The 122,539-nt window shown below is 36.4% G+C and overlaps 1 protein-coding gene across 1 annotated transcript; it reads left to right on the forward strand.

Moving 5' to 3' along the window:
- Nucleotides 1–5,106: 5,106 nt before the first annotated feature.
- SLC12A2 (solute carrier family 12 member 2) lies at nt 5,107–113,896 on the forward strand. The gene is made up of 27 exons (XM_029217643.1): nt 5,107–6,030; nt 32,944–33,063; nt 34,298–34,373; nt 34,680–34,775; nt 49,100–49,239; nt 50,934–51,044; nt 51,618–51,726; nt 62,660–62,787; nt 62,884–62,968; nt 65,439–65,590; nt 70,936–71,043; nt 72,125–72,248; nt 73,294–73,395; nt 75,233–75,388; nt 75,975–76,074; nt 80,630–80,741; nt 82,173–82,313; nt 92,886–92,992; nt 94,997–95,076; nt 97,373–97,498; nt 100,275–100,322; nt 101,774–101,896; nt 103,380–103,491; nt 105,228–105,314; nt 106,593–106,728; nt 109,579–109,646; nt 110,891–113,896. Exons 1-27 carry the CDS (start codon nt 5,296–5,298, stop codon nt 111,024–111,026), a joined length of 3,618 nt encoding a protein of 1,205 aa, XP_029073476.1. The 5' UTR covers nt 5,107–5,295; the 3' UTR covers nt 111,027–113,896.
- The last annotated feature ends 8,643 nt before the right edge of the window (nt 113,897–122,539 follow it).

Genomic DNA, 122,539 nt, shown 5'->3' on the forward strand with positions numbered 1-122,539 from the left:
ATATTTTTAATTTAAGAAGAATATGATCAGACTTAGATAAGAAAACAAAATTGTAACATTTATAGCATATACAAGCTTCTCTAGGGTAACTTATTTTTCCCATGATAATCAATTTCTCAAGGTCAATACCATTGACCTAACCTGTATGCTGATTGCTAGCTAGTAAAAGTGGGAAACCATAACCAGGTAGAATGTGAGCACAGCAAGCACATCTAACTAAAACTCAGTGTAAAAAAAAGATAAATAAAAACTGTGACTTTAAAGCTCCACAAGGTTTTGTATCTCACATGCTCTAATGGTGCAAGATGTGAAGAGTTGCAGGTCTAACATAATTTTTATCTCCTTTTAGGACATTTTAGCATTTGTGAAATGAGAAGCTTGGAACAACATCCTAAGTCCCTTCTAGTCCTAAAATTCTGAGTACATTCGATACATAGTAAGGACATTGGTACATACATGGCCAGACCGACTTCCTGGCAAAAGGGGAAGATGAGCAAAATGCCTGGGTTACTCCTCCATCGTGGCCCTTACAAGTCTGTTCTCCTCAGAGTGTCTCTAAATTGACAACCGGTAAATCTGATAAATGTTTGGTAGCAGTGAACTACACGAGACTTCTCCTGACAGTGTTTCTACGAGTTTCACATGCATACTTTGATTCTATCTCCTGGAGCCCTTGCTCCCTCTCTCATTACCCTCTCATTATGTTGGCTAATATATGTTACTAAATTCAATATATATTCACCTCTCATCTTTTTCCACCTCTTGGCCCAATTTAACACAGCTGATCCTACTTTGCAAATGCCTTCATCTGGTTTTCTTCTCATATCTCAGGCCACTTCTCCTTTAATCTAGTCATCAAATGTTGGAATCACACAAGTCTGGGCCCTAGGCCTTCTTTTGAACTCTATACCTATGCTGTTTTATATGGAAGCCACTAGCCCATGGGGCTGTTTAATAAACTTAAGTTAACAGAATTTAAAAATTCAGTTCAATTGCATTTCAAGGGCTCAAAAACCACAAGTGGCTCATGGCTATTGTATTGGGCCACACTGATACAGAATACGTCCAACATTCTATTGCACGGCGTTGCTCTATTCCATCTTACTGAGTGACCGTATTCATGCCCATGGTGTCAGTTACTATCATCTATTTGCAGAAAACCCTCACATTTGAACTCTCATACAAACTTCTTTTTTGAGCACAAGACCCATGTAGCCAAATGCTGTCTTAATTTTCCACTTGGATGTCTCAAAGCCCAAAATGCCCCAGACCAGCTTTTTCATCCTCAAACCTAGCTTTAGAATGTCCTTCCTCACTAATGTCACTGCCAACTAACTCCAGGTGAACAAGTTTGAAAACTCGTTATCCTTCATTTTCCCTCATTCCTTCAATCCATTTCCAAGTCCTCTGAGTTACATCTTAAGTACCATATCGCTCAAATTTTTCCCCTTCCTCATTTCCCTGCATCCTCCACAATCCAAACTCCTATAGCTTGATTAGTGGAGAAATCTCCCTGGATTTAAATCTTGGTTTTGGCTGAGTGACCTCAGACAAGTTTCTTAAACTCTTTTCCTTAACCAAGCTTTTCATCTGTAAAAATAGGAATAATACTATAATGTTCTTCATAGTGTTGCTGTAAGAATTAAATAAGACTATGAACGTAGAGTTTAGCACAGTATACAGGACATAAATTCCCTATAAATGTTAGCTACTATTATTACTATCAGCTCATGCCTAGATTACTGAAATTGTATCCCGACTTTCCATACTTATTCTTGCTCCTCTCCAATCTTCTGCCCGCAATATAATAACTAGAGAGACTTTTAGTAAATGTAAATCTGATCATTTGTGCTCCCCACCCCAAATCTTCCTGGAAACCCATTTTATAGGTTTTATAGGGCTTTTAGAATAGACTCATCTTTTATTACTCTTGTCCCTTAATCCCTATTCTTTAACCAAACTGACCAAGTTCATTCTAAGAGGCCTTTTGCTCACCGTATTTCCCTTTTCTCAAACCCCTATGAAAGTTATAGTTTAATTCTAGTCATCCTTCAGACCTCACTGAAGAGTCACTTCCTCCCTGACTAAGTTTGGTCCCTCTCTTTTGCATTCTCATTGTACCATATTCCTCTCCTAGAACTTCTCGGTTTGCCATCACACGTTTATGAGTGACTATTATTTGTTATTACTATACATTTCTTTGTTTCCTCCAACAGACATATCCGTTTGAGCTCATGATATTCCTCCAACCCAAGCCTGCTCCATTCACCATCTTCTACATCTCAGAAAATAGCAATATCATTCTTCCAGTTACTCAGGCCAAAACTCTTGGATTCTCTACAATACTCCACATCCATCAGCAAATTCTATTGCCTCCACTTCAGAGCTTGACCACTTTCCTCCCATTTCCACTGCTACACACAGTGGTCAAAGCCACACCTTCACTTCCCGGATTGCAGCAATACCTCTTAACACATCCCCTTGCTTTTTTCTTTGTCACCACTGCTTACCCACTTGTGTATTTACAACAAGGCAGCTAGACTGATCCTTTATATATCATCAAATCATGTCATTCCTCTACTCAGACCCTCCAATAACTTGCCATTGCTAGGGACTGTACTGTGTCTCCCCCAAATCCTTATGTTGAAGCGCTAACCCATGTGACTGTATTGAAGATATTGCCTTTAATGAGGTGATTAATGTTAAATGAAGTCATAAGGGTGGAGCCCTGATCAGATAGAAATGGTGCCCTATAGAAGAAGAGACATCACAGTTCTCTTTCTACCATGTGAGGACACAGTGAGAAGGCAGCCCAAGCTAACATACCATCCCACTCAGAGTAAAAGCCAAAGAGGTGCTATACATTCTGGACTGTCATGTCCCCAACCCCTAAACTCTCTGACCTTTGATTCTCCCCATCCCTTAAGCAGCTTCAGCCACACTGGCCTACATGCAATTCCATCAACATTTCAGGCATGCTCTCACCTTCAGGCCTTTGCTTTTCCTCTGCTTGGAACACTCTTTCCCCAGGTATTTGCATCACTCATTTCCACACTCAAATGTCACCTTCTCACTGGGGCCATCCTATGAAAAATTTTACCACCTCCATCTTACACACATATCCCATTCCCCTTTCCTTAGCACTCACTACTAGCATGCTACATATTTTACCTATTTATCTTGTTTATCGCCTCTCCCGCTAGACTATGAGCTCCACGAGAGAAGGGATTATCTGTTTTGCTCATTGCTATATCCCCATAGCACAGAGCACCTCATAGTAGGTGCTTACTATTTGTTTAGATCAATGAATGTTGAATACCCACAGCCACCAAATTAGCTCTAGAGCTAAAAGGTACCACATGCATCAACTACTAAGGCGGCAATCTTGTAGTAGAAACTGTACTGCCTAAAGGACCACCTGATTGTTCTGGCTTGTTCTAGTTTTCTAATATTACTACAGCTCATGAGGGACTTTAAAAACTGTGGCTCCATGATCCAAGAGTGGTTCCTTCCTCTCTCCATCTTTACAACAGAGATAATAAACTGAGATGAAAAGTTGTGAATGTCAAATAAAATCACAGATAGGACAATTTTTTGAAAATTGCCTGGTTGCATCTTTCTTGACGGTATTTCCAAACAGTTCTGCAAACTCTGCCTCTCTTTGATCATGCTTCCAGGATTCAGCAAAGGATGTGTTTATCCCCATAAATAAAATTTAAAATTACGTAAACATCAATACAAAACTAAAAGACAAGTGATGGAAGAAACCATTCATGGTTATCTGTTTATGTAGGGCTGTGGGTAGAATTTAGGTTAAAAATGGATTCTACCGCTAAGAAAGTTGCAAAGTAATTATATTCCCCTATTTTTTAAAGAAGAGAAAATAGGCCTGCACAGAAGAAGTACCTTTCTGTTTTACTTGAAATAGCGGAATTCTTCACAACTTAAACCACGTCGAAACTTCCCGGTTAGTGCTCCACGGTTAGTTATTGCTCTCAGTGTATTCATTTCTGTGCTTTTTGGAAATGCCTCCGGTTAAAAATCGTCTTGAAACAATACGGTATCACAACTAGGCTCCCTTCTCACCTTCAAACATCACAGCTTTTAAAATGAAGGTGTCATAGGAAATGTGGATACACCCAATGCATCACGACTGGAATTAGTATCTGGCTATGCAAATCTAACGCTGCCAGGCAGGTAAACGCCTCAAAGGCAGCACAGAGGAAATCCTGCCTCCCTCCAGGCTCAGGCCTGGAGTGAGTGAGGGGAGTCGCGGCGGGGCCGGAGCTCCGAGCAGGCCTCGCCGGGGGAGGCGCCTCCCCGGGAGGCGCACCTTGCCCGCAACTCCGGAAGCACCTGCGGTCCGGACGGGATAGCCCCCGGCATCACCCGCAGGAGCTCAGGGCCGCCAGCCGCTCCTGCATCGCCTCGGGTACCACGTGCCGCAGGGGAAGCGGCCCGGTAGCCCTGGCAGCATCTCGCGAGATCTCGCCGGCTCAGCCCCATATTGAGAGCTTAGAACTTAAAAAAAAAAAGCGAGCGGGCGACTGCCTCCGGAGCCGCCGCCGGAGCATCAGCAGTCGGCGTGAGCCGAGGCAGGGCCCGCGCGCCCTTTCTCTGGCCGGGTGGGCCGGACACCGTCCGCAGCCTGGTCTGGCGTGGCTTGTGCCGTCGGCCCACTGACGCGCTGACCCAGGGGCGGGGAGAGAGGGAGGAGGCCGGGGGGCCCCGCTCCTTTTCGCCGCAGAGCGGGGCGGGGGAAGGAGGTGGAGGGGTGGGAGGAGGGCGACGGAAGAGGAGGTAGCGGCGCAGAGATCTTCCCGGCTACGGGGGCGAGGCGGCGCTTGGCCGCTCCCGGATCGCGCTGCTCATGCTGCCCGAGGCCCGGCGTGGACGGGCCGGACGCGATCCCTGAGTGGGGTAGCGCAGGAGCCTGGACTGGCCGGGAGCCGAGGGAGCCTCCGCCGCGCGCCACTGGGGGACCGCGGCTGGGCGGGCTGAGGGGCGGACGAGTCGCGGGCCCCGCCTCCCGCGTGCTGCAGCGGGAGCCACCAACGCCGCGGCCCCGCCGAGGCTTTAAACAGCGGGGCCCGCCCCGCGCCCGCCGCACTCGCGCGCAGACTCCGCTGCCGGAGGCGTTCGTGCCGGCCTGGGCTAGCGGCGGCGCGTGCGCGGCTTGGAGAGTGACTCCCTCACCTGGCGTTGCGGCCGCAACCACCGCCGGCCGGGGGCGCGGAGGGCGTGCAGCCCGCCAGGTCCGCCAGGCTCTCCGGGTCCGCCGAGCGTCGGGCGACGATGGAGCCGGGGCCCACGGCGTCCTCCTCCGGCGCCGCGAGGCTGGCGGGGGTCGGGGAGACGCCTCCAGCCGCCGCGCTGGCCGCCGCCGGGATGGACCTGCCCCGCACGGCAGTGCCCTTGGTGCCGGAGGATGCTGCGACTGCGAGCCGGGGCGGCGGCGGGGTTCGCGGGGAGGGCGCCGCGGCGGCCAGTGACGGGCTGGGCAGACCCCTGGGGCCCACCCCGAGCCAGAGCCGCTTCCAGGTGGATCTGGTTTCCGAGAATGCCGGGCGAGCGGCTGCGGCTGCGGCGGCGGCTAACGCTGGGGCGAGGGCCAGGGAGACCACCGTGGACGGGAAAGCTAGCGGCGAAAGCGGGCTAGCCAAGGGCAGCGAGGAAGCCAAGGGCCGCTTCCGCGTGAACTTCGTGGACCCAGCTGCCTCTTCGTCGGCAGACGAGAGCACGTCGGATGCAGCGGGGATCGGAGGCGACGGGCCCAACGTGAACTTCCAGAACGGCGGGGACACAGTGCTGAGCGAGGGGAGCAGCCTGCACTCGGGCGGCGGCGGCGGCAGTGGGCACCACCAGCACTACTACTATGACACCCACACCAACACCTACTACCTGCGCACCTTCGGCCACAACACTATGGACGCCGTGCCCAGGATCGACCACTACCGGCACACGGCAGCGCAGCTGGGCGAGAAGCTCCTCCGGCCCAGCCTGGCGGAGCTCCACGATGAGCTAGAAAAGGTGAGCTCTCCCGGCCCTCTCTGCAGCCCTCTCGCCAGCCCCCCCACCCCAGCCGCTGGTCCGCGCTGACCGCGGGATGTAGCTGCCGGCTCTCGTCTGCTGAGGCGGCGTGAATGAACGTGCACAACTCGCTGGCATCTCTGGATTCAGCTGTCAAGGGTGGAATTGCAGAGGAATGTAACTTAATCTCTTAAAAGTTGGCAGCGGGTTAGGCTAGTTACGTGATACCGGAGAGGCTGCATTTAACAATCTCCCCCATCCAGTTATATATCTTGTGTATGCTTTTTTTTTCTCACCCACGCTTAACAATTACCATCCCTCTGAATGACAGTTGTACTTTTAGGCCCCGAGAAGGGAATGTGCAGGAGGTTTAGGTGGTGAGGACGTTTCTCAGGAGGGAGTGGAGAGCACCTACCATCCGTGTCTTTTTTTAAAGGTTGTGTTGTGTGGCTTATGTACACCCGTTAGGGGTCCCAAGAGTGGGAACATTAGTATTTGAAGGGAGAATCTTAGCAGGGTGTGTTTGTGGTGTATGAATTATTAAAGCTCAATTCCTGCAATCTTGATATAGAAATCTTAAGTCTTGGGACAAGCTCTTCCTGATAATGGCATAAATCCACTTTTATAATGTAAACCTTTTGGAAGAGGGTTACATCAAAAAGGCGGGGGGCAGAGTCTAAGAGAGAGGGAGAGAGAAATAGAATTGTTTTTTCTGTGGAGGATGTCCAGAAAGACCTTCTGGGGTTTTGTCTAAGCAGTTATACTTGGTGAACAGAAACCATCCCTATAAACTCTGTTGATTTCTGTAATTCTTCTTTTATGGCCGCATACAACTTTTATTTTTTCAGGGTACAAAATCGTTCTTTTGAGATGACACTGATGCTTTTGAGATTTGATTAATAATTTTTTATGATTTGGGATTACTTGAAGACTGCCTTTATAAGTGTATAATGACTACATTGATGGAATTTTGTGAATGCAAAGAGTTAGCACCATATAGTTTGACACGATCGAAGTGTCGGAAAGTTTAAATACAGAAAGTATGTAATTTCTTTTGGATATGATTATTTGACTTCATACAGTCATTTCATACAAGACTGTACTTGTCCCAGTATTTGAAAATGTAACATTCATAACATTCATTGAAATAATTGCCCGAGGTCCCAACCCTTACAGCTTATTGATTGTTTAAAAGCCTGACATCATTTAGCTTTGGGTAATACTACTTTCATTCTGTTATGGTATTTTGTCATATAAGAAGAAAAACGATTTTTAAAACACTTATTTCATCCATATTCCTGTAGTTTCTTTCAAATCTATTATATTTTCCTTTCAAAACTCAAAATTCTCATAAAGCAGATTATATAGCTGGTAATTTCCCTTCTAGAGCATTTTTATTATTGGAAATATTATATAGATAGTTTCAGATTTCACCAAAGCCCTGTAGTTTAGTAGTAAAACAGTCTGTATTTACCCATAAGTCTTAAAAGCTTTTTTAATTGAAGGATATTATATACCTTGATCTTGTATGCTTCCTAGGAATGTTTTTGTTATTTTAAACTAAATTCTGTCAATAACAAAGCCCTTCCAGTTCTCCAGATTTTCAGTTTTTTGTTTGTTTGGTGTTTTTGGTCAGTTCACAGTATATAAAAAAGAACACCTGTATTGTTTAAATGTATAGTAGTTGAAGAAGTCACCTAGCTTCTCAGCCTCAGCTTCCTCACCTTTCAGAGTTATTTTGAAGATTAGGGGGAAAAAATGTATGCAAAGGCCCACGTTCAGTGCCGGCAAAATAATGCTAGTATAGTTACCATTTGAATCTTATATTGGCCCTTAAGAAAATAATACATCGTTAAACTTTAGGACTTCAGTTTTAGATTCTCCTAATTTCTGCATTTTTCAGTGAATGTAGTATCTAAAATGTTATGTTCAGAATTTCATTTGTGCAGCATGTAGTGTAATGAGTTCTTTGTAGTTTTTTACCTTTTACCATTCGGGCCCTTTATGGGCAGCAAAAAAGGTTTATTAGGTTAAATAAGTATAGAACCTCCTCTTGAAGATAATTTTGTTTAGAATTGAGTGAATGGATTAAAGAGATGTGTCATGTTAAGGAATACAAATCTGGCTATAGATAAACCACTGCTGAAGGAGGGCAGGGGAGGCCTGATAGTATAGGTTGGCTCGATTCCCAAAAGTTGTTCTTCACTTTTTAGATTGACTCTTACTCCTTAAAACCTTTTCTGATGCTTGTAGCTCTAGGTGAAATCATAATACTTAGAATTCTGTAACATTTAATCTTAGCTCTTGAGTGACTGTCATGTAGTCTGCTTGGGTCACTGAATGCTTAAATATCTACCATGGATCTAACTTTGTGCTAGGAACTATGGAAGAACAAAAGAAGTAAAAGAAATGCACTCCAGAAACTTGTTGGGGGAAAGGACTATAGTGTCTTCTACGTGAATTCCTTTTTTTGCCCAGCATTGTGACTTTTTAAAGTATTTTGCCTAGAAATCCAACTGAAGGGGAATAGTTAAATAACCATGGTGCGTCTTGCTATATTATGCAGCCATTCTAGGGCCAGGACTCATGAGTTCTCCATTTATCAAATATTTATTGGGGAGAAGAGTTTCTTAGGTGTGGGCCACCTGGCTGTGGCACTGCGGGATGATGCCGTGATTAGCAAAACAGATACTGACTCTGTCATACTCAGGCATACATTAACCAAATGGTTGCACAAATAACCTAGTTACAAACTTTTTTTTTTTTTCCCCAGTGCTATGAAAGAGAAGGGTTAGAATGCTGGTGAGGATATAATAGGACCTAATTTTAATTGGGGTTTGGGAAGCCTTTTTTTTTTTTTAACTGTGATTAGGTATTACCAAATAAAGTAATAAACAACTCTTAGAGTGCAAAATGAAAGCACCTTATTATTTTAAAGGTGCAAAAGCAAGAAAATACAGTATAAACTTATCCATTTTTAAACAGTCATCTGTGTGATGGGTATACAAAGTATGACATTGAAGCTGAAACCTGAAGGCTAAGTTGATGATAGGGCAGAACAATATTCCAGGCCAAAGGAACAAAATCTGTGAAGATAGGTGAGAGAGTGGTATGTCAAAAGAACTATGAGGAGGCCAGTATAAGATTTTATTATAAAGGTAGTGCGACGTTATTGAGTTTTGTGTGAGGTAGCAACATGATCTGTTTTGTTTTGACACCTTTTGATTGCTGGATGGAGAAGGGTGAGAATGGAAGCAACTTTTACTGTGGTCTCCTTACAGATAGTAAGGATTGGGGGCAGAATGAGTGGGATGTAGGTGGATTGGATGTGGGAGTGAACGAGAAGCTGATTCCCAGCTTTTGGACTTGAGCAGCTGAATAGATGGTTGGTACTTTGCCTAAGATGGGAAAGGCTGGAGAAGGAATATAGATTGGGGAGGAAAGAAAGAATGCTTTTGAGTAGCCTGCAAGATATCTTAGTCCAAGAGTCATTTTGAGGGAGAAGGGGCAGGATATATTTTATATGTATATGAAATATATGTGTGTATGTGTATATACATATATATTTACATACATATGTACATGTATATATATTTATGTATTTATCATCTAAAGTCATGCATGAAGTTACTTGGGGAGAGTGGGTAAATAAGAGAACAGAAACAGGGTCTGGGATTGGGCCTGGGGAATGTCTAAAGGTCTACTAGAGATTGTGGCAACACTAGCAAAGGAAATTAAGAAGGAGCTGTTAGGCTGGTGAGAAATAGCCAGGAGAGCAGTGTCAGGGAAGCTGAGAGAAAAGTGTTTTAAAGAAGGCACAAAGTCTTCAGAGATATGCCAGTAATTGATTTTTTTTTTTTTAAGTATTTCAAAGAATAAAACCGAAGTAGTGATTCCTGCCCCTACAAGAAGAAAGTAAAAAGTGGGGGGTAAACAAATAAGTATTTGATAGACAACTTCAACATGTATGATGGAAAGCATGATTATGAAATGTGGGAAAGTGTGTGGTGGAGAATCCATAATAGCTCCTACTGGATTTGAAGCAGTTTTAAAGTAGTTTGAAAAGAGTGCATTACCACTGCAGTTTTGTCCATAGGCCAAGACTTGGAGCCTTTTGCTGGTGGTATGTCAAATCTTTGTATGTGGCCTCTCTATTTTAGCCTCTCTTATTAATAAAAAGGGAAAGGTCAAGGGAACAGCTGTATCAAGTGTCTTATGTTTCACTGAACTTGTTGGTTTTTTCATTTAATTCCTAAGGAATAAGTCTTATACACATTTTACTCATGATAAAATGGGGTCATAAAAAGTGAAGAAATTGCTTAATGCCACTCTCACAGAAAGTGGTACAGCTGGCATTCACACCCAGGTTTTTCTTATTAATGCCAGGACATAGTAGCTCCTCTTTATTGTTATTTCTTCTTTCTCCCTATCCCGTGGACCTGCTTTGAGATGGCAGGGATGTTGAGGGGGACATGTTGGGGGTTGCCAACATCACTCTTCTATCTTGACTTCCTGAGAGTAGAATGGTTACATAACTGAGAGAAAAGAGGAGGAATTCTTGTGATAATGTAATTACTGACTAATATGACTGTCTCTTTCACTAGGATCTGAGCTGGTGTCTCATTCATCTCCAGACAGAGAATAGGTAGTTAATAAAGATTCTTTTATCGAATGTATCAGGGTGGGCAGTTCCTCCCACTTAACAGGGACTTTAAAACACTAAACAAGTGTAGCTGCTGCTCTAAATGCACTGTGCTGAGTCGTGGACAAGAAATTCCACACACTACTAATCATGTCAGTACAGAGCTTGAGTCTTTGAAGGTCGCCCTGGGGGAACCAGAATGGGTCACATGCCTAGGGATAAGGAATAGAGTAGGTCCAGGAATGAGTAAAGGTGGAACCTTGATCAGAAATAGTTGTGCAGGGCACAAACTTGCACTGTTTCACAATTTTGCCAGGGGCCCCACCCTCTAAACCCATGCCACGAGAGCTGAAGTCTGGTTTACCTGTAAGACTGTACACATTTTCCAAGTATATACCAACTAACTGCCTGGGGAGAAGGAAAGATAAATTTGGGGATTTAAAATCTGGCAAAAAATCTGTACACTGCTGTCGTAATCAGCGTCTTCTCTATGTGTGTTTGGGTTCATAGTCACATTCCCAATCTTGTTAGACCAGAATTTGAAGGACCAAAAGAGCATTTCTAGGTTCTTATGTATTTAGTGTGTTTGTTTTCACTAATTTTTAATTACATGTTGCATACGTGTTTGTAAAGTCTGTAGCACTAGTCACATTGGCTCCATGCTGAAGTGAAATGAATATGAATTTAGTTATTCAACAAATCTTGATTGAGCATCAATAATAGCCCTGTTCTGAGTGCTGGGGTTACAGCAGTGAGCACAACAGACTTGTGGAGCTTTCATTCTAGCAGAAGGAGAGAGTAAACAGATAGGTCAGTGTAACTGCCAAGAAGAAACCGAAAGGTGGATAGATGCTGATAGCTGGGGTGGTGTTATTCTGGGGGAGTTAGAGAAGCCCCCTCTGGTACATGAGCAGACACTAGACGGGAGTGAAAGATCAGCCCGTGAAAACACCTGAGGGGAAGAACACTAGGCAGAGGACGGCAAACACCAAGACCTTGAGATGGCAGTGTGCCTGGGGTATGCTTGGCATGACTGAGAAACAAGAGGGCCAGCAAGACTGGAGTGACTAGCAGGAGAGTTATAGGGGAGGAGGTTAGAGCAATAGTGAAAAGCAAACAGTGTAGAACTTGGCAGATCGTGGTGAAGACTTGGGGTTTTACCCTGAGTGAGGTAGGGAGTCATGGAGAGCTCTGAGCACAGACTTGACATGACCTGACTTACATTTTTAAAACCACTCTCATGCTGTGTGGAGAGTATCCTGTAAGGGGGTAAGAGTGGAAGCTGGGAAACAAGTTAGAAGCCTACTGCAGTGTTTTAGTTAAGATGATGATGACTTTTATGAAGGTGATAGTGTTTGATACAATGACAGCTGTTTAGATGCTGGATATGTTTAAAAGGTGGAATTGTTGGGATTTGGTGACTGTTTGGATGGGGGGTTGTCCCCTGTTGAGAATGGAGTCGATATTTATGAAGAGGTGGGAGACTGGGAAGAGCAAGTTTTGGAGGTGGACTCAAGAGTTGGGTTTCATTTCTACAAATTAGTTCTACAATGGGGCAAACACTTATAAAATTGCAGCTACTGGTTTGTGAAATAATAGAACCTAAGAAAATGGGTTTTAATTTGTAGTATAAAAATGTGCTTTTATGCTGCAAATTTCAGGTAAAACCATGAGAACCGGTAGTTTTTCGAATAGAGTATAAAGCGGTGGGGAACTAGTGGGTTGACTCCACAAAGTGAGAGAGTAAGGAATGGACGAGGAAAACTACTTAAATACTGAAGTTAAAAATATATCAATGGTTTCCCATTAAATATGAAATTTATCATCTGCCATTGGATTTATGATTCTTCCATTTTTCACTAGAACCTGTAGTAGTGCTTTCTTAAAGCTATTGTGAAAAACTTGGAGCCCATGGAGGACTTGGGGATTTCTGATTAGAAGAAGGGGGAAGTCTGAAAGGCAAACATAGCTTAGTGGAATCTTGTCTCTCTGCAGAAGCTGATTGTGGCGGGTGTAGTCATAGTACCCTTGGGCTCAGAAATTTCTCTGCCTTAAATTTTCACTATGCTGTTCCTGAACACTGACAAATTAGCTATTCATCTAAAGTAAGAATACTAGAAACCTCTGGATGGTTCTTTGTTGGGTTGGTATGAATTGGTTCCTTCAACGATGTAGCTTCTAACAGAGTTTAGCGTGCGAGTCATTTTGGGGCTTTTTTGTGGGTAGGTGGCTTGGTAGAGCAGGCTTTATTATACTCCAGTGGAGGAAGACTTAAAGGACCTATGAGGACCCTGATCATCTGCTGTGGCATGACTTTTACCCCATCGTTTCACCTAAATAGTTCTTTTTTTAAAAAATTTATTTATTTTTGGCTGCATTGGGTCTTCGTTGCTGTGCGCGGGCTTTCTCTAGTTGCAGAGAGCGGGGGCTACTCTTCTTTGTGGTGCGCGGGCTTCTCATCGTGGTGGCTTCTCTTGTTGTGGAGCATGGGCTCTAGAACGCAGGCTCAGTAGTTGTGGCACATGGGCTCAGTAGTTGTGGCTCACGGGCTCCAGAGCGCAGGCTCAGTAGTTGTGGCGCACGGGCTTAGTTGATCCGTGGCATGTGGGATCTTCCCGGACCAGGGCTTGAACCCGTGTCCCCTGCATTGGCAGGCGGATTCTTAACCACTGCACCACCAGGGAAGCCCCTCACCTAAATAGTTCTTATTAAAGTCACCAGTGACCTTCTCCATCCTTATCACCAATTCCAGCAAACGTTTTTTCTCAGCAGCATTCAGCCTTCCAGCAGCATTTGATATTCTTTTGAAGTCTTCTTGATACTCCCTTGGCTTCTGTAACACCACTCTCTCCTTTAGTTTTCCTTCTTTCTCTCTGGCTCTTTCAGCCCAATGTCTTCTGCATTTTCCTTCGTCTCTAAACTGGCCATCCTCTAGGCTTGATTCTGGCTTTCCTTCTTCCTCTGCCGTCTTCTCTCTCTGTAAATCCCCTGTCTATATCACCTGTAGGCTAATTGCTCCCCAAATTTTGTCTCCTACTAATACTACCTTTGTGAGTTCTGGGCATCCAGAGCCTGCTGGACGTTTTTGCTTCCTGTCTAAAGGACACCCCACACTCACAAACTTACGATTTTTCTTCCTCTACCTCTGAAAACAAAACCACCCAGGCCCTCTTCCTGTGCCCTGTGTCTCTGTGAATGGTACCACCATTCATCATATTGCACAAGTGAGAAAACTGAGTGATCCTTGACACTTTTTCTCACCTCTCTACATCCAGTTCATCACCGAGTTCTTTGTATCACCTTTATTTCCTAAATATTATTTTCATCCTCACTGCTATCATCCTGCAGCAGTCTGCAGCATATCTTTCTCCAGTAGCCTTCTATGGTTTCCCCTATTCACTATGCCCTCCTATTACTATTGAGCCTGGAGTGATCTTTCTAAAACAAAATTGATCATGTTATTCCTTGGCTTAAAACTAGCCTTGCATTGTCTAGTTCTGGCCTGCCTCTTCTTTAGTGTTTCAATTTCTCAATGGCACAGTACTTCCTCTGGCCATAGTGCCTTTGTATGTAATACTATCCATGATTCTTCCTCCCTTCTCCTCCATACCACACTGATAACTTTTCAGTCTTAATATTTCACTTCAATCTTTATTTCCTGAGAGAGGAAGCCTTTATCCTCCAGTCTAGGACAAACCTCTTTTCTCTTCGAGCCCTTATTTCAGTTAGTGGGAGTATGTTTGTTAAGATGGTTATTTGAGTAAACTTGAGTTGACTTCAAGTTCCATGAGGAGCAGACTATGTCTGTGACTGTTTATCATTATGTCCCTACTACATAGCAGACCCTCAATCAATACACGTTGAATAATAGAACTATTCTTTATAAATTATTGTAGTACAGAAGAATCTTAAACTCTTTTATGTACCTTATATTGTCATCTAGAATCTCTAAAGGACATTTGACAGGCGGATGGCCCCAGTTTGCACATTTGGAATTTAAGACACAAAAGAACTAAGTAACCTGTCCAAAATCATAAGACCCGTAACTGGCAGAGCCACGGCTGGAACTTGCAACAACCATTTTGACTCCCAGTTGATGTTAATTCCAATGTCCTACAGTTTAATACTATGTAAGTTCTTGCTATTTTGGTTTTTTTTTTTTTTTTTTAAATTCCCATGTCAGTTGTGTTTTAGTTCATTGAAGATAAAGTAGAAAAGATTTGGACCCCTCAGTTTCACTGTATGGATAGATCTTTTCCCAATAGAAAAATATTTTTTAAAAAATTTAAGTATAAGAAAGTTTCTTATAAATGGAATCATAGTAAGTTTTGTTTTTTTTTAAATTTCTTCTGCTTTTCTTATCTGTATCTCCCAAAAGTGTGATGTAAATATTTAAATGTTCTAGTGTTGCACTTTTCAGTACTATAACCACTAGTCACATTTGGCTGTTAAACTAAATTTTTTTATTTTTTATTTTTTTAATATTTATTTATTTTTGGCTGTGTTGGGTGTTAGTTGCAGCACGCGGGATCTTTCATTGCAGCGTGCAGACTTCTCTCTAGTTGTGGTGCGTGGGCTCCAGAGCACCGGCTCAGTAGTTGCGGTGCACGGGCTCCGGAGTGTGTGGGCTCTGTAGTTGTGGCAGGTGGGCTCTGTAGTTGTGGTGCATGGGTTCCAGAGCGCGTGGGCTCTGTAGTTGAGGCATGCAGGCTCTCTAGTTGTGGTGCATGGGCTTAGTTGCCCTGCGGCATGTGGGATCTTAGTTCCCTGACCAGGGATTGAACCCGTGTTCTCTGCATTGGAAGGCGGATTCTTAACCACTGGACCGCCAGGGAAGTCCCTAAACTAAGTATAAATTAAAGTTAAAAATGTATTTACTTGAGCCAGATTTTAAGTGCTCGATACCCACATGTTGGCTAGTGGCTACCATACTGGACAATGAAGATACAGAACATTTCCCTCATCACAGAGAAATCAGTTAGCCAGTGCTGTCAGGGGAAGTGATATTTAAAGGAACTTTTCCCTTCCCTCATTCCTCCTTTCTTGGATTTCTCCCTTCCTTTTCTTACATGTTAAATAGTCACCACTAGTTTAAAATTATTAAACAGTCAAATTTTCTCTAATTTCTCATGAGATCCTTCCTTAAATAAAGTTGTCTAAACATATTAGGCCCTCAATGAAATGTTTGTTGAATCAGTGGAATTTATCTCTTTCTGAGAATGGAGATCTGGGTCTTTAATATTGCAAAGGCTGTGAAGAATTTCTTAATGTTGTATAAAGTGTTAAGTTTCCAAAGCACTCTTAACTCATGTATCTGTATTTGATCTTCAAATCTATCTTTGGAGGAGATGGATTTTCAGAAGGTCGTAGAGTAGCAGTCATATTTTGCAAGGTTGTGGTTTGCCTAAGCACTTAACTAATACTTGGTAAGGCTGCATCTCTTTGAAACTAGCTCTCTGTCTCCCTTTTCTTTTGGACTAGTGATTCCCAAATTTCTAAAAGAATTACCTGGAGAAAAATTACAGATTCCTCTCTCTCAAAGAATATACATGCCATTTTAAAAAAGCTTTCCTGGTGATTCCCCGAGAGCCAGGTTTGAGAACCAATGTCCTAGACAGACTTTGGTTATCATTATGACAGTAGTACATAGTTGTGGGGTTTTTTGTTGCTTTGTTTGTTTGTTTTGATATGCTGATTGTCAGTTTTGAAACATTCTACTATAGGAACCTATCAAAGATCTGAATTTAACCCTTAGATAACTGTATAATGAATTGTATAATGTTACCAATTATTCAACATCTGTCATGTTTCAGGAGCAGTCTGTAGTCTGTGCACAGTAATCTTCCAAACCAGTTAGTTTACAGATAGACAAGCTCAGAGGCTAATAGCAACTTGCCTAAGTCTCACAGCCAGTGAGTGGTAGATGCTGGATTTAAACATAGACACGTTAGTGAAAGCTCACATGTGAGGTGCTAGGACAAATCCTGTAGGGAAGTCAGACACACAAGTACTAACTGGTAAGTCTGAATCCTGATGAGTTCACATGGAATAGTTGGAGTGAGATATTACCTCTCTTTTATAGAACCTAATGGTTTCAGACACAAATAATCAGGCTTTACTATTTTAGAAGTTAAGCTTTATGATAAATTATTCTTAGTACTGGCTTACCTGTAAGTTTCCAGAAATAATAGATTTGGCTTGTAGCACTTGAAAAATTATCATCTCACCTATTTCAGTCCCAATTATTTGGCAGATTTGCTGATTAGAAACAAAGCTGATTCAGTAATTAAGCAAAGCAGCAACAATAACAACAAAAAGGCCTCATTTAAAAGGGTTCAGCACACCTGCACTTGGGGACTACATAGTTAAACTTTATACAGAGTTATAACAAATATGGCCTTCTGGTTTTCAGAACGAGGGCAGATTAGAAGGGAAAATGAACACTGGCAGAGGTGGATTCAAAGATGACCAGCATGTTATACAGATAGAAAATAAGAAAATCATAAAAAGCAGAAAATAGCAGTCTTAGAATAGCTCTTGAGTAGACGCAGAGACAGGACCTGAGTTTTGGTTGTCACAGTATCTCCGTCTAGCATAGTGCTGGCACAAAGTAACCATGGTGTTTTAAATCTCAATACAAAAAGAGTCAGCCAACTACACATTTGGAAAATTTGAGTGTCATGTCATCCTAGAGTATCGCATTTTAAGAGGCTAAGTATTAGTCCTTTTAAGAACCAACACTTTAAAAATTTATTCCAAGGGTTTTGTTGTACTTTGTTTATTTAAAATGTTTGTTACCGTATCATTATGAAGAGAAGATAATATAGGAGGTTTGAAAAACAGAGAAAGTTAAAGACCTCAAATCCTTAACACTTTTACATTTTTATACATGTAAAAATTATGATTTTATATCCTACTCTTCCCACCTAGCATTAAATAACTAATCATAGGTAATCAGTTTCCTATGTCACCCATAGTAATCTTCTATTTAAGTGAATGTTTTTATGATAGTCTCATACATGTACCGTATGATATGTATACCATAACTTGCATTTTCTCTGCAGACTCTTTAGTTCATTTACATTTATTGTGATTTGGCTGTTATTAGGCATGGTATTTTGCTATTTGTTGGTTTTCATACCCGTTTTTGTTCCTCTAATCCTCTTTTCCTGCCATCTTCTATGCTAATCAGATATTTTTTAATATCCATTTTAATTCTATTTACTTTCTTGTTATATATCTCTTTGCATTATTTCAGTGGTTGTTCCACTTACAGAGAATATTGAATTTTTTCAGCTAAAATATAGGAACCTTAAAACAGAATACTTTTCTTAGTACTTTGGTTATCGTGTAAATTACAAACCCAGCAATACAGTGTTGTACTTTTTGTTTTCAACAAAAGTCCTATGACTTTAAAAAAAAAAAGGGAAGAATGCTGATATGGTGTTCTATTTTTTTTATTTTTATTTTTTTTTCCCATTTCTTCTTGTAGATCTGTGTTGCCATCTGATACTATTTCCCTTCCTTGAGTAGTTGTTGTAAGGGAGGTCAACTGGCAACAAAATTCTTTGTTTTTATTATCTGAAGATGTCTTTACTTCACTTTTAAAGGATAGTTTTGCTGGATGTCAGTTTCCTGGTTGCCAGAATTTCTTCTTTCAGTGGTTTGAGTATGCACTTCCAGTGTCTTCTGCCCACCATTATTTCTGATAAGACAACCATTAATCATACCATTGCTCATCTGTATATGATACATTGGTTTTCTGTGGTTGCTTTCAAGATATATTCTTTACCTTTGGCTTTCAGGAATTTGTACATAGGGGCTTTTCTCTTTGTGTGGATCCTTTTTGGGTTTAAATTTCTTCTATCTGTAAGTTAATGGGTTTCACTGCTTCCTCCAGCTATTTCCACTCTGCTGTTGAATCCATCTAATGAATTTTTTATTTCAATTATTTTGATTTTCAGATTAAGAATCTCTAATTTTTAAAATATAGCTTCCATTTCTCTGTTGAGATTCCCTCTCTGTTACTCACTGATACCGTATTTACCTTTAATTTTTTAGTATGTTCATTATAGCTATTTTGAAGTCTTTGTCTCTCATATCTAACATCTGGGCCCACTTGGAGTTAATGTCTAATGACTTTTTTTCTTGATTATGGGTTATATTTTCCTGTTCAGTAATATTTTGGGGTAAAGACTAGACTTCTATGTAGATAACACATTGTAGCAACTTTGGGTAGTTGTTTTTTTCAGTATTCTCCTAAGGATTATTGTTTTTTGTTCTAACAGGTACTTAAGTTGCCTAGATTCAAACTGCACACTGAGTCCTCTGTCCGCACTATGCTGTACCTGATACCTCTGTTGTGTCCTGTGTTTTCAGCTGCTGCTTTTTTAGCCTGTCTCTTTGGGTGGGGGTGTGTGTGTGTATGTGTGTATGTGTGTGGTACAGATCCTCCCCTGTACCTGTGTGATTTAGTGGTCACCTGAGATTTGGGGCTTACCCTCGCTATCATTCTGTTTTTTTTTTCTAGAGATTCCCACTTAATTTCTAGTTCCTCTTTTGGCTCTTGGGCTCTCTTTTCTAATATTTCAAGCTAGGAAGGCTTCACTTTAAGCCATCCAAGTTACACACACTTGGGGAAGTGCTCTCAGTTGAAAAAGAAAGCAGACTCAGTGCAGCTGTATCTATCTAAGAGTATTTCCTTTCTGGTCTTTGCTTTTTTTCAATCTGTCCTAGTTTTTTTTCCATACATAGATAGTTTAGCTGTCAGTCAGGGGTTTAAATCTTGGCCTTTCCGCTTAATCCTTGTGTAACCTTCAGAAAAAGAACTTGTCACCTCAGATTCTCAGTTTCCTTCTATAGAAAATGGGAAAGATGATAATTCATAGTGAGAAATAGCACATATTCATGTGAGAAATACATGAACTATCAAGTGCATACCACGTGCTAAATGTAGTTTTTGTTATCGCGTGTTTCTCCATGTATATTGCTTTTCTAATACTTTACCCATTTAGGATATTGCTAAGTCATATATTTATATCTTTGACAACTTTTGGTTCTCCTTATTTTAAAAATAAAACAATTTGAAATGTAAATGACACAGTTATACCTTCCAGTATCACTTAATAATATAAGTTTTCTGGTAAGTTGAATTAAAATGTTTTTAAGCTATTTGTTGACATTAGCAAGTTGTGTGGGATTTGAAATAATGTATAAATTATGCTATGCATAATGCATTTTGTTGTAACTCAGTCTTGAACACGATGGGCTAGGTAGAGGACTGAATTCTTTGACTGCAATCAGCAGTTCTGACTTGGTTCATTGTAAAGTCACATGCTCACAGCATCCACTTTTATCTGTGGCACTTGAGTTTTGAGCTTTGCATTAATGCCACTGGATATTAATAGACCATTGTTAACCAGAGCAGATTGGATTCCTGTAAAACAATACTTTGTTTTGAGAGCATAGTCTGTATGGGGAGCATTACACTGAATACACCAATCACCGACAGCACGGATAGGAAATGTTGGTAGCTTTGGGGTGATATAATTGGCTAGTACTTAAAGAAAAAAATGGTTAGAATAAGCCCAGCCACTTTGGCATCTAAATTTGCATATGTATGCGTCCATTTTTAGTTACTGATTTGGCTTTGTTTCATAATATTAATTTAACACTTTAGCTTACTTTGGTATTAAGAAGATGCTATTAAACTATATGAGAAATTTTTATCTAAAGTATCTTGATGGATACTTTAGTTCAGAAGTTTGTTTTTAGGATTTAAATACCATTTTTTGGTGAACTTTAACTTTTTTGAAGTGTAATTTTGGGTTTTTTTAAAAAATCAATAATATGCTGCTTGTAAAGAAAGCAGTGAATTCTTTTACACTAACTGTGCCCTGAAATGAAGATTCCCCACTCCTCTGTCAGTAACAGTGATTTAATTTGCTTAAATAAAGCTAGGCCCACAAGTTATGCTTCTGTTCTCCTACTGTGCAATTTAATATTAACCCTAGCTAGTGTTGCTATGATGTGCTTATCAGTTGCCACCAAAGAAAACAGCACAGGGAGGAAGCTTTCATTTATTAAACACATTTTTAGCACTAGAGAAGTTACAAAAGATTTCTAGTAGTGTGATCATTGGTCCTCAAAGCCAGGTTCTTCACACTATATCCTATTGACTTGTTGATGGTGTAGGTAATCAATCTTTTACCACCATTCAGAATGGAGATGCCACATTTCTATATATAGGTCAGTGTTTTTGTTCATTCTTCCAGAGGTAATCTTAAACTGCCAGTATTATAGGAAGCAGTGTAGTAGAGTCTAGATTAATAATGTTTTGCAGTACTTATTTTTGTATATTTGTTCAACATCCAGTTATTTAAACTCACCCCATGGGCAGTTGAAATAATCACTTATTTGTTGTTTATAATAATAGCCAAAATTTATCAACCACTTACCCTGTTAATGTCAGACAATGTACCAAGCAGTTAATACATTTTGTTTTTTAATCTTTTAAAAGTCTTTTTATTTTATTTTTTTAGACATTTTGCCCATTGCTTTATTTATTTAATTTTTTTTTAATTTTTATTTTATTTTTGGCTGTGTTGGGTCTTTGTTACTGCGTGGACTTTCTCCAGTTGCAGCGAGCGGGGGCTACTCTTTGTTGCGGTGTGCAGGCTGCTCATTGCAGTGGCCTCTCTTGTTGCGGAGCTCGGGCTCTAGGCACACGGCTTCAGTAGTTGTGGCTTGTGGGCTCCAGAGCACAGGCTCAGCAGTTGTGGCTCACGGGCTTAGTTGCTGTGCGGCATGTGGGATCGTCCTGGACCAGGGCTCGAACCCGTGTCCCCTGCAGTGGCAGGCATATTCTTAACCACTGCGCCACCAGGGAAGCCCTAAAGGTCTTTTTAGAATGGTGGTATATAGCAGAGAAAAAAAATGTAAAGACTAAATGCATAACTTAATCAAGTGATCACCACCCAGATCAAGGAATAGAACATTGCTGGCCCTCCAGAAACCCTCTGTGCACCCCATACTGATCTCCCTGTGCCAAAAGTAGCCACTGTCCTGACTTAATGGTGATCATTTATTTGGGTCTGGGTCTTGGTATTTTGTTTGTTTGTTTGTTTTTGTCACCTTTATGTATTCTGGAAGACCATTAGTCTAGTTTTGCCTGCTTTAAAACTTTATATGGAATCATACAGTGCTTTTTTATCTGTCATCTTTTGCTCACTGTTATGTTTGTGTGTATTTTTAATTCATTCATTTGTATTGCTAATTATCTTCCATTATATGAAATGCTACAATTCTGTAGTTGTGGATGTTTGAGACTGTTTCTGGTCCTTGGCAGTTTTTAGCAATGCTGATATGAACATTTTAATATAAGTGTCCTACTTCATTTAAGTGTTGTTTATCTATAGGGATATATCTAGGATTAGAATTGCTGGGTTAAAAGGTATGCATTTTTTTCAGCTTAAGAAGATAATGCCCAAACTTCTTTTCCAAAGTTGTGTACCAATTTATATTCCCACCAGCAGTGTATGAGAGTTTTTGTGTTCTATACAATCATGATATTTTCTCACTTTATCTTCTCAAACACTATGGGATAGGTAATATTATCTCCATTTTACAGATGTGGAAACTGAGGGCCAGAGGTGTTAAACAACTTGCCAGAGTTCACATAGCTAGTGATAGCAGAGCTAGATTTTGAACTTGGATCTGACTCAGGAGCAGACACTTAAAATTTTACTTGTTACTATTTCAGGACATTATTTGGAAAACAGGGATTGCCCATAAAGACTTAATATTCATTCACTATGTCTTTGATTAAAAATGACAGGGAGAGGTCTGTACCCTTGTGGACCTTCCATTTTAATACACATTGAAGGAGTGGAGGTAGGTACATAGATTACAAGAGCTGAGTAAATAAAAAAAATAATTACTGGGTGTGATATATGCTATGAAGAAGAAAAAAGGGGCACTGTTGAGAAGAAACTATATGTTGGGTGGTCTGGGAAGGAGGCTACACTTGAGCTAAGACCTAAAGTTTGAGAAGGAGCCAGCCATATTCAAAGTGTGTTAAAGACAGGGAATAGCAGGCAAAAAGTCCCCCAGGAGAAAATACTTTAAAATCAACATTTCAGCAATAAAGCAGTATTATATCAAATTAAATATTTGATAGAACTCTTTCAGAAATTTTCTAACTTAAAGGATAGGATTTTGAAGGTGTATAAAAAACTTCAAGGAAAATTAATAGAAATAATAAAGTGGTGTATGACTGGAAAAATACAGAGACTTCTAAAACAGACTAATATTTACTTTTTCTTTAATCATGTCAAATCTTACTATGTGTGGTAATAAAACATTGATGACAAATCTCAAGGATTCTGTGTGGATAATTTTCTTTTTCAAGCCTTCCTGAAAGGGCATGGATGTGTAAGTGGACCCAGGGGTGAAGAGGTTGCAATGGTAAAGCATGTACGGGAAGAAGGAACCTAGTATGACCAAGAGCATTTGATCAGAAGGAGTTGCTAGCTTGCGCAGCTAATGTCGGTTTTTAATTGGAAAAAGAAAATTCTAGGTAACATAGAAACTGAACGATTTATTGGTCTGTTTTAACTACCCTGTCTACCACCATAGCCTCCAAATCAGCTCCTAAAGTTAAATAACTCGTATAACTCTATTTAGGACACAATTTCATATTAAACATTTTACGTGCCTTCCAGGTGGGTTATATCTGTACACTAGCAATTTTTTCTCCTCCGTAGGAGGTCTGATCCAGCTGTCTGTAACAGTCCTGTAGGGCAAAGAGTTTCGCACACACTGTAGACCCTGGGGGAATTTCTACAAAGAGCAAAGAGATTTTTAAAAATACCCTCTGGTGTCATACACAGCGCAGAACTTCTGCTGTCATTTTTATGAGAACTGTGTCAGAAATCCTTAGCTTCTGTAGATTTGGAAGCAGAGGAAGGAGGGGAGGATGAAGCAAGGTAAAGAGTGAAAATAGCTGAGGAATTGGGAAGTTTGAGCAGGACAGTTTCTTAAGTTGGGCGATTTGTCTAATGTCTCCTTGTCCAAAATAGGTAACTTAAAATAATTCACCTTGGCTCCCTGTAATATGTGGAATTCTACCATTTAGAAGATTCTCTGCATTGCCACATTAATAGCTACACGGTTTGGGGTAAGTTAACCTGTCAAAAGACTGTTCCCACATTTGTTAAGTGGAGATTAGATCTGTCTCTCAAAGATGTGCCAGTTCAGGGAAATAGGGTGTGAAAACATTTAGGGAAGTGTCTGGAACACAGTAGTATTTCAGTAAATGTTGGCTGTAATTAAAGGAAGCCGGAGAGATTATGAGGGTCTCCTATACTACGAATTCTTATTTTACCCCATGAGTAATGGATAGCCAAACCTAGATTATGTACAACTGTATTTTGTATGAAACTTTTGTTTCTTGACAGTAGAAAAACTACTGTTTTGATGTATCTTGCAATATTACTTAGCACAAAAAATCTGGTGTATATCACAATAAACTTGAATTGGGTTGGATTCTATGCCAGGGTTCACCTTACCCCAAATATGCAAAACCAAATTATTGCCTAACCTATAAATCAATTCTTATCCAGAGTCAAACTCTTTAAAAGTCATGGAGAAAAAAATCATCCTTTTCCCTGTTATATTTTCCAAGTGTGTTTGTAGTTATAGGAAATAGTAAGAGAATTGCTCAGAAAAAGATGGAAGAGGCAGATTGTTACACTGCTAAATAGGCTTTTCCATCTTGTTTTTCATTTAGTACAAATATTAATTGGGGAGAATTTAAAACTTCTGGAATGGATTATTGTTTCAGTTCTATTTATGTGTGATCACCCTTCATGTTGAACTTGTGACCTTTTTGGTAGTTGTAATTAACAGAAATTTTTAGCATTTAGATGATATGGTCTGCCAGAATAATTTGAAATCAGATAATTTGAATGAGGGTAGACAGTTCTGTATATTTAAAAATTTCTCTTATTTCTACCATAGCTACTACCCTGTACATAACATCTTCTAAATAAGTAGTTGTTAAATGCATGCAAAATTTTATAAGCTATATATCTGCCCCCCACAACATTGTTTTCCAGTTGAGGTAGTTTTTTTTTTTTTTTTCTGTTGCTTAAGATTATTTGGTAAGGTTGATTTACTGTGTAAAAAGTAACATCAGTTGTGATTGGGATCCAAATTTTATTTCATAGATCAAAATGCTAGGATGCAGTGTAGTTCCCTAGTCTTCATTTGGCAGGGTAAATGATTGTTTGATGCATATTTTGTGGCAGCCAGAAAATGATTAGCCAATACGTATAATTTTGTTATATTGAAAAAATAAAGCCATCTCATATCCTATCTTTATTCCTTTGCAGCTTTCTTCATCTTCAATAATTTTAGCTTTTTTTTATGTAAATGAATACCTTATCTTACCCAATCCTCACATTAACTATGTAAGTTAATGTATTAGTTTAATAACCACTTTCTAGTTGCAGAGATAATGCTAATAGAAAATTTTGTTTCCCTATGGACTTCCCCGGTGGTGCAGTGGTTAAGAATCTGCCTGTCACTGCAGGGGACACAGGTTCAAGCCCTGGTCCAGGAAGATCCCACATGCCACGGAGCAGCTGAGCCCGTGCGCCACAACTACTGAGCCTGCACTCAAGAGCCCGCGAGCCACAAGTACTGAGCCTGCGTGCCTAGAGCCCGTGCTCTGCAACAAGAGAAGTCACCACAGTGAGAAGCCAGTGCACCACAACGAAGAGTAGCCCCCGCCCGCCACAACTAGAGAAAGCTCACACGCAGCAACAAAGACTCAACACAGCCAAAAAGAAAAAAAAAGAAAATTTTGTTTCTCTAAATAAATGAACCTTAACACAGAAGCATGGATTCATAATGGATCCATAAAACATGATCAAGATTTAATGCAAGATATATTTCAGAGATGCAGTGTGGGGACAAAAGGAGGAGGACCCTTAGTTGCAAGAGGAGTTAAGGGATGCTCACTGGCATGGGTTTTGGTCCTCCGTATTAACATGGAGGACCTTTTTATAACATTCATAAAAAATGAATATATTTGGGTTTGAGCTTCCCAGCAGGTGCCGCAGGAGCAACACTGACTGGGCGCTGAGAGCATGTACAGCCTTACGGAAAAGAAAATGCTGCCTTTGCTCTGATAGGGTCAACTGAGTGAGTGTGTAATCTTGTTGATACGTGGCTGGGCATTGAAAAGCCAGGCCATCTAGGAATAATTTTCCTACTAAGCCTTTTGAAGTGTGTAACTGTGAGTCACACTTTTACATTTCTAACATGGCACTGAAACTTAAATTGCTGTATTATAATCAAGCTGTATCAGTTGGCTTGATAGTCAAGCCCGAGAAACCTCAGCTGCTTTATGTGGCTGTAACACATTGATCTTTATTTACAGTCTTGAGACTCCAAGGAAATGGTACAGGTGGTCAGGGATTATTATCTCCATTTTACAGATTAGGAAACTGTCACAGAGAGGCTGTGACTTGAAAAGAGGCATCAACTGTTTGTTTTTTTTTTTTAACTGGATTAAACAATTAATAGAGGCTTCTTGGTATAGTAGAAAATGCCCTGGATAGAAGATAGAAAACCTACCCGTCATCTCTAGCCTCTACTATAAAAATATCAACTCTGGGAGGGCTGAAAAGTCCCTAGCATGGTTCTTGATAAAACTGCTTAATAAATATTTGTTTAATGAATGAGTGGAAGGATGTGGTTGTGGTTTATGCTCAGAAACTGCTTTTTGCAACTGTAGAATCTTCAGGTAACAGAAAAATATCAGAAGTTACTTTAAGGGACTGGTACATTTCCCTCTTCAAAAAGTGTCCATATTTGAGCATCCTTAAGTCTACCTGGAAACAATATTGTAGCAGCCATAGACCTAAAGAGATAGTTTGGTACAGCTTTGCTCAGTTGTTCTTTGAAACACCAGTAAGACAAAATAAAAACCCAAACATTTTCCCCTCCTCCCAAATTTTAAAAAAATTATGTAGGTTACTGTCTTTTGCCTACTATGGCCTGAAATTGCTGAGCTAATATACTTTTGCCAAGTCTTTACCAGTTTAACTATAAAAAAGAGAATAAATTTGTATAAAAATGAATATATTTGGTAATAGGCTTTGCCAGAAATATGTTTTATTCTAACTGTATTCAAAAGTTGCACTGTCTAGACAGTCTTGACATTTCTTTGTACAATGATAAGCACCTTTATTCAACTTTGGACAAAACATGATCATAAATCATTCTGAGCACTGCACAATCATCTTTCATGGGTATTAACATCCTTGTCCAGTGATGTCGCAAAGACCATCTACACTACCTTGTATACTTGAGATGAAAGTCTTGTGGACTTAGTAACCGGGATGTCTGAAGAAAGAAAATAACTGACATTTTAGTGTAATGTGTACCTAAAGCATTTATCAGTGAAAAGTGTGTTGGTGTGCCCATGATGAGGATGTACACAGAAGACAATACTGCACTCTCGGTTACAGAGCCAGTGAAAGCAGTGTTAAGGTTTCTAATTGTAATTTTTTAAAAGCTTGGATAAGTATTTTTTCCTAAAGCTTTATTGTTCATCACTTTAAAAAATCTGTCTTCATCCTAGGTTGTCTCTAAAATACTGAAGAAAATTCTGGTGTTAGGGAAGAAACAATAGCTTGATTTTTTAAGAATTTTTTTACTGAGAAATCATCAATAAGTCTAGCCTTTGTGTTCAGTTGTATTTTTTTTTTAGGTCAAGCAGAGTATGAGTTATGACCTTTGATATGTAAAGGGTAATTTAAATCAGTGAATTCAAAACAAGTCAATTTTTGGATATTGGAAACTGAAAAACTAAAATTTTAAGACGTGTATTGCAGAATAAATCTAAAATCAATTTACATTATAAAGGATTTTAATTATTAAGAATTTTTTTGATGGAAAGTTTTTTTTTAAATTTTATTTAAGAAATTTTTATATTGGAGCATAGTTGATTAACAATGTTGTGTTAGTTTCAGGCATATAGCACAGTGATCCAGTTATACATGTATCTATTCTTTTCAAATTCGTTTCCCATTTATGTTACTACAGAATATTGAGCTCTGTTCCTTGTGCTATACAGTAGGTCCTTGTTGGTTATCTGTTTTAAATATAGCAGGGTGTACAAGTCACTCCCACACTTCCAATCCATCCCTCCCCCCTCCCCTTCCCCCCGCCCCCATGGGTAACCATAAGTTCGTTCTCTAAATCTGTGAGTCTAGAACGTACTATCTTTCTGATCAGATACCTTTTTTGATATTTAAGTGTCCACTGAAACCTTTAAGAATTAAAAACTAATCCAAAAAAGAGAAACTGTTTCCCTCTCCTTTTCATTTAGAGGAAAGTTGTTTGTAGTACACTGACAATTTCTTTTTTCTTATTTGGTAAGAATTGGAGTAGTAAAAGTAATGAACTATAGAAGTGGCAACATCAGTATTTTACACACAGAGCTGTTATTGAGAGGGGAGGTCTGATCTGGAAAAGTATGGGAGCCGTCACTTATTACTTATCACATACAGATGGTGTTTAAAGCTACAGGTCTGGTGAGATGACCATAGGAGAAACAGAGTGAAAAAAAGAGATGGGTCTAAGACCAAGTATTGAAAGGACTCTTAACCATTTAACTGCTGGGTGGAAGAGGCTAAGAGAGTGTGGTATTTCAAAAGAAGTTTGAAGAAAGAGGGAGTTGTCAACAGTATCATGAGCTGTTTCAAAAGTCCTTTGAGACAGGGACTAAAAACTGTACATTAGATTTATTAGATTTGGTAGCAGAGAAGTCCTTGGATGTCTTAAAACTATTCCAGTGTTGTGGCATGGTGAAGCCAGGTTGGTGTGCATTGATGAACGTGGGGTAGTATTTCAGCACGTTTGGCTGGACATTTGGAGGTGGGGTGTGTGGTGTGCAGCAAAAAGATAACTATGGTTAGAGGACAAAGAATGATCAAGTTGAGGTAGAAATTTGAATATACAAGGGAGAGTATCCACAGTGCAGAAATTCTCCTTTACTCCCTGCAAAGAAATAAATGACCATGGAAACCAGAGTTCCCTTTCATTCTTATTTTTTCTGTATTCTCAGAAAAATGCTCAGCTACTCAGGTTTTCTTTCCCAAAGTTTCTCTTTTCATTCTTTTTCCATAGCTTCACCCACTAGCTCTTTATCCCTGGCCCCTCTCCTAATTTCCAGTCATGAATTTTTTAACAGCCTGGTGGAACTCTTTGTTTCATGGCTCCTCAAATTAAGAAATCCTTCCAGTTACTGAGGGTCTACCTCTCTGTGTTTGCCATTGTTTCCTCTGTCTCTTCCTCTCTTCCCCACTCTTGTTCTCATGCCCAGTTTTTGTTTTTTTTTAATTTATTTTTGGCTGCTTTGGGTCTTTGTTGCTGTGCACGGGCTTTCTCTAGTTGCGGCGAGCGAGGGCTACTCTTCGTTGCGGTGCACGGGCTTCTCATTGTGGTGGCTTCTCTTGTTGCGGATCCCGGGCTCTACGCGCGTGGGCTTCAGTAGTTGTGGCTCACGAGCCTTTAGAGCGCAGGCTAAGTAGTTGTGCACGGGCTTAGTTGCTCCGCGGCATGTGGGATCTTCCCGTACCAGGGCTCGAACCCGTGTCCCCTGCATTGGCAGGCTGATTCTTAACTACTGCGCCACCAGCGAAGTCCCTCATGCCCAGTCTTAATCCTTGCTTTGTAGACTCAGATTTACAGTGCTACTTTTTGAAAGATTATTTCCCCAAATAAATTTAAATTAGTTTGTTCCATCTCATTTAATATGGTGTTATCCAAAAAATCATGTTGTTATTTTTGACATTGTATTCATTATGTGAAAAACAGTAAAAAACACAAACCCTTCATTTCTCTGAAAATGGTAGGTAGATCGAAGATTCTATTTATGTACTTTTCTATCAGTATAATTTATAGTTCATAATTGTATATGTGAAATTTTCCTGGTAATAAGATTTGTATACAATATTTTGTGTGTGTGTGTGTTTGTGTAGATAAAACGCCATACTCAACAATTTCCTTATTTCTCTGAAACTAATGTATTTATAGAAACAAAATGTATTCTACCTTGGTTTCCTGTTATTTCAGGAAATAAATATAAACCCAATTTTATTTAACTTAAATCTGTTGATTGAAATATAAAAAATAACATACTCAATTGATTTTAATTTTTGAATTGTATTTTAAAGATTAATAACACTTTAAAATAGAGCTATTGGAACATGATAAGGAAGTTAAACTTAAATTTTATTTGGATTCATTTTTGTTTTAAAATATGTTATACATGCAGAAAAATCTTACAGTGTTGTTTGAATATAGTTGTTCATAGTATTGTGGAAACTGGTATAATTATTGCTAGATCTTCAATTTTCAGGTGGAATTCTAATAAATACAGCAAAAATATTAAGACGCCTGCCTGCTTCTGAATTATTAAAAAGACATGCACATCAGAATTTAGCCTTGGAGAAAGTAGCCTATTAAGTACACACATCTTTAGTTTCCTTTTAATAGAGACGGGAATAGAAATATCTCTCTGTGTATAATTATAGGCATTGTATTTTCTTGTGTATTATAAGCATTATATTTTCCTGTAATATTTGCAGGTTATATATTTTATGTTATTTTATAACTGAAGAGCACCAAATATCCTAGAGTGACATCTAAGGAACTTCTGTCTACTTTAAAGTTGATTGAGTTAATAGGCAAACATTTTTGTTCTGGCTTTATTTGAATAATTGAACAGTTGAGCCATCAATTCTCTTTTTTTTCTTTTTTGGGGGCAGCGTTGGGGGAATTCATCAGTGATGTCCTACCGTATAGAACATAAACAACAGTGGACGTAAAGCCAAAGTGGGTTGCTAAGCTACACAGGCCCCTGATTAGATTTTTTCCTGTTTGTACGTATTTCTCACACGTTTAACTATTACTGGTTTCCATGTTTATACCAAATTCTGAGCACGAAAGAGGGATAAAAATAGACACATGGACTAAAATGAGGAGTGACAGTCTGCAGACTGATACAAAAGAAGAGGTGGGAAAGACAACCAGAAATAGTCATTGCAAAATCTATTTCATGGCCCAGAAATTCTTCTAGGTGTATACCCAAGGTAAATGAAGAACACATGTCTACACAAAAACTTGTGCACAGATATTCACAGCAGCGTTATTCATAATAGCTAAAATGTAGAATAGGCCCAAATGTTCATAAGCTGATGAACAGATTTTAAAATGGGGTATATCCATACAACAGAATATTATTTGGCAATAAAAAAGAGTGATAGGTACTATAACATGGATGAACCTTGAAAACGTTATGCTAAGGAAAAGAAGCCGCACACAAAGGCCACATGTTGTATGATTGCGTTATTCCATTTATATGAAATATCAGAAGAGCAAATCCGTAGAGATAGAAAGTCAGTAAGTAATTGCCAGGAGCTTCAGAAAAGGGGAAATGGAGAGTGACTGCTCACGGGCGTGGAGCTTCTTTTGGGATGATGGAAATGTTCTAAAATTGACTGTGGTGATAATTGTACAACTTTGTGAATATACTAAAAATCATTGAAATATGCACTTTAAATGGGTATGTGAATAAGAGCTCAGTAAGGCTGTTTTAAAAAGTATAGAAGATTGGGGTGATTACAGAATTTTTATGAAGTGTCTTATATGCCATAAGCCTGGGGCATCCTTTTTAAAGTACAATAATCATTTGATACAGTAGACAGTAGTTATGAAACTGTGCTGTAAGGGAAATTATTATGATTTATTTCTCTTAGGATCTGTTTTTAAAAGTTTGTGAGCTGTCAGAATTAGTCAACATTAAAGTTCATTTTTAAGTTCTTAGTAATCTTAAAATGAGTTGTTTTCCGTGTATTTCATGTAGTTGAAGTTATAGCTATGTCTTTTAGCATAAACGTGGAGATTAGTTTAAAATTTGATTATTTAGAAGAGCCTAGGTAAAATAATTTCAAAAAAATATACTTAAAGAAATTACTGCATCTGACTTATTATACTGTTTCTTCTATTGCTTAAAAATCTAAATTTGCAGTAGGCACACTATAAAAATATGGAATATAAGAGCTGATCTAGGTTGATAGCACTTTGAAAGACCATATAGCAATAATGCATTAAGGGAATTAAATGAGTCTACTTGGCTAACAGAAGTCAAAGAAAAAAAGGAAGTTTGGATTATTACATAGTTTTTTCTCTGTTGTAACACAGAACTTGCTGCAGCTCATTTCTATGAAAAAACTTATATTCAGAATTCAGTAGAGGGTATAACCACTGAAAATGATTTCTTAAAAAAGTATTGTAGGAAATCTAGATCACAGTGTTCAGGATTAAATGATAATTTAGTTGGCTCTTTTTCATTTAAAGACTGAATGTTTGAAATATAGCTGTACTTTGTTCCCTGCTGTTGAGATATGGGTAGAGGAAGAACTATGGGGCTAGTGTTAGGGACAGGATTCTAGATCTAGAACATTTTCTATTTCCCAACACCCTTCCACCCTTCATGATCTGTTTAAGGCACTGCCACTGGTTTGGAAGTTTGTCATGTGCCTTGGGTGTGTTGGGACTGAACAAAAGTTGAGAGCCATGGAGAGAAGGAAAGAGAATATAAAGAAGAAAAACTAAGAATTATAGAATCAGACATGAAACATAAAAGCCTTAGAAGGAGACACTAGTGAAAATGCATTGTGTCAACCAGTTCACGTCTGAATCTGAGAAAAATTAGGAAAGAATGAAGAGTGCTGAGTGACTGAACTCAGGAGTGAGTAAAGGCAGGAGTTAGGGGTGAATCTTGGGATCCACGGAGTCCCGCTGTCAGAGACTATAAAGGGAAAACTGTTCACTGGTGACGAAGAGGAGTTTTATATTGTTAACACTGAAAGTCCAGATAGGGGAAGGGTGGCATCCAGGTAATACAAAGTTGTGGCTGGAGAGACAAGGTCTGAATTGACTGACCTGGTTAGCCTATACTTAGCAAATAGTATTTTTTGTGTTCTCCAGATACCACCAAAATGTAATTAAAAGTTTAAATTATTACAATGGGTTTCATGATAAATTTTTAAAACTCAGTCCTTAGGTAAAATATTCAGAAACCCTTCATTCTTGTAAATACACTAAGTGTACTTAGTGATGTTTGTTTTTATCAGGTGATTTTAAATTTTAAATAATTCTTAAGCATAATTCACATTTCCTCTTATAACCAGGAACCTTTTGAGGATGGCTTTGCAAACGGGGAAGAAAGTACACCAACCCGAGAGGCTGTGGTCACATATACCGCGGAAAGTAAAGGAGTTGTGAAGTTTGGCTGGATCAAGGGTGTGCTAGTATGTACCTATAGACTTAATTTTAGAGTTACACATTTCTGTTTATTATACAATCTTCCTAATATCATCATTCTCGAGATAATGCTTTCTCTTTTTTAAACGGTTTTATCTGATTGTTATGGAGGACCAAATTAATACTTGCACCTCCTTTCCTTGTGGGTATTAAATTCAGTGAAGTAAATATATTTATTTAATCAAATTATATTTGATTACTTCTAAGTTATATTTTATAACCTCTTCTGAATCTCACATATTGTCACTTTTCAAAAATTAAGTATGAAGCTATTAAATTGATGAGAGCAACACAATCAAGAAAGCTGGGCAGGTAATATAGCTGAAATATGCCTGCTTCCTTTCCTGCTACTGTATTGTTTTTTGAAGAGAAATGTATAGATGTTAACAAGATGTTAACAGATGTTAACAGAATAAAGGAGACATAAGTGTTGAGATCACTTCAGTAGACAGGTTTAGGTGATTAAGGTTCAGATTTACTTTCTTTTTCTGTGTTTGAATAGGCACTAAGGATCTGACTGGAGTAGAGAGTCTCATTGGGACTTTGGAAGCACTAATATAGAGTTGTATTGACATTTAGGGGAGAAGTAGAGGGAAAAATACCAGTTCTAGTAGTGATTTTATTGTCTAATCAGTAGAGTGTATTTTAAGCTCTGAGTTGTATTGTTTGCCTGTTCTTAGATTTTACTATTTTGGAAGGCTGTATTCTATGTACGAGCATAATAAATAAAAGTAAAAATAAATTGAGGATGCTGTCTTACAAAGAGTAGGTTTTCGAAAGATGTGTGAACAGTTGGCATTTTGTGTTGACAGATATTACATAATACTTAAATCCGCTGTAGAAGTCATGAAGTAAAGATGTTATAAAAGAATAAGTAAAAAACTGACTTGCATTGATAAGGGGGAACATAAACTCCTTTTTTTAGGGCTGAAGTCTTAAAATATTCCTTGTGCCTTTCTTGTTCTTTTGCTTCTGCTGCTTCAGATAAATGTGTGTGTATAAAGTACATACACACACATATACTCGTATATTACATTATACTTTAATTAGCTTACATTTAAGCTCTCAATAAAGCTCTTTAAAAAAAACTGTTAAAGGGTGGGATAAGAGATTTGAAAAGACCTTCTATAGTTTAAAATGTATGTTATCCTACTATTGGCTAGTTTAGCATTTACTGTGTATTTAATTACTTTTCATCTGTGACTTGGCCTCTTTTTCTAGGTACGATGTATGTTAAACATTTGGGGAGTAATGCTCTTTATTAGATTGTCATGGATTGTGGGTCAAGCTGGAATAGGTAAGTGAAGTGACATACTGCTTGATTCATTTGAGAATGAATAGGGAAAGGGCTGTGTGCATGTGTAGTCTGAACCTCATAATATTCAAGCAGTTGGAATCATTCTACATTATGTTCTCCTTTGTATCAGACTGTTGTCTTAATGTCACTTTTTTCATAATTCTGATTTGATCTAATATGAGATAAAAGTAAGATAATTTATAGGTTGTAATGTAAATTCAGTATACTTAGACTAACCAGTTCTAGATGTGGCAGGTTTAAATGAGAGTGTAAGTATTCTCAAGTCTCTTTTCTTTTTCGCTAAAGGTCTGTCAGTCCTTGTAATAATAATGGCCACTGTTGTGACAACTATCACAGGATTGTCTACTTCGGCAATAGCTACTAATGGATTTGTACGAGGAGGTAAATTCAGTCTTTTTACATCATCAGCATTGGATTACTGACACTAAATAAATTGAGATTTTAAAATATCTCTAGTTATTTTTTACCTTAAAGAAGCAACATATCAGGTTCTATATAGGCAAGAAAGTTGCTATCAAGTACTTTTTAACTAATATTTTGAATATAAAATTTTAAATTGATCCATACACAAACATGTATGCTTCAGATTGTTCAGTGTGTTTGGTAGCAAGAATGGAGCTTCTAACTGGGTTTCTTCTCCACCAAGGCACCCCTTGTTGCCTTCTCCCAGGCTTCAGCCCTTGGATCAGTGGTGTACATCCTGCATTTGGTCAGTATTGTACAGGTGTAACCTCATTCCTCCCCACTGAAGGAAACTTAGGCAGAGTTCTGTCCTCATGGTCTAATAGCTTGTGTGAGTTACACCTGGGACTCTGAATCCATGCCCTCAACTCTAGCTCTCTTCTCTGGGTACCCTGAGGCCTATTTTATTGGAGCCCACAAGACCTGCCTTGTGAGGTTTTACTCTTCCCAGGGAGAACACCCAGGACACCAGGAGAATGGCCTTGGGACCCCTGAGAACAAGAAGAAAAGAAATCCATTTTCCAAACAAAAACTCATCATTCAGCTGGAGGAGTGAGGGGAAGATCCTAAGAGAAAGAAGAGAAAATGTATACCAGCTTCTGTAAATTCATCATAGCAGATCAAGTGAGAAAAGAATCTACCTGTTCCATCTGCCTTAACTATTTTGCAGATCTGTATTTGACATTATATACATGCAGTTTCTGCTTTTTCTGCATTAATACTTGGAGAAAGAGAGAACTGGATTGAGCTTTTCATTTTTCCCCAGTCGTCTTCATATTTTTTTATATACCAGAGAATTCAGATCACTATGGCCCTAAGGGAAGCTGGTAGCTCACATCTATAGTTATGACTGTGCTGAGCATGCATCACTGCTGGCTGAAGTTTTATATGTACGTGAATCCGGGTTGAGCAAATTGGGGTCCAAGATGTGGTTATGTCCAACAATTGATCAGACAGTGCTGAGAGATTCTTGGTTTCTTATGTAACTGGGTGCTCCATGCTTCATTTCATTCTGCTGCTATTGGGGAATGGACATAGGGGGAGAAATGGGATGCTGTGTTAGGTATTTGAGAGGATCAGCAAATCATCATAAAATTTCTCCTTGTCTTCAGCCCTTCAAATCTAGGTTGTAAGCCTCAAGGGGAGTGGGGCATGGACCCACTGTCAGCACAAACCCCATTCTGTTCTCTGTGTGAGTGCAAACTTAAGGAAAGTATAGATTTTCCTGCGTTGTGACTAAAAAGCCATTTCATGTTTCAATACTACCAGTAGTTTTCATATATTTTTATGAATACCTCAGAGACTTGTATCTAGTTTTCTGTCCTGGACACCAAGGAAGTATGAGAATATGGAGTGCATGAAGATGTGTCCCAGCAAAGTACCATATGTTGTTGCAGTTTTGCCTGAGTTCCCTCAAAATGATAGTTCTCAGAGAGTAACTAACTATAGAGAAAAAAAAATTGGATTATACAATTTGGAATTCTTCTGTTATCATTTGTTCATAAATGACAAAGTAAATACATTTGCTGAAATAATGAAACCTATAGAAAAAGAGAAAGCCATTAATTTAAAGAAGTGACCAAATGCTTTGAAGCTTTGCTAGAAGGCATTGATTTTTCCCTTAGATCAGTTAGTGATGTTAGAAAGCTGGCTAATCCTTTATAGAATAATAAATGAGCTGCATCGTCTGCAGTGAAAGTTCCTGGAGATTCTTGCAATAAATGTAAACCACTGTGTCTTCTCTCCATCTGCTTTGTAGACTTGGAGATCCCTAACAGGATTTATTTTGGTTTCTTGGAAAAACGGTATTTCCACAAGGGAGAAAGTAGATATAGGTATAAAACTGGTGAGATTACATTGTATTCTGTATTCATGGTTCTAAACTGAAAGTATCAGTATGACTCACACATTTTATCCCAAAAGTATATATTTCTTAGCTCTGTCCACAAATATCACCTGTAACAAATGACCAGCCCAGTATCAGTGAACACCCTTAGTGCCCACATTGTGTATTTCCATTCAGAGGAACCAGGGAACCTTGGAGAAAGCATTGATTCCAGATCTGGATAGGAAGTGTACTAGAGAAGTCTAGACATCTTTTCACATCAAAAAGTAAAGAAGGTAACAAAGCCTACTTTGTTTCATGTCAAAAGGACCAAGGAGCCAACTTGAAGAAACTAACACTGACTTAAATTTGGATAGAACAGCAATACTACTACTAATAGTAACTGATTTAAATGAAAACATAAAATCCCTAGGTTCACAGACATCACACACACACAAAAATGTCATTTTCACCTTTGAAGAATGCTAGAGAACTAAAACTTACTTTGAAAACTGATAAAGAATCTAGTGTGAATCAAGTTTTCTGAGTGAAAACTCCTTACCTGAACTCATTGTAAGCAAAAAATTGATAAGAGATTTATCCTTTGGGTAATTTTTCTACAAAATAAGTGAAGAAGAAAAGGGAATATTCCAACTTTGTAAATGTTTTACTTAACGAGACTACCTGTGAAATATCGAATATGAATCACATCATGCCTATAGCTTCAGGAAGCATAGAGTATTCAGGGGAGAGAGGAACTTACTAAATGACACTGTAGGATGACGACAGCAAATGCCAGACTAGGAATCTCCCTGGAACAAGGAATCCTTGTTCAATAAAACTTTCCAAGGAGCAAAAAACAGAGAGAGGGAATTATGGTTTAAAACAAACTTTAAGAGACTTAATGTATAGATGCAGTTTATTTGCTGTTCTTCACAATAAGCTTTTTATCTTTTAGTAATATGGGACCAAGGGTGCCTGCATTGGATGCCCTCTAGCCCAACCACTGAGGACTTTATTTGACTTCCTTCCTTGAAAGGGCTGCGTAAGAGGAGAGCAGTAGAGCTAGAGCTATCTGGAGGGTCAGGGTGCAGAGACTTAGGAGAAATGGAGGGATACTACGGGAACAGAGATGTCTGGAGACCCATCTTAATTTTCTGTGGACTGAAAGTTGACTATTAAGGGCATTAACAAGGAAGTATTTTACTCAAAATATTGCTGAGAGGTTGTGGCTGCTAATTTCTGTCTTAAGAGCCCTTTTGTAAACTTGAGTGTGTAGTTATTAATATAAATGAACTATTTTGAGGTAGTGCTTGACATTTTAATTTGTTTTATTTATCTTGACTCTTAACTGAATTATGACATGTATTTTTATATTAACACTGAATAATATTTTATTCTTGTTTTGTGAGGTATATGTACTTCCAACTCCATGTAAGTGTGTGAAATGTGTACTTTTCCTAGTGTTGTGTGATTTATGCCACAGCTATTTAATGTTACTAAATAGCCTTAACGTTGGCTTTAACAGTACATTTTAGAGATTAAACAGGTACCAATCTAGAAAAGTGTAGTTTTTTTAAAAAATATAAATTAACTGTCAACTTGTGAACAAATGTAATAGTGTCCAATTATGAAGTCTAGGATAAAAATAATGTGGAAATATTCAGGGTTTCTGGGAAAAAAAGTAAAAACTTAGAAAATACAAGATTCTGCGTTTCAGTCTTGATTAGACTATAGTAATATGGGGGGTTGCTATTTAAAGCTACTGGTGGGAGGTTAGAGAACCATCCCCTAGGTCCTCTGCCTCTACAGAATAAAACTAGCACCAGCAACTAGCTGATGGAGTCACTGGCATACTCCCTGCCCTAGCACACATATTCAGGCACTACAGATTGTTGCACCTGGGAGCCCAGAGCTCTTTCCTGTTCTGCAAATCCTCCCAGTGTCCTTGAGATCTTGTATTTTACAGAATTTCCTTGGACCGTGTGCAACAGGTTCTGCAGCTTAGATGCCGCTGGCCAGCAGCCACTGTCACTCAGGTCTGCATTTCCTAGATTTCACAGACCAGAGTCTCTTCTGTTCTCAGATAATTAACCTCTGAATATCAACTCATCTGTGAAATAGAGGACAACCACAGGCAACCTTTTATAAGATGGAAATGTAAATTCTGCTTGTGGATTATAGTGTATTATGTGAACTGAGCAATAGAAGGGAACAGTTCTTCAACCACTTTCTGGTTTGGAGTATTAAAAACAGAGGTCAGTACACTTTCACATAAAAGCCCAGGCTATATCAAATTTGTGATGGGCAGTTCTGAGAATCTAAAGTCAATAGAAATCTGCATAAGTGACTAAGATCAAATTTTTATATTCCTTGTATTTCAGTCAATCAATAGATAATTGTTGAGCACTTTGTGTCAGGCACTGGGTTTGTAACAATGCAAGCCAGACAAGACCCTATTTTCTTGGAGCTTATGTTCAGGTAATAGTGACAGTTATTTTTTGAGATCTAACTGCTAGGCATGGTACCATGGTCTTTGAAATACATTGTCTGATGTCATAGAACATTGATGTTGCATTATGCAAAAATGAAACAGCCTTTTTTTAAACAAAATTTAATTTTATGCAAATTCTACTGGTAAACCTTTTAAAAATGTCTGCAATATGTCAGAATTACCTTCACATACTGGTATCTTTTTCTTCTCTCTGAAATAATTGACCTCCTCACTTTTGTATATAGGTAAAGCCAAACCATTGGAAGTGAGGAAAAATTAAGATTTTTCACATCTTGTAAGTGACAGAAAGTACTCTCTGTATTGGTAAAAAATCAGATTATCATTGATTGTCAGATTTTTTTGTTTAGCCCATTGTATAACTTTATCAGTTCCTATCATTACCAACCAAGGAGTTGTAAATTAGATTTCAGCTCTGTAGTTCTTTCCTTTTATTGCTAAATTATTTCAAATTGTAGTTTTTCAAATCAGTGAAATGTTTGAAGAAGCTGTAAAAAGCAGTTCTATAACAGTTGGGACTTCCCTGGCGGTCCACTGGTTAGGACTCCTTACTTCTACTGGTTCGATTCCTGGTTGGGGAAATTAAGATGCCGCATGGCCAAAAAAAAAAAAAAAAAAAGAATAAAAGCAGTTCTATAACTTATATTATGAGTTATTGGACTTAAACATAAACATTGTGTTTTCAGTTCAGTAAAGCACTACTTATGCACCACAAGTAACTCAAACGTGAATCTGGCAAGTAATTGTAAATAATTTGGCTTGGGTTTTCTCTTTGACTCATTTGGTGACCTTTCAATTTTGCCAGTCTTTAATGATTAAAAATACTTTAACTTGGTTCCCAAACTGTCTGCTGCAGAATTAGAGCTACATGTCTTTGATTTTAAAGTTTAACGTATTCAAGTTATCAGTCACAATGATAACATAGTACTGAATTATGGTCTGAAGATTACATGTTTGTCACTTCGCCTTTTCCTGTATGGCTTCATAATGGCAACGGAATAGAGGAAATTTACTGAATGTTAACAGGCAGATTCCTTGTTGTGTATTTGTTAACCAGGGTATTAGGATATATTTCCTAGAACAATAACTAAAATGGATGTTGAATCCATTTGGATCCATCATCACCCCATAGCATTCCTAAAGTTGTTCCTCAGAATTTTATACAAGGTGTCTTTGATTAAACTGTTAAGTGAGTGTACAGAAGTAGGTAGCTTACTGCTCTGACAAATAAAGGATTCTGGAGTATTTGCTAATCATACCAGATGAACTCTGAAGAGTAATTGCTGAATAGTTTTCTTTCTATACTCAAATCTTTTGCCCAGTGTTTTGGAGGGTATTTATTGAGTTTATTTTATTGTGGCTTCCTACTATTGAGTTTTGAGTTCTTTATATATTTTGTATACAAGACCTTTGTTGGTATGATTTGCATTTTACCTTGTATCATGTATGTATTAGTCTGGGTTCTCCAGAGAAACAGAACCAATATGAAGTGTACATAGGTAGAAAGAATTATTGGAAGGAGCTGAGTCATGTGATTGCAGAGGCTGGGAAGCCCAAAATATTCAAGAGTGAACCAGCAGTCTGAGGACTCAGGAATGAGCTGATGCTTCAGTTTAATCTGAAGGCCATCAGGCTGAATATCCAGGAATGGCCTGAGTTCACATGTGAAGGCTTATCTACTATAGAATTCTCTTTTGTTGGAGAGGGGATGTCTGTCTTCGTTCTATTTAGGCCTTCAGCTGATTGAATGAGGCTCACACAAATTATGGAGGGCAATCTGCTTTACTCATAGTCCATCAAGTTATATGTAAATCTCAGCCCAACACCCTCACAGAAACATCTAGAATAATGTTTGACCACATATCTGGGCTCTAGGGCCCAGCCAGATTGACACATAAAATTAACCATCACATTGTCACTTCGCAAAACTGTTTAAAACTGGAGCTTATTACCTTTCAGACTTTATTAAATTTTAAATGTGTTCATTTTTCTACCTCGTAGTTGTAGTTTGTATTTTAAATTGAATGGCCTTCAAGCTACTCTTCGAAAGAAATTCATTTTGATAGAAAATGTGTGTCAGAGTTTGGTTTTGTTCAGAGATTGTTACCCACAACCTTGAGTCACTGAGGATGTCCTAGACCACATGCTTGCTGTGATTTTTCAGCATCACAATGGACAGTAAGATTTGTTGTCCAACTTTTGTCTAAGAGTGAGCATTAGTTACAATAAATGAAGATTAAATAGTCCAAAAGAAATTAACTTGGAGTTGAACAGGTTTGTTAGTGTTTCTAAAAATTCAAATATTTTTCACATTAATATGAAACATTTAGTCCACCTTAGCACATAGAGCCATATGGTGCTAATTGAGCCATGTGTGATTTATTTTTATTTTTATTGAGATATAATTGACATACAACACTGTACAAGTTTAATAGGGCATAAAATGACTTGACTTATATATATTTTAATAATTACCACATTGTTTAGTGAACATCCATCATCTGTTATAGATACCAAAGGGAAAAATTTTTTTTTCTTTGTGATGAGAACTTTTAAGAGCCACATGTGGTTTAAGAAATGTCTGTTTTGTGGCATAGTTATTAGACAAACATCCAGAGTGCCTGGTCAAAATTTAATAAATACTGCTCCTACCTTCCTGCGTATAGTTGTTTGGGTTTTTTATCTTTGTGCATATTACTTTAAAGGTTCTATGTAGTTTGAGTTGAAGTCAGTTGTGAGTATTTGTGAAAGCTGTATCTGATAATGCCCCTTTCCAAAAATCTCCTTTTGAAGTCTAACATACATGATTACTTCCTATCTCATTTTGACTATGGTACAATTTAAAAAATGTTAGTTGTTGACAGTTGATTTATAGCTTATTAAATAAGCATTATTGAAGTAAAATTCACATGTAGTGAAATGCACAGATTTTAAGTTTACAGTTCTGTGAGTTTTCATAAGCATGTAAACCTGCGTAACATCTAGCTCAATCAAAATATGGAATATTTCCATCACACTGGAAAGTTTCTTGACAATCAGATCCTCACTGGTAGCCCAGGCTGGATTATATAGAAGGTACTCTTTTTATGTCTCATCTCTTTCACCTAACATAATGTCTTTGGAATACATCCATTTAGTTTCTTCATTTTTGTTACTGTGTAGTATTCCATTTTATCACTATAAAATTTGTAATAGTAAAAAATGTGTTTATTTAGTGCCTATTGATGGACATTTGGGCTATTTTTTAGTATGAGGTTATTATGAATAAGCTGACATGAACATTCTTGTACAAGTCTCTGTGGTTTTGTATGTTTTTGTTCATTTTGGGACACTACCTAGGAATGACTTCTTGATTCATGGGGTAGGTATACTTTTCATTTATAAGAAACTGCCAAGTGCTTTTCTACAGTGGTCGTACCATTTTATACTCCCATCAGCAATATATGAGACTACCAGTTTTTCCACATTCTTGCCAACACTTGTTACAGCTTTCTAATTATAGCTGTGTTTCTGGAGGTTTAATAGTGTCTTACCGCCACTGCATTTCCCTGATGATTAATGATGATGATGATAAGCATCTTTTCATGTGCTTGTGACCACTTGTATATCTTATCTTGTAATATTTTCATATCTTTGGCCAGTTTTTAAAGTGGGTTATCTTTTTGTTTCTGATTTGGAGGAGTTTTAAAAAATATATTCTGGATACAAGTCTTATGTCTAACATGTATTGTGTATATTTTTCCTAGTGTGTGACTTGCATCATCTTTTTTTATCGTTTTCTAAATCATGTCTTTTGAAGAGGAAACGTTTACCATTTTGAGGAAGCCCAGATTCTCAGATTTATTTATCTGTCTATTTAATTTATTGACTAGTGCTTTTATTGTTCTGTCTTGAAATCTTTGCTTATCCCAAGGTCATGATGATATTTCCCTATGTTTTCCCCTAGAATCTTTATAGTTTGTTTTTAGATTTTTAACTATGAATAGCCTCACATTATGTGAGACAGAGATTGTTCTTCTCTCCCCTACTCTTATCCCCCCATATAGATAGCCACTTCTTCCAGCACCATTTGTCAACCAACTATCTATTCCATGTTGAATTAGTTTTGGTACTGTTGTTGAAAGATCAGTTTTCTGTGTATTGTCCGTATTGTATCCTGTTCCACTGATTTGTTTGTTTATTCTCTTATGCCAGTTATTCTAAGACTACCCTGTTTTGATTGCTTAGCTTTATATGTCCTAAGTCTTTCAACTCTGTTCTTTTTCAAAATTGTTTTGGCTCTTCTAGGTTCTTTGTATTTCCATATAAATTTTTGAATTAGCAATATCAATTTCTACAAAAACAAAAAACCTTGCTGGGGCTTTGGAATTTCACTCTTAAAAAATCTTTTTGGGAAGAATGGTCATGTTAACAATATTGAATCTTCCAATCTCTAAACATGCTATATCTCTCCATTTATTTAGGTCTTTGGTTCTCTCAGTAATGTTGTATATTTTCAGTATACAGGTCTTGCATGTTTTGTTAAATTTACCCATCAGTCATGTTTTTCATCTGGTAAATGGTATTTGTAAATTTCATTTTCCAATTTTTTTATGATTGTGTATAGAAATGCAATAGACTTCCATATCTTGGTTCTCTATTCTGTGACTTTGCTAAACATAAACAGTCATGTCATCTGTGAATAGAGATGGTTTATACTCTTTCTTTCCAATCTTTAGTACTTTCCTCTCTCCCTCTTTCTCTCCCTTTCTTTTTTCACACTGTTCAATTAGGTAGGACCTCCAATACCATGGTGAATAGAAGTGGTGAGAATAAACATCCTTGCCTGTTCCCAGTTTTAGAGGGATTGAGTTCAATATATCACTATTAAGATGTTAACTATGGAGTTTTGGAAGATGTCATTTGTCAGATTGAGACAGTTCTATTTCTGAATTGCTGACTGTTTATTATGAATGGATGTTGAATTTCGTCATGATTTTTCTACATCTGTTGAAATGGTTATATGGGTTTCTTCTCTTATTCTGTTATTATCACAAATTATATGATATTTTGAATCTTAATAACCTAGCATCTGTGGCATAAACCCCACAAAGATCAAAGATATATTTGGTCAAAGATATTATGCTTTCTGCTACTTTTTACTTGCTAACATTTTGTTAAAGATTTTTTAATCTATGATCACGAGGAATATTTGTCTAAAATTTTCTTTTTTTTGTAATAAACTTTGTCAGGTTTTGGCGTTAGGATTATGCTAAACTCATAAGGGGTGTTGGCTAGTATTCCTTCATCCTCAGTTTTCTGAAACAGTTTTTGTAAAATTGATCTTATTTCTTCCTCAGCAGTGGAGCTACCTGTGCCTATGGTTTGTGTGTGTGTGTATTACAAATTTAATTTCTTTGATAGCTATAGAATTATTTCAGTTTACTGTTCTTGTTATAGTTTTGGCAGGTTTTTCAAGGAGTTTGCCTATTTTGGCCTTATTGATTTTTCTTTATTGTTTTCTGCATCAGTAGTTTTAACCCTTTATTATTTTTTTTATACTTTAGGTTTACTTACTTTTTTCTGCTTTCTTAACGTAGAAGCTTAGATCATTGATTTCACCTTATTTATTTATTTATTTTTAATTGAAGTATCATTTTTTTAATATAAGAATTTAAAACTATAAATTTCCCTGTAATTCCTGTTTTAGATATATCCCACTAATTTTGATGTTTTCTTTTCATTATCATTCAATTCAAAATGCTTTTTAATTTCCCTGTGGTTTATTCTTTTACTAGTGGGTTACTTAAAAGTGTGTTGCATAATTTAGAAATATTTAGGGGAAGTCTATACATTTAATTTAACACTGTTGTGGTCAGTAATACTGTCTCATTTCAATTCTTTGAAATTTATAGTGACTTATTTTATGGCCAGTAATCATATGGCTCTTGATTAACCTAGTCAGTGTTTTGGTTGTTGATTTGAAATCTAGTGAGAGCTTCAGGGGCATGTGTCCCCAGATCAATGTGTAGTGATAATGGAACCCAGTGTATATAGTATTGTCATTACTTAAGTATCTCTCGTATCTGACTCATTGATGTCTTCTACACTCAGGAGACAAGGCATTTTATGGCCAAATTATGAGAGTCCATGAGAATATTTTTTCCATATTGACTTCCCGTGTTTGCTTGAGCAGTAGATTTTTTGTAAATAAAATAGTTATTTTTTCTATTGTTGCCTCTTAATTCATCATAATTTTTTTCATACTCTTCAGCTTATTCAATGATAATAAAAAGGCTAATTTAATTATACCTACTGTACCAAGTAAGCACACAAGCCAGAGAGACCTGAGTTTAAGCCTACTTCTTCCCTTACTATTTGCATGACCTTGGTCAAGTTATTTAACTTCTCTAAGCTTTAATTTTCGTATATGTAAATGGGAATGGTAATAGTACAGTTGTCCCTTGAACAACACATAGGTTAGAGGTGCTGATGACCCCTGTGCAGTCGAAAATCCATGTATAACTTTGAAGTCCCCCAAAACTTAACTAATAGACTGTTGACCAGAAGTCTTGCAGATAACATAAACCATCAATTAACACATATTTTGTATATATGTATTATATACTGCATTCTTACAATAAAGTAAGCTAGAGAAAATAAAATGTTATTAAGAAAATCCTAGGGAGGAAAAGGTACAGTTACAGTACTGTACTGATCCCATATGTTTTACATCATCTGTTTGCAAGATGTATCATCTGTCACTACCTACATCAATATTGTCTTATACAGTACAAAACACTGTGTAGTGTATGTTACACACGTTACTAACACTAGAGATAAATATGAAAAGATTCACTTTGCTGTACACCTGAAACTAACACAAGATTGTAAATCAGCTATCCTCCAACAAAAAATTTTTTTTAAATATGAGAAATTTAAAAAACATTAAAAAAAGAGAGGCTAATGTGGAAAAAGAAATGTGTATTTATTTACAGGTATAACAATTCATACATTGATAACAAAGAGGCAGCAATATGATTGCTTTATTGTAACCCAGTATAATGATACGATTGTGTCAGGATAGCCTAGCCTATACACTGAGTGAATCATTGTACAATTTTTATGGCATATAGCAGTACAGTCATATTCATAATACAGTATTGTAAACATTGTAACATTTAAAAAAAACACTTATCTGTGATGATAGTTTCTCTAATTAGAAGGGGTGAGGGGAAATATGGCACATACTGAACGGTAATTAATTCTCTGAGAGCAAAGTTACATAAAACACTAAGAAAATTAACACATTAATTTTATATTAAATATCACTCAACTCATACCTATGTAAGGATAGACTGGTATCCACATATATTTTATGCATTCATGACATACGTAACCTTGTCTTAATCTTTTCAATATTTCTATGCTGTTTGATTCGTCTGTGAGTTTTTTCAAATTGTCGCAAATCTCCAAAAAGTTTTTCAATATATTTGTTGAAAAACATCCACGTATAAGTGGACCTGCACAGTGCAAACCTGTGTCATGCAAGAGTCAATTGTACTTGCTAGAATTAAGTTAAAAATTTAATAAAATTTAAATTTAATAAAAATTTTAATTTAAGATGCCACTCTATGCTGATTAGTAAATAGACCAGTCTTTCAGAGTAGTAGATCTTTTATACTATCTATTTTGTTGCTAAGGAAAAAAAGGGGGAGAAAGCTGCTCTTAAAACTGGTTACCTCTAGGATGCAGGAATGGAAGTGAGAAGAAATAGGGCAGAGTACTTTTGCTTTTCATCAGGAATTTAAAGTATAGGATGATAAGCAGATGCTTTTATATTCTTCATGTGTAACTTTTTCTTAAAAAAAATAAAAATCTTTTAAAAAGTAATGAAACTGGGTCCTAGGTTTTAAGTTTAGGTATCCCAATTGGAAGAAGATTTTTAAATAGTTCTGAAATGTCAGAATTTGTTACTTATATTCATTTCCCTTCTGATTATCTTTATTCATATAAAGAATATTTCCCTTCCCATTATCTTTACCCATGTTAAATGCCCCTTAAGATAGATATTTTTGGGGGGCTTCCCTGGTGGTGCAGTGGTTAAGAATCCGCCTGCCAATGCAGGGGACATGGGTTTGAGCCCTGGTCCCGGAAGATCCCACATGCCGCAGAGCAGCTAAGCCCGTGCACCACAACTACTGAGCCCGCACTCTAGAGTCCACGAGCCACAACTACTGAAGCCCGCGTGCCTAGAGCCCATGCTCCGTAACAAGAGAAGCCACCGCGATGAGAAGCCCCCGTACCACAACGAAGAGTAGCCCCCGCTCACGGCAACTAGAGAAAAGCCTGTGCACGGCAACAAAGGCCCAATGCAGCCAAAATAAAATAAAATTAAATAAATAAATTTTAAAAAGAAGATATATATTTTTTTAGTAATAGAAAGATTTGAAATTTCATAAAATCAAAACTTTAAACACATAACAAATGAATTCCATGCTTTTATAGGCTCTCTTGGTGATATTTCTCATTCTAAAGTTTGTATTGTCAACTACTGAAGCACGTGAATGGTTGACTGATTTCAATTAACCTTTTATTGTGACTTAATTTTCTTATCTATAAAATCGGGATAGATAATACTTTTCTTAATTCATTATTGGTATTGGGATTAAATGAAATAATTTACATGAATTTTGAAAACATGTTTGTTAAATGTAGGCTGTGATTAATTATATTCCAGGGATTTTCCTTGTGATTAATTAAACTTGTCATTATATAAGTCCATTAGAATTTTTAGTGTTCAGAAAGATTTGGGGGAAATTTTTAAGTCATTTCATCTCATAAAAAAAATGAGACTAATACTAAATGGTCAGGTTGCAATTCTTTTTCTTCAGAATTTTCAAGATGATAAAAATTATTAATTAGTAAAGTGAATTACTAAGGTAGTTTTGTTGGATAGGTTTAAAGTATATAATATTTTGAGAAACTTGATAAAAATTAACTACAAAACCTATTACAGATATTTCCAAAATAAAGTTTGCACATTTAGTACTTTATTAAATTGTAGAATCTGTTGTTGCGTTTGTCTTCATTATACTGGGAAAGCAGTAGAAATAAATATTAAGCTGTTTAATGGCATTTCATTATATGGTCTTAAGAATAAATACTTCATCAGTGTCTAGAAAATGTATATAACTTACTGTAACTTCATTGTTATTAAAACTAAGTTTTGATTATGACCTAGAGGCCAAAAGTAAATTAGAATTTTAGGAGAGCTCTTAGTGACTTCAACTAAGCATTAGACTGACTCAAAATCATCATACTGATTTGTTTTTCAAGTTAGAAAAATACTTGCTTCATGACAGCTTATTTAATGTCTTTGTCTACTCTGCCATTTAGGCAGGATTTATTAGAATACAAACTATTAATATATCTGTTAAGGGTGCCAGTATGTGCTATCCTTTAAGTTTCTTCTGATACTTTCTTTTTTGCCTTAGTATTCACGTTACCAGCAAATTACCACACTAATTTAAGTAACTGGAATCATGTCGATTGTGAATTTAAATGTTACATTAAGATTAAAACTATTACTTAGAAAATCATTGGGAAATGATCTTGGTGTCTCTGAATATGAGGAAGAGGCTGTTACCCATTTTAATCTAAGTTTTAGAAGAGAAAGATATTTAAATAGCAGGATGATTTTATATTTAACATGAGGAGAATTCTCTGGATATTCAGAACTGTTATGAATGAAGTGGGTTGTAAAGAATTCTTTCTGGGTGTTTCTTCCTAAAAATATGCTCACCCACTTGCCTATGAGTTTAACTGCTGTGTTTACTGGTGGCATGTGCTTTGTATAATTAAAAGGATTGACATTTAAAATTCTAACATTAGTACTTTTGGTGTGTTTTTTTTCCTTTTCTTTAGGAGGAGCATATTATTTAATATCTAGAAGTCTAGGGCCAGAATTTGGCGGTGCGATTGGCCTGATCTTCGCTTTTGCCAATGCTGTTGCAGTTGCTATGTATGTGGTTGGATTTGCCGAAACTGTGGTGGAGTTGCTTAAGGTAATTCACCTTTTTCCAGTCATTTGTTTCCCAAATCTTTATTGAGGGTTTATGTGCCACTTACCATATATGATGCTAGGAAAGCAGCAAGGAACATGAAACTCGCCTTTCAAGACGTTTAGTATGGGAGATAGACAAAAATAATTACTATAGAGTGTCAGAAATGGCTAACTGTAGGGGGCCGTGGCAACACGAGGGGGATCACTTAGTATACCATCCAGGAGTGGGGTGTCAGAGGAGTGTCAAGGCAGGGTTTTCCAAGGAAGGGAGTCTAGCCATTAGCAGGCAGATAGGAGAGGTAAAGTATGGTATGAGGGGAATAGGGAAGAAAAGGAAACAGATCTAGAAGGAGTAGAGTATGATATATTAAAAAAGAAAAAAGAAAAACAGAATATTTCAGTATGGCTGGAGCACTAAGTGGCAAGAGATGTAAGATGAGAGGGAGAAAAAAGGATCATGCCAGGAAGGGTTTTATTTGCTCTTAAATTTGAATCTTACCTTGACTGGAGTTGCGGATCCATGATAATCAGATTTGGGGCCTAAAGAAATATCTGACCACAGTATAGAGAATGTATTTGAGGGATCACAACTGGAGATGGAGACCATTTAAAAGGTTGTTGTAGCTGTCCTGAGTGGAGATGGTGGCTAATATTAAACCAGTGACCAATGAGGCTGGAGAGATGTGGGTGTATTTGAGAGATTTTTAAAAAGTTGAGTAAATGGACTTGATGAATGAGATGTGGGAAATTAGAGAAAGAGAAAGGAAGATTTAGATGGATGGTAATGCCATTTACTGTGAGAGAGAATGCAGAACATTTTCGCTTTGGATGTCTAATTTGGTATATCTAAGTAGAGCTGGCCAGAAAGTGGTTGATAATATTGCTCTGGAGTTGAGAAGAGAACTTGTTTGAAAAGAGTAACTAGTATGTGTGTAGTTAAAGCAGTACAAGTGAAATAGGATTCAGTATTATTAAATGAGAGGAACCTTGAGTAACACCTATAGTTGTCATGTTAGGTTGTAACTGTTCATCTACTGTAGTACATGGTATGTTAGGAAGTGTGACATCTGAAAGGACTGACTCTTGCATTGGCATTGACCTTAGCTGTGTAGGCCAAAGAGACAAAGCAAAGGAAGTAAGAAAGTGGTGTAATCATTAAGAATTCATATTCATTCATTGTTTAATTTAGTATATGTTTTTGATGTCATTGATATTTAGCCACAAGTAATTTTGCTCTTAGAACGGATTGGTGTGATTTGGACAGCTGCATGATAGTGTGTTCATCTCTTTTCCTTATGCAACATAAGAGACCATTAAAAGAATGAGCTCACTAACCACAATGAATGCAAAATATATTTCTGCTTTGTAACTTTAAAAAATCCTATTAGTACTACTTAGTCGTATTATGATTTTTTCCTTACTTGTTAGCAATTCTTTTTTATATTTGAGTCTGTATAAAATACAGCAGCGTTAATAATTTGATCATATTTTTGATATCTTCAGCTACTTGAATGACACCTTAATAGTAAACAGTAATTCATTCCTTTTCCCTAGGTCTCTCTATTCATTCCTTAAGTAGGCATTTATTCAACTTCTGCATGTGAGGCACTGTGATAGTTCTAAAACTTTCAAAGAGAATTGAAGAATTTATCTGAACTAACTAATACTGCTCATCCTATTATTTTCTTTTTGTAGGAACATTCCATACTTATGATAGATGAAATCAATGATATCCGAATTATTGGAGCCATTACAGTGGTAATCCTTTTAGGTATCTCAGTAGCTGGAATGGAGTGGGAGGCAAAAGTAAGTAGTGATATCATTGGAACATTTGTAAATGTTGAATGTACAAACTTTTAGACCTTGTGTTTTAGGAATGTTCTAAGGTGTAGTAATATTTTCAGATTTTGAAGGTTCCTAAGTGGCCATTTTCAAAGAAGTTCACGTATAAGATCATTTTCTATTTGGCGACGTAGTGAGGATTTGGAGATAACAGTCATTTTAAGAGGTAATCAGAGTATGTAGGAAAAAAAAGAATTATAGGGTATGTCAGAGGGATTTAGTAAAGGTAATATAAGTACTGTGATTTTTTTCCTATATTTTTAAAGTTTCTGTTATTTGTTAACAGGACATGCACATCTTTAATTCATTTCAGAAATATATGGCCTGATCCTACTTTTGCTATTCATTTTGGATAGTTCTTTAAAGATTGTTCATTTAACAAAAATTTATTAAGCACCTGCTTTGTGCTTGGCATTGTGTGAGGCACCAGGGAAACAAGACAGAAGCTTTCCCTCATGGAAGTTATATTCTAGTCGAACTGAATTAATATATAGACATGATATATTTGATTTTGATTTTTCACGTTTAAAATTTCAGGCTCAGATTGTGCTTTTGGTGATTCTACTACTTGCTATTGCTGATTTCGTCATAGGAACATTTATCCCATTGGAGAGCAAGAAACCCAAAGGTTTCTTTGGTTATAAGTGTAAGTAAGAAAGATAGAATTTTTTTTAAAGGTGCATATTACAGCATTCTAGTGTTAAATAAATTTAGTATATTTTACATAGTTTGTAATGTAATTGAGTTTGGTGTAGTGACTAACAGTAATTGTCCAGTTTAGTTTGGTTCCTCTATGTTTGTTTCACTTTTATTTACATCTTTCATTTCTGATTACTAGCAACAAAAGGTGATAGAATGTAGAGAAATCAGTGCTATTGAGGAAAAGTGCTTTTGTTCTCTTCTCATTTGGAGAAATTGTTACTGAAATTGTAAGTTTTGTTCTAACATCACTTTTTCATTGTTTTAGTTGTATTTAAACACAATAATCTAAAAGTGCCTAAGACTGTGAAAGCAACTAGAAATATTAGTTTCTTGGTATAATTGCAACCTAAGTTTTTCTACAGTTTACATTATTAATTGTGTGAGGATTTTCCAGTTTTTATCTTCCATAACCTCTTTCAGTCTGTGCATCTAATTTTCACTACAGGTGAAATTTACTTGTCACTTATTGTTTCCTAAAGTGTCTTTCTGCATCTCCTCTTCTCCCCACTCCCTCCATTGAGCAGCCGTTCTGAACCTATCTCTGCAAGGTAGAATGAAAGCCAGAAAGAATAGTTGCAGTAGCATCAGAGGTGCTTATCACTTAGGGTAATAGGTGTGTCTGTCTTAAATTGACAAAAACTCCTTGTTTTGAAGCCTTAGAAGGAAAAGCCTAGCTCCACTTCTCCTGAGTTGTTTAGCCCAGAGCTATGCATACAGATTTGTGAAAAGATGCAGAATGTACAATAAATCAATGCACTTCTTCCTTCAGAAAGTCTTACTGGAAAAAAATTAGTTGACTAAATTTTGGATCCTAGAGACCTAGTTGATTTACCTTCTGGTGTAAGCTCCTTAATCTAATTGCCGACTGGTAACACCACACCATCCTTGGAACATATATGAGTCGTGCTTGTTTGGCCTATGTCTGACACTGACTTGGCTGGGCAGTTTTCACATAAGAGTTGTTTCAAGGTGCTTACCTTAAGCAAGAACACCTGCCTGCAATAATTTTACCTACTCATCCTGAGTTGATAGTGTGATGTCTGTTCTGGTTACTAGCGCTTATGCCTACTTCTGAAACCAGGCACTAAATATCTAATCATGATTTCCTGAATTAGGGGAAGAGGTGTCTTTTAGGCATGCCAGAAGTGAAGATTAGTATTATTAGTTAGATAATTTTCTGTATTTTGTTCTGTCATAAATTGTATTTGTGACATTTCTTCTAATTATGAATGTGTTTTTTACTTAAATTTTTTTTACATTATAGATTTTTGAACATTCGTTTTTGCCACCTTTATTTCTAAAATTTTAGTAGATGGTTACTTCTAAAAAGATTCCTAATATGTATTTTCTGTTTATGGCTTTAATTGATTTTAAAATATCTGTAAATATCTGCTAGGCCATATTTTTCATTTCCTTTTTTTCAGATCCATCCTTATCTAGTATAGTAATAATTTATATTGTATTCAAATAGCACATCTGGGCTTATCTCAATCTGAGGTAAATAAATTTAAATATACTTTGGAATATGACTTTTCCTTTTTAGCAGTTGATACTGCTTGGCCTTCCTTTTCTTAAGGTAGTGTCTGCAGTGAACAGGTTGTGTTAATAAACTTGTCAGTTCAAATGACTACCTAATAGGGATATTCATTTTCTCCTTTTTCCTTTTTGATATGAGAAATATCTCCCTTTTGCCAAAGACCGGTGCCTCTGCTGTGATCTAGATCCCATTTCCTTTACTTTCTCAAAGGCATTTATCCTTTGGTAATTTACTTGCTTCCCTGCATCAAAACTGTCAGCTCTGTATAACCTCACATACTTGCTCTAGTAATTCCCATCCTTGAAAATACTACCTCTGGTCTTTTATTCTCCTCCAGTTACCACCTTACTTTCCAGGCCCCTTTCACAGACAAATTTCTCAAATCCTTACCTCCCATTTATTGCTTGTTATTTCAAAAAAAATTGAAACTTACAGACAACTTGAAAAATTAATACAATAAATTCCTTGGAGGCTTCCCTGGTGGTTCAGTGGTTAAGAGTCTGCCTGACAATGTGGGGCACAGGGTTCGATCCCTGGTCCAGGAAGATCCCACATGCCGAGGAGCAACTAAACCTGTGCGCCACAACTACTGAGCCAGCGCTCTAGAGCCCACGAGCCACAACTACTGAAGCCTGTGTGCCTAGAGCCCGTGCTCCACAACAAAAAGAAGCCAATGAGAAGCCCGTGCACCGCAATAAAGAGTAGTCCCTCTTGCTGCAACTAGAGAGAGCCCACGTGCAGCAACGAAGACCCAACGCAGCCAAAAAACAAATAAATAAAAATAAATAAATTTATAAAAAAATAAATGAATTCCTTGCACCCTTTACCTACATTCACAAAAAAATTCACACTTTTATGTTCTTTTTTTGCCACATTTGTTTTATCACTCATATATCTAATTGTTATTACTATGATTGCTAAACCTTTTGAGAGAAGTTGCAGAAATCATGTCGTCTTACCTATAAATACTTAAGTGTGCATCTACTAAGGAAAAGGACAGTTCAGGAAGTTTAACTTTGGCATAATGTTATATATAACATATTTTTTAGGTACAAATTTTTCCAACTCTTTCTTTCTTTCTTCCTTTCTTTCTTTTTTTCTTATTTGTTTGTGCCGGGTCTTAGTTGCGGCAGGCAGGCTCCTTAGTTGTGGCATGTGAATTCTTAGTTGCGGCATGCATGTGGGATCTACCTCCCTGACCAGGGATCGAAACCGGGCCCTCTGAATTGGAAGCACAGAGTCTTAACCACTGCACCACCAGGGAAGTCCCTCCAACTGTTTCTACAAAGATTATGTACAGACTTTTTTTTTCGTGTTCCAGGATCCAGTCCATGATCCTGTATTGCATTCACTTGTCATGTCTCTTCAATCTCCTTTTTTTAAAACTAGTTCTTTACATAATCATCAGTCCCCTTTAATCTGAAACAGTGCCTTAGCCTTTTATTTTTTATTTATTTTTTTAACAGATTTTTTGGAGTATAATTGCTTTACAATGTTATGTTAGTTTCTGCTGTATAACAAAGTGAATCAGCTATATGCATACATATATCCCCATATCCCCTCCCTCTTGTGCCTCCCTCCCCACCTCCTAATCCCACCCTTCTAGGTGGTCACAAAGAACCGAGCTGATCTCCCTGTGCTATGCAGCTGCTTCACACTAGCTATCTATTTTACATTTGGTAGTGTGTATATGTCCATGCTACTCTCTCACTTTGTCCCAGCTTACCCATCCCCCTCCCTGTGTCCTCAAGTCCATTCTCTACGTCTTCATCTTTATTCCTGTCCTGCTCCTAGGTTCATCAGAACCTTTTTTTTTTAGATTCCATATATATGTGTTAGCATACGGGGTACTTGTTTTTCTCTTTCTGACTTACTTCACTCTGTGAGACAGATTCTAGGTCCATCCACCTCACTACAAATATCTCAATTTCGTTTCTTTTTATGGCTGAATAATATTCCGTTGTATATATGTGCCACATCTTCTTTATCCATTCATCTATCGATGGACACCTAAGTTGCTTCCATGTCCTGGCTATTGTAAATAGTGCTGCAGTGAACATTGTGGTACATGACTCTTTTTGAATTATGGTTTTCTCAGGGTATATGCCCAGTAGTGGGATTGCTGGGTCATATGGTAGTTCTATTTTTAGTTTTTTAAGGAACTGTTAGAAGGAACTGTTTAAGGAACTGTTTTTATGGAACTGTTCTCCATAGTGGCTGTATCAATTTATATTCCCACCAACAGTGCAAGAGGGTTCCCTTTTCTCCACACCCTCTCCAGCATATATTGTTTGTAGATTTTTTGATGATGGCCATTCTGACCAATGTGACGTGATATCTCATTGTAGTTTTGCTTTACATTTCTGTAATGATTAGTGATATTGAGTCTCCTTTCATGTGTTTGTTGGCAATCTGTATATCTTCTTTGGAGAAATGTCTATTTAGGTCTTCTGCCCATTTTTGGATTGGGTTGTTTGTTTTTTTTGATATGGAGCTGCATGAGCTGCTTGTAAATTTTGGAGATTAATCCTTTGTCAGTTGCTTCGTTTGCAAATATTTTCTCCCATTCTGAGGGTTGTCTTTTCGGCTTGTTTATGGTTTCCTTTGCCGTGCAAAAGCTTTTAAGTTTCATTAGGTCCCATTTGTTTATTTTTGTTTTTATTTCCATTTCTCTAGGAGATAGGTGAAAAAGGATCTTGTGATTTATGTCATAGAGTGTTCTGCCTATGTTTTCCTCTAAGAGTCTGATAGTGTCTGGCCTTACATTTAGGTCTTTAATCCATTTTTTTTTTTTTTTTTTTTTTTGCGGTACGTGGGCCTCTCACTGCTGTGACCTCTCCCGCTGCAGAGCACAGGCTCCGGACCCGCAGGCCCAGCGGCCATGGCTCACGGACCCAGTCGCTCCGCAGCATGTGGGATCCTCCCGGACTGGGGCACGAACCCACGTCCCCCGCATCGGCAGGCGGACTCTCAACCACTGTGCCACCAGGGAAGCCCCTTAATCCATTTTGAGTTTATTTTTGTGTATGGTATTAGGGAGTATTCTAATTTCATTCTTTTACAGGTAGCTGTCCAGTTTTCCCTGCACCACTTATTGAAGAGGCTGTCTTTTCTCCATTGAATATTCTTGCTTCCTTTTTCAAAAATAAGGTGACCATATGTGCGTGGGTTTATCTCTGGGCTTTCTATCCTGTTCCATTGATCTATATTTCTCTTTTTATGCCAGTACCATACTGTCTTGATTACTGTAGTTTTGTAGTATATTGTGAAGTCAGGGAGCCTGATTCCTCCAGCTCCATTTTTCTTTCTCAAGATTGCTTTGGCTGTTCTGGGTCTTCTGTGTTTCCATACAAATTGTGAAATTTTTTGTTCTAGTACTGTGAAAAATGCTATTGTTAGTTTGATAGGGATTGCACTGAATCTGTAGATTGCTTTGGGTAGTAGAGTCATTTTCACAATGTTGATTCTTCCAATCCAAGAACATGGTATACCTCTCCATCTGTTTGTATTATCTTTAATTTCTTTCATCAGTGTCTTATTGTTTTACGCATACATGTCTTTTTTCTCCCTAGGTAGATTTGTTCCTAGGTATTTTATTCTTTTGGTTGCAATGGTAACTGGGAGTGTTTCCTTAATTTCTCTTTCAGATTCTTCATCATTAGTGTATAGGAATGCAAGAGATTTCTGTACATTAATTTTGTATCCTGCTACTCTACCAAATTCATTGATTAGATCTAGTGCTTTTCTGGTAGCATCTTTACGATTCTCTAGGTATAGTATCATGTCATCTGTGAGCAGTCACACTTTTCCTTCTTCTTTTCCAATTTGGATTCCGTTTACTTCTTTTTTGTCTCTGATTGCTGTGGCTAAAATTTCCAAATCTATGTTGAATAACAGTGGTGAGAGTGGGCAACCTTGTCTTGTTCCTGATCTTAGAGGAAATGGTTTCAGTTTTTCACCATTGAGAATGATGTTGGCTGTGGGTTTGTCATGTGTGGCCTTTATTATGTTGAGATAAGTTCCCTCTGTGCTTACTTTCTGCAGAGTTTTTATCATAAATAGGTGTTGAATTTGTCGAAAGCTTTTTCTGCATCTATTTAGATGATCATATGGTTTTTATCCTTCAATTTGTTAATATGGTATATCACATTGATTGATTTGCATATATTGAAGAATCCTTGCATTCCTGGGAGAAACCCTACTTGATCATGGTGTATGATCCTTTTAATGTGCTGTTGGATTCTGTTTGCTAGTATTATTTTGAGGATTTTTGCATCTATGTTCATCAGTGATATTGGCCTGTAGATCTTTTTCTTTGTGACATCTTTGTCTGGTTTTGGTATCAGGGTGATGGTGGCCTTGTAGAATGAGCTTGGGAGTGTTCTTCCCTCTGCTGTAGTTTGGAAGAGTTTGAGAAGGATAGGTGTTAGCTCTTCTTTTAACGTTTGATAGAATTCACCTGTGAAGCCATCTGGTCCTGGGCCTTTGTTTGTTGGAAGATTTTTAATCACAGTCTTAATATCAGTGCTTGTGATTGGTCTGTTCATATTTTCTTTCTTCCAGGTTCAGTCTCGGAAGGTTGTGCATTTCTAAGAATTTATCCATTTCTTTCAGGTTGTCCATTTTATTGGCATATAGTTGCTTGTAGTAATCTCTCATGATCCTTTGTATTTCTGCAGTGTCAGTTGTTACTTTTCCTTTTTCATTTCTAATTCTGTTGATTTGAGTCTTCTCCCTTTTTTTCCTGGTGAGTCTGGCTAATGGTTTATCAATTTTGTTTATCTTCTCAAAGAACCGGCTTTTAGTTTTATTGATCTTTGCTATTGTGTCCTTCATTTCTTTTTCATTTATTTCTGATCTGATCTTTATGATTTCTTTCCGTTTGCTACCTTTGGGGTTTTTTTTGTTCTTCTTTCTCTAACTGCTTTAAGTGTGAGGTTAGGTTGTTTGAGATGTGTCTTGTTTCTTGAGGTAGGATTGTATTGCTATAAACATCCCTCTTAGAACTGCTTTTGCTGCATTTCATACATTTTGCATTGTCATGTTTTCATTGTCATTTGTTTTTAGGTAGTTTTTTGGTTTCCTCTTTGATTTCTTCAGTGATCTCTTGGTAGTGTACTGTTTAGCCTCCATGTGTTTGTATTTTTAACATTTTTTTTTCCTGCAATTGATATCTTGTCTTATAGCATTGTGGTCAGAAAAGATACTTGATATGATTTCAATTTTATTAAATTTACCAAGGCTTGATTTGTGACCTAAGATATGGTCTATCCTGGAGAATGTTTCATGAGCTCTTGAGAAGAAAGTGTATTCTGTTGTTTTGGGATGGAATGTCCTATAAATATCAATTAAGTCCATCTTGTTTAATGTATCATTTAAAACTTGTGTTTGCTTTTTTATTTTCATTTTGGATGAGCAGCCCACTGGTGAAAGTGGGGTTTGTTAAAGTCCCCTACTAGGATTGTGTTACTGTCAATTTCCCCTTTTATGGCTGTTGGCATTTGCCTTACGTATTGAGGTGCTCCTATGTTGGGTACATAAATATTTACAGTTGTTATATCTTCTTCTTGGATTGATCCCTTGATCATTATGTAGTGTCCTTCTTTGTCTCTTGTAATAGGTTTTATTTTAAAGTCTATTTTGTCTCATATGAGAATTACTACTCTAGCTTTCTTTTGATTTCCATTTGCATGGAATATCTTTTTCCGTCCCCTCACTTTCAGTCTGTATGTGTCCCCAGGTCTGAAGTGGGTCTCTTGTAGACAGCATATATACGGGTCTTGTTTTTGTATCCATTCAGCCAGTCTGTGTCTTTTGGTTGGAGCATTCAATCCTTTTACATTTAAGGTAATTATTGATATGTAGGTTCCTATTACCATTTCTCAATTGTTTTGTTTTTGTTTTTGTAGGTCCTTTCCTTCTCTTGTGTTTCCTGCCTAGAAAAGTTCCTTTAGCATTTGTTGTAAATCTGGTTTGGTGGTGCTGAATTCTGTTAACTTTTGCTTGTCTGTAAAGGTTTTAATTTCTTCATCGAATCTGAATGAGATCCTTGCTGGGTAGAGTATTCTTGTTTGTAGGTTTTTCCCTTTCATCACTTTAAATATGTCCTGCCAGTCCCTTCTGGCTTACAGAGTTTCTGCTGAAAGATCAGCTGTTAACCTTATGTGGACTCCCTTGTATGTTATTTGTTGCTTTTCCCTTGATGCTTTTAATATATTTTCTTTGTAGTTAATTTTTGATAGTTTGATTAATATGTGTCTTGGCATGTTTCTCTTTGGGTTTATCCTGTATGGGACTCTCTGTGCTTCCTAGACTTGATTGACTATTTCCTTTCCCATGTTAGGGAAGTTTTCGACTATAATCTCTTCAAATATTTTCTCAGACCCTTTCTTTTTCTCTTCTTCTTCTGGGACCCCTATAATTTGAATGTTGCTGTGTTTAATGTTGTCCCAGAGGCCTCTGAGACTGTCCTCAATTCTTTTCATTCTTTTTTCTGCTCCCTGGCAGTTATTTCCACCATTTTATCTTCCAGATCACTTATCTGTTCTTCTGCCTCAGTTATTCTATTGATTCCTTCTAGAGTACTTTGTATTGTACTTTTAATTTCAGTTATTGTGTTGTTCATCATTGTTTGTTTGCTCTTTAGTTCTTCTAGATTCTTGTTAAGTGTTTCTAGTATTTTCTCCATTCTGTTTCCGAGATTTGGGGTCATCTTTACTATCATTACTCTGAATTCTTTTTTCAGGTAGGTTGCCTGTTTCATCTTCATTTATTTGGTTTTGTAGGTTTTTACCTTGCTCCTTCATATGTAACATATTTTTCTGTCGTTTCTTTTTTTTTTTTTTTTTTGATGGGTGGGGCTGTATTCTTGTCTTACTGGTTGTTTGGCCTGAGGCATCCAGCACTGGAGTTTGCAGGCAGTTGGATAGAGCTGGGTCTTGGTGCTGAGATTAGGACCTCTGGGAAGCCTCACTCTAATTAATATTGCCTGGGATCCTAGGTTCTCTGTTAGTCCAGTGGTTTGGACTCAGAGCTCCCACCACAGGAGCTCGGGCCTGACCTCCAGCCTGGGAACGAAGATCCCGCAAGCCAGTCACTGCGAGTTCCTCCCATCCCCTTATGTGTCCATGGTCCCCCACTGGTGCCTGGTAGGTCCCCTAGTTGTGCGGATACATGATTTCCGCATCCTCTTGGTCCGCCCCACAGCCTTTTATTTTTCTTTCCCTACATTGACATTCTTCAAGAGTACAGGCCATTTGTTTTTTTAGAAAGTCCCTCCAGTTGGTTTTGTTTGATTTCCATAGATTCACTTGTTTACTTTTGCCAAGAACACTACATGAAGAGTGTGTCTTCAGAGTCTCACATCAGGAGACTCACATGATGTCAGTTTTCCCCATCACTGATGGTGTTAAATTTAATGACTTGGTGAAAGTGCTACCTGAGAGTTTTATCTATTGTTAGGTTGCCACTTTCTTCTTTGTAATTAATAAGTAGTTTGTGGAGAGATACTTTGAGACCGTGTGTAACTTATTCCCCATGTTACTTTCACCAAATGGTCTTATTTCATTCATTCTCAACCCCTATTAACTGGCTTCTGTCTGTCATGGTCACAATAACATGTTGCTAGATACAGCATGCAGTTTTTTAGTCTTCTGACTCTCAGCAACATTATATTTAGTTGTCCCATTCTCCTGGAAACACTTTTCTTGTTTTATTTGATGTCAGTCACTGTGTTCTAGTGAGTTCTTTTCTACCTAATTCACTGGTCACTATATCTATTACTCCTGTTACCCCTTCTCTTCTTTCAAACCTCTAAATGTCAGAGTTGCACAGAGTGTTGTCCTGCATCTTCTAACTGTATTCTTTCCTTTGGCAATATCTTTTCTCATGGCTCAAAATGCTCTCAAGGGATTCACATATTTCTATTCCTGCATCTCTCCTTTAAACTCCAGATGCAGGTATACATTCATTTGTTTATTTGATGTCCCTCCTACCTAACCGTTCTCAGACCTCTCCATCCTAGTAAGTGAAAGAAACCAGGATTTCAGTGTTTTCTACTTGCCCTCTTACTTACTAATCCTTCTCTAATCAGTACATTATTCTCCCATCACTAGACTGAACCACTGCAGTACCTCCTAATTGGTCTCCCTGCTTCAGATGCTGATGCTTTCAGTCCACTGTCCATGCAGCATCCACATAAGCATCATGTCAGTTGTGTGGTTCTACGCCCACCTTGGCATAGGACAAAATCTAAACTCCTGTAAAATTAAAATTTTGCATAATCTCACCCCTGCTGATCCCTTCCATCTCATTTCATCTCCCCCTTACTGTGAGGGCTTTGCATCTTTTAGTTCTCCAAAAGAGGTAAACTTTTTTCCTGCCTCAGGGCCTTTCTACATGTTGTTGGTTATTCCTGGTGTACTCTTTCTCCTGGAACATCACATGGCTGATTCCTGCTCAATAAAGTCTCAGCTTAAGTGTTAGCTCCTTAGTTGTATCTCTTTAGCCTTCTGTAACCACATTGAATTAGTTTGTCTCTCTTTCATTATTTATCACAACACCCTGTTTCCATCCGTACATTTACTGCTATTTGCAGTGACCTTTTTCTTAACTTGTTTTGTAGCTCCTCATTGATACTCTTAAGTTCCATGAAGGTAGCTTGTTGCTGTTGGATCTCTCAGTACTTTGAGATACTGGATGGTTCCAGTACAGGACCTGGCACGTGGTGTATACGCAAATGATGGATGGATGGATGGATGGATGACCGTTAATTGGTTTTTTCAGTGTCAGGGCCTATCAGAATAGATGGAAACAGCAGGACTAGTTGAAGCTTTCATTATTGTTGAAATGGAAAGGCCCTTTACCTGGTTTGTCTTAGCTACAAATTATCTGGATGCCTGATGAATAGCCTCAAAAGTCAAACAAGTCACCACTAGGAAATAGAGAAAGCTGTACAAATAGATAGAATATAAGCTGGATGTAAGGAAAAATGTGGTTCCAGGTTTGTATTATGTCCCTTTTGTTCTTCTGCCTGCTTTCTTGCTTCTTTGACCTCTTGGAGAGATAACAATCAAGTTAGAGGTGTTTGAAACATAATTAGTAAGGTATAAAAAATAGTGGGGCATGAACCAGGTCAAATCATTTTGAATGTAAACCATTTCCCTCATATAAGAAAAGAGAAACACCAATACATACTTGAATTAGGAAATAATTCAAGAATTTACCAGTTACTTGAGCTGAAGAAAAGTCAGGGGTCTTAGATAAACACTTATTCTTAACCTAAATTATCATGGTCTAATCTGCTATCCATTAATTGCCAAAAATATTTTGTTCTCTACAGCTGAAATATTTAATGAGAACTTTGGGCCAGATTTTCGAGAGGAAGAGACCTTTTTTTCTGTGTTTGCCATCTTTTTTCCTGCCGCAACTGGTATTCTGGCTGGAGCAAATATCTCAGGTGATCTCGCAGTAAGTATTTTAAAATGCTGTATCAATTTTATACAAAAAGTGATTTACATATATTTATTTTTAAAGGTAGACTTAAAAAATGTTCTTGTCTTCTAGGATCCTCAGTCAGCCATACCCAAAGGAACACTCTTAGCCATTTTAATTACTACGGTGGTTTACATAGGAATTGCAGTATCTGTAGGTAAATAACCTTACATTTGTTATGTGTTTCAGAAATTTAATGATGTACATACTATAAACATTCATTTTCATGACATTATATTTCTAACTTTTAAATTAAGTATTTCAATAAAAGGATTCTAAGTTTTGTATTTTCAAAAATACTTAAGTAAACTAGTGGTGATTCTGTAGACATTATCTAAGTCACTAAATGCTCTAAGGTTTTTCCTTTAGGATTTCTATTAATTAGTAAGCTAGAAAGTTATGTAAAATCTTATCTGCAGATTCTTAAATTTCACTGAGATATATTTACAGAAAATGTAATTCATATGTAGAAGTAAATGCATTATACTTTCTGAGCTTTACAAATTTTGGAATATTTTTGTTTATGATGGTTATTTTATATTTTTATGTAATCTTGTTGTATGAAGATTGTTTCAAGGCTATTAAGAAATACCTGGCATTTTTTACCATAAAACCTATTCAATGCACAGGAATTGAATGAAAAGTGTTATTAAATTAATGAAAATGGTTTTAAGCCACTTTAATACATTCATGGAATCATAACATTTTAGAACTTGAAGAAAGGACTTAAGTGATCAGCCAGTCTCTAAATCTTTTATAGATAAGGAAGTCAAAGGTCAGAGATTTTGTTACCAACCATATGATAATGGCACTTCCTTTAAAAAACTGTTTTCATGGCAAAGAGGGTTTTGGTGTTTTATTTATTTATAAGCAAATAAATAAATAATTTTAAAAGGCTATTTGTAATAGGAGGTTCTTAACTGAAACAGTACAGAAAAAAATTTAGTAACTACTGATTTTACATATAATTTGCATACATTGACTGTAGATACTGTCTTGTCTTGAATTTAGTACACATTCATGAAAGTACATAGTTTACCCGGAAAACATGTTTTTAAAATGTAAGCATTGTCTTTAATATCTAAATTCTAAAATTCAGGTTTTACAGTTAAAAATTTTAAGCATACTACAAGAATAAATCTTAGTCTAGTACTAATCAGAAGAATTACAAACTCCAAATTCATTGACTACAGAATATAAATTTTCCATGTATTTGAGTAAGAAAATTTTTATTTTTGCCATATATTCAATCACGTGTTGGGAAGTAATGACAGAACTGTTTTTACAAACTGAGCTGCTAATTTGCGTAAATGTAATTTTGAAATTTTATTAAACAAGGGTTAGAAATGCTAATAATATTATCATGGTGGGCTATGTTAACATTTGAAAAAGTAACTCGATTACATTTATCATTGCAATGCATACAGAAATTCCTGAAATTCATTTTGAAAAAAGAAAATGAATTACATTTATAAGCTTATTAGCAAAATATTTTTGTATTCCCCTAGAAGTTTCTAGCATGCTTGTATACAGGGATCCCCAGCCCCCGGGTTGCAGACCGGTACTGGTCCGCGGCCCGTTAGGAACCAGGCCGCTCAGCAGGAGGGGAGTGGCATGTGAATGAGCGAAGCTTCATCTGCCACTCCCCATCGCACGCATTACTGCCTGAACCATCCACCACCACCCCACGCCACCCCCCACCATCCCCACCCCGTCCATGGAAAAATTGTCTTACACGAACCCAGTCCCTGGTGCCAAAAAAATTGGGGACTGCTGTTTATATACATTATACGTAAGCTAGAAAATTTACTTTTAATTTAAAAAATGATATAACTGATTATGTTTCATGGGAAATAATTTGTTATTGCAGGAAAACATTTCTGTTTTTATCTGACGCTCCAATAATACTTGCCATTGTACTCATTTCATTCTGTCTACACTAGGGCAACAGGAGTAGCCCTTTCTCCCTGATATTCAGTAGCGGAGTCAGTAAAGATCACCTCTACACTAGTAATTGTGTAACTAGCTCAAGCAGTGGAACCTTTTTTCCCCAGACAATTCTGATGGAGAACATCAAAATATGAACTATAAAAGCATAGCTGCTTTAAGGTTAGATAGGGCTCTCTCTGTTCTGCCCTCAACCTCCAGTGGTTTCAGGAGTACCTTTAAGGAGGTGGTTTTGCAAACACTGCTCTGAAAGTCCAAAGAAGAAATTTAAGTATGAAGAACTGTATACAGACTGTCTAGTCATTAAAAAAACTCTTCCTTTCAAAACTTAATTTTTGTTTTATTGTTTAGTTTTTGTTGTAATGCCTGTGATTTTTACATCATATATGATGAGAAAGCATTGTTCAAGTGCTTCAAAAGTAAGAATATATGAACTCTAAGGAATGGTCATTACTGTTAGTTGTACATCGTACGTTATTCCAAATAATTCTTAATACTGAGGACCATGATGCTTTCCAAATTCTGTTCCAGGTAAACCTTTCTTAATTGTAAATACAATGTATGCTATAATAAGCAAGTATATACAGTCAGCACTGTAATTTCTTTATGGGTGTATATAATTTTGAAATGAATGTAAGCATTAGTTTGATTTTTTGTCCTCATTGTCCCTTGTGCTTCAGGTTCTTGTGTTGTTCGGGATGCTACGGGGAACGTTAATGACACTATTGTAACAGAGCTAACAAACTGTACTTCTGCAGCCTGCAAATTAAACTTTGACTTTTCATCTTGTGAAAGCAATCCTTGTTCCTATGGCCTAATGAACAACTTCCAGGTGAGCATCAAATTTATATTATACAGACATTCTGTGTTCATCTAGAGGTCAGACTGCTATCAACTCTGACCATTCAGAGTATAGCAAAAACTTAGAAGGGAGGATTGTTGTTACTTTATACCCAGATATCAATAAAGACTGTACGCAACTAATTGTGAAAACAGAAAAATATGAAAGAATGAAATCTGAGCCTGTTCAGAGGCAAAAGGGCCCCAGAGGGCAACACTTTTATCATAGGGTATAATATATAGTACATATATACAGTATACTGTTTCAGAAAGCAAGAAAACATCTCACACATGGTCATATGTGCTGGATCTATTTTTGGATTCTCTGTTGTGTTCCATTGATCTTTGTGTCTATCCCTCCACCAGTGCCATACTTTCTGGATTACTATAGTTGGTTGTAAGTCTTGAAATCGGGTAGCTTGATTCCTCCTACTTTATTCTTTTTCAAAATTGTTTTAGCTATTTTAGTCCCTTTGCTTTTCCAAATAAATTTTAGAATAATCTATGTTTATCTACAAAAAAGTCTTGTTGGAATCTTGATAGGAACTGCATTAAACTTGTACATGAATTTGGGGAGGATTGATAGATTTACTATGTTGAGTGTTCCAACCCATGAACACTTACGTTTCTCCATTTATTTAGATCTTCTTTAACTTCTTTCATAAGTATTATGTAGTTTTCAGAATATCAGTCCTGTACATATTTTGTTAGACTTACATCTAAGTATTTCATTTTGATTTTGAGCAATTTAAACCCATACTAATTGAAATGAGTTCAGTTTTCCAATTTGAGGTTTCTCCATAATTGCTTTATATATGAATGCCCTTTTAAAAAAGTATTGATTAGTATCAGTAGTTTTATTTAATTAGATCTGGCTATCATATAGTGATGCTGTGTTAAACCACTATTGAACAACAGATTAATAAAATTATTAATGGATGCTTAAAAGTTTGTGAACTATTAAACGTATGAACTGTGTGAAGATTAGTATTACTGCTCAAGTATTTGGAGAATATCAGTTTTATTATTACCTCTGTAAGATACTGAAAGCAAAATGAAATTTTTGTAAAATTTATGGGTTTTAGATAGAAGAGGAAAAGGAGTCAGTAAAATTTGGAGGATATTTTGAGAGTTGCTTGATAAGCCTCAGGATGCTAGAAACAAAAGAACATAAAGGTGTAAATTCAGGAGATTAAAATATTCTGTGGTAAATTTATAGAATAGATGGTACTGCTAATTCAAAGTGGAAAATAAAAATTTCGCTTCCTAGTGTTTCTCCAGTAATGTGTAAACATAATAAACAGAATAGTTGAGGATTTAATGTATTGTAGAACATTATATAGACATTTTATGTAGAATCTATGTATTTTACATTAAAATTTTATAACTTAAATATTTAATGCCATTATTTGTATTTTCTTTTGTATAGTTTCAAGCAATTTACTGCACTTTCAGTGGTTAAAAATACTGAACTCAATTATGTAATAGAAGTTTGTTTTTTCTAGTCATAAGACTAGGCAAAATCGTAGGAATGAAAGAAAGTATTCATGTCCAGCTAATTATTCAGGCCAATTCAGACATTGATACTGTGTATGAAAGGCACAGATGTTGGTCTCTGCCCAGTGACTGAAAATGCCAATCAGATTTCTGTGTTGTTGCCTTGAAATACAGAAGTGTGTTGTCTTTATCAAGTCTAAGTATGGACTCATTCAAGCAAAGTGTGAGAATTTGGTGTACGTAAAGTTGCTTTTCCAATTTAAGTAAATTAAAAAAAAATACTTTGTAAAGCGATACAGAATGGAAAGAAAATCCTGTAAAATTATCAATTGCTTGTCACTTGGAAAATGAAGAATGGTGAATAGAACGTAACTGAGGAGCATGTAAGTGGAGACTCCATCATGAAATCTATACAAAGACACACTATATAATACTATTTTGCATATAGTTGATAAATATATGCATATATAATAGGGTCACTTTATTTTTCTTAAATGTTTAATTTTCTTTAGTTTTATGTTTCTTATATTTCTACATTTTAATGTCCTCTGAAACCTTTGACTCACCACTGCTTAATAAAATGTGAGCTTCATTGCTCCGTCAGAGCCTTTCATACCCAAACTTAAGTCCCACTGCTTCTATCCAGACTGAACTCCAGTCATTACGTGTTTGTATATGTATACATGCACACGCTTACCCTACTCTGTTGCTTTATTTGTTGCTTCACTCTGCTTGGAATGCACTGGCTTTTTCTTTTTATATGTCCAAATCTGTCTGCTCTTCAAACCCAGTTCCATGAACATTTTTTTGGACCCTAAATCGTCAACACACACACATTCCCCACACAAAATCTCACCATTCGTTTTACTTGCCACTTTTTTTTTTTTACTTTTTATTAGACTTTTGTCTTTTATCCCCCCCTTATTAAAGACCAGACCATCTTTTGTTTTTCATCTTTGTTTCCACTATATATTTTTGATAACACTGATGTTACTATTATTTGAATGCATTTCATTTACTTGCTACTCATATTTTACCATAAAATGGTGGGAAACACAAAGGTTATTGGATAAATGTATAACTAGAAAACAGGAAACTTGGCAAATCATAGAAGCATAGTTTGTAGATGCTAAGCATGGAGCATTATTTATCTTAATTCAGAGGTGATGGAAGAAAAGAAAATGAATCTTTTCCTCAAAACATGAAAGGTGAAATGTTATGGTTATATGTAATGTTGCTGGTGTCAGTTTTGGCTTAATCTATCAATGTATCATATTCTTTTTTCTCCCCTTTTTTCTTCATTTACCTCCTGCCTTTGTACTTACTTAACTTTGAAGGCATTACAGACAGACATGGAATTTTGTATTATCTGAGAAGTATATATAACAGAAATCAAGTCTGCTTATTTTTATCTTGGTCCACCTTATCTATCCTTTATAATCTCCTTCCCTAAGGACAGATTCTAGCATTAAATAATAACTGTGTAAAAATAGTGATTATGAAAAATGTATCATGTGTATGTAACTACTAAATTGGTATTAAAAGGCTGAATAGAAAATCATCTTTTCAATGAGTTTTTTCTCCCGGAGATTCTCAGAGAAGTCAATGCTAATGTTTCTTAAAACTCTTAAATATGTTCTTCAGGTTTAAACCTAAATCTTCTGAAAGATGCAGGGAGAGACATTTAAGTGAAACAAGGTGGTTTATGTATACATGAAACCAGACTTAGGTATTATGGCCAGGGATTGTACCCAGAGCTAGTTTTACATCAGACTTAATATTAAATTATAGGCAAGTGTATAGTAAACAGCCTAAAACCTGATTTCCTTATCTCCTTGGTCTCAGTTGGCATGTTCTTGGTCAATATAAATGAAAGGTAAATCTCCACTAATGAAGTAATGAATTTAGATGTTGATCATCATTCACTACTGGTAAAATTTATAATGCATAGATCAAGTTGACAGTACCTGAATCCATTAAACAACTCTTAGGAATCAATTTAATACTTTGACAGATTTCAAAGGTTCACAAGGAACAGTGCGATGAAAACCTGTGTACCTACCCTTCATTTGTATTTACTAGTTTATATTTTGCCCCATTTGCCTTATCTTTATATATATGTATATATATATGTATAGTATTTTTCTCCTCAAACATAATGAGAATAAATTATAGACATCACATGACAATCAGATTGAAATATTTAAAACATTCTGTACAAGCACGGTACATTTTCCCACCCAAGTAATTCAGTGTTGATGAAATACTGTTGTCTAAATATATATTCCATATTCATACTTCCTCTCTTCTTCCAGTAATGTCCCAGATCAATTTTTCTCAGATCCAGGATTCAATCTGGTGTCACACATGGCCTTTAGTTACTTTAAAATTCTTTAATCTAGAGGAGTTCCCAGCCTGCCTGTTTTAACCTTTCAGGATGTTGACATTTTGAAGAGTCCAGGCAATTTATTTTGTATTGTGCTCCTCTGTTTGGATTTATTTGATTGCCTTCTCATTGTCTAAGTTAGTGATCCATTTTTTTTAAACTTCATTATAGGGAAATGTTTGAACATGTACAAAGATAGAGAAAGCAATATAATGTACCTAACATACACATTTTCCAAGTTCATCAGTTATCAGCGCATGGCTAATTTTGTTTTATTTATGACTCCCCACTTCCTAGATTATTTAGAGGCAAATCCTGGAGTTAGACCCTTTCAGCTGGATATTTCTACTTTTAGCTTTAATAAATAAGTACTCTTTAAAGACAAACAAAAAACATAACCACAATACCAATCTTAACATTAAAAAAAGGAAACAACCTTCCTGACAGAAGTATATCAAACCACCTTGGAATATTCTTGCCAGAAAACTTGTACCTCAGTCTGATCAACTTGTCTAGATCTACCTACCTACCAGTTGACTAGAAATAGAGGTGAGAGGAACAAGTTAAACAAGGCAGTGGAGATTGTCGGCAAAATCCAGAGCGTGGGGTTTCTCTAGGAGAAATGACATAAAAATCATAAAATGTAAAGGAAAGGGTGAGCCTGTAGATTGAAAAAGACTTAAGAGACATATCAACCAAATGTAAATGTAATCCTTTTGTGGATCCTGATTTGAACAAACTTTTAAAAAGCAAGAAAAGAGGAATAATTTGGGGATTTTGAATGTGATTGAGTATTTGATGCTGTTAAGGAATTACCCAGTTTATAAGCTGTGACAGTGACTTTGTAGTTACAGTTTTTTTTTTTTTGCGGTACGCGGGCCTCTCACTGCTGTGGCCTCTCCTGTTGCAGAGCACAGGCTCCGGACGCGCAGGCTCAGCGGCCATGGCTCACGGGCCCAGCCGCTCCGCGGCATGTGGGATCCTACCAAACCGGGGCACGAACCCATGTCCCCTGCATTGGCAGGCGGACTCTCAACCACTGAGCCACCGGGGAAGCCCTGTAGTTACAGTTTTTAAAGGTTTTTACGCATTAGAGGTACACACAAAAATTTATGCATGAAATGAGATCTGGGGTTTAATTCACAATAATGAAAAGATTGGCCCTGTTGAAACTGAGCGATGGATACTTTGTAGTTCAGTATGTTCTTCTGCCATTGTGTGTGCCTTTGACATCTTACAAAATAAAAAGTTTTTTTACATTTAGGGCTGGTGGTAAATCAGTTTCAGAAGTTTGTACGCACGTAACCATTATTACTGTTTATTATTGTTATTTTTATCAGATTTCTCCCAGAATTACTATTAGTGGTCTTCATAGGAATAATAAAGATGAAGTGTTGTGTTCTTTTTTGAATTTTATGTAAGACTTATTTTTCCATTTTTGTCACTTTTTTAAGGTAATGAGCATGGTGTCAGGCTTTGCACCACTAATTTCTGCAGGTATCTTTTCAGCCACTCTTTCTTCTGCATTAGCATCCCTTGTGAGTGCGCCCAAAATATTTCAGGTAAGTATTTTCATGTTACAAATTTTATTAAAGGGGCAGTTAAGGTAATATATTTAAATATGGGATTTTTAATATTTTTAAATTATTTGTTTACTTCTATCAAGCCCATGTATTGATATTTATATGACATATACAAACACATATATCCAGAGTAGCATATTTAATTTTATGCATATGAATGTGGATGTGTATATATAAACACTTGGCCTATATCTACTCTCAGGGTGTAAGTTTTGAGTTGTCTTTCTGGAAGTGGTGATGAATTTTTGCTTTATGGACATACTGTTAGCATAAATTTTCATAACGTCTTACCAAGGATAAAAAGTATAGTCCAAGACCATAAATCAAAAGAATTAAAGTATCTTATTCCTATTAGCATAATGCCAACATTAATGTTTAATTTTATGAATATCTGAATGTCTAATACGTGCTATGCATTATGTTAGGTACTCAGGATATAATAATAAATATGATAGACATTGTTTCCCTTTAATGAGCATTAAATAAATGGCTGATACTGGATAGAAAAAACTTTTTATTACTAAAACAAATGAGATATCGATTCTGCAGCTTTGTTAATTTCCTTTGTTCTTTTTGTTTGTTCTTAATTTTTTATTGTAGCTAGTTAGTACAGTAGAGGTGTAGAATATTTACTAAAATTATTTTCAGTATTGTTTTAAGAAAGGTGATTATGTTTTATAATTAGGATTTTCATTTGTTTTGAGTCTAGGATTTGGACTTGGTTTTCTTAAAATAGGTCACACGTCTGTCATACTTCTCAAGGTTCCACATTTCTTCTGTGTATGCCTGCTCCTTTGGCTCTTTATTCATATAAGAATTTCAACCTGGGGTGGAATAAAATGGATAAAAACTTCAGTGTATTCTAAACCTCCTGTCTTTCTGATGCTAGAAATGTTTGAATCTCCTTTACAGTTTGTAGGTGAAGCAGCGTGAGGGGAAAGAAAGAGGACCAAGAATTAGAAACTTGGGTTCCATTCCTGATTAACCTATTGTAACTGTAAGCAGATCTGTATGTCTTATTTCGATATATTTCATTTTAACGTTTACATTTCTTCATTAGGCCTTATGTAAGGACAACATCTACCCAGCTTTCCAGATGTTTGCTAAAGGTTATGGGAAAAATAATGAACCTCTTCGTGGCTACATCTTAACATTCTTAATTGCACTTGGATTCATCTTAATTGGTTAGTCTATAAATGTACGCTAATGTAGATTTTGGTGCATTTATAGTATCAGCTGTCAACACTGAATTGTTAAATTATAAACAAAATGTTACTTTGCCTGCAATACTAAGTTAGTTTCTTTTTGATCAAAGGAAAGAGTGTTTAGAAAATAATGCAAATAATAGCACTTGTTAAATATTTGCTAAAATTCTTACCATCACTAATTCTCCATCAGGGCTAGAGGGAACTCTTAGGTTCTTGTCCCTAAAACAAATATGATAATAGCGTAAGGAAAAGGATTCCAGTGTCTTTCATGAAGGTAGAACCTCCGCCGATCTACTTTTTGGTACTGTTGCCTCTGATCGTAAGGAAGCTAATGGGTCTTTCACTGCTCAAGAAGACTTTGGACTTTTATTAAAAGTCTGATTATACTACTGGAAACTAACTCTCATGTGATATTTAAGAATGTATTTGGTTAAGTTTCCTGTGACCCAACAGTTCTTTTTAGGGGTTTTTACCCTATAGAAACTCACATATATAAGAATATTCTTAGTGTCATTAATTATAATAGTGATAAATGGAAGCAACCTGAGTACCTATCAACAGAAGAGTGAAACTGCAGAATAATATTCAGCAGTAAAAAAATGAATAAACTTGGTTTTCATATATTAATATGGATGAATCTCAAATATAATAAATGTAAAAATAACAAATTACAGAATGATAATATAGTATGATATAATTTACGTAACTTTTAAAACACCCAGAACAGTGCTACACAATGCTTATGGACCATATATATGTGTAGTAAAACGAAATGTCATTGGAAAGAATATTCCAACTTTGACGAGTTGAGGTATAAAGAGGGCTTCTACTGTGTACGTAAGGTATGATTTCTGAAAATTAAAGTATATAAAGTATATATGGCAAAATTCATTAAATCTGGTTTGTGGATGTAGGAGTATTCATTATGCTGTTATCTACAGGTTTGAAATAATTCATAGTTTTGAAGAGTTAAAAAAAGGTCTAATATGTCAGTTAAATATGCTTCATGTTTCTTTTGCAGCTGAACTGAATGTTATTGCTCCAATTATCTCTAACTTCTTCCTTGCATCATATGCGTTGATCAATTTTTCAGTATTTCATGCATCACTTGCAAAATCTCCAGGTGACTTTACGTTTTTTTAAAAGTTCTGTAAATGTGGTAATGTCTAATTTTAGAGAAAATGAAACTTTTTTTATATATAAATTAATTTCTTTTATTTATTTATTTTTGGCTGTGTTGGGTCTTTGTTGCTTTCTCTAGTTGCAGCGAGCAGGGCCTACTCTTCATTGGGGTACATGAGCTTCTCATTGCAGTGGCTTCTCTTGTTCCGGAGCATGGGCTCTAGGCACACAGGCTTCAGCAGTTGTAGCGCGTGGGCTCAGTAGTTGTAGCTCGCTTGCTCTAGAGCACAGGCTCAGTAGTGGTGGTGCACAGGCTTAGTTGCTCCACGGCATATGACATCTTCCTGGACCAGGGCTCGAACCCATGTCCCCTGCATTGGCAGGTGGATTCTTAACCACTGCGCCACTAGGGAAGCCCAAGAAAACAAAACTTTAACACATTTTAAAAGATGGCATGTGGAGAATTAGCTCACGAGTGCTTCACTCTGCCTTTATAGTTGAGTCAAACTGAGTATTCAAAGATCTCTTTATCATGAAGTTTATTGGTAAATAATGCCTGTTTCTTGTCTTCAAAGAATTTAAAATAGCATTAATTTTAAATTCTGACACTGTGAAAGAATTACTTTGCTTTTTTCTGCTTTTATTATTTATTCAGCTGATTGCTATTTCAGTTCTAAGAACATTATTATGATATAGTTAACCTATCCAGGAATATTTTTAACACAATGAGTTCTGTGGAGTTCTAATATAAGGGGTCTTTATCAACTGAAAAATTACTCCATATACATTTTTTATGGGTTTTGTTATAAACCATGATAGCAGTTGGGACATCAGAGAAGGAAATAAGGAACAAAAGCACTGTTCCTTCTAAGGGTCTAAAAGTTTCTCAGAAAAGGAAAGATAAAGTATGGGAACTTAGGACACAAACATCTTAGCTTCAGTTTTTACTTTAAGAATATAAATTTTAGAGGTGGGTATGGGTGTGGCTATAAAAGGGCAACACAAGGGATCCTTGTGTTGGACTTTTCCTTATCGTGACTGTATTAATATTTTAGTTGTGATATCGTGATATCATTTTGCAAGATGTTATCATTGGGAGTAACTAGGTAAAGGGTGTCCGGAATCTCTATGTATTATTTCTTACAACTTTATGTGAATCTGCAGTTATCTCAAAATTAAAAAGTTTAATTTTAGAAAAGAATATAAGTTTTATTGAAATGATTTAAAAATAGTATTTTGGGCTCTGGAATTACCTATGAATGAAAATTTTAAAACACGGCCTTCAACAGTTTTTCGAGTGAGCTTATTAATTCATAAATACTTCCCCAAATGGGAAGGTATGATTCTATAGTCAACTCACAGTTTTTCTAGCAAGTAGATTACTTTTTTAATGATTCTGAAGAACAGTTTGTTTGAATTGTTTTATACATTCATTAGGATATAGATGTGTCTCCTGCTAAAACACAGAAAATAAAACCGCACTATTAAGGACTCAATTTGAAACCTAATGTTTTAATCTTCTCTAGTTTTTAGCATTCACTGGGGTAGGCTGATTTATACTTTTTTGGTAGGGAATTTTTTGAATACAGAAACTAGTAAGATAGGGTAATGTGGACATAAATAGATGTGCCCACTTCATGGCTGTCAGGAATCATGATGTTGTGATCAGTAATGGTCTATGACTTCACTGTTATAATTAGCCTTATAGTTCACATTTAAAGACCTTTTAGTGTAGCAGCCACAGAGAAATTTATTTTGTGCATACGTATGTACCACTGTCTAAAGCAGATGAGGTATCCAAGTGACTTTTATTTATCTATTTTGTTTGTTATTGTTAGGATGGCGCCCTGCCTTCAAATACTACAACATGTGGATATCACTACTTGGAGCAATTCTTTGTTGCATAGTGATGTTTGTCATTAACTGGTGGGCTGCACTGCTAACATATGTGATAGTTCTTGGACTTTACATTTATGTTACCTACAAAAAACCAGGTAATTACATTTTGTAATCCAAGTATGAGAGAATGAAATTTTGGATTAGAATGGTGGCTTTAGAAATGAAATGGACAAAGAAGATACTGTTTTAATCATCTCAGAAACAATTATTTCTCTAATATGCTTGTTAAATCTCTAAAGTAACAAATGTCTAAAATCATCATTTGTGTCCAGATTGTTTATTCAGTAAGAGGTAAAATTTGCCTGTTCAAATAACTTAAACTGTTCAGTACTATAAATAGTACTTTATAACAATCATAGATCTGCCTCTTTCCTTTTAGACCTTTGGCTATATAAGCAGTAATTTTTAAGTGTTTTATTTGTAAAAGGCTCATTTTGAGTTGCATGCACAGCATGTCTGCAGCCCTATCATCCCAGTCTTTTCTAAGTTGTACTTTTTTTTTTAATGTAATTGTAGTTCAGATTGGCATTGTCTTAATTTCATGCCATGAACTTGAACTATTGAAAGTCCTGAGGACAATAGTTTATTTTAGCAATTGACTTTTTAAATGTGAAAGTACTTGTTATTGATGACTTGTTACAACCGGTATTAAGCTGCTGCATGAATACTGTCTTCCCACAGATGTGAACTGGGGATCCTCCACACAAGCCCTGACTTACCTGAATGCACTGCAGCATTCGATACGTCTTTCTGGAGTGGAAGACCATGTGAAAAACTTCAGGTAAGTCATAAGGTAACAGAAACATTTTGTCTTAGGTGGCAATCAGTTCTTCCTTTATTGTTCAGTAACATTTTCATATGCTGATATTTCATGGAAATTTCTCTAAAAGCATAGGGTATTATTTCTTGTTTTGGTTTGATTTGAGCAGTTTATTCAAAAACAAGGTTGAGGCTTCTTCTTATCAAAATTTTACAAAGAGATAAATTATCATCTACCTTGCAAAAATGTTGTGAAAGTTTTGGAGGTCTCTCATTTGATAACTTTTAAATAGTAGGTATCATAAAGTAAACTTTTTTCCCCCGCTGTGGCCTCAGTAGTTATATAACTACTGAGGATGAAATTCATAAAAATCCCCTTTTTGCAATTTTACTAAGGCAGTAAATATTTTCATATTAGTGGCTTCATTCTCATTGTGGTACTGGAAACCAGTTTTAGTGATAAAGAATCAATGCCTTAGAGTGAAGAGTATTTCTTACTTTCTTCAATAAATTATTTTTTATCTTATAATAGTTTATCAGTTATCATTTTAAAAACTATTCCTTAATTTAACATGCTTCTAATAATTGATGAGATTCAGTTACTAAAGCACTGTTGTAAATCCAGGAGTATTGTTTATTTATATAGATTCTTAGAAATTGTAGATTATTACTTATACCAAGCTATAAGTAGGCTTGTCATTTTTAGACAATAGATCATTAGACAGCCATTCTCATACTGTTCATGTAAGCCTGGTTCTGAACAGGTGACTTTCCACAGTCATGAGTAATCACTTCTCACTGGCGTCTGCACAGTAATCACAGAAATAAATTCCTTGTTTCAGTAAATCAAAAGGCAAAATCTTTTTTAAAGAAAACTTCCAGAGTGGATACGTGCCAGAAAAGAAGTGCTCTACCAGATTTCCCCCAGGAAGAAACATCTTTGTATATCTTTTTGTTAACTCTTTGGGTTCTCCCCCCTGCCCTGCCCGCAACTTTCTTCTAGAATGAAAGTTTTCCAGAGACCACAGATCTTCAGCTTAGGAGTACAGAGAAACTGGAAAAAGAAAAAGAAATGAGAGCCCTGGGAGGAAAACTTTAAATGCAGTACATTTTGAACATTTTGACTAGTCGATGCCAAATATGGCAGAAAATAGAAATCATTCCTTTATGTAAAAAGTTGTATTCCAGAACTGAGAGTATGACCAAGAGTCAGAGTTAATTTGCCATTAATAAAAAACTGTTGCTTTGGCTTATTACAGTAATGGGGAAATTTTAAAAAAATTTTATTCTAATTGTTTTAAAATTTTTATCCGAATTATACATGAACATAGTTTAAAGAGGAAAAACTTAGGTTTGTCATGAAAATTAGCAATTGCCCCAGTTCTCAAATCCCTGTTTCTCTCATGCCACAGGCAACCACTTTTAACTGAATCGTGTAATATTTACTTCATATTCCCAAAAAGAGGGTTTGTCTTGTTGTATTGTTTGAGTTTTAACTTCAGGCGTTATCTGCTGATTTCTTTCATCCATGTATGCCCACCACACATGTGCACCCTTCCCTTTACCCTACCGTCCCAGGGTATTTTTTATGTCATTATTTTGATTATATTAGACTTGATATTTATATTCTGACATTTTAAGCATGATTCAAGAGCCCAGCCATGTAGTAAATTATAGTTGCTTTTTTTTTCCTGTACAGGCTTTTTGTTTTCTGTGTAGGCAATAAATTTTTTTTCCTGTTTAAATTTCTATTTATCAGTATCTCAGCGTTCACCAAATTTGCCAAAAGATTTTGTTTTCTTCGCTTCATAGTTTCTATAGTTTCTATTTCCTTGAATAGTGAGAAATAGTCTTTCTCACTATTTCTTGCCTCTTTAATTTGGGTTCTTAGATTTAGCATTGTCTGAAGTATCTGTGGTCCTGGGCCAGGGAAGTTCTGCATTGGTGGGTGGGGCTTGTCAGTGAAGCCCTTGATGTAGATTAATGTGGCTTTGCTGGTTCTTTAAGAAATTTAAGTCATCTTAAAGGTTTTCTATTTTGATCTGATTAGATTTCTCAGAAAAGAATCTTTTAATCTTCTGCTTGTTGATAAAGTTCTGGCTACCAGAGTTCTGAGAGCCAAGTGGGAAGGCAGCTCAGAGATCTCAGGGTTCAGCATATAGTAAATGTTCTCCTACCTCCCCTACTTAAAGTAGCTGCTTATGCCCTCAGACCAGAGATCTGGGACATATGCTTATGCTCCCAGACCAGAGGTCTCTCTAGCAAATAAGCCCTAGCCTAACAGGATTGGAGAGGGACAGGGACAGTTGCCCATCATAGTGATGGAAATGATTTGGGTTCATCTAGGTGCTTCTTATGCAAACTTTAAATCAGTCCTTCTTATTTTAGTTTCTTTAACATATTGCCCCTGCCATTTCCAAAGACTCTATTGCCTCTAAGTCCTAGGCATTTTGATGGTTCTTAGGTGTAAAATCAGATGGCTTCATAGTTTTCTTATGCTCATTTGTAATTTAGCCTTTTCCTGATTTGTCAAATCCTTTATTTTTCTTCCATCTGCTTTCTGGCTTTCAAAATTCAATGCTATTGTGTCCTATCCTGTTCTCCATATTTTTGGTGACTTAAAAAATCCCATCATACTACGGAGATTTTTAAGGAGGCAGTAAAGATGAAGGCAGATGTTCATACTCTGTCATTGTTACTAGAAGTAATCCCTAATATATTTTGTTCTATACCTTTCTTTAGAATGATAAAATTACACCCAAATTATGCCTTTGTGGTGTGTTTACTATTTATTGATAGTAAAGATAGGGACTACAAGTTCATTTCCCTCAGTAATAGGTTATATTAGTAATAGGTTAAACTACCATAACAAAAAGCTGAAAAAATAAAGTGGCTAAACAAGATAGATATCAGTGTTATGTGATAGTCCAGAGGTAGATGGATATTCATGGCTGGTAAGTAGATTGGCTGCACTTGGTTATTCAAGTTCCACATTCCTTTTATCTGTCAGTCTGCCATTCCCTAGGATGTGTTTTTCTGTCCGTGTGGTCAAAGACATCACCCCCCCTCCACCACGGCCTAGCTTACAGGAAAGGGGAAAAAAGTATGGAGGGTGGCCAGCTTCATTTTTAAAGGACAGGACAAGGAATTAGGAACATCGTACGGGCTGGAAATCAGTCATAGGGCCACTTTCAGCTGCTAGGAAGGCTAGGAAATGCAATGTTTAGCTGCGGAGCCATGTAGCCTGCTGAAGCTCAGGTGGAGAGACTGGACTACTAGCAGTCTGGGCCTTAGAGGAGGACTTCATATTTGATTGCCCCAAAGCAATTCCCCCAAGCAGAACTGGCTTTTCACATAGCTTGCTAAAATTCTGAATGAGTTAGTACCATTTTTAGGTCTTTATTCAGGTTTTCCTGCTTATTTTATAAGTATAGTTAGGAACTACCCTAACAATTTAGTAGGTAAGTCAGAATTTTTAGTCTATTTGCTTTTTGTTAAAGTTTGTTTTAATTATACACACTGTTGTGATTCATTTTGCTGTGCAGTAGAAGCTAACACAACATTGTGAAGCAACTATACTCCAATAAAACTTAATTTTAAAAAATAATCAAAATTTTTTTTAAAAAAATTTTTCTGAATCTGTTTGAATTCATAACATGGATACCTGAATTTTTTTTCCTCAAACAAGGTTGATTTTTATTTCTCGTCAACAAAAATCAAGAGTTAAAAATACATGAAAGGGCTTCCCTGGTGGCGCAGTGGTTGAGAGTCCACCTGCCGATGCAGGGGACGTGGGTTCGTGCCCCAGTCCGGGAAGATCCCACATGCCGCGGAGCAGCTGGGCCCGTGAGCCATGGCCGCTGAGCCTGTGCGTCTGGAGCCTGTGCTTCACAACGGGAGAGGCCACAACAGTGAGAGGCCAGCGTATCACAAAAAAAAAAAAAAAAAAAAAATACGTGAAAGTCTTGCCACTGTCTTGTGTTTGCAAAGGCAACTGAATTCAATTTTGGCTTTCATCATAATTAATTAGTATTAAAACTTTTCAAATAGAAACCTTTTCTTCACCACAGGTGGTTTTACTCATATGACATCATTAAAATTAAACTAGATTAGGGAGGGCTGATGTTACAAAGTAGAAGTTAAGTATGATGTGATCAAGCTAAGAAGGAAAGTGACCTGTTTTTTACATGAAGGCAAGGCCATGCTCTCAGGAAGTTTTCTGGACTCTGTGAAAGAACTGGAATATTTATTACCTTTATAAGATGAAAAATGGTTACATGTTTTTAACCAGCATGGTCATTTCTTTCTGTAGTGCCTCCCAGAATCTTGATGTATAATATTACCTATTAATTTAGGACATTTGGTATGATGGTTGTTCAAAGAAGGTTTTGTTTTTCTGCATTTCTCATGTACCAAGGAACCCTAGTTATGTCATCTGTGAGAATCTTGTGGCCTGTCTTGAGGACAGTTGCATAAAGGAGTGGCTAGTGTAATAATATATTCTTAGAGAAGTGACTTAAAATCATGTCCATGTTATCAAAACCCTAAACTTCTCTTTCTTTTTAATCTTAAATTAGGCCACAGTGTCTTGTTATGACAGGTGCTCCAAACTCACGCCCAGCTTTACTTCATCTTGTTCATGATTTCACAAAAAATGTTGGTTTGATGATCTGTGGTCATGTACATGTGGTAAGTATTAGTTTTGTTTTTTATATTAAAACGTTTTTCACTCTGTATGTAATTTGTGGAGCTTTCTAGATTTGAAATAATTTGAGTAGGTCTTAGCAAACTATATTGCTTTGCTAAGAAAAATTACTTCCCAATAACTAAGGAACCTAAATGGAATTCAGTATGTGTTTTTTCTTGCTGATAAATCTCATAAAGTCCTGAGAATACTGGGAACATATACTTATCAGGAAAAAAAAGAGGCTGGAGGAGGTGGACAAATCATGGTAGATATCTAGTATCTGATATGTAAGAAGAGTAGAGTGCTGAATTTCCAAATTCAAACACTTTAATTGCTCATTCATTTTAGTTTTATTCATGAGCAAGGAAATTATTAAAAATAGGGGTAAACGGTCATCCAAAAGTAGTTTTTTGAAAACAATTACTAGATGATGGATCACCTTTTCTGCATAAGAAATTGGAGTATTTGCCAGATTAACTTATCTCCCAGGCTCTACTGTTCATTTTATTTTGGTGCTAGAAATGCGTGTTATATGCCCTACGTCCCAGCCCCTGCTAGAGTTGATCTTCTACTTGTATAGTAGCAAAGTGAGTGTGCATGCACGTGCGTGTGAGTGTGCATGTGCGTGCGTGTGGGGGGGGGGTAGTGGAAGAACACACTGAGACACTGACTCCACTCAGGACCTGTGGAGTTTCACAGTTATCTTAGATCAATTCAGGTTGGGGTCTTGAGCATAAGAAATTACAAAGGGGAAATTCTTCTACTAGGAAAGATAAATTGTACTTTTCCTTGTCTTATTCATGTATAATTAGGGTGTACTTTTAATCTTATTTTTAGATTTTTAAAAAATACATTTTAGGTAAAACATGTAACACATTTTATGTGTTGCTTACAAGGATCAAAATAGAATGGCAAGTTAAAAACGCCTTTCTTGTGTCATTTCATCATTTAACAAGTACAAAGAAAAAACGTATTTATATAGCTCACTTTGACTTGTAATGATACTTCTAGGTTTCTGAGAATTAACAACTCAGATGTTTGAGACAAACAAAAAATAAGATGGGAAACTTTCCATAGAAAAACAGAAGGCTCTTATTTTTCTCTGTGTAATCTCTTCTCCATTTTCAATAATTTATAATTTCTTTCATTTACTAGTATCAAAACATTTATTTTTCCAAGTCTGTGTTTCTTCCTCTCCTCTTCTTCCTTCTACTGGCACCCTCTGTGTCTTTGTTCCATCAACACTGTTTTTTCATAATCTTTATTGGAAAGAATTCACTGACAGGAAAATGAAACACTATCATTATACTTCCCTTCTCCCCCCACCGCCATGTTTAGACACCTTGTTTAAACCAAGATAACAGGAGGATTTTTATAAAGGGGGAATAGATTACCTTTCAGTTAAAGACACTATTAATATTTTTACCTTAAAGGGCCCTCGAAGACAAGCTATGAAAGAGATGTCCATTGATCAAGCCAAATATCAGCGATGGCTTATTAAAAACAAAACGAAGGCTTTTTATGCTCCAGTACATGCAGATGATTTGAGAGAGGGTGCACAATATTTGATGCAGGTAAATTTGTTACATCTTTCAAATGACAGTATTTTAGTTTTGTGTAAGCTTTCAAAAACTTGTTTATTCCAGGTTTCATTATTCACATTAATAAAAATCATAAATCTTTAAAATATCTTTACTGAAGTAGAATACTACAATTTGTATAATTTGAGAGTTACAGAAATACTGTGCTGTTGGCTGACAGTGAAGAACCTCTTTGTGAATTATCTTAGCCTATTTCTGTCCTTTTCCTAAGATAGTTCCCATTCACTCCCTGTTGTGTTAAGTAATGGCAGTCCTTATTTAATTTTTTAAAAATTCTAATTCCCTACTATATTTCTCACTATTATTTTACTGGTGCTAAACTTAGACTTCTCTTTCGGTTTTGTGTGTGTCCTAGTAACCAGAATGTGGGATTTGGAATCAGTCCTAGGTTTAAATGCTAGCACTGCTACTTCCTTATTATGGATTTCGGACCAATCAAGTTATTTAACTTCTCAGAAACTCAGTTTCTTCAACCCTTAAAGGTTGTAGGGAGACAGTGTTTGCCAACTTATTTTTATAGGAACCTCTTTCTTCAAAAGAAAGCTTAAGCAAAAGCCCATTGACTGTGTCGATTGTGGAGCTGCTTTGTTAGAGGTGGGGGACTCAGTGCTGTCACTGGGCCCTTTCTGTTTTGTGTTTTTTAAAACTTGACAAGCACATGGTTAAGAATAGCCTAGGCTATCCTCAGGAATAATAAGGGGTGGGAGTGGGATTGCTTTGCCAGATATAAAGGCTTATTAGCATAAAACTATAGTGATTAAGACATTGTGGTATTGAAGTAGAGACAGACAGTTCAACTGAGTAGAAATAGAGCCACTCATATAGGAAATTTAATACATGACAGAGGTGACATTGAAAAGATGAGCTGGGATAATTGATAATTTATGTGAAAAATATATATAACACATCCTTATAAACCAAACAACAAAACATTTCCAGATAGATTAAAGACCTAGACATGAAAGGCAAAATTTGTAAGCTTTTAGTAGAAAATAGAGAATAATTTTATGATCTTGGACTAGGGAAGAAGTTTTTAAATGAGACACAAAAAGTTGAATTATGAAGAAGAAACCAATTATTTTTTAGTTAACATTTATAAAATTGTGCTTCTAAAGAAAGCATGAAAACAAAAAATGAAGCCACAGACTTAAAGAAGATAATGTTACCAGCAAAAGAATATGGTGCACAATATATAAAGAAATACTAAATCTATAAGAGAAAAAAAGAATAGCAAAAGACATGCAAAGAAGAGGAAACCTAAATGACAGAAGTAAAAATTAAAACCGTAGTACAGCTTTATTCCATACCCGTCAGATTGATCAGAATCAGGTCTGCCAATACCAAGTGTTAGAAATGGTGTAGAGCACTTGGAAATCTTTGCACTGCTGTAGTAAATGTAGACTGGACAATCACGTGGGACAGCAACCTGGCAGTATTCTGCATCTTTGAAAAGTGCGGATATCCTGAGACATTCCATTCTTAAGTGTATACCACAGAGAAATTTTACACATGTGAAGAAGGCTATGTGAAGTTTCATAGCACTATCATTTTACAGTGAAAAGGAAATTAAAGTAACTTCAACAGCCATTAATCACATTATTGAAAATTGTGGCATAATCATGCAGTGGAATTCCATATAGTGGTGAAAAGGTACTATACATATCAATGAGGATAAACCTCAGACAGAAATGTTAAGGAAAATAGCAAGTTAAAGTAAGAACATGAGTAATATGAAGATGATATAAATTTTAAAAAATATGTAACTTAAAAATTCATACGTATATATGCCTAGATAATGGAATATATAGTAAAAATACAAGGAGATCTTGAAAAGGATATACTGGGTACTTGATATGTATTTGTGAAATTTGTTTTCTTAAGCTGAGTGGCGGATACATGATTATTTATTACTTTATTCACTTTTGTATGTGAAATATATAAATATTTCAAACGGAATGCTACCCCTGGTCATAAGGTTGTTTCTAGTGGGTAAATCTTGCTTGCTTTTGTGCAGTTTATAGGAATACTTTGATAACTACTCTATGTATTTAATAAATGTTATGAAGGAAATGAAAATATTTACTTACAGCAATGGTTCTTAACTTCAGCCTGCATCAGAATCACGTGGTGGACTTGCTAAAACACAGACTGCTGGGCCGCATCTTTACAGTGATTCAGTAGGTCTAGGGTGAGGCCCAAGAATTTGCATTTCTAACAAGTTTCCCGGTGATCACGCTGCTGCTGCTGGTCCAGTCCAGGCACTACACTTTGAGAGCCACTGCCCTCGAGGGTTTCTGTGGTATAAATGATGATATCGTAAATTGGCCAAGAGTTAGGAACCATCCTCCTTATCATTCTCCTCTACCTAACATACTCACCCCTGTGGGTCATGACAGTTTCACCAGTGTGGGGCAAAGGGAGCATACATAGAACAGTGTCATTTTGAGACTGCCCTATAAACCTGGCAAGTGCTATTCCCTTTACAAAGATGCCCAGGAGATGGTTTATTCCAGTGGCAGAGCTGTCTGAGGAACTGTTTAAAATATCCTTACAGATAGGTGAATTGCCTCTTTAGAACTAATCACTGAAATTTTAGTGTAAGTTGCCACTGAGTGTACTTCTCTTTCCTTCGAACCTTCTCGAAACCTGTTACATAAAGTGGAAAATGCCTTTATGTCTGTTAGAGGTTTATAATCTTTGTCAAAATAGTTTTTTGTACATTGATTTCTTTATACAGTGACTTATTTTATAGTTCTAGCGGTGCTGTTTAGATGGGTTTGTTTTACTATACATTCTGACTTTTCATTTCTTTGTCCCTTCATTTGTCTAGTTATTAGTTATAAGCATTTATTTAGAGATTCACTGTTTTAAGGAGAGGTAGTCTTGTCAATAACTTGCTTATGGAGCCCTTTGGCAGTAAGACATTAACACTGCTAACTTCTTTGTTTAAATGGATTTTTCTTTTGTTTTCTTTTTCTTTTTTTTTTTTAAGGCAGGAGCCACTTGATTGTCAATCCAATTTTAAACATTCATTTTAAATTAGCAAAAAACTCTTGTTTTTACAAAAAATTCAGATTACATCATGATGCCCTTTAAATCAAGTAGATCTCATTTAGTCTTAGTGTAGCTATAACTACCTTTTTTCCTGAGCAAAGCTAGTCTAGAATTATCCTGTAATATATGCTGAGTGTTTCTGAAACCTTTCCTCTTCTTCATTAGGCACATGTTGAGGTAAACAGCAATTTTTTTTTAATTTTCTAAAAATTGTAGACCGAAATAACATTGCCAATAAGAATATTTAAAATATAAATTATACCCAAGTCCTGTAGCCCCTTTCCAAATATATATACACACATATATTTAATGCCATGATATTAAATTAACTAAGGATAATTTAAAGCCATCACTATTAGCTCAACCTTTAAAAACTAACCATCTAGAATATGAAGCCAAAACTCTGCATTTTTGTTCAGTGATGCTTTTTTTCAGCCAATATTTTATTATACATTTCCATTGTCAACATTCTTTAATTAATGTAACATTTAATGACTATTTTTAATGGATTTAGCATAATATGCTAAAGCAATTTCTTTTTTTTTTAACATCTTTATTGGAGTATAATTGCTTTAAAATGGTGTGTTAGTTTCTGCTTTATAACAAAGTGAATCAGCTATACATATACATATATCCCCATATCTCCTCCCTCTTGCGTCTCCCTCCCACCCTCCCTATCCCACCCCTCTAGGTGGTCACAAAGCACCAAGCTGATCTCCCTGTGCTATGCGGCTGCTTCCCACTAGCTATCTCTTTTACATTTGGTAGTGTATATATGTCCATGCCACTCTCTCACTTCACCCCAGCTTACCCTTCCCCCTCCCTGTGTCATCAGGTCCATTCTCTACATCTGTGTCTTTATTTCTGTCCTGCCCCTAGGTTCTTTAGAACCATTTTTTTTTTATTCTATAAATATGTGTTAGCATATGGTATTTGTTTTTCTCTTTCTGACATACTTCACTCTATATGACAGTCTCTAGGTCCATCCACCTCACTACAAATAACTCAATTTCGTTTCTTTTTATGGCTGAGTAATATTCCATTGTATATATGTGCCACATCTTTATCCATTCACCTGCCGATGGACACTTAGGTAGCTTCCACGTCCTGGCTATTGTAAATAGAGCTGCAATGAATATTGTGGTACTTGACTCTTTCTGAATTATGGTTTTCTCAGGGTATATGCCTAGTAGTGGGATTGCTGGGACGTATGGTAGTTCTATTTTTAGTTTTTTAAGGAACCTCCATACTGTTCTCCATAGTGGCTGTATCAATTTACATTCCCACTAACAGTGCAGGAGGGTTCCCTTTTCTCCACACCCTCTCCAGCATTTATTGTTTCTAGATTTTTTGATGATGGCCATTCTGACCGGTGTGAGATGATATCTCATTGTAGTTTTGATTTGCATTTCTCTAATGGTTAGTAATGTTGAGCATCCTTTCGTGTGTTTGTTGGCGATCTGAATATCTTCTTTGGAGAAATGTCTATTTAGGTCTTCTGCCCGTTTTTGGATTGGGTTGTTTGTTTTTTTGATATGGAGCTGCATGAGCTGCTTGTATATTTTGGAGATTAATCCTTTGTCAGTTGCTTCATTTGCAAATATTTTCTCCCATTCTGAGGGTTGTCTTTCCGTCTTGTGTATGGTTTCCTTTGCTGTGCAAAAGCTTTTAAGTTTCATTAGATCCCATTTGTTTATTTTTGTTTTTATTTCTATTTCTCTAGGAGGTTGGTCAAAAAGGATCTTGCTGTGATTTATGTCATAGAGTGTTCTGCCTATGTTTTTCTCTAAGAGTTTGATAGTGTCTGGCCTTACATTTAGGTCTTTAATCCATTTTGAGTTTGTTTTTGTGTATGGTGTTATGGAGTGTTCTAATTTCATTCTTTTACATGAGGCTGTCCAGTTTCCCCAACAGCACTTACTGAAGAGGCTGTCTTTTCTCCATTGTATATTCTTGCCTCCTTTATCAAAAATAAGGTGACCGTATGTGCGTGGGTTTATCTCTGGGCTTTCTATCCTGTTCCATTGATCTATACTTCTGTTTTTGTGCCAGTACCATACTGTCTTGATTACTGTAGCTTTGTAGTATATTCTGAAGTCAGGGAGCCTGATTCCTCCAGCTCCATTTTTCTTTCTCAAGATTGCTTTGGCTATTCGGGGTCTTTTCTGTTTCCATACAAATTGTGCAATTTTTTGTTCTAGTCTGTGAAAAATGCCAGTGGTAGCTTGATAGGGATTGCATTGAATCTGTAGATTGCTTTGGTAGTAAAGTCATTTTCACAATTTGATTCTTCCAATCCAAAAACATGGTATATCTCTCCATCTGTTTGTCTTGTCTTTAATTTCTTTCATCAGTGTCTTATAGTTCTCTGCATACAGGTCTTTTGTCTTCTTAGGTAAGTTTATTCCTAGGTATTTTATTCTTTTTGTTGCAGTGGTAAATGGGAGTGTTTCCTTAATTTCTCTTTCAGATTTTTCATCATTAGTGTATAGGAATGCTAGAGATTTCTGTGCATTAATTTTGTATTCTGCTACTTTACCAAATTCATTGATTAGTTCTAGTAGTTTCTGGTAGCATCTTTAGGATTCTCTATGTATAGTATCATGTCCTTTGCAAACATTGACAGCTTTACTACTTCTTTTTCGATTTGGATTCCTTTTATTTCCTTTTCTTCTCTGATTGCTGTGGCTATAACTTCCAAAGCTGTGTTGAATAATAGTGGTAAGAGTGGACAACCTTGTCTTGTTCCTGATCTTAGAGGAAATGGTTTCAGTTTTTCACCATTGAGAACAGTGTTAGCTGAGGGTTTGTCATATATGGCCTTTATTATGTTGAGGTAAGTTCCCTCTATGCTTACTTTCTGGAGGGTTTTTATCATAAATGGGTGTTGAATTTTGTTGAAAGCTTTTTCTGCCTCTATTGAGATGATTATAGGGTTTTTATCCTTCAATTTGTTAATATGGTGTATCACATTGATTTGCATATATTGAAGAATCCTTGCATTCCTGGGATAAATCCCACTTGATCATTGTGTATGATCCTTTTATTGTGCTGTCAGATTCTTTTTGCTAGTATTTTGTTGAGGATTTCTACATCTGTGTTCATCCAAGATATTGGCCTGTAGTTTCCTTTCTTTGTGACATCTTTGTCTGGTTTTGTTATCAGGGTGATGGTGGCCTCGTAGAATGAGTTTGGGAGTGTTCCTCCCTCTGCTATATTTTGCAAGAGTTTGAGAAGGAGAGGTTTTAGCTTTCTCTAAATATTTGATAGAATTCGCCTGTGTAGCTGTCTGGTCCTGGGCTTTTGTTTGTTGGAAGATTTTCTTTTTTTTTTTTTTTCGGTACGCGGGCCTCTCACTGTTGTGGCCTCTCCCATTGCGGAGCACAGGCTCCGGACGCGCAGGCCCAGCGGCCATGGCTTACAGGCCCAGCCACTCCACGGCATGTGGGATCTTCCCGGACCGGGGCATGAACCTGTGTCCCCTGCATCGGCAGGCGGACTCTCAACCACTGCGCCACCAGGGAAGCCCTGTTGGAAGATTTTTAATCACAGTCTCAATTTCAGTGCTTGTGATTGGTCTGTTCATATTTTCTATTTCTTCCTGGTTCAGTCTCAGCATGTTCTTCTTTTCTAAGGATTTTTCCATTTCTTCCAGGTTGTCCATTTTATTGGCATATAGTTGCTTGTAGTAATCTCTCATGATCCTTTGTATTTCTGCAGTGTCAGTTGTTATTTTCCTTTTTCATTTCTAGTTCTATTGATTTGAGTCTTCTCCCTGTTTTTCTTGATGAGTCTGGCTAATGGTTTATCAATTTTGTTTATCTTCTCAAACAACCAGCTTTTAGTTTTATTGATCTTTGCTGTTGTTACCTTCATTTCTTGTTAGTAATTCTTAAATATGAATCTCATGGCAGTACTTAACTAAATTAGGTAACCATGATGTTTGGAAATGTTTTTACTTAATAGTCATGACAGAAATAAAAAGCCACATACTATTGGGGAAAGAGTTGTTCTTTCTGCTACAGTAAAAATGGTTATGATGATACACAGAAAAATATTATAGCAAACTAAATGCCTTTCTTGTCAGCAAGTTCTGGTGGAAGATTCACAGAAAACATTGCTAACGATTCAAAAAAACAACACAGTAAGAATGTTTTGATTGAAACCGAAGCTATTTGTAATAAGCTTCAGATGACTGCATTTTGCTATATCAGTTTCAATTATGGAAGTCCATGAAGAACTGATTTTCTATGAGCCAAAAGGACTATGTTCCAGAGAAGACATATTTTCAGTAATGTTATTTCTTTAAAACACATGATGTTTTATGGAAGCTGAAAACATTACTTCTAACTGAATAGGTACTTCGATTAGAATTTACAAAGGATTTAGGATGACTGATAGATGTGAAATTTCTTTACTCAGTCATTCAAGGGCAAGTTATTACGATAATGAAGTTGAAAACAGAAGTGCACAGAGTACCTCTGAATGTTACTGTCAATTTTATAAAAATAAAACCTTTTAATTATAATAAGGTTGTAACCAAAGTTTGTGATGAGAAACGGAGTAACTCTCACAGTATTTTGTACCATCAAGAAGTTGCCGGTCATCTTGTAGCTTACTTCATTAAAAAACAATAAAACTTGAAGATATTTCTTGGTTTTCTTTTACCAAAAAGCCCCCAAAAATATCAAAATTATGTTGTGTGGTTAGTGGCTACCTTGCTATGTAACAGTTTTTTAAATAAAAATAAATATTCTTTATCTGTCTCCTGAGGGCAAAGCATTGTTTATAGTAGAGTGGAAAAAAAATTTATTTTTTGAAAGAAACTTGTGCATGGATAGAACATTTTGAAAATGAATGTAAACTTTACATGGTTAGGCTTATTTCTTTTGTTCCCTAATTATGCAGAGTCTTTACAACAGTGTCTGGCACATGGTCAGCACTTGGTAAGTACTTGAATTAATTTAATCTTTAACAAAAAATGATTTAAGTATATCACCTATAAAAACTTAAGTGTGACCTCATGGCACATAAAATATTAATTCAAAATGGATCTAAGATCTAAATATAAGGGCTAAAACCATAAAGCTCTTTAAAGAAAACATAGAGGTAGATCTTCATGACCTTGAATTTGGCAATGGATTCTTAGATATGGCACCAAAAGCACAAGCAACAAAACAAATAAGTAAACAAGTTCGACTTCACAATTAAAAACTTTTGTGCATCTAAGGACATTATCAAGAAAATGAAAAGACAATCTACAGAATGGAAGAAAATCTTTTTACATCATATTTCTGATAAGGTTTAATATCCAAAATATACACAGAATTCCTAAAGCAGCAACAAAAAGACAGACAACCCAATTAAAAAATTTGCTAATAACTTGAATAAACATTTCTCCAAAGAAATAAAGATAACTAATAAGCACATGAAAAAATGCTCAGTATCATTAGTCACTAGAGCAATGCAAATCAAAGCTACAGTGAGATACCATTTTACACTACTAGCATGTGTGTAATTAAGTAAACAAACAAACAGGAACTAACAAGTGTTGCTGAGGATGTGGAGAAATTGGAACCTTTGCATTGCTGGTGGGAGTGTGAAATGATGCAGCTGCTGTGGGAGACAGCTTAGTAGTTCCTCAAAAGTCTAAACAAGGAATTACTGTATATCCAGCAAGTCTACTCCTAGGCATATACCCAAAGAAATTAAAAGCTGGGAGTCACACAGATATTTGTAGGCCAGTGTTTGTTGCAGCATTATTCACAGTAGCCAAAAGATAGAAACAACCTAAGCATGTATCAACAGATGAATGGATAGACAAAATGTGGTATACACATAGAATGAAATATTATTCAGCTATAAAAAGGAAAGTTCTAATAGATGCTGTAACATGGATGAACCTGGAAGACATTATGCTAAATGAAATAAGCCAGACACAAGGGACAAATATTGTGTGATTCCATTTATAGGAAATATCTAGGATAAGCAAACTTGTAGAGACAAAAGTAGATTAGGTGTTACCAGGGCCTGGAGGGAGGAAAGAACGGGTAGTTATTACTTAGTGTTTACAGAATTTCTGTTTAGGGTGATGAGAAACTTTTGGAAACAGATAGTGGGGTTGGTTGTACAACATTGTGAATGTAATTAATGCCATTGAATTGTACATGTTAAAATGGCTAAAATGGCAAACTGTTTTATTTATCTTTTACCATAAAAAAAAAAATCTTATGTGAGTAGCCAACCTTGGGAATAGAATTTTTAGTGTGTTTTAAAATATTATGAAAGAGGACTTCCCTGGTGGCGCACTGGTTAAGAATCCGCCTGCCAGTGCAGGGGACGTAGGTTCAAGCCCTGGTCTGGGAAGATCACACATGCCGCAGAGCAACTAAGCCCATGTGCCACAACTACTGAGCCTGCGCTCTAGAGCCCGCAAGCCACAACTACTTAGCCTGCGTGCCACAACTACTGAAGCCCGCGCGCCTAGAGCCCACACTCCGCAACAAGAGAAGCCACTGCAGTGAGAAGCCTGCGCACCACAATGAAGAGTAGCCCCCACTCGCTGCAACTAAAGCCCGTGCGAGCAACAAAGATACAATGCAGCCAAAAATTAATTAATTAATTTTTTAAAACTTACAAAAGAAGAAATTAATTGGATCTGGGAGCATATTTGTATAAGCATATTGAATTGCAACTCTACATGAAGTTGCAAGAAAAACTGATGGAATTCTGAACTGTAGCCAACAACGCATGTATTCAATTTGGACTTCTGCTTCTAGGTTTTAATGGCAAAATATGTAACTGGGAATACCACTGTATTGTTATGATTTTTATGAAAGGTTAAGTATATTCCATCATCTTTCCCTTCCTAAAAATGAAAATTCTGATAAATCATAAAAGTACAAAATATACATTTAGAACTTTACAGGTGTTTATCTTCTATTTTTGTGTATGTTTAATCATAAGTAATATAATTAATGTATATATAATTTATAAATATGCATGCATTGGATGCTCAACTATTTTTGCTGATAAGGGTACACAATTTTATAATGTTTAGGGACTTCGCTGGTGGCACAGTGGTTAAGAATCCACCTGCTAATGCAGGGGACACTGGTTTGATCCCTGGTCTGGGGAGATCCCACATGCCGTGGAGCAACTAAACCCATGTGCCACAACTACTGAGCCTACGCTCTAGAGCCCACGAGCCACAACTACGAAAACCCACGCGCCTAGAGCCCGTGCTCCGCAACAAGAGAAGCCACAGCAGTGAGAAGCCCCCGCACCCCAATGAAGAGTAGCCCCCGCTCACTGCAACTAGAGAAAGCCCATGTGTAGCAATGAAGACTCAACACAGCCAAAAATAAATAAATTTATAAAAACACGTTAAAAATAAAAATGTTTAGAGGCTGTCCATTAGGAGGATATTGTCATTTAAAAAGCATTTTGTGAGTGGCATATCTTTAAAGTTGTATTTTTTCTGTGTTTTAGGCTGCTGGTCTTGGGCGTATGAAACCAAACACACTTGTCCTTGGATTTAAGAAAGACTGGTTGCAAGCAGATATGAGGGATATGGATATGTATATAAACTTATTTCAGTAAGTGTCCTTTTAATTCAGTAACTTAGTTGATTCAGAAAATATTAATTTTGAAAGCTTGCACTGGTTTTTGAAGTCTGTTTCTCATATAGTCTCTTCTAGTAGAAGCATAGAATGAAAATAATCATTTGGAAGTTATTTACATTTCTTTTTTTAAAATGCACTTATATGTTTGCTTTTCCACCCCCTTGAAGTATTAAGTTCTGCGTTTACTATTCACTTTTCAGTGGTATTTCCAATGATGTTTATAAGACAGCGTAGTTTTGATTTACTTCACTTTAATTTCCTTCTTACAGGTTGTCTAATGAGTTCTTATCCTTTTGTTACTTTGTCTTTCTGATTTGAATCTATCCATGTTATTTTTGGATACGTATCTGTTTAATCTATTACAAAGGTGTTTTGGGACTGAGTTATTTAATAAAAAGAATAAAATTTCTATTTTTGTCATATTTTGTTTTTAATCTTGAAAAGTACTTTTTCTAGTATTCCTAGTATTTATTTAGCAAATCTCTTTATCTCATTCACACTGTTTTATAGAGGATAAGGATTCCCTCTTAGTACATCATACTTGAAGAGTAGTCTTTTTCTTGTCATAGATGCTGATGAAATAGAACTGTTCACTCCTTATAAAGTATTTCTTTATAAAAAATTGTCATTTAAAAAAATTTATATTTGGCAAAATAACTCTAGTACCAGATTCAAATCCTACTTCTCTGTGAATTTTTATCTGTTTATCCTTAACTCACTGGAGTTATTTCCCTTCCTGGAGCTCCTGTTGTATCTATTGGTAGAACCATATTATTATTTGCCTGTATCACATATAATGCTTTTGTTTTCATAGCTACCTTGAAACATCTTTGTGGAAGTAACCAGATCTCATACTTTACTTTCATAAATCTCTTTATATTCATTAGTAAAATATACGATACTTAAGATTTCCCAAGTAATTGTTAAATGGTTTTTAGTAAAATTCAAGCTCTGCTGGTTTGTCAGAGGTTGTGACTGGTCTTTGGCTTTGGGTTTGTTAACTTTTTCGTAAACAGCACTTCACTCTCCCTTTCTAATTCTGTAGTCTGTACTTTGTATGCATGGGGATTAGGGAAAGAAGGAGACTGTGAAAGAAAGACTACATCATGTGGGCTTTGAGCCAAAGAGTATGCTTTTTTTCTTTGAAGATGTAAGACCAGTGAGATGGAGTAATTATCCTAGAAAATAGAAAAAGTGACATTTTTGCAAATCATTCATTCATTATTAGTTGTAGTTTGTCATAATGGGAGCGCTGAAAGAAAGGAGTCTTTTCTGACACTGATCTTTTAGGAACTGAAGTGAATGTTTGCTCTGAGAGTCAAGTATTAATCCAAGTATTATATGTCAAGCAGCAGTTTAAAGATAGGTAAAATACTGCTCTCTGGTTTCTGGAACCATAGACGTTGATGGCTCTTTTAAAGCAGTGATACTGCTTACTCTTTTATCTTGTGACACTTATGTTCTGGTTGTGATTTTAAATACCTTGAACAGTTGAGGTATACTTTATTTACTATGTATGTATTAACAGTATGGAGGGTCTGAAACTGCAAATCAACTTCTATAGCTTAAAGAAATTATATAGATTATAAAAATTTCTATACCTTATAGCAAAAACATTTAGCTATTTTAGTCTGAAGTAGACTAAGAGCTATATTCACTGGATTTTCTTTAAGGAAACTGATTCTGATTCAATTACTTTATTAACTATTTTTTAAAATACTTGTAGTTATTTCTTCTCTAATAGTTAATTAGATCTTTCACAGTACAGCAGAGGAAGGTTAACATGTCTATTAATTTTTTCTCCAGTGAATCTGGAGAAAATATGGATGTCACTGTGATTTTTAAAGCATAAGAATCAGATACTTAAAGCTGAAAGTAAATTTAGAGATCATATACTATTGCCTTCATTTTATAGAGGAGAGAGACAGAAATTTTTGTGATTAAAAAAAATTTTTTTTTGTTTTTTTCTTGTTACAGTGACGCCTTTGATATACAATATGGAGTAGTAGTTATCCGCCTAAAAGAGGGTCTGGATATATCTCATCTTCAAGGACAAGGTAAATCTTGTTTGAAATACATTTTTTATCTTAAAAATATAAATTACTTTGTTAGAAAATTATATGTAATTCTACAAATTCTTTAATAATTTTAATATTTACCATCTAATATGTGTCATATACTTATTGTATGGCATTTTAAGATCAGATCTGATTGGCTCTACCAAAGTTTGGATTTTCTCTTTGCACCAACCTGAATGGTGGCTAGTAATTATTAATAGAATAAAATTCAATTCAAATCATAAGTTTAAGAGAAACAAACATTAGTTATGATTGTAGTTTGGCCAAAGTTATAAAACTACATGATAAAATAATCAGAGGAAAACATTTTAGACATTTTCATGTTTATGGAAGATATACTTTGTACATAGAGGCATATTAATAATGAAAAACTAAACTTTGTTATATCATTTACTCTTTCTTCAGAAAAGACTATATTTTGTAACTTTCTCATTTTGAAGTAATTATAGATTCACAAAAATTTGTGTACCCTTCCTCCAGTTTCCCCCACTGGTAACATTGTATCTATAGTTCTGTATCAAAACCAGGAAATTGACATTGGGACAATTTACATACCTTATTCAGATTTCACCAGTTTTACATACACTTGTGTGTACAAATGTGCACACAAGCACATGTGTGTGGTTCTGTTTCACTTGTCACATATGTTGTTTCATGTAAGATACAGAGCTGTTCCATCACCACAAAGATCTCCCTTGTGCTACTGCATTATAGCTTCCATTCATACCCTTTCCCTGTTCTCTAACCCCTGACACCCACTGATCTCCTCTCAAACTATATAATTTTTTAAGCTTTTAAAACTTTTTTTTCATTAAGCTTAAAACCTGTTAAAGTATACTTAGCACTTTTGGTAACTTTATAAAAACTATGGAAAATTCCATACCCTCTAACGATTTCCTTGTAGCTTAAAAAATACTGTAAGTTTAAGAAAATTTGTGTACCTAATATTTTGTCCTTATCAATTAATTAACCAGGTCATCAAAATTAGCTAAGGCTAAATAGCTGAGAGACATATAATGAACTTTCCTCATCTGTTCATGTATTTAAGCTGTTCTAATCCTCCCACTCCCCCCACCACTTTAAGGGTATTGTGCATTTCTGAAAGGAATGCTTTGAGGTCTTTATCCGTGTAACACAAAAGTATGGCCTGCTGAAAATGCATTTTCTTACTCTGGAGTAGGCCTTGCAAAATACTATTTATTATGCTTGTTATGCTCTAACAGTAATTTTGGTTTAGGATACCTGTTAATAACTGCATAATTATTAGTAGTGTTCCCTTTCACTCTCAAAAACATCAGAGTTTGGCTAATAAATGATATACTCTGTAATTTGCTGAGATTTAAATGTGATTGGAAGTTCAAGAAAATATTTTCACGTGTTTATAATCACAAGAATTGTTTTGAAAGCCTCCTTATTCATCATTAAGATTTGGAGACAGGAATTTGCTTTAGCACAGGGCTTAAGAGCATAGGCTGTAGAGTCAGATATGCTTTGAAAATTCCAGCTTTTTCTCTTAGTAGTTTTGTAGCTGGGGCAAATTTGTTGACTTCCAAGCCTCAGTTTCCTCATCTTTATTCATAAGGCTATTGTGAAGATACTGTCTGTGAAGCTCTTAGCATAGTGCTGGCACTGAGGCTTACATACTTTCTATTGTTATTTCTCTTAATATACACATATCAGTGATGAGGATTATGGATAGAAGATCAATTTCATATTATGTTTGTCTTTATGATAAATCTTTTTTATTGTGGAAGCTAAACGTTTACTAACTCCTTCCGAAAAAACAAAAAATGAAGGAAGTGCTTTAAAAATAGAGACGGCACTTTCACCATGAGCTTAGGAAAGAACTCTATCCCCTAGTTTTGGCTTTATAGTCATGGGTATAATTTTTCACTGTTGTCTGTCATCTTATATGTATATGAACATCTGTCACATCCTACATTTTTTACATGTGTAAATGACTTTTAGAGTAGAGTTGGTTCACATTTTATACATCATTCTTTTGTCTACCAGATTCTTATGTTCTGTACATCTCACTCATTACTGATTCCCCATCACCTAATTCAAATGTCTGACAGTTGTGGCTAAAGATATTTAGTTGAATAGTCATTTCAAAATTGATTGTCACATTTGTTTATAATAAGAAATTATTCATTATAAACTTACCATTATCATTATAAACTTTGCTTAAAATTGTCATTTAATTGCTATTATACCATGATGCCCTCTTTTGTTAAAAGATTCAGATAACATTTTGAATACTTTATGTCTACAGAAGAATTACTATCATCACAAGAGAAGTCTCCTGGTGTCAAGGATGTGGTACTAAGTGTGGAGTATAGTAAAAAATCAGATTTAGATACTTCTAAACCATCTAGTGAAAAATCCATTACACATAAAGGTAATTTTTATTCAAACAAGAAATTTTATTAATGGTAATGTTTTAATTTTGGAAGAAATAGTTTTTATTATATGGTATGTCTTACAAAGTAACCAGTTCTCAAATGTGTATTGTTCATTTCTAGTTGCTCAGGTAAAATTTATGCCTTTCCAGAATAGCTACAAATGATTATTTTTAAGGTATTAAGTAGATCATAGAACAGAAACCATGCCAGTTAATTAAACATGCTCTTGTATGTTTTTATTTATACTTAATTTTAATTTGAAGCATAGATTAATCTGAACTTGGAAAGAAACATGGTAGTTTTAGAGTAATGTGTATATAGCATATGATAACACTGAAAGGAATGATGTTTATAAAATTAGTTTACATAATTTTTTTTGTAAATCAAGATACTTCAATACCAGGGGTTTTGTTTATGTGCTGAGATACTCAGAATATTTTTACATCTACTGTACCTGGTATTGTTCAGGTAAAACAATGTAGTAAAATATCAAGTGTAATTTTATTGCTCAATGTAATCTCCTCCCAAGAAATGAGCAATTTACGTTTGTCTGCTGAACTGTTGGGCCATAATTACAGAAATAAATACTCCTGGTGGCTAATGTGGTTTAAGCCACAAAAAGATTTCCAAATCTCCTGAGACTTTGGGATAATTTCATCCACAAATCTCTATGTCATGCTTATGAGAAGGAAAGAGGAATGACTTCCAAATCTTACTCTCCCACCCTCACTCTCCTACCTCTGTTCAGCCTAGTATCTCCATCTGTCCTACTCCCAGCTGAGATGCAACAAGAAAAATCTGCACTGTAAATCATCAAACCGTATCATACTTTTGCTTCCTGTAAAATAATTACCATTCTTTTTCTGAAATTGATAACCTTGGACAACTCCTATCTCTGAAATCTCTTCTAGATTATTTAGAAGCATTAATGTTGCTTTTTCTTTCCTCCTTATTTACCTTGTTTGCTTTACCTTGTAGAGTAGTGGTAGTTGAGAGTTTAGCTGAGACCCATTTTCCATATCAATTCTTTGCTGGCTTGATTATAATCTTTTTTTTTCTATTTCACCTCAAAATTCTATAAACTGGTTCTGATAACTCTTCTTATGTTCCTGCATTTATTTTTAGTTTGTGGTATACGTTCTTTCATTTCCTCTTGTTTGTTGTTGTTGTCCTTTTCTCTTGCCTAAAACAGATCCTTTCTTTATGGAATCTGTTAGGAATTAACAGGTAAAACTATGATAGGAGGAGAAGTAATATATTTATCAGGCATCTACTGTTCCTCTCACATTGTAGTAGATGTTATCCATTCATTAGCTCATTAATGTATGTCACAATCTTATGAAGTCTATTTTTATAGAGTAGGGAACTGGGTCAGTACTTTTCTACTCATCTTTTTATTATAAAAATGTAAATGCCTTTAACTTAGTTTAAATCATTTTTCAGTGTCAAGATTTCCTTGACATTTCTGAGCTCTTTGAAATGAATACAGAATGTCCATAGTTATATTTATGTTTTTTATTATCATTAAAAATAGATAATATCAAATATCTACTTTATATGAACAGTAATATTTAATACTATTAAATTAAATGTAATAATTGAAATGTTTCTTGTTCCATAACAGGCATAAAAATAAGCATTCAAAAATAGCATTTATTTTCTGTTTATTTTCTATTTAGCCAATTATTTTCAAAATTAGTACAGAAAACATAGGAAAGTTTATATAATTTTAAACGTCTTCTGAATTATAAACATTCTGGTATAGTTATTATATTTGGTACGTCTGTCTTATTGAGGCATGCAGTATGCAGAGGGACAGAAAGAGTACCCTTTGAATATATGTTTTGTGCTAGGCACTGAGCTGAGTGCATTAATGCTTGCAATATGACAACCTTAAGAGGTAGGTATTGTTCACCCTTTTAACAAATGAGGAAAGTGAGGAGTTAAGTAAAGTAACTAGCTTAAGGTCACACAGCTAGAAGAAGGGTTAGAGGTAATCTTGGAATGCTGGGAGTCTGACTCAAGAGCCCACTGCAGTGTACTCTTTCCTGTCCAAGTTGGGAGTTTTATGTGCCTTAAACAAACAGTACAGCTTAGAATATGAAAAAAATTTCAGATTAGGAAAACTATTAACCCTAGGAAATATTTATAGATATGTAAATGGACCAACATATGCTATATACATGCATGTACACACACACGTGTATATATGTGTATATATATACATATATGTATATATATAAATTTATGTATTTGAAAAATCACTCCTGTATAACCTGGCATTTTATATAAACCAAAAGACTCTTGTCTCTGATCAAATTCCTAAATATTTCAAGTGGTGATTAATTTTTACAAATACCAAATATATCAATTAAGTGCTTCTAAAATTCCTTGTCAGTTATTTGCACAGTGATGCAGTGGCATGTTTGAAATTTATGTATTACTTGCAACATCATTCTACTCTGTAAGCCAGAGCAACTGATTTCAAGTATGAAAGTTTAAAAGTTTAAAAATTCTAAAGTTTTTGTCAGTTTTACAGGAATGAAATTTAGGGGTGGGTGTTACTCAGTAGCCCTGTTGGAGGAGTCTAAAATATGTTTGCTCTTTCAAATCCTGAACACTCAGTGTAGAAAATTTCTTCAGTCTTAATTATTTTTCACACTGTTTCTTCATACTATGTTTTATTTATAAATGTGTTCTAGTTACATTTTCATTATCTTATTAATAAGAAGGCAATTAACTTATATTTTGTGTTTTTTAAACATAATCTAGATGAGGAAGAGGATGGCAAGACTCCAACTCAACCACTGTTGAAAAAAGGCAGGCATTTTTCATCATTTTATTTTAATCCTTTTTCTCATACTGTTAATTCTTTAACTCCAATCTTATTATTTTCTTTCTTTACCTTGGTTTTTATTTCCATGGTGAGGTGATGTTACAGTTTTTTATTAAATGCAGATTAGAAAAATTATCATTAGGCCAACTAAAGCATTAAATTATCCCAGGAAAAGGTGATATATCAAAGACAAATTCTTTTAAATCAAAGACAAATTCTTTTAAATCATGGTAGTATTTCAGAAATATTCAAATCCTGAAAGTCAGTATTTTAATTTTTAAATTTAAACTGCATGGTTTAGATGATAAGTAGAGACACTGAAATAGGTTTATTTACAGTGTCACTTGCATTCTTTACCATCAGTTGTACCCAGCCAAGTCCTTAATTTTGATACTAATATATTTCTCATTTCAAAAATTACAATATTTCTCACAGTCCTGCTGCGTTTGGGAGATACAGTCATGTCAACGTACATGAATTTTATGAGAAGGAGATAGAGGTGAGAGTTATGGAGCAGTGTGGTTTGGTAGCCATATTATTTCATCATGCAAAATCATTCGTCATGTTTTGCGTACATCATGGCAGCATGAAAAGTGAATGATAGACATTCTACAAAAGTGATCAGACTTCCTTCTGTGGATTTATGCTTTTAAAATTTGGTGTAGGGATTTCATTATAGTCATTTGCTTGCTCACAGAGTCAGTGCTGATTTTTTTTTTTCTTCCTTTTTAATTCCTGGGGATACATAATGGGAACTCCCTTGATAAATTGTTCTTTAGACCTACAGTAGATGGGTGCCCTTCCTTGGAGTTCCCACAGTCTTTCTGTGATTCAAAGAAAGATGTGGTGGTTATATGGCTTTAGAATTGGGCCTCACATATTGAGGGGACAAAAGTTAGGTATAGATGAGGGAGTTTTTCCTTAGACTGAGAGGTTTCATTGTGATAACTGCATGATTGTATTGATATGTCTCCCATTTCTTTCTGTCTTTTATATTACAGATAACGTTACATTTAAAATTTTTTTTGAGCTTTAAATTATTGAGAAACCAGATTACAAAAGAAATTATGTTCATGGAATGGGCATAAGCTTAATTTGCCCAGTTAGCCTGAAACAGCTTTTCAAAAATCAAAATCTAGCGATCATAATTTTCTTTAGTAGTTTTTATGATTCTCTTTCAGAATGCTTCAAAATATTAGAAATTAGGCAAGATAATTTGGATGAGTTTAGGTATTATAGAGATATTATTTATCTGTAACCATTTTAAAAGTATATTTAAATTGTAAACAACTATAACCTTATGATTGATGTCATATATACAACTACATTATAAACATTTGAATATACAAAAGTTAGGGAACTATGGGAATTTAGCAAAATATACTTTAATATTTACCTCCTCCCTAATACCTTATTTTTCTGCTTGATCCTTCAGAACCCAAAGGCCCTGCTGTGCCTTTAAATGTAGCTGACCAAAAGCTTCTTGAAGCCAGTACACAGTTTCAGAAAAAACAGGGAAAGAACACTATTGATGTCTGGTGGCTTTTTGATGATGGAGGTAAGGCTGCTAACATATGTTTTTAAGAAGTTTAAATTTTCTGAAGTTTTGGGGGTAGTACTAGGAAATGGTATATACTCTTCATTGACCCCATTCCCGTTAAGCCAGGTCCCCCAAAGCAACAGGATTAGTTCCAGAATCAGGCATCACACTTTGTTGTCCTGTCCCTTCAGTATCCTTCAAATTGAAAGTTGCTCAGTCCTTCCTTGAGCTTCATGACTTTAACATTATTTTTAGATATTACAGACCATTTTGTAGAATGTCACTTGATTTGGAGTGCTGTTTAATGATTCATCATAATTAGTTTCTGTGGGTAGAAGTATCACAGAAGTGATGCTGTGCCCTTCTGTCTGCGTCTTATCAGGTGGCATAGTGTTGATCTGTCTCATCACTGGTGAAGGTAGCTTTGACCATTGAGTAAGGTGGTTTTCCCAAGGTTTATATACCGAAAACTTATCGTTACCCCTTTTATGATATTTGGGGCATGGGGAGTTACTTTGAGACTATGCACATATACCATCGTTACTGCTATTTTTGGCACCATCTTTAGCATCCATTGATATTTCTGCCTGAATTTATTCTTGCTGTTACTATTGTTGTGGTGTGTTTGTGGTGTCCAAATGGTGATTTTTCCAATCCTGTCATTTCTTCATTTATTAGTTGGTGTTTAACTATAAAGAGGAGCTTTCTCTTTACTTCTATGTGGACTTATGGATTCCTGTTTTATTCAGTGGATTATGATTTTTTCATTCTCATAGTTTGTTTTGATGTTGTCCCAGATTTGGCCAGCAGTATTCTCTTTAGGATAACTTCTGTGTCCATTTGTCATGTCCAAATCATTCTTTATTTTCTGATAAAATAAGACATTCCAGGCTCAGTTTTGTACTTTACCTACACCAACACTTGAATCACCCTTTATCCAAAGAGGCTTGATTCCTTTTAGTGGAGAATGGTATTTAGAAACAAAGGTCAGGGCATTAGAAATGCCCGTTTCTACTAGGGTGTGACTGCTCCCAGGCCCTCTTAGTGGACAGATGTAGGAAACACACCCACCCACCCCCACACACACACACTTATTTGTATATACAGGTATAGATTGAAACCACTTCCATTGCAACACTGCAGGGTTTGCTCCAGCTTCTCCCTTTTTATGTTTCTCATTCCATTGAGAAACATGGCTCCCGTTAGCGTCAGTGAATACTCTCTTTTCCTCAGTCCTGATATAACCAGTCTCCCTACCCTGCCAGGCCACTATCTCATTTCTTTGACTTCCTCGCATGGGCCCTGACTCCACTGGGCCTCTCTCCTTATTCAGGCCTGCCAAGTGGCTTTTTGACTGAATTATTAAGGAAGGACTGAAAGAACAATTTTTGTTTCATACTGAGTTATAATAAAGGTGTTTTTAGCAACTAACTTGAATTAAAAGTTCTTAATTGAGAAATTAGTGTTTTAATAAGTGATTTGTTATATTTTTATGATTCAGGTTTGACCTTATTGATACCTTATCTTCTGACTACCAAGAAAAAGTGGAAAGATTGTAAGATCAGAGTATTCATTGGTGGAAAAATAAACAGAATAGACCATGACCGGAGAGCGTAAGTCTGTTTTAAATTGATGGGCATTTATCTAGTAGTACTTCATTATTTCAATATAGATTTGATAGGGATAACAATTAGACAACACAGAAAATGTCAGTCATGTTGCTCTGTTCTGTAGTGAAGCTGAAAAGTCTAGTTAAACAAGTAAAACCTCATTCTCTTTTAGTCTTAACGTTTAAGTTTAGATTCTTGGTTTTACTTATATGTAATATTTTTTAACATATTGACATTTTAGAAAATCTTTATTAAATACTTGCAGCATCAAAGTGTTAAGCAGCCTTTTTTAAAAAGAAAAATCAGGGTAAAAAATACACAAAAGTGATATTTGTATATGCGTTATATTTTGTAGACTTCTAGACAACAGAAATACAGGATGGCATTGTCCATTTTCTTATTTCTGTCTGTCCTGTCACAATTCTAGTTCTGGTTTCATTGCTTCTCTAAGTACACTGTGTCTCATCTCTGATCATTTCATAATATATCATGCATATTGCTCCCAATTTCACGTTTAGAAAGCGAAGCTTTGATCATGTAATGCCTCTGCCCCAAATATTTTTAACTTCTTCCCTGTTACACACCACAGAGAGTCTAGGCGACAGGGCCCTTTACAATCTGTCCTCCTGTTTCCTTTCTGTCTATATCTCCTATTCCCCCAAATACACCTTGTACTTCAGTTTACATTTCTGCATCTGCTCTAAACAAACATATGATTTCAGACTTTCACTTCTTTGCCTGCTCTCATCTGTCTACTACAAATAGTTCTTCACTTGCCTCCTCCCTTCTCTTAAAATAACTCCATTCTTTAAAACCCCAGTACTTATTGTCACCTTCCTCATAACGCCTTCCCTGTTTCTTTCTAGTTGTTACATTCCCTTCCTGAAACATGATATACTTGATACCAATCATTACATTCTGAGGCTTGAATTATTTTCTTATCTTAGAGTTTAACACATATTAGGCACTTAGTAGATTTACACTGGAGTTGAGCTAAGTGTTTATACATTTCAAATCATGAATTATGCAAGAAATACTAGTAATTTAAAAGTTAAACCTATAGCTTGTTTGTTTTCTGTTATCTTAATTTAGAAAACTCATTTTATTAAAAATAAAATCCTGTTTTAATTGCTTTTCCTGTATGTGTTTCAACTTTTTTGTTGTTACCACCAAAGTTTAATTGCCAACTCTGCCTCCAAAAAGGTATTTATTTACTGAAAAATTAGAGGTTTATTGGAGCTCCTTTTCATGTTTGTCCCAGTTTAAAAAAAAAAAAAAAAAGCTGTGAACTTAATCTGCCATCAGTTATAGCTTCAGTTTTGCCCGAAAAGTCAGAGTTGGACCTTGAAATATGCATTATTTGTGGATAGAAGAATAATCCAAAAATAATTTTAAAATAACTGTTTACTAGTTTTTACTGAAATACATATACTTACCAATATAATTTGACTAAAATTAACTTTAAAAAAACTAGTTGCCATTCAGATTTCATTATTAATGTCTTGCTCTGTCCATTCATTATTGGATACTAAGGAGAGATTCAGAGAAAGTAAAAGAATACAACACAAGTTTCTACTCAGAATTTAGATGTCTACTTTGTGAATGAACAGTAACTCATTTAGATGTCTACTTTGTAAGTTAATTCAGATGGACTCTGTTTAGTACCTATCGATTCAGCCCTAAATAGAATAAGAATACTTCTATATACGTCCTTCATGTGTCTCAATGCTTTGTTCTAGGATGGCTACTTTGCTTAGCAAGTTCCGGATAGACTTCTCTGATATCATGGTCTTAGGAGATATTAATACTAAACCAAAGAAAGAAAAGTAAGTTATTGGATTAATTACTTTGTATAAATTTCTGATTCTTTTATGGATGACCTACTCAGACATGCTAACAGATCATTTAACTTAAACTAATTACCTGGGGACTTTGCCTGCTGTTAGTTACATGTGAAGTCAACTTATTTTTAATCTAGCAGATAGTTGGCATGCCTATTGCAGATACTGAAGTAAGTCTAAAGGGTTTTTAATATTTAGAGAAGAATTCAATTACTGATTTACAAGTAGTTTTTGAAAATCATTAGTGCCACAGAAATTCCACATGGTTCTTTAAATTTCCATTGTTCATTATGACCACTCAGTCCTTACTCCACATGTGTAATACTTTCCACTATTTTGTTTTTTTACTGAAATAGGGAAAAAAATAAATCTAAGAATTTGCCTATAGTAATTGCATTCAGAATTCTCAAGAGTCAAAGAAAAGTAGACTTGTGGACTATTCTACCTGGAAATGGTATATGGAAGTTGTTATAATTACATATATTTATATTACTGTACATAATTTTAATTACTTTCAGATATATGTTGAATATATGATGAAGCTGGTATAAAGAATTCATTTTAAGTAGAGAACAGTAAGGTATACCTTGTAAGGTTGTAGTCAGGGAGACATTTTTTTCTCTTATAGAAGAATATATACTAGGAGATTTGTATGAGACTGGTTCTGAAAAATATGTTTTTCACATTCATAGAGGTTTAGAATGCTGTTCATGTTCTTCCACTATCTTTTGTCCTTTTTAGTATCTTTGGACCTACAGCTTAATTCTGGATCTTAAATGTTTAATATCTGCCCTTTCCTCCCTTCAAAATGTTCTAGTACCTTTTCTTACACTACTTTTCTTCAGTGGTACTTGAACTGGGAAAGCAATTGAGTGTTTTGAGTAAAGGAGTAACACAATTAGACTTATTGTTTAACAGGATCATTTTGGCTTATGTGATGAAATTTATTTAGGTTGGCAGGCTGGGGTATAGGAGCAGGGGCAGATACAAGGAAACCTGCACTAGCAGTTAAAATTGCAGTTCTTTTATTATGAATATGATTCTAAATTTCTAATCAGTTAGAGAAACTAGTGATTGCTATTTTCAAAATAAATTGCCAGAGTGATTGTTATAGTCAGAGTATGGAAGGGAGCACGATGGTTGGAAAACACTAACTTCTATAGTTATAATTACACTAATTTTTCAAGTTATAATTTAGTGTTTAAGATCTTACTGTTAAGTAATTCAGCATAAGGTTAATTATCTGTATTCTGTTTTTCTAAGTATTGTAGCTTTTGATGAAATGATTGAGCCATACAGACTTCATGAAGATGATAAAGAACAAGATATTGCAGACAAAATGAAAGAAGATGAACCATGGCGAATAACAGATAACGAGCTTGAACTTTATAAGACCAAGGTATTCTTTCTCTCCTGCTTCCTTTTCATTAATCTTCCATGTGATTTTAAAAAAAAAATAACTTAAGACATATGTATCAAGAACTACAGTGGGACATTAAAAGGATCATACACCATAATCAAGTGGGATTTCTCCCAGGAATGCAAGGATTCTTCAGTGTTTGCAAATCAATCAGTGTGATACACCATATTAACAAATTGAAGGAGAAAAACCATATGATCATCTCAATAGATGCAGAAAAAGTTTTCGACAAAATTCAACACCCATTTATGATAAAAACCCTCCAGAAAGTAGGCATAGAAGGAACTTTCCTCAACATAATAAAGGCCATATATGACAAACCCACAGCCAACATCGTCCTTAATAGTGAAAAACTGAAACCATTTCCTCTAAGATCAGGAACAAGACAAGGTTGCCCACTCTCACCACTATTATTCAACATAGTTTTCCAAGTTTTAGCCACAGCAATCAGAGAAGAAAAAGAAATAAAAGGAATCCAAATTGGAAAAGAAGAAGTAAAGCTGTCACTGCAGATGACATGATACTATACATAGAGAATCCTACAGATGCTACCAGAAAACTACTAGAGCTAATCAATGAATTTGGTAAAGTAACAGGATACAAAATTCACAGAAATCTCTAGCATTCCTATACACTAATGATGAAAAATCTGAAAGTGAAATTAAGGAAACACTCCCATTTACCACTGCAACAAAAAGAATAAAATATCTAGGAATAAACCTACCTAAGGAGACGAAAGACCTGTATGCAGAAAATTATGACACTGATGAAAGAAATTAAAGAGGATACAAATAGATGGAGAGATATACCATGTTCTTGGATTGGAAGAATCAACATTGTGAAAATGACTCTACTACCCAAAGCAATCTACAGATTCAATGCAATCCCTATCAAACTACCACTGGCCTTTTTCACAGAACTAGAACAAAAAATTTCACAATTTGTATGGAAAAACAAAAGACCCCGAATAGCCAAAGCAATCTTGAGAAAGAAAAACGGAGCTGGAGGAATCAGGCTCCCTGACTTCAGACTATACTACAAAGCTACAGTAATCAAGGCAGTATGGTACTGGCAAAAAAACAGAAATATAGATCAATGGTACAGGACAGAAAGCCCAGAGATAAACCCACACAACTATGGTGAACTAATCTATGACAAAGGAGGCAAGAATATATAGTGGAGAAAAGACAGCCTCTTCAATAAGTGGTGCTGGGAAAACTGGACAGGTACATGTAAAAGTATGAAATGCGAACACTCCCTAACACCATACACAAAAATAAACTCAACATGGATTAAAGACCTAACTGTAAGGCCAGACGCTATCAAACTCTTAGAGGAAAACATAGGCAGAACACTCTATGACATAAATCACAGCAAGATCCTTTTGAACCCACCTCCTAGAGAAATGGAAATAAAAATAAAAATAAAAAAACAAATGGGACCTAATGAAACTTAAAAGCTTTTGCACAGCAAAGGAAACCATAAACAAGATGAAAAGACCACCCTCAGAATGGGAGAAAATATTTGCAGATGAAGCAACTGACAAAGGATTAATCTCCAAAATTTACAAGCAGCTCATGCAGCTCAATATCAAAAAAACAAACCCAATCCAAAAATGGGCAGAAGACCTAAATAGACATTTCTCCAAAGAAGATATACAGATTGCCAACAAACACACGAAAGGATGCTCAACATCATTAATCATTAGAGAAATGCAAATCAAAACTACAATGGGATATCATCTCACACCGGTCAGAATGGCCATCATCAAAAAATCTACAAACAATAAATGCTGGAGAGGGTGTGGAGAAAAGGGAACCCTCCTGCACTGTTAGTGGGAATGTAAATTGATACAGCCACTATGGAGAACAGTATGGAGGTTCCTTAATAAACTGAACATAGAACTACCATATGACCCAGCAATCCCACTACTGGGCATATACCCTGAGAAAACCGTAATTCAAAGTCATGTACCAAAATGTTCATTGCAGCTCTATTTACAATAGCCAGGACATGGAAGCAACCTAAGTGTCCATCAACAGATGAATGGATAAAGAAGATGTGGCACATATATATGATGGAATATTACTCAGCCCTAAAAAGAAACAAAATTGAGTTAGTTGTAGTGAGGTGGATGGACCTAGAGTCTGTCATACAGAGTGAAGTAAGTCAGAAAGAGAAAAACAAATACCGTATGCTAACACATATATATGGAATTTAAGAAAAAAAAAAAAAAGTTCATGAAGAACCTAGGGGCAAGACGGGAATAAAGACACAGACCTACTAGAGAATGGACTTGAGGATATGGGGAGGGGGAAGGGTAAGCTGTGACAAAGTGAGAGAGTGGCATGGACATATGTACACTACCAAACGTAAAATAGATGGCTAGTGGGAAGCAGCCGCATAGCACAGGGAGATCAGCTCGGTGCTTTGTGACCACCTAGAGGGGTGGGATAGGGAGGGTGGGAGGGAGGGAGATGCAAGAGGGAAGACATATGGGAACATATGAATATGTATAACTGATTCACTTTGTTATAAAGCAGAAACACACCATTTTAAAGCAATTATACTCCAATAAAGATGTTAAAAAAAAAAAAAAGAACTGCAGTTGGTTATGAGAGGAACCAGTGGTGTAAACTAAATCTACTTTAAGTTGTAATTATATTTGGATAGTGCAAAGCATTAATTTTTTTTTAAATTCTAGAAAAGATATTTTTATTATACCAAAATTGATTTTGGTTTCTTTTTGTCTACTTAATAGCTTTATGAACCAGGGTAAATTCCAGTTTTCAAAAGGTCTAGTAATGACTTTGTTCTGTTTTATTTCAGACATACCGGCAGCTCAGGTTAAATGAATTATTAAAGGAACATTCAAACACAGCTAATATCATTGTCATGTAAGTAATACCTATACAAAGATTTCCTTGGGTATTCATTTTATGATAATTCAGTTAGGATTCATTTCTATTACCAAGTATATATCTATATAACATCCATAATGACTTTGTGGTTATGAGGAAAAATACTTATTAAATACACTTTGCTTTAAGCATATGAAGAAATCATTTAAGATAGGAGGAAAGAAAAACAAAAATATTAACCTTAAGCTTGCATGAATCTAAGTACTTCTTTATCATAATAGTTTATTCTGCGATTTTTCCTTTATCCTTTTCCCACTTTTAAAAAATCCCTTAGCTTTGGAAACACCACTGCATAGCCATCAACATTTGTGGGGTATGAGGGCTGCAAGTTAAAACGTCGATCCCAGGCAGCTGCTTCATAGAAGTAACTCCATCAAGTTACGTGGAGGATTAAATTTAAAAAGTAGTTCCTATCTCAATTCCCACCAAGTTCCCACACACAAAATTTACATCTAAACGCATTGTCTTCACATTGAATATCGATGCTTATGCTTACTCTGGCTTTTCCTCCACAAAACGAGGTTAGCTAGATCTTTCTTGAACCCAAATTTTCTCAGTCCTGGAGCCTGGGCCCTTATATAGGTAGAGAAGGCTCAGATCTCTGAAACATGCCAAATGATGAAATAAAGTAATACCAAAGGATTGTTAGTTTGATTAACAACAAATATTTAATACACCAGAAAATTTCAGATTTTGCTGATGGTAATTAAGTATCTGTAATGGAAGTCACTAAAACATAGGAATCTGGAGAGAGACACTCTGTGGAGCAACTGGACATACTATCACTATCTGCAAACGGAAATGAGAGTCCAGAGAGAGATAAAGGAAATTGAACATTAATATGTAGAATTATGTTTGAATTTCATTTGTCCATGTATAGATACCACTATCAAAATTCAGATAGAAGAATTTCTATCTAAAAGAATTCTAAGGGGAAATTTGAGGTTTAATATTAGATACCGAATGTGTTAGGGTTTATAGAAATATTTATTTGCTATTCTTATTTTTGAGAAATATTTTGTTCAAACTTGAAAAAAATGGGAATAATTATATGTGAGTAGTTACTACACAATATGCAGAATTTCCCTGCACTCAAAAATATTCTGTAACTATAGTAGTTTTTAGTTACTATTACTGTGACTTAGTTTGTAATTCTTACTACATTTTATTCTTCTCAACTTAAATGCATTGTCTAATTTCCTTTCTTTTTTTGATACCAGGAGTCTCCCAGTTGCACGAAAAGGTGCTGTATCTAGTGCTCTCTACATGGCATGGTTAGAAGCTCTATCCAAGGACCTACCACCAATTCTCCTAGTCCGTGGGAATCATCAGAGTGTCCTTACCTTCTATTCTTAAATGTTCTGTCTGCACAGTGGACAGCCCTCCAGACGGTACTTCAGTGCCTAGTGAAGTAACTGCTATCACTGAAATCTTCAATGACACATTAACATCACAATGGCAAACTGACTTATTTTCACTATTTCATTAATTTGAAAGCACACAGAGAAGTTGCTCCATTGCTATGTGTATGGAGACTTCAGTTTTAGTCAATTCCTTATCTCTATCTTAGTGAATGATGATTCCTTGTTGTTGGACTGAAGCTTGTGAGAGTAAATTTTTCCTTTGCTACTTGAATAGCAATAAAAGTATGTTGTTTTTTGATTGATGAAAGGAGTACAAAAAGCCTTTAGCCTTGAGGTGCCTTCTGAAATTAACCAAATTTCATCACTATATCCTCTTTTATAAATTTGTAGAATGTCAAACTTTGCCTTCAGCTATTTTTATTTCTAGTCTCTTTCACCTTAAAATAAAATGGACACTGCTTTTCTTTTTCCACTGACCAATTAGTGTTGAGTACTGTATGTTTTCTATTACTTTTGTAAAGGTGTCTGTCAGATATTAAAGGTGAGAATTAGGGCGAGTTAATGAAAATGCAAGAAAAAAAATGGGAACCAAAAAGTGACCCCAAGTTTAGGTTTTCATGAATATGTATCAATGTAGATCTAGGGGAAAAAAGGCCAAATACACTTCTTTTTTTTAAACCTGTAATTGGCTGTTATTTATATCTTATTTGATTACTATTTCTTGAAACCTTAGGGAAGGTTGAAGATTTATCCAGTACTTCTATATACCATGCTGAAAAATCACATATTGTCATTCTTTAGACAAAAATCTTTAAGATCGTTTGTATTTATTAAAAGAAAGATCTGTCCTAATTTAGGGTTTTCCTCAAATCTGAGGAACTTTTACGAAATGCTAGAAGACTTTTCTGGAGGAAAATTAGACAAAGCATTGTTGTTTAATAGAATATTTCAATAAACACATGGAATATCACTATATCATCCTTTTTATAAATAATTAAAATATTTAGTGTTTCATTGAATGGTTAAATGGACCACTGGTTTCTTAGTGAAATGTTTTTAGGCTCAATTCATTCAATTGTCAAGCTCATAGTCTTAATTAATATACTCAGGTTTGAACAGATTATTCTGAACATTTAAATTTAATCCATTCTTAATACTTTAAAACTTTTGTGTTAAGAAAAACTGCCAGTTTGTGCTTTTGAAATGTCTGTTTTGACGTCATAGTCTACTAGTACCGTTTTGACAGTGCATTATGTACTGTTACTAAAAGCTTTATATGCAATTATTAATGTGAAGTTTTTCATTTTTTATTCAAGGAAGGATTTCCTAGAAACATTTCAAGGGATAATATGTCTACATATCTGTATGTGTGTGTGTATATGTATATGCATACACAGATGCATATGTGTATTTATAATGACATGTTGCTGGTTTTTTGCATTTTAAAGTGATCAAGATTCATCAGATTAAATTTTTTTGTTTCAGTAAACATGAGTTCACAGATTGAAAGATAGGTTTCATGGAGAAGAAAGGTGATCATTTGAAGGGCATATAACTTCACAGTTATCATTCAGTTAGAAAATGGAGAACATTTCATCTAAAGTACTGTTCAGTGTGTTCATTGGTATAAGTTTCACTGGTGCAGAGTTTATGTGGGTTTTCATGAATCTTGATAGAAATCTATAAAATTACTACTGTTGTTCAGTAGTGCAGTATTTTTGCTGCATGAGTATGAACTAAGTTAACACCATAAAGGAGATCTGATAATAATTTTAAATTCAGAATGTTAAGAGAATGAGGTAATTGTTTTTCTAACAGTTTTCTCCAATGTTATAACTCATAGCATTGTACCATTTATTGGAGGTTTTGTAGTGTTTGGAGAGAAAGACAGTAGAAATGTCATATTATTCAGTAAACAATATGTTTGAGCTTTTAAAATGGTTAATAGGGCATAACTGAGTGCTGCTATCTTGAAATGTGCACAGGTACACATACTTTTTTTTTTTTTAAGTTTTTCCCATTCAGGAAAACATCATTGTGATCTATACTGCAGGAACCAAATGTCGTGCATCATACATATGTGTATAAAGTACATAAAAGATATCTAAATATGCATAATGGGGGAGGGTAATATTGTCTGTGAAATAATGTTAAGAAGCTTTTCACTTTAAAAAATAATGCATTACTTTCACTTAACACTAGATACCAGGTCAAAATTTTCAAGGTTGTTGTAGTGCTCTAATAAATTTCAGCAATTAATTCTTAGAGATGCTAGCTAGTGTTGAAGCTATTCTACTCTATTTTATTTATGCTGAATTTCATTATTTTAATGCCAAAATTTTTTAAGTTCTAATCATTGGTGATAACTTGGAAATAAATAATTATGTAATGGCATATGACACGTCATTATTTCTATAGGTAAAGATTCAGTGGATTTAGAGAATGGTGGTATTAAGGTGATTATTAACAGTTAATTAAATCAAATATTTATTTGTTACATTATTTCATTTGTATTTTAGGTTTCCTTTTACATTCTTTTTTTATGCTTTCTGACATTACATATTTTTAAAGACTATGGAAAAATAATTTAAAGATTTGAGCTCTGGTGGATGTTTATCTACTAAGTTTGAAAATGTAATATTTTGATAATACTGTACTATAACTGTCACAGAAATGCTTTTCTAATGTTTTACTGTTGAGTATTGCAGTTGCTGCTTTGTACAGAGGTTACTGCAATAAAGGAAGTGGATTCATTAAAACAATTTAATGTCTACTCTTATATTTTATGTTTTATAAATCTATGTCAACTTTGTGATTTAACCACATTTATACAATTTACTTCATGGATGTCAGAGTTTTTTAAATGGCTTTTACTTTAATATTCACGCCTTGGAAAAGTTGTTTGAAATTTTTCACTATCCTTAAGCCTTTGGAATAATCACTAGTTATATTGACAGTGAGACTGAGCCATATCAGATGCAGCTCATTTTGATATTTTGTAAATGATTTAACTTTTCTAATTCTGCTTTGTCTTTTGGTTAAATCACATGGTTATGAATGAGGAAACTAGAAGATTAAAATGGATTCATAGCCCCTGAGTATAATCTGATTCTTTTCTTTCTAAGATTTTTGGCAAAGCTAATTTACAGTTTTACAAAGCATTTTCACTTTATCATTTGAACATTACAGTAGGTGTGTTACATGTTCAGGATAGCTATTTCTCTCTCTTCTACTATTTAGCTTGGAGCATTGTAGCAAATTCCCAAGGTCACGTCAACAAAGGATGTTGGCCTAGAGCACAGATCTTTCATCTTCAGGGATGTCGCCATTATACATTCACTGCTGCCTGATCCATAACTTAATGGCTGGAATAGATTGGTCATCTCCAAACTACTCATACTTATCTGCCCAGCAAGTGTGTGCTCAGGTAATGCAAGTTACAGTTACAAGTATAGATTGGCCACAGGCTACCTAATAGATCTGAAACAAATGTAAGTGTCCATTGTATGATCTTTGCTTTTTGCTTATTCTCCAATAAGCTGCTGTTCGGGCCAGTTTGCTCACTTCTTTATGTGTATGGGGTGTTTATGAGAATTCAAAGGCAGCTATGAATGTGGCATTTACCATCAGAGCATCCAGTGGTTTTTCAAAACAGGAATGTAATTACATATTTGAGCCAGCAGGGTTTTTTTGTTCTTTCACTGGGAATAAAAGATAAATGCTTTGATACACTTCTGTCTTTGTTTATGTATCAACAGGATGTCTGTAGGATCAGAGGAAATAGATGGTAGTTTAACTATCTGAGTAAAGACAGCAGAAGTCCTAGGATGCACTCATCAGAAAGTACTTTTTAGCTAGTTCAGACAGTAGATACATAAAAGGTATTGGGGGGTTACTCAGTTAGAAATAGATTTTTTTGTAGACTATTAAAATACCTGAAGAACTCAGTCGTCTTATAGAGTCTGGAGGCAATGGTTATAGACCTGTTTTACGTGTGGCACAGGAGTTTCAGGTAGGCTATTAAATGGTAGCATTAAGAACTTCAGCCCATTTTTTCCCCTTGAAGCTACAACTGAATTTTGTGTTACACAAGGTTAAGAGTTTGAAACTACTGTTTTAGAGGAAAATGTGAAGACTTCTGAATATGTCTCCTCCTGCAGCCTTACTTGTGGCTGCTGTCCTCACAGATCAGGAACTCATTCCCAAAAATGATGGTGTCTTGTTAACACATATCCTTTGTTCCACTTTTCTGGGATATGAATGCCAATTAGCAAGATACTCTGCCCACAGCTACAAATGAAATTTACTTGTTTAATCCACAGAATAGGATCAGTGATCCATGGATACTGAGTGCAAAAACAGACCTCCCAGACTCGGTACTTGTCGAAATTTCATTAGAATACTGCTAATTAAGCTTTGGGGGTAGAGAATTGTGGAGATTTTATTCTGGAAGTGTTAACTTAGTCTGAAAAAGGGAAGTAGTTTACAGGATAATTTCATATCCAGCTCATATCTCTAATAACAGAGCAAAAACTTTTAAAAGTAAGGAGGCAGTGTGTTTTTGATTTACATATAGTACACAGAAGACATATAACAACTACTACTGTAAGATATGATTGCATTTGCTCTTTTAAAATTAAGTCCCAAGTAACCCATTTTTAAAAGGAGGTCATCACAGTTTGAAAAGGAGTGAGCTTTAAGAGTTTATCTGTATGAACAATATAACACAGGTTATTTTTATTTCAAGCACACAACATTTTTGCTTAAGCCATGAAAACTCCTTTGAGGTTCCTAGAAGTGTTAACTAGTCAAGACATTTAAAAGATGACAAGAACTATTTGGGAATTGGGGTGGGGGTAGTAGGATGGAAAGTTACACTCCAAGAGAAGTTCATGGATTGTGAAAGACTGCTTTTATGGCTAAAAGTCTTGCATTCATTCTTCCTTCTGGGAAACAGTGAATTGTGAAGAATGGAAGTTAGTTTTTTTGTTGTTTCTTTTTTTTTGTTTTTTTTCCTGAATTTTAAAATCTGTTGATTTTAATCAGCATCTCCTCTTAGCTACGTGGTACTAATCTCAGAGGTATGACCTAACTCTTTCAGGTAGTTTTTCTCTATGGCTGTTCCATCAGTAAAGATAATCCTTTGTTTACTATCCATGCACCTGTGAGCTTAGCATTCTTGACATAAATTTCACAGTTGGTGTTTTTCAGAAAATTGAAGATAGGGAAGCACAGATGTATTATGTATTGAAACACTCACTAGAAGAGTGGTTCTCAAACTTTAGTGCATCAGAATCACCTGGAGAGTTTGTTAAAATCTAATTGCTCCTGCCAAACAATCTCTGTTTTGAGTGAAAGTCCTCCCCTTCACAAATGCAGCTTCCCAGTATAACCCTCTCTTTACGGTGGCCTTTGTCCTTTACTCATGCCTTATCTATTGAGTTTCTTCCACAGGGTACACTTATTTCCATGTCCTCAGCTGTGAATTCAGATAATGACCTCCCTTCCACATTCCTCAGTGTTTTCCTTTTATGTTAGATCTTCTTCAGTGGTAGGAATAGAACCTAAAGCACACTAACAGAAAAAGAAGTCCAGGAAGACAGCTCAGTTCAGGGACTCAAGTTTGTGTAAAAGCAGAGACTCTAAGGTTCTGTCTCTACCTTTCCTTCTCTCTCCTTTGCCTCTCTTGGCTTGACTTGATTCTTCAGGTAAGGCTGTCACTGCATAGTGTGCTCTATGGCTTCTGAAAAAAACAACTCAATCCCAGTGGTTCAACAACAACTGTAGTAAAAAGGTGGTATGTTGATGGCTACAATAACCTCATTAGTTTTCAGAAGCCATGCCCTCTTCTTTGGGTTTGCCCTGGAGTCTGGGGTTTATGTAGCCCAGGAAATTAGGGAAGGGCCTCAGCTCTTTGGTCTACACCAGTGGCTGGTTCCTTCTCCAAGTGCTGGCTTGCCCAGGTTCCAGAGGTTGATTCAAAGGTGAACAGCTCGCAGGCCAAACCCAAGCCACTGACAGCTTTACTAGGTTTCCAAGCTCTGCAGCCAAATGCTTCAAATCCACTCCCTTCCCTGTCTTCCAACCCAGCCATCCCTGACTCAAAGTTTCTGTTCACAGGGTTATTTGGCAGTGGATTCCTGATTCCCTAGTCTGCAGCAACTCCATTTGCACACCCATCTTGTCCTTTCTCCTTAGGGAAGCATCTCTCCAAAACTCCCTCCCACCCCAGTCCCTGCCCACACTGGGGGGTCAGCCTCCCCCAACCCCAGAACAAGAACCAGCCTTTCCCTTCCCCTTTCCCTGACAATGGTCCTCATGGGAAAATTCAGAAAAGCTCAGTTAGTAGGCTCCAGATCACAGAAGATTCTGCTTTTCCTACAGTATCTAGAAATGCAATAGCCATTTAGAAATGCATTTAGAATGGTAATAGCAGAGTCTTCCCTCACCAAAATAGGCACAGTACTGTACTTTTTCTAAAGAAATTGAAAGCAGTTTGGTTAATTTTTCCTACTATGTTGCACTAAATTCTCAGCAGCTCACCCTGTTACCCTTGAACCATGCCCATGCAATGGTAAGCCCCAAAAAGATTTTAAAAGTGTAGTGCAGGATTAACTTCTCTGGAGAAGACATACATTACCGCCAGCCTACAGTAGAGGGAGCCAGTGGGCACTGGTGGCATGGGTATCAGATGGAAGGTCATTAAAATAGTTGTAGAGAGAGACGTCAGGGGAGTGGAGGGTATTGAACCAAGTGAGTAGCAGGAAGAATTGAAAGAGTTTAGATTCAGAAAACACATTGGGAAAGAGTTTTTAAAGGCAATAGAATGTAGTGTGGTTAGGAGGAGAGACTAGGGGATGAGGTGAGGATGACATCGAGGTTTCTGGCTTGGGCCACAGGTGGATGGTGAAATTGAAACAGGAAGCCGAGCAAGTCCGGGGAAAGGTGTGCATGCGGGAGGAAGATAAAGGAGCTGTTTAGAACATGAGTTAAAGATAAGTTTCAGGGTCTGGAACCCAACATGACAATTAGCTATTGAACACTGAAATAATTTACCAACACAATTGGGACTAGAGCCTTCTTTAGAAGCAATACTTAAATTATGCTGATTTCGTTCCAGTTACTGTTTACTTAGGTTTTCTATTTCTTGCTGTGTCAGTTTTAATAATCCTTCATTAAATGTTTATTCCTATGTATTGAAATTTCTAGCAATTCGAGCATGATTTGATAATCTCAAACTTTATACACTTGATATATTCATTTTCTTTTTTACATTTTTTTTCTCCTTTCTCAATTGGATTTGTTTCTGATCCTTAGAAGAGACACTTTTGGATTTATCACTTCCATTAATTTTCTCAGGTGTCACGGCTAAAGAAACAAAAATAGAGAAGCAATGCTCTACATTTAATTCTCCCCTTCCTAAATCACATGGAATATGAGGTTTTTTCCTCTTAATCCCAGAAAAGTACACTCTAAGATACAAATCTATGAAAAAAAATCGTTAGTTTCCAAAAGGTATCACTATCTTGCAAATAGCAGGATGTAGATAAAGGAAAAGTCATGCTCCTATCTCCAACAGGCTTAAGTATTCCAAAATATCAAAGATACTCTTCTATTTCTAAAACCACGGCACAACATTAGCTCCTTGGCAGAAAGCTGCACATGAGCTCAGGTTGCACAGAGAGCTGACATGTTCTGTTGGATGAACTTGTTGTACTGGAATAGCTGATAAACAAGAGCTATCTCTTGAACTTAAAAAAATGATGAAGAAGAAAGTCACCAGTATAGTACAGTGAAAGGAATATTATTTTCTGCTCACTGCAGGAGACCATATTTTTTTAGGGAAGTTGAGTATAAACATACTGGAAGGTCCTCTTGTGAGAGGAAATAGAAATGTAGACGTGGCTTTCCAGAGAGACTGACCCGGGTTCCCGTCCTGACTCTGCTATTTACTGTGATCACAGCCCCTCTAAGCCTTGCTCCTCGACTCTACTATGAGGATAATACTATTCACTTCAGAGAGGGGTTGTGAAATTTAAATAAGTTAAAATATGTAAACAGGTGACATCTGGACAGTGTTCAGTTGATGTGAGCTCTTTCTCCCCCATCTCTTCTGAATTAGAAATAAGAAAATACTCAACCACTCAGGGCACCGTAAGTGACGCCATCTTCTTGCTCACCCCTCAGGATAATCCATCACCCAATCTTATTGATGTTTTCCTCCTAAGCAACTCAAATTTCTACCTCTCTCCAACCAGTAGATTAGCTATGACATCAGTTCCGATTTCCAACACTGTGAGACTGACCACGTCAGGCCTGCTCTAATCCTAACGTGATGGTAAGAAAGAGTTCGGGATTATAAAGTCAGGGCAGAGGAATGATTCCCGCACCTGGAGGAGATGGACCCTTCCTTGGGTACTGATGTGGGCCACGCTTTTGGGCTCCTCTCTCCCGAAGGCTCTCTCCCTCCATATCCCCTGAACGTGGTGGGAGCGTTCCTGAGGAACTAGAGGGCCACCTCAGAGCTACATCCACTGACTTGTATCCTTTGCACTGTTTCTTTGCTAAATTCTTCAGCACACCCAAGCGAAGGCCACTTAAAACTAAGTCCAAATCTTTATTCTCTTCTAGTCCTCTAACTCAGACCCGGACTTTGTGGATTAGCCAAAATGATCATATAGTTCACATTATTACAACAGGTTTCTCATTTGTCTCTTTGCCTCTCAAATTAATTACGTCATTCTGAAAATGAACTTTTTTAGGTTCATTTTCAGCTCCCACTGTCCTGTGTCTTTAACTCTCTACTCCAGCCAGATTAACCATCTGCACAGAGCTTTTGCTTCCAAGCAGCTGAACATCTCAGTTTCACGGGCTGGTCTGTCCTTGACCTTGCTCTTCAAGAGGGAGCTCAGAATCAACTGCTCTGGGAAGTTTTCTCTGGTGCCACCAGGCTGCATTAGGGGTCCCTCCTCTGTGCTGTGCCCCTCTGTGCTCACCCACTTGCCCCTGCCATAGCCTCACCACCGACACTGGAGTTACTTGCTTTGTTCTGTGTTTTACACCATCCTGGGAGCACCCTAGGAGCAGTGACTTTAAGCAGGGCTTACAACATAGTGGGCACTTAATGTTGCTGAATGTCTGAATAAATGAAATGAATGATGAACAAAAGAACTGGTTTTTTTATTGTATGAACCCTATGGACCATGTAGTTTATTTTGTTTTCCATTTAACCTTGACTGATAGGTGAAGTATTAATACTATTAGGAGTATATGGCACATACTCAAATTATTAGGGATACCCCTGGATTTTCACATCCTTTCTCTTTTCCACTCCACTCCAACTGCTTCACCGATACTGTAGTATCAGTACATTTTTGGAACTAAGTGGGAGTGGTGAAATATTTAAAAACTGAACGAATTTGTTTTATCATTGTGAAAAAGCATCTGCCATCAATGCCCTTGTCTTGCCAAGTATCTGAGGACCAACTGCCTCCCAAACCCATATGCTCTTATACATACTTTATGAATGAGAAAATGTTATGTAAATATTACTCATGACTTTTCCCAACTGGCAAAATCCTTCTCTTTCTTTATGACACATCTCAAAAGTCAACTTCTCTGACACCCGTTGCCAAACTCCTTCTGCAGCCCTCTCATCTTTTTTCTTGGGCCACTGGCATTGTTATATATTTGATTTCCCTATTAATTTAACTGACATACTCATTTTCGTATCTCCAGTGGCTTATCTCAGTTGTGAAAAGCTAGGAGTTTTCAATATAGGATTTTGGAATTAATTAATTAGTGAAAAAATTAATTATATAGAGAGGAAGGCTGATGATAACAGGAGAATGGATGAATGAAATTACAGGAACAGGAGCCTTATTAGGACTGGAGCTTTCTGAAATGGGTGATTTGATTTAGTGCTCTAGTGGTAACAACTACACAGTAATGATATGCATAAGATGTATGCTTGAATTCTTGAGACCTAACCTGCAACAACTACTATTTCAATTCAAGAATTTATTTTGTTTCCTTCATGCTAATCACTAGGCTATCATTATTTGCAGAAGGGGTCATTTAATAAGTGGTTATTGGTGGCTGTATCCCTAATACTTAGCACAGTGACTGGGACATAATAGGTCCTCAGTAAATATAAAGGAGTAGAATCGTGTAAGGGGAGGGAGTGGAGGAGAAGAACGCGAGATGACACCCAAGGACACGGGGGGCTGGGCAGCTGGGCGAGGGCGCCCTCCTTTAAGGCGTTTTTAAAAGGTCGATTCCAGGCGATTTGACCCCCAAACTCGGCGCGAGAAGCAAGTTGGGGAAAGCGTGTCAGGAGCAGCCCTGGGGCTCCAGCCCACCCTTGACAGAGGGCGATAGGGCTGGGGGTGAAATGCTCAAGTCGAAGAGGAAAAGGAGCCAGTGTTTAGTTAGGTGTCAAAGTACTTAAGAAATTACTCACCCGCTTGGCCAAGTCCAGGCACCGGCTGTTACCTCAACTGCCCTTTAAACGCTTTTCTTAGTGGCTTTCGTTCTTTGAGGATTACTGAACAATTCGGACCCACAGGTGCCCGCTGTTTTGAGAAAACTTTGTGTCAAAAAATACACAAATTGAAGCAAATCCTCATTTGTTGTTAAACCTCCAGTCTTTTGAGAGGTCCTTTTTCTGAGAAGACTGAAGGTTGACATACTCCTCCATTTAGAGGTCCTAAATGGAGCGGGGGATTTTCCTGCTTAACCCGGGTCACGCCCAACTCTGGTGCAGACCAACTGAAGAAACCTTGCTAATTCCGCCCGCCCGCCCTCCTCTCCTCGTTCCCTTCTCTCCTTGTCTGCGCCCTTAGTACAAGTGTAATTATGACTTAGATCGTACCCTTCGGTCTTCTTTTTGACAGTTCTCAAATTTCACCATTTATTTAATTGGAGGGGGAGGGTCTTGAAAATAATTCAACTTTAATACCTTTTATAGTTTTAAAAACATCTTTCCTTAATCTGACTTCAGTTTTATCAAATGCCAGTCAGAGCGGAGTGAAGACTGGCTAGGGTGAACCTCGTCGGTTCTCTGCGGTTTAGAGGAGAGGCAAGACAGATCTCGCCCGCACGTGGAGACCCGGCCCCACGAGGCAGCGTGGGCCTCGCCCTCACGTGGAAACCCCGCCCCACAAGGCAGCGCGCGCCTCGCCCTCACGTGGAGACCAAACCTCACTGAGCAGCGCTCGCCTCGCCCTCACGTGGAGACCGCACCTCACTGAGCAGCGCGCGCCTCGCCCTCACGTGGAGCCCCCACCTCACTGAGCAGCGCGCGCCAAGCGCTCCCGGGGAGACCCCGCCCCACGGGGCAGCGTGCGCCTTACCCTGACGTGGAGGCCTCGCCCCACAAGGCAGCGCTCGCCTGTCCTCACGTGGAGACCGCACCTCACTGAGCAGCGCGCGCCTCGCCCTCACGTGGAGACCCCGCCCCACGGGGCAGCGTGCGCCTTACCCTCACGTGGAGGCCCCGCCCCA

This window comes from Monodon monoceros, unplaced genomic scaffold (genome assembly GCF_005190385.1).
Source record: "Monodon monoceros isolate NGI ecotype Baffin Bay Population unplaced genomic scaffold, NGI_Narwhal_1 Super_Scaffold_12, whole genome shotgun sequence".
Taxonomy (NCBI): Eukaryota; Metazoa; Chordata; class Mammalia; order Artiodactyla; family Monodontidae; genus Monodon; species Monodon monoceros.

Excerpts from the sequence above, each read along its gene's own strand:
- SLC12A2 (XM_029217643.1), top strand. The coding sequence starts at position 5,296 with ATGGAGCCGGGGCCCACGGCGTCCTCCTCCGGCGCCGCGAGGCTGGCG. Across the intron at positions 33,064-34,297 it reads GCTGGATCAAGGGTGTGCTA|GTACGATGTATGTTAAACAT; the intron begins GTATGTACCTAT and ends CTCTTTTTCTAG. Across the intron at positions 72,249-73,293 it reads ACTTGGATTCATCTTAATTG|CTGAACTGAATGTTATTGCT; the intron begins GTTAGTCTATAA and ends TTTCTTTTGCAG.